The sequence below is a fragment of the Rhamphochromis sp. 'chilingali' genome, assembly GCF_963969265.1.
Source record: "Rhamphochromis sp. 'chilingali' genome assembly, chromosome: 14".
In the NCBI taxonomy this organism is placed as follows: Eukaryota; Metazoa; Chordata; class Actinopteri; order Cichliformes; family Cichlidae; genus Rhamphochromis; species Rhamphochromis sp. 'chilingali'.
The window spans coordinates 20,782,169-20,922,928 of record NC_137941.1 but is presented as its reverse complement, the minus strand read 5'-3'; the positions used below and the strand labels follow the sequence as shown (position 1 = coordinate 20,922,928).

Genomic DNA, 140,760 nt, shown 5'->3' with positions numbered 1-140,760 from the left:
GCTCTTCTTTAGATTTCTCTCTGTCCCTGCGTCACATTTCCACACACTTAATGTCTTCAGGTGATTTTGCATTTCAATAAAATCTTTCATATTTTTCTTGGCTTTTATCTCCTGTATTCTATTATGTTTTTTCCCTTCCAACTACATTAGAGAAACTTTATTTCAGACACTGTAGTCCATTTGAATATAAAAGAACGGAAAATTAATAAAAGACGACATGAGGACAAAACGCACTGAATTAACCGACATGTAAATTTCTGTGTAAGATTTGTAAGCAACCCATGAAAGGGAACATTCATATCACATTTAGGTTACACTTGTCAAATGTGACCTCTGAGCACAACAACCAAGATCCTGAATGCATCATTATATGCCACCCATCAACTTTCATATCATTTATTTGCACTGTATGAGTATGTGCTCTAAAAACATCATCCATCATATGGAATTTACAGACTAGTGCATTTGCTGCTGCATACAGTTTACCACAAGGGTGCATCATCATCATCATCATCATCATCATCATCATCATCATCATCACGGAGATCATCCCTGATGATGTGACCCAAATATCTAACTTTAGTCACCTCACTGAATATTTGCCTCCAGTCCACCTTAGCTGAAGCGATCATTACTACATTATTTTTAAGGGTTGAATTCAAAATCAAACTGCAGCTGCTGCAAGCCGTCAAGGAGATCAGCAAACATCAAATGATTAAAAAGGCTCTCTTCCATCACGATCCAGTATCCTGCTTGTTTGGTGTTTTAGAAAGATCATCTCTAAATAAGCTGAACTGAACAGCTGACAGACAATATCCCACCTCAATGAACCCCAGAGTTTTCTAACCCCATCAGATTTGCTTAGTTTGATGTAAGTAGCATCCTTGTAACTGGTACTAGTTTACCATGAATAATACAACAAAATGCTTTTAATTGAATCAATAGTGCTGTCTTAGCTGCTGTGTATTAGAAGAACTTCTTTCAGAGCCTGTATGCACACATCAGTGCTGTGTTTATTTTTGAAACCAAGCTGAATATTAGTGGTTTTATATTCTCGAAGCCTTGACAGCATGCTAGTCAGAGCAACTGGCCTGTAGTTTTCTGGGCTGGATTTTACTTAACCAGTTTTGTCTGTGAAAATGTTCTATTTGGTACCAACAGAACAGTTAACATGTAGTCTGGTAGGACGCCACGCATTAACAATACAATGTGAGTAATGCTGAGATTCTTCTGCACAGATCAGGGCTCCATGCTTTGTTCCCTGCCAAGTTCTCAACAGCACAGCACACTTCATCCCGCCTAACAACACACTCATTGTTAGAAACCTCACCAACATTAAACTTATCGCTTTTAACACAGTTAGGAAATTCCCTACAAAGCTTTTCTCCACATTTCAACAACATTTTCAGCCCCAGAAATCCCATCAGGACTGGCTGCCAGAGGCCTCTTACTATTGTTAACAGCCTCTTTCCAAAATTCATACAAATTATTCTGCAGCAGCTTTTTGTGCATGGAGTTTGCCCTCATGGCATGCTCATTTCTTTTAATAAAGCACCCTGCACATTTAAATCTTGCATTCGCACATTTCTTGTGTTCATACTCTGGTCCGTATCGAGCTTTACCTGATAAAAGCCACTTTTTAAAAGCTTCTTCAGACTATATAGAGTTCAGATCCAGGGATATGATTATATGGTTTTAGTCCTTTTTTGAAAGAATGGTTCAGCACCATCATTAAAGCCTAAATCAGTATTGTGACTTTGATTCTCCCATTTAATGTTTTTGGCATCAAATGGTACATCAATGGTGCCTTTATCGGTCTGTAAACTGTACTTTCATTTCCCTTTTTCCCCCTTTTTTGTAACTTGTCAGTATAGACAGACTCACAACACTAAATGTCGTAGCCAAAGGTATGTTGTCTGCTGTGGCCAGGTCATTTAAGAACCTATTAGATATGTCCTGCTAAATGTTTCTCCTTGTGGAAACCTAAAATGTTTTAACCGAACATGTATAGCACTGCTCCATCTCCATATTATTCCTGCACATGAAACCACATTTGGAGCCATGTAATCCACTGGCTTTTCTTTACCATACTTATTTCCCCTGCTCACAAATTCCTAGTCTGGTCTTCATCTCTACTACAGTGTTTTCAACACAAATCTAGACTCTCAACCAAGAGAAACAGTCACAACAGCAGTAAACCTTAGGGCGACCTAAGAAAATATATATTTTAAAAAATTACAGCAATTATTTTCAGATATCTCACCTCTGAGAACAACACAGTCCATTCCTGGAGATCCTTGTGGAGCTGGTCTGGGGTAAAAAAAAAAAAAGGTAAGATCTCTTCATCTCTTAACTTTCCAAGGCAGAGGCTCACAAAGCTTTTCCAGAATAACCAGTCACTGCCCATCTCAGACTCCAGATGGGATCCCAGTTCTGTCATCACATTTGTTGTGGAAATTTGAAATAAATCTCAGTGCACACAGCCAGGTTGCCTTTGTTACAGAATATAAGTAGTTTTACTGCTTTATTGCGTCTTTTATTGATTTAGCTTTATAGTATGCTTTCATGCGTGTTTGTATATATTTTGCATGCTTTTATTTTGAAGTACTTTTCCTATCTACACCTTAGTCAAAGATTCTCGACACCTGCTCACACTGCATAAAAGATTGTGTCACAGAGCATGTACAGCAGTGGCACATGCAGAGCTTCAGCAGAGAGAGCCCTGCTGAAGAAGACTGGTGGAGGATTTGCACGCAGAAAGACATTTCTAAGCGAGATACAACCAATGGAAAGAGTAATTTCTGTGGCAGTTGGTGCTAGAACATCTATTTTAAATGGTAAATGGTAAATGGCCTGTATTTGTATAGCGCTTTACTTAGTCCCTATGGACCCTAAAGCGCTTTACACTACATTCAGTCATCCACCCATTCACATACACATTCACACACTGGTGATGGCAAGCTACATTGTAACCACAGCTGCCCTGGGGTGCAATTTTAAGACTTTTGCACAGTCAGCTTTATGAGTTTTCTTTACATTTGTAAAAGGCTCAAACAACAGTACACACAGCCTGACAGCACTCTGTGCACACCTCTGTAAAGTCATAATATAGGGAAAACCTTTCAATCTGTCATGGTCAGATAGCACACTCAGAATATTGTGTGCAAACGCTACCTCGTACATCAGCGTGATATATCTGAAAGATTATTGAGTTTCACTCAGGGAGGTCAGTTTGACACAGAGAAAAAGCAGAATCATAAAAATCTCCATCACAATAGTGATGATGAAAAGTTACCTGGAAAATAAGGGGGAACAGAAAACTTTGAAAGATGTGACCTTCACTAGCTGGTCAAATTAACAGCTCTCCTACACTGAGGAGACCATAAAGCTGCTGAGTCATCAGTAACACGTGAATATGTAACTGATGATTTCAGCAGCATGAAATATAAGGTAAGCGGAAGCGAATGGATGGATGGATGGATGGAAATATAAGGCCTGGTTCAGAGCCAGATAGAGGCACTGCATAGGTCTTAAAAGCGGGACATATTGGATGATATATGGTGACATTTTGTCATAAGTATACGTGTTATCTCCCTATTTAAGAAACCGAAATGAAGCCAATATGACAATCCAGAAGCTGGACTTTGACCAACTTTGATGTATCTCCAGAAGAAAATAACTGTTTAAATATTTAACCGTGTTTTGTTTGCAGCTTGACAAGAAAACACCATCCAAAGAAAAAGAGAGGAATGTTGTACAGATTGTATCAGGAAGCAGTCTTTTGATAAATAATGTAAACAGTGACCAAGTGACAAGAAGCTGTTGAGACGTAGGTGTATGAGTTATTGGCATACATCGCCGCCTCCTGAAAAACATCACACATGAACATAAGCAATATACAGAGCATGTTATGTTCAATAAAGATCATTTATGCTGAGTACAAAATGGCGAAATATTGTGTAGCTGAGCTACATAATTCATTTTCCTTTTACAAGTGCTGTCCAACCTAACGTTTTTAATAGCTTCATATTGAATTCCACAGCACATCCAATAGAAGTCAATTGTTAACCAGTATGATTAGAAAAAATCCACTTGATGGCATATGTGAAATCTCTTTATGTTGATGTTAAGTCGTGAGTTATACTGATCTTTAAGGCATCTTGATATCATTCTGTTACCAAATGCGCAGCGTAACCTCAATTTTACGCACTCCTTTGGTGTCAGCCTTCACTGAAAGGCTGATTCCTTCATATCAATCATATTCTTGGATTCCTACTTAGAAAGCATGTGTATGTAAACATGTAAATAGCCCTCCCAGCCTCTGAGGGAGGAATATGTTGATTTTAAGTGCCTTTAACACAAGTGTTCTGTCAGATCACACTATACCCACCATTCTTTAAGCCTGTGACGCACGCGTGAGCAGGGAGGTATCGTTTATAAAAGCAGCCAACAAAGGCATGATTATTAGGACTGAAATAGTAGACTGAAGACCACCGATATGTCGCTGGAGGAGTCGTTCTTGTTAACCCCAGAGGACAGCACACTTCTGCTCCTGAATGTTTCCAGGGTATTTTGGGAGTCCGCAGGAGAGCAGCAGCACCACTTCAGCATCTGGCTCCCTGGTATCGGCATCGCTGCTATCTACGGGATCATCATCATCGTGGGGCTGATTGGAAATGTCACTTTAATGAAGACGTGTCTGTTGGTGAGGTCCATGCGGACGGTGCCCAACTTATTCCTATCCAGTCTTGCTCTGGGGGACCTGCTGCTACTGGTGACCTGCGCGCCGGTGGACGCCAGCCGGTACTTGGTGGACGAGTGGCTCTTCGGCCGCGTCGGATGCAAACTGATCCCTTTCATCCAGCTCACCTCTGTGGGAGTCTCCGTGTTCACTCTCACTGCTCTCTCCGCTGACCGGTACTTGTCACACAGCCAGTCTGAGCTACTATAACTCTTTGTGCTGTTGTGTTAACGGCAGGATAATATGCTTACAAATGATGGAGGGAAATGCGCTTTTACGCATGGCTCCAGCATCGTAGACACAAGATGTAGAAAGTCTAATTTTAAAACAGTCAAATTGCATCCAAAAAAATATTTTGATTATTTGACTGTTTGTGTAGTTCAGTTAATAACTCCTCTTTGTAAATAGCTCTTAGAATCAGTGCCAGGCAGATGTTTTTTTTTCTTTCGATTTATGTTTTAAAATGCTGCAGGAATTTTATAAATAACAATTTGTTTAATAAATGAAAACAGTATATGGTTTAACATATTTGAAAAAACAAATCTATATTTAGAAAGCAACCTGAGCTAATCTCTATTAATCTCATGCTCGGTGTTCATATTTGCCCACATGCAACAACAAGCATGCACCACTGCAGTGTCTCTGAATCCTCTGGGTTAAATGAAGAATCGGTTCTGTTGGTTTAAATGAGATTTTAGAGGAACCCGATAAACATCAGGCTCTTGTTGGAATACTAAGTGCGCTATTATTTGTATAGATTGATTAAATATAAATAAAGCTTCACACTTGGGGGCCCGTACCCCTGCACAGAGTCAGAGGCGAAAAAGAAAAAAGAATGATCTGAGCAGAAAAATGGAAAAATATCTGTCTGTCAGACTCTTCTCAGATCTTTGAGAATTAAACAATGACTTTGTTGCCCCAGAAAATCATGAATTCAGTACAAAGAAAACATTTTCTTGTTGGTTAAACCAATCATTAAAAAATATTATTTCATTCTCCTGTAGTTGCCAAAAGGGTTTACTTTGTTTGGTTTTTTTGTTTGGTTTTTTGTTTGTTTGTTTTGTTGTTGTTTTTTGAGATATTGACTTCACACGTGCATAGATGAGTCCACGTCCGAGGATTATTAGTCACTGTGCTGAACTAAGATCAAAAACGGGTTCCGGGTGAAAATTGAAGTGAAGCAAATGTCTGAAAATATGTCGAGGACGCTTTTAGTTTCCAGTGTGTTTAATTATCCTGCAAATTTAATAAAGACACAGGAAGATCGTGACAGTTAATCAAGCTGATTGCAGCGTAGCCATCAAAGTGTTTTTCTGTTTGTTCACTGCTTTGCTGCTATTAAGATATCTTGTAGGAAAACACTGAGCCACAGTTGGAGTATTTAACACCAGCTGTAATTAGCATTCTGACTTCCGCCACAGGAGCTTTTCTCATCTTCTGCTTCCTTTCATTCAAAGCCTGCTTTAATTTTCTCTGCCACAGAGAGATAATTTGGTTTGATTAGAAAAAAATCAACCGTGCCTGCTGTTAAAAATCAGCCATGAGATAATCGTTTCTCTTTTTTTTTTTTTGTGGTTGTTTTTGATTGCATGCGTAATGAAGAAACTGCACTGAGCTCGTCTTCATTCACAAATGCTGTTTCTTCCTCTAGGTACAAGGCTATCGTCAAACCGCTGGACATCAACAAGTCCAGTGCTGCTCTAAGCATCGGTTTACGCGCAGGGATGATCTGGCTGCTCTCGGTGACTCTGGCTGTGCCCGAAGCCGTCTTCTCCGACCTGCACACCTTCACCACCAGCCACACCAATGAGACGTTTGTGACCTGCGCCCCTTACCCTCACGCGGGGGAGCTCCACCCGAAGATCCACTCCACCGCCTCATTCCTCATCTTCTACATCATGCCCCTCTTCATCATATCTGTCTACTACTGCTTCATCGCTCGCAGTCTGGTCAGAAGCTCCGCGGACATCCCCGCCGAGGGACACCTGCACTTTCAGAAGCAGGTCAGACCCCGAGCTCTTCTTATTCTGCTCTGAAATGCAGAATAGATTCATCTTTTTGCTGTTTTTTATTTTCTTTTTGAGGATCATTCTGTTCTGATCTGAGAAGATTAGACATGGGACTCACAGGGCTTCACACAATTAATTAGCTTACCACTGGGTGCAGGGGTAACAGCTGTATCCAAAGTCTTAATTCACTTTAATTGGCACATTTTATCCAGATTAACATCTTCAGGAGCTGGAGCATTTGTTGCTGGGACCCTACTGATCCCCACTGTCCATTAAAGTTTCATTCCTACTCCAAAAACCCAGAAACTAACCTGCACTGGGAGCCCAAGGATCAGTCAGAGGTCAGTTAGTTGGCTGAAAGGCGATTAGAGGTGGACTAATTTGTCTTTATTTCAAAGCCAACAGAGACAAAGAGAAAGAAACTGTGGACATGATTCACACTAACCATCAGGTCATCTTACTCGTCTATCATAATACTCCGAATTCTCAAATTTGTCAGATACTGAACCACATCTCTGAGTTTGCTGAGCACTGTGAAGATGTTAAACTGGGTCTCAGTGAATGAAGGACATTTTTCACTCAATGCACTAAAATCAAACAGTTATTAAAGAAAAAATTAGGATGTGCTGATAATGAAAGTAATTGCTGGCCACTGTCTGAAAACACATTGTTGGGGTTTTGTGTGTGTGTGTGTGTGTGTGTGTGTGTGTGTGTGGGGGGGGGTTAAGGTTTTTTCTTCTTTTACTCATCTGGTTGCCTGGTAACGTCTCCCAGTAAAGGAGTCCCTGAACCCCTGATTAACTGCAAATTATAGTTGAAAATTAAGGTTTAGTGCAAATTTAGAAAAAGAAAAAGAAATTCACTTTTTTATCTGCCAAAGTGAAAACTTCCCTTCAGTTCACAAAAACACAAACACAACCTTGGACTGTAGACTTTTATGTCTAATGAGGCCTTTGTAATGGTGTTACACACTGGGTTAATTGCTTAGTAAAGTCCTGTTTTGAAGCTTCAATTTAAAAGTTCTGGCCTTTGCCATCCTAGTTTTGTGAAACCAAGTGTGACAACTTCACATTCATGATCCATTTATGCTACAGTGACTGTGTCCAATATTCATATGTATTTACGTACATAGAGCCTATTCAGAGGGTTTTCAACCAACGCAAATGTACTCAAAAATCCCAAATGTTTCTCAGCATGGATGATGCTGTGATTAGTCAACATATCGGGGTGACAGGGATGGGAGCAACAGCAGAGTTCACCAGAAATGTGAACAAATTTTTTTTTTTCTATTCAGGCTTGTGTTGATCCAGTTCTTACTCTACCAGGGTGCTGCAGTCTATCCCTGATACTATAGGGCGAGGGGCGGGGTACACCCTGGACAGATCACCGGCCTGAGAGACAGACAACCATTCACTCTCACATTCACTCTTATGAGCAATTTAGAATCACCAAGTAAACCAACCTCACTAACTGCATGTCTTTGGACTGTGAGAGGAAGCAGGAGTACCTGTGAGAACCCACGCAGACACAGGGATAAACTGTGTCTCATGTCTGCGTGGGTTCTCCCCACTCCACACAGAAAGGTCCCGACCAGATGGTGGATTCAAACCCAGGACCGTCTTGCTGTGATGCAGTCAAACAAAATACAGCATGAAAACAGAGACAGAGGCAGGAGTGAACACTTTGTCTTTCACTCTTCTCCTCAGCCGACTGATGGACCAGCAGCAGCACAACCTGGAGTATCTACAGACCAGCTGCACCACATATTTCTGACACTGTGCCCATATGACAACATACAGTTTCTGCATGTAGACAGGCCACGCACATACTGCGAATGTGATAGCTTCACTGAACAATAATTTCTCCACAAGTCAAACTGTTAATGCCAAATGATTCTCTACAGCACACCTTGCTTTATTGCTTCTTTTACTCTAAATTAGATCCTCATTTATAAAGTATATATCATGAAAGACTCAAAAACACCTTAAACAAGCGACTGAGGCCAAAACTTTATCAGGAAAGTGTTCACCGAGGTTATAATTTCAGGGCAAAGTTAGGTAATCTCCTCACAGACTTCTATACAGGCAAACTTCTCTTTTAAACCAGAGGAGTCGCCCCCTGCTGGCCATTGCATAGAATCATTTGGCTCTACTTTTCAGACCTAAAGCTCCACCCATCCATCCATTTGATGCAGAACTTACTGTCTCCTCTCTCTCCTCTCCTGTCAGATCAGGTCCAGGAAGCGTCTGGCTAAAACTGTGCTTGTGTTTGTCGGCTTGTTTGCGTTCTGCTGGCTCCCGAGTCATGTGATCTACCTGTACCGCTCCTACCACTACAACCAGGTGGACACGTCGCTGGGCCACTTCATCGCCAGCGTGTGCGCTCGCATCTTGGCCTTCACCAACTCCTGTGTGAACCCATTTGCTCTGTACCTGATGAGCAAACGCTTCAGGAAACACTTCAAAAAGCAGCTTCTGTGCTGCTCCGCTCCCACAGAGCTGCGCAGCCAGAGCAGCAGGAGCACAGATGTAACGACCGTCTGAACCAATCGGTGTTCATGAACTTCACGCCCATGCTTTGGCAGGATTTGAGCCACTTTTAAGTTCAGTAACATGATAGAAAATTATTATATCATAATAGTACCTGAATTTAATGAATTAAAGATCCTCTGAGGTCTAAGTTGTCGTGATGACCCCAAACCAAAGTTTGAACAGTCAGAATATGTAATTTTGGTTCTTCATACATTGTTCTCCCAATTCTAGACAATCAGAAAACAAAGAACACATTTAAAACTTTTCAAGTTTCAAAACTTTGAAAACTTTTGTTTTGGCCTTACATGTGGTCAGGGTTACCAAAATGTAACTGTATAAATCATATCTGTTAAAATACAAGCAGATGTTATGGATAAACTAAAACCACTGCTTAGTGTTGCAGGCTGTGCCTGCCATATGTTACTGTATGAGGAAATGTATGATGAGTTGATCTCAGCGCTGCACAAAAATAGAAAGGCAAAAAAAAAAACATACACTCACGAGCAACTTTGTTATGTACACCATACTAGTACTGAGTTAAACCAAGTTTGATGGAAAAAGATACTAGTAAGAATTTTCAGAGATTTCTCTTCACAATGATACAACAACATCACAGAGTTGCTGCAGATCAGGTGCACATCCATGATGTTCTAACACATCCCAAAGCTGCTGGATTAAGATCTGGTGACTGTGGAGGCCATGTGAGTACCGTGATCTCATTGTCATGTTCAAGAAAACACCTGAGATGATCTGAGCTTTGTGACATGGTGTGCTATCCTGCTGGAAGCAGCCATCAGTGTCATAATAGGATTGACATGTTAAGCAACAATACTCAGGTAGGCTTGAGTGTTTAAATGATGCCCTGGTGGTTTTAAGGGAAAAATCGCCCACGCCATTAAACCACCAGCAGCCTGAACAATTGATACAACACAGGATGCATTCTTATGCTCATGTTTATGCCAATTTCTGATCCTACTAGTCAAAGGGTCCAGCAGAAATTAGAACCCATTGAACCAGCCTCAGTTTCCTGTCCTTAGCTGACAGGAGTGGCACCTAGTGTGGTCTTCTGCTGCTGTAGCCTATCCAGAGATGCTCTTCTGCAGACCTGGGCTGTAATGAGTTATTTGAATTAATAATGCCTTCCTATTAACTTAAATGAGCCTGACTATTCTCCTTTGACCCCTGAAATCAATAAGACATTTTCACCCAGAGAACTGCAGCTCGTTGGATATTTTTTATTTTTCAGACCATTCTCTGTAAACCCTTAAGAGAGTTTAATGGGAATAAATCCAAGGAGATCAGCATTTTTTGAAACAAACAATATCACGTTCAAAGTCACTTAAATCACATCTCTTCCACATTGAGATGCTCGGTTTGAACTTAAGGAGGTCGTCTTGATCATATCTACATCCCTAAATGCATCGAGTCACTTCCATGTGATGGGCTAATTAGATATTTGTGAACCCTTAATAAGGTGGTCAATGAGTGCATTTGAATATGAACATCTGTCAACCTATAATATAAAAAAGTTATATGAAGTCTTCTTTAAAAACATGATGCAGATGTTTATCTCAAATCTTTGCAGATGTAAAACCACAAACCATGCGAAATAAAACTGGGCGTTGTTGTATATTGTATAGTTTTCTGTTGCATTAAATGACGTGTTCCACTCCCACTTGCGTTGTGAACCATGCATGAAATGGCTCAATATTTATTTTGTTGTTTGTTTATATCTACAGTATGCCATTTTTAAGGAAAAATGTCAGCGGAGGAGCGATCGCCTGTGACATTTGAAAGTTCATAAGCTGTAAAAATCTTCAAGCTGAACGCAGTAACTTGTGCGCTTCAGTGTACTGCAGAGAAACATTAAGCCACATTTATTGGCTGTTTTTTTTAATCCCATTATTAAAACTGTGAGATATCACACATTGTGTGTGCAGTAATGTGAGGTAGTGAAGTGTTGATTGCTTGTGTACAGCTGTGCAGTGTATCAGTTACATTCAGCAGATATTTGTTGCTTCAGAGTAACGTGTTTGAAGATGAACCCAACAGCCTTCTTTTTCTTTTAATGTAATGCTGCAGCCATTTAAAGCAACCAGAAGTTGTTGTTTCATTTCTTTTATTTGGACGAATATTCAATTAAATTTTTATTTTGTGACTAATTTTTAGTCACGAAATATAACCTCAACTGCTCTGTGTCGTCCTTTGTCGGGGTAAGAATGTCAATCCCAACAAAAATTAATGTACTGTGGTAAAAATGTGAAGAATAAACAAACATAAAATGGCCTTATTAGTCCAGCATCAACTTAGAAATAACGGATGCCTTGTTTCTCAACATTTTGCTGTATTAATATCTCCAGTTCTCCTTTTTAAGCAACCTTTTTTTTGCATTTCATTAAACCTAAATAAATATAAAACCTGGGGATGAGTTCGTCTGTATCGCAGTACAAAGTCTTTCCCTGAGCTGCTTGTGTGACCTTTTCCTAACGAGCGACTCGACCGAACGGAGCTCAGAACTGAGACATAAAATCATCTTGTTGGTAATAATTTTATTTAATTGCCCGATTGAGGTTTTTTGTAATCTCTGAATGAATCAGCAATGAATTAAGGCCTAATTTTATATCAGGAGTTTGATGGTAAGTGCTGAGTTTCAAACTGAGCAGCAGGAGACTCATTATAATACACACCTTTACAAATGAGCGGTACATGCTATATACAGCCCTTACAAAGCCTTTTCTGAAGGCTGAGGTTTTTCTTTGCCGTCTCGGTGAAGACACGTCAAGTTAAATCTGTTCCAACAAGTTCTTTCAGGTCTTTGCAGAGGTGACCTTTCAGAGTGACATTTGAAGTCAGAAAATTAATTCCCCCTGAGCAACATCCGCCACAAAACACACTCTAACCCTCAGTTATTTGGATCCTTTACTGCAGCTGCTGTTTTCCTTCAGTATATTTTGTTTTTATTTTTCTGCCCCTCATTATTAAACTCTTATTTTGAGCCACAGCACGTGCAAGTACACAAATGTATCATTCACACGCAGCTCAGTCGTAATCAAGCATAAAACAGTTTGTCTCCAGAAGCTTAGTTCTCTTCAGGATGGTGTCTGAGGTGCGTCTTGTGACATAAATACACTCACCGCCCACTTTATTTTCAACTGCTCTTTAACAGAAATATCTAATGAGCCAGTCACATTGCAGCAAATCAGTACATTTATCCATGTAGGAATGGTCAAGATGCTGTGTTGAATTTCCAGCTGAGAGAATTGAATGAAAAGGATAAAATATCCACGGAGCAGCAGTTCTCTTGGGGAAAATGTCTCGGTGATTTCAGAGGTGAATAATCAGACAGTTTCAAGCTGATAGGAAGGCAACAGTGACTCAGAGAAGACAAAGAAATGCAGAACATCCTTGAATCCACAGTGAAATGTAGCAGACGAGCAACAGCAGCAGGAGAACACATCAAGCTAGAATTGACTCAAGATCATCAAAACTGGACAACAGAAGATTTAAAAAATGTTTCCTGGACTGATGGGAATTCTGCTGCAACATTCAGATGATGTATCATTGATTAAGGCTGCTGGGGATTATTGGTGCGCGGATATTTTCTTGGGCTTGTTGGTACCAACATCCTGCAGTACGGTGGCCCCTAGAGACAAAGCACGTACAAAATACAAAACACATGCAAAATCCAAAGCACATGCAAAATACAAAACACATGCAAAACCCATAGCACATGCAAAATACAAAACACTTACAAAATACAAAACACATGCAAAATACAAAACACATGCAAAATACAAAACACTTACAAAATACAAAACACATGCAAAATACAAAACACATGCAAAAGACAAAACACATACAAAATACAAAACACATGCAAAATACAAAACACATGCAAAATACAAAGCACATGCAAAAGACAAAACACATGCAAAAGACAAAACACATGCAAAATACAAAGCACAACGGAAGTGCTCCAGGACGCTAGGGGCAGTGTTGAGTTTTTGTTACCTAGTGGCTACATAAGCCATGAAGTTTCTAATGACCGGATTTGGTGTGTGGCAGTAAAAGGTAAATGAACCTTTTTTTTAAATTATTTGAATATATATTAGTGTTTGTGTATAAATCAACAACTAATACACATATGCTCTCAATTGTGTAATTTAAGTTATCTAGGTAGTTGTGTTTTGGAAGTTCAGTTTTACGCTAGCAACGTAGCTGTTGTGTTGGAAATGCGTCTGTGTATATACACTTTAGCTTAGGTCTGCCCTTTTCCGTTTTAATACTCCATTTTAAAAGAAAAATGCTGTTTGTTTCAGGGTAAGAATGTTTTGTCCATATTGTGGCCATAACGTGAGAGAAGTTGTCAAGTTCTGCGGTTCATGTGGCAAACATATTGAGTTTTTGGCGTTTGTCAACAACAGTAAGTATTTCACAAATAACATATATAAAAAAGGTTGTCTGAACCAGTTCACAAAGCTGCCATTTGGCTGTTTACAGTTTATTTACATTTGAATGCAGTCCTTATTTACTATATTATTTTTATGTTATATAAATTGCATACACATTATTTTGCAATCATTTAAACCAGTAAGGTATATATCTGTGAAGATTCTTAGTCGTCCAGGTTAGGGTTATAGTTGTAGACTTTATTTGTCTTGAATTTACTGAGGCCCAAAGAAGCAACATATTAATTTCGTTTAATAATGAGACAATACATTGGTTTTTAAATGTCATTGTTATTTAAAACTGCACATTTCTTGTCTGATGATCTATTTTACCATTTCCCATCTTATTTTTTTTCTGTTTATAAGGATCAATTCAAGAAAACATTTCCATTGAAGACCTCATTCAGAAATATTTCAGAGACGGTTACTCCTATAATGAAACATTGGACATTTTGGCCTCAAAACATAAACAGAAGATCAGTCTGACCACACTTAAAAGTAGATTAAGAAGTTTATCACTGTCCCGCAAAAAACATTACTCAACTCAGGCCTTGATTTGTGCTGCAATAATAGAAGAGCTGAAGGGACCTGGTCAACATTATGGATACCGTTCAATGTGGCAGACACTGCGTCAGAAACACCATCTTTCTGTGAAAAGGCATGATGTAATGGTGATGATGGCAGAGCTCGACCCATCTGGAGTCCAAAAGCGCTCAAAGAAAAAGTTTTTACGAAGAGTTTACGATTCACCTGGACCAAACCACACTTGGCATGTTGATGGATATGACAAATTAAAGCCATATGGTTTGACTATCAGTGGTTGTATTGATGGCTATTCGCGGAAGATATTATGGTTGGTTTGCGGAGCAACTAACAGCAACCCAGAAGTCATAGCTCAACACTACGTTCAGTGTGCTTCAGAGTTTGGAGTCATACCAGTGCGACTTCGCACATACTGCGGCACTGAAAATGGGACGATGGCAGCAATGCATTGTGCCTTACGGTCATCTCATCAGGATTTTTTTGCAGGAGCTGCCAGTCATATGTATGGATCTTCAATAACAAATCAAAGAATTGAAAGCTGGTGGTCGTACTTCAGAAAACAGCGGTAGGTTTTAAAATTTTTCAAGAAACAACTATATTAAGCAAATAAAAGTGTGGCTGTAATATATAGTCTGTGATGCAGAAGCCTTGATTTGTATTACACCACCTTTCCTTTATAGCTTCAATGTGTAGCCAAGTATAAGATAGAAAATTTAAACTGTCAATAAAGAAAGTGAGATGAATAGAAATCCAAAATGCACGCACTTTACATCAACTCAAGAAACAGTTTCATAAACGTAAGAAATAGTGAGGCTTTGAAGGATAGTGATTTTGAACTGATGGTATGTTTTTGTCTCTTCTAGAACACAGTTCTGGATGGACCTTTTGAGTGACATGAAGGAAATGCACCTCTTTAATGGTAGTCATGAACACATGTGCTTGGTGCGCTTCATTTTCATGGCTGTGCTTCAGAGGGATCTGGATGAATGCAAAAGAAAGTGGAACACGCACCTGATCCGTCCAGTTAGCCAGTCACGCTGTCCATCTGGTAAACCGGATGTGATGTATTACCTGCCTCATAGGTTTGTATCACTCTTGTCAATTTAAAATGTGAAAAATCAAAAGTCTGTAATTTAAGTAGAAATCACAAAAATGACATTTTTTTTAGCACCTTTTAATCTCTAAATGGTAAATGTCCTGTATTTGTATAGCGCTTTACTAGTCCCTAAGGACCCCAAAGCGCTTTACACAAACAGTCATCCACCCATTCACACACACATTCACACACTGGTGATGGCAAGCTACATTGTAGCCACAGTCACCCTGGGGCGCACTGATCTATGCACTTGATCATATAGTCTTCTTTTACTGTATGGTCATAAAAAACAGACACCACAGTGTTTGTACCACCCAAAATTTGGACTAAATAGGTCTACTTTTTTCACATGTTGATTCCAGTGCTAAAATTTATGAAAAGCCGTTTTATATTATCTCCTTAAATACATGACAAAAATCTGCCAATGTTTTCAGCAAGTCAATTGTTCAAGACAGGTAGTTACAGGAACTCTGACCACCTTCTAGTCTATTCAATGCCATAATACAGCCAGTGGTCTTAAGTAAAAGCATATGTTCACTTTAAGCATAATTCCCCCCCCCCCCTACAGAGACAAGGATGTTGTAGCGTTTTCTTAGTATTTTAATAGTAAAAATTTTCCTTGTACAAACTTTTAGGTTTGGTGGACGCGACTGTGGCCTTGCAGTTGGACATCAAGAGCTGAGCCAGTTCAGGATGAGTTCAACTCCCGATTTCTGTGGAGACCCTCACCTACAGGAATATTTTGAAGGACTAAACAGTGGCTTCAGTTCATCACAGACATTGGAATCTTGTGTGGAGAACTACATCAGACTAAAAGGACTTGCTGGGTTGTAATGCCAAGGTTCCCACACATCCCAGAACTGTGGATTCCACTTTGTGGTTATAATAATGCACCACCTGCACTTTTGTTAAGGCAAAAAAAAATGTTTTTTGCTTCAAGTAGATCACAATTATAGTTCATCAGTTTATAGTCACTTAAAAAATAGCCTTTGTGTTTTTCCAAATAAGAATATCAGTTGTGACGATGAGATCAAATAAATTATTTATCCTAACAGATGATATTGTGAAGACTCTCTTAACCTCCACCTTAAATGCAAGACACGTGTTGGTATTATTAGCTTTATTAATACAGGTTGATATAAAATAAAGGAGTAAAAACACTCTAATTTAAGTAATAAGATTTATTGTTAACGTTAACAAGGCAAATTACACTTTGCACTGAAATAGAAATTGTGTAAAATGTACAATATCTATGAATATATCTTTTCTAAATGCTGGATAGTAGTAAAGGGAATTCTAAAGCTAAGGGTACTAAAAAGTAATCCTTTCAAATCACAGACATTTACTTTAGCATTGTAACTAAAACAAAGGCCTTGGCCCAACAGATATCTAGCCAATTTCTTTAAACAAACCTTTTTGTATAAGAACAAAAACACAGTTGAAATGAGGACTATATTACAGTGTGAGGATCAAACTGTAAGTCGATCAATACAGACCAAAACCAGGAGAGTTTAATATTCCAAAGTCCATATCATCCTGGAACTGCTTATATGACTGAGCCATTGGTATCACAATGGTGTTTGCACATGTTTTCCCAATTGGGAAACGTGATGCATCACCAAACAGCAATCTTGGTCTTGGTTCCATTCCAGCTGGTGGAATGCTGTTTAGGCCCGTGGCAAACATCAGGATGTCTTGTAGGGAGACTGCTGTTTTGGTATCTATAATTAAATAGAATGTAGCTAAAGATAATTCTTTATTTTATAATAATTCCAAATACAAAGCAGAATATCAGAAACTTGGATCCTCAAATGTTCCAAAGTGTTATGTTTTTACTGTTTTTCCAAGATTAATAGCACAAACACCCATACCAGTTCAATATAAAAAAATATATAAAACAGCAGCTCTGTGGTGACTTACTATTGCGGTACAATTTTTCCATTTTAAACAGAAACTGTAAAGGTGATAATTTGACTCTGTTATTATTGTTTTGTTCATGCTAGGTAGCTCCCCAATAGCCACTGCTGGCAGCACATTCATCCCCCAAGGGATGAGATTCAACTGCTAAAAGACAAAAAAAGTGCTTCTGTTCTATAGCAGAAATATCACCTGACAGTTTAAACTTAAAAAATATATATCATAAAAGTAATATTCATGAAAGAGCTGCTTTATTGGTTTTCACTGATCGTAGAAATTTGTTTGCAGTACAAGTTTTGTATTAAACAAACCTTCAGCGTCTATCAGATAGTCTCGCCAGAATCCAAGCACCCTGGTTTCTTCCTGCCGTCTTGAACTGCCAGGTTCGCTCAGGACCACAGCAAACATGTCCTCTAAAAAATCAGATGTCAGCGGCTCTGGGGCCCGTTCTTCGTACCTCGCTAAGTAGGTTAGCCGGATTAGATTGTTGACGATTTCGCGTGATCCTGGATCAGTCGGTTCCCCGAAGCTCATCCGGGACTTGCTGTCATAGCAACAGAGCCGTAAGCGTAAACCTGCTCGGGAGCAGGTTTACTTTATGTAAACAGGATTAGATCGCGGCCACGCAGGTATGTCCGCTTCATTTATACGAAAGCAACAGCGATAAATAAATAACATCAATGTAACTGAAGATAATGCAGCACTTGATCCTTTTATTGATTTCACACAGATACATACAGGTCATTTCCTAAAAAAGGGAAATGTACTATTAACATTCTATTACATGTATGTGATTATTACAGATGTAATTCATATTTCAGAGTAGTAATTGTAAATTACTTCGTGTAATCAAGATGAGAGACCACGGCTATAAAAGCCAAGGTGGATTTGGGAAGCCTGTCGCAGCCATGTCCTGTCCGTTTACGCGAGCAACCCATTGCGGAAGGTGCAAGATTGATAAGGAGAGTCCTCAGAATTCAGCGTATATTGCGGGACAGACAGGGGCCCTGTTTCAGGAAGCCGGTTTGGAAAACTCAGAGTGAAAAACGACACTCACGGTTGAGTAACCCCGAACTGTCCAACTCGGAATATTCCGTTTCAGAAAGGCTGATAACAATTAGTTCAGTCAACGCGGAGTTGCTTTAACCCCAAGTGAAGCGCGCGGACGAGGATACATAAAGCCCTGATAAGCGGAGCACAGATTAAGCGAGTCACCATGGAGACGGAGGGAAAGAAGGCGCGGTCAATGTATTTCACAGCGCTTGAGGCCGAAATTCTGATGGCAGCATATGCCGATAACATGCAAATTCCGCGAAAAAAAGGAACACAGCCACAGCTGCAAAAGCATGCATGGCAAAACATAGCCGACAGAGTCAATGCGTGAGTGTTAATTTAAACATTGATCGAGGGATTTCCACCCATTTAACACGTTATTTTATCATATGTTATTTTATTTGTTATTTTATACATTTTATTTTGTGATGTGATGTGAGCGCAGGTGCAACCCAACAGGCCCCAAACGTGCCTGGCAGCAAGTAAAAATGAAATATAAAAATATAGTCCAAACAGGTGAGGTGTAATTGTATTATGAGCCATAGTGCTTGGTCTGTTTGTCCCATGTAAATCAATTGCAGTTAGAGGCTACATTAATTTTCTTTCTGTAAGCACTTATTGAAATTATCTGAGCACATTACAAGTACATATTTGCTTACTCTGTATGCTCAAATGTGGCCCGTTATAGCCAACAGAAAAAAAGCAGAGGCCCGAAAAACAGGTGGGGGTCCTCCACCACCACCACTCACAGAGGCTGAGCAGTTGGCCCTCAGCCAAAACAGTGGGCACCCTGTGGCCGAAGGCATCTCTGCGGGGACATCCTCTGAGGCAATAACCCCGCAAGACACAAGTGCCTACATAAGGGGTAAATTCAAAATAATACATGATGTGCATACATCCTTTCTTCACAGTCACCTTTGCAGTGCGACACATTCATTTGATAAACTCTTTACCATAATGGATTATTTTGTAGTGAAGTTATTTTCCGACTGATTTTGCCTTCCCTCAGCCTTGGTTGTCTTTGAGAGCATAATGACAATGAAGTGTAAGGTGCTTGGTATGTTTGTTAATTGCCATTTGGTCCCTTGTAAGTTATAAGTGACCTGTATAAACCTCATATTCTATCAGTTGATGGTGATGGTGTACTGCATCTGGTGCAGCCTCCTGTTGAGCCAGACCAACATGCAGTTGTGAGTAATACTCCACAGATTATATGAGTTTACAGTAGAACAGCAATGTTGTTTATTTCTTTACTACAGGAAAATAATGAAGAAACATTGACAGCTGTTACAGAGGAGGAAGCAACAGAGACACTTTATGAGGTTTACATCTTTTAATACTTTGTGTACAGGAAATACAGGCGACCAATAAAGCCAGTTGAACAAAAAATCTGTTTATTCTTCTTTCAACATGTTGAGGTGATGGGTCAAAAGAAATGATTGTGACATATGGTGTCTCTGACTGCTCTTCCATCTTGTATGTCCGTGGGAGGGTCAGGATGTTCATGGTTTGGATCACTGCTGATGTTTGGTTCAGAAGGACAGTGTTCTCCTCTAATTGTGGCAATGTTGTGAAGAATCACACATGCCACAATAATGTCACATGCCCTTTCTGGGGTGACCCTGAGTCTTTGCAGGCACTGGAACCGGGCCTTAAGCATTCCGATAGTCATTTCAATTCTGGCTCTTGTCCTGCAATTAGCCAGATTATATCGCTGCTGTGGGCCCGGTTCAGGGTCGGGGTAAGCAAATAGGGTAAACATGGATACCCCCTATCACCAAGCAAGTAGCCAGTGAACTCTCCTAAGACAGAAGGGTACACTTCAGTTCAAATGTCCCTGAAGCAATTGGTCTTTATATATTTTAAAGTATTCTCAACTCACCATGTCCAAATTTTGTGCTCAGTGTACATTCACGGAATATTTGTGAGTCATGGACAGAGCCTGGCCACTTGGCTTCCACATTTGTGATAATGTTGGCAGCATCACATATGATCTTCACAGTGCAGAGAACACAAATTAGCATCCATTACTATAATGAAATAATTTGTTAGTTTGACATGCTACAGGGAACTATGTACCTGTACATTAATGCTGTGGAAAGACTTCCTGTTCACATAGTCTCCTTCATTTACTGAAGGAGCAATGATTGGAATGTGAGTGCCATCTGTATAGCCAATCACGCCTGGGAACCCTGAAAATAAATGTGCAATTTAAGTAGTAGTCCAAGTATCACCACATCATAAATTAAGTTTTGTTCATCCTGATACCTGCAATTTTGTGGCATCCCTCTTTGATAAATCTTGTGGGTCTGTGACCGGGGAACACCACAGACGAGTACAGGAGACGTTTCAGTGCAACTGTAACATTCCTGACTGCCCGACAGACGGTAGCCTTGGAAACGTGCTCAGCGTCACCAATATTATACAGAAAGCTCCCGTTTGCAAGAAACCGAAGTGCAATACAAATAATATGCAATGAACTGAGAGCATGTCCGCGATGTGTCACATGCGTAATATATGGCCTGAGGATGTTATCCAAATAAATTATAGATTGTGCTGAGAAACGGTAACGTTCGCACAGAAAATCATCAGGAAATGATAAAATGTCCAAACGCGCTCTGATCACTCTCTCCCGGCGGAGAGCTCTGCGGAGAATTTGGGCTTCACGATCTACTGGCTCTTCAAGGAAGTGGCACGCCATGTCCGACACTTCCTACTGTCAGGTTTCCGACAAAGGGGCGGAGACAGTCAGGGTTAGTTGTAGTAAACCTGCTAGGGGGCAGGTTAGCTTCACGGAGTGTGTCGTCATAGTGACTCACTCAGGCTGCAGCTGAACTCGCTTTGTGAAACCGAAAACCCAGAGTTTTCGTTAACTCAGGGTATACTTACTCAGTTTTTCCACTAAACCGGCTTCCTGAAACAGGGCCAGGATCCTTTAGCTCAGCGCGACAGTGTGCTCATTGAGAGATATCGATTTTCCCGTGAGGATATTATTTACTTAACCAACTTGTTGACGAGGGGGTGCAGGACCACCACCTGTCTTTTTTTGCTCTGCCCTTTTCTTGGTTGCTGTTATAAACAAACAAACAGATTATTTCAGGCTCTCTTTCCAAGAGACGAAAAGCAATATAAGTGATAAATATTACCATTCTGTAGAATATTCTTATATTTCACTTTTACTTGTTCCCATGTTCTAGTGGGTCCTGTTGTGGCTCTAATGTGAAAGAGGATATAATATAACAATATAATATAATGTAATATAATATTGGATAATATAGTGTAATATAATAAATCTACCCTACCGCCTACTGGTGTTGGCCAGAGGGGCCGATGGCGCAATATGGCAGCCTCGCTTCTGTCAGTCTGCCCCAGGGCAGCTGTGGCTACAACCGTAGCTGCCTCCACCAGTGTGTGAATGTGAGAGTGACTGTACGTCCCGTACGAAGAACGTCGCTTACTACATCCAAGATCAAATGACACATCCAAGATCAAATCATCGCGCTAACCGTGAGCTCGCTAATCCGGTTCCCCGAACACACCTGTTGTTGACGATTAGTACAGCTGGACGCAGTAATGTGACATCACTGGGTGTCATAAAAGGGGCTACGCATCGATAGTAGAAACATTGATCGGCAACCCTCTGATTGGTCGGCGAAAATGTCGAAGGAGTGCGCTCGGCTCGGTATTTTTCGGCAGCAGAGCAAGAACTCCTGAGTGAGGGATTTCAGGAGTTTCAGAGTTTAATCAGAACGCAAGGGAACACTGCAAAGGCTGCAAAAGCAAGGAGAGAGGGCTGGCAGAAAGTTGCTGACAAATTAAACTCGTAAGTAATTTAATAATAATAATAATAATATATTGGATTTATATAGCGCTTTTCAAGGCACCCAAAGCGCTTTACAATGCCACTATTCAGTCACTCTCACATTCACACACTGGTAGCTGTCACAGCTGCCCTGGGACAGAAGCCAGGCTGCCATATCGCGCCATCGGCCCCTCTGGCCAACACCAGTAGGTGGTAGGGTAGATTTATCATATCACACTATATTATCCAATATTATATTACATTATATTATATTACATTATGTTATATTATATCCCCTTTCACATTAGCGCCACAACAGGACCCACTAGAACATGGGAACAAGTAAAAGGGAAATATAAGAATATTCTACAGAATGGTAATATTTATCACTTATATTGCTTTTCGTCTCTTGGAAAGAGAGCCTGAAATAATCTGTTTGTTTGTTTATAACAGCAACCAAGAAAAGGGCAGAGCAAAAAAAGACAGGTGGTGGTCCTGCACCCCCTCGTCAACAAGTTGGTTAAGTGAATAATACCCTCACGGGAAAATCGATATCTCTCTATGAGCACACTGTCGCGCTGAGCTAAAGGATCCTGTCTGTCCCGCAATATACGCTGAATTCTGAAAACTCTCCTTATCAATCTTGCACCTTCCGCAATGGGCTGCTCGCGTATACGGACAGGACATGGCTGCGACAGGCTTCCCAAATCCACCTTCGCTTTTATAGCCGTGGTCTCTCATCTTGATTACACGAAGTAATTTACAATTACTACTCTGAAATATGAATTACATCTGTAATAATCACATACATGTAATAGAATGTTAATAGTACATTTCCCTTTTTTAGGAAATGACCTGTATGTATCTGTGTGAAATCAATAAAAGGATCAGGTGCTGCATTATCTTCAGTTACATTGATATTATTTATTTATGGTGAAACAGTGGTGGAATATCGCTGTTGCTTTCGTATAAATGAAGCGGACATACCTGCGTGCCCGCGATCTAATCCTGTTTACATAAAGTAAACCTGCTCCCGAGCAGGTTTACGCTTACGGCTCTGTTGCTATGACAGCAAGTCCCGGATGAGCTTCGGGGAACCGAACGATCCAGGATCACGCGAAATCGTCAACAATCTAATCCAGCTAACTTACTTAGCGAGGTACGAAGAACGGGCCCCAGGTCTTGAGCACATGAAGGGTTGGAACAACAAAGGATGCTGCTGCAGGGCATGGATTACACCAAGTGTTGCGAGGCCATCCTTAAATCTATAAGGGGAAAATTGTCATCAGCACTACAATAAAAAAATGAAAAACACTTTTTGAATGTTTTATTTTAATTATTCCGAAAGCACAATGAATTTTACAGACTTTGTTGCGACTTTCATCCGTAAATAAAGCCGCGGCCGGCTGAGTTGGTTGTGTCCCTGTGACGCGCCTCCAATAATCCATAATGAGTCGAACTTGTACTTTGCGCATTTATTTTAAGAACAAAACAAGAACAAACATTTGCGCTTTCAATCAATTTCCAACTAGCGCATGGATTAACTGGTGTGCCAAAAAATGACGGTCAACAGAAAAGTTTGCCCACAAACCACTCACCCAACACACCTGCTGCGAACACCGACATCAGGTAAATAGACTGTGACCACACCCACATACCATCACCTGAGACGCAGGTAAAGCTATACACCTGTGCCACCAAAACAAAAAAGGAAAAACATAAACATTGACTTTGGCTCTTACAGACTTTATTGATCCTAGGGGGAAATTAGATCTCAGCATTTAACCCATCACCCTTGGGGTGAGCAGTGAGTTAGTGCTGGCTGTCTTACTCAAGGACACACCTGGTGTGTGGGCTCTCATCGAACGTGCTACCTTCTGAATCCCAGTCTGATGTTTTATCCATTGCTCCACCATGCCACCTTCCGAATTTATATTTTACCATCTGCATTTCTATTCATCAGCAAGTGAATGTTGGAAACTGGAGCTTAAGTTACTTCAGCCACAATGTTGCAAATGCATTTTCAGTCAGTACAGTACTGTAACGATGGTTAAGTGTTACTGGACAGTGACATGTTGGTTTTCTCTGCACACTGTTGTTGTTCCTTTAAGATTCATGTTTGGTTGGGCTGCAGGAAGTAGTGAGGGTGGTGTACAGGAAGGGGTGGGGTGACCTGGTTGTTCTGTGTGTGTGCCAGGCTGAAGAGAGGTGTAGTTCGAGAGCGCTTCCCCCTGAGTTAACAACCCGCTGGCTTATGTGCCGAATAAACGGACAAACTGAGACCCCAACCGTCTGGTTCTTGTGAACGTTACAGTACGGTTTATTCTCAATAAAATCAATAATGTAAAAGATCAAACCACCTGCAAAAATCAAATTTGCACTGCATTTTTTTAAAGTACCTGCCTAAACATGGTCACTGGCTGAACTTGTGTTTGCAGCTTTATCCAGTTTTATGCGGGGACTGATAAGTAACAAGAATTCTAATAGAATAAGTGTTTAAAAGTTTGAAATTTGATCTCTGTCCTCGCAGCTTCACATGATTTTTTCCATACTGAGTAAAGCACATGCATGATAACTCAAAAACTTTTTGCAAACATTAGGCTCAAAGTATAATTAGCCATGGAAACTATAAGTAAAAAGGGAAGATGCAAAACTGTAAAATTAAGCAGAAACATACATATTATTCGAAAAAAAATTTGGTCAAAAGAATAGGCGGCTTCTGTAGCTGTGGTTTGTTATCAATTCATTATAGTGTTGCTTATGGTTTAAAAAACAATTTTGTTAAAAAACTATTATTAAAATACTGTAGCTACATTGCCCCATTATTTAGTATCAGTCCAAATACTTACAAATATGTTACCTTTGGATTGAGAAGTGGTTGCGGTATATGATGTACCACTTAAGGTAGTCCTTAATGATGTTGCCTTTACCATCTAAAGAGTCCGGAAATACATAGCAGCCAGCTGTCTGCAATAAGCTGCAATGCATTTCAATGCACCCATGGAGTTCCTTCAGCGTTGCAGCATTGGATATCTAGTGTTTACATAATAAAAAAAAGAAAATTGCAGTATCACAAGGTTGTTGTCCATGACGTTCACATCAAAATCATTTTAAATATAATTACTAGTGCACTTCAATGTTTGGTCTATATTTTAAAGCATGTTATTCTGGTATTGTTTTCTACTCCTCTACTTAAAGTCAAACATTTATCTTTGTTCATAATTAACAAACATTGGTACACTTAGCATGTTGATTAAAATTACAACTACTATGGAGCACAGCGTTACAGTCCAATGTGCAATTAACACATCAAGCTTTGTGATAACAAAGGAAATTGTAGTTTTACAATCGAATATTTAAATCAACATACTTCCAACAGAAAAGCTTTTGTAGCTTCATCAGTTACATCTTCAATCGTGACCTCCACCACATCAGACTTTGTTGTCCCAATCAGATGCTGGTAGAGTGTCTTGGAGAGGAAGGCAGGCCCTGGACCACCATGTACCAATGATGTGGCAATCATTCTGCCAGTAAGGAAATATTCATCCTCTCTTGCAGCTGGTAATGGATTTATTTAGTTAGTTATGCTAAAATAATGCTTTAAATTATATGCCTTTTTATTTTAATAAAAAATTAATCATCCAAGCTTAACTTCAGAATGTATTAATTTAATTTTATAGTCAGATGGTATAAATTTCTCACCAGCGCTGTCAAATGTAAGAAATTTGCTGTCCTCAGGTCCATCAAAGATTCGTCGCGATCTAAGGCATTTCATTAATAATGTCAAAAATTCACGTTTAGGACCACCATTATCCATTCCATCTTCACGCTGTCCTGCATCATCGCTGAACTTCACAAGTATATCATCAGTTGGGTTGTAAGACACACGTCTAAAGCCCCGAGATGCTCCATCCCAAACATTTGCCCTGTTTATATTAAATCTGCTGACAGATGTTTTTATTGTCTTAGACGCCAGCTCTTCGAGTACTTCTGCAGCAGACAGGCCATTTGTACTAGAACATAAAAAAATTATTAAATATCACATAAAATGAGGATGTTATTACTCACTTTTATCATATTTACATTCTCACATTTAAATGTATACTTACCTTTGTGTTTCACTCTCATCCTTTTCGATGAGAACTTCTTTGTCTGAGTCACTATCAATTACAATCGGTGCATAAACACTTGTGTATGTGCTGCAATGAAAAACATTTAGTGGGCAAAGTAGAACATTTCTTAAAATCTAAAGTTAACTAATATTTTATTGGTCTAGTGCAGTGGTTCTTAACCTGGGTTCGATCGAACCCTAGGGGTTCGGTGAGTCGGTCTCAGGGGTTCGGCAGAGCCTCCACCATGACATGCACGGCTCATTTTGTGCACCAATAAAAACATATCTATGTCTTGAATTTGAATTTTTTTTTTTTTTCACTAAAGAGGGGTTCAGTGAATGCGCATCTGAAACTGGTGGGGTTCGGTACCTCCAACAAGGTTAAGAACCACTGGTCTAGTGTGTCAATACACAAATTTCTGTGTCCAAAACATACCTGTAGCAGGGACCTTGAGTCTAAATATCAAAAATATATGAACAGTTAATATAATTTATGTTTGTAGCCTGTATGATAATTATTAATGACATTTTTCAGAGTCTTACTTCAGAAGAAGTTTGCAAGTTTGACCCCCTGTAAAGAATTTAAATTATTTCAGAATTTACAATATAATACACAAGAATGTATTTTGGCTCCACCCTATTCACGGTCGCCGCACTGTATTCTCCACAATACAAAACTTACCTATTTCTTGAAGGTGCTCTTTCCGGCGTGCTGTGATTATCTGGAAAATCCCATACCTGATAAGTAGTAAAATAAGATTAACAGCACTTTTTAAAACTTTAAACCTTTCTTGATTATATTGGTGTATACAAACACACACACACACACACACCCACCCACACACACACACACACACACACACACACACACACACACACACACACACACACACACAAAACACCGTTAAAAAAAAAAAAAGACTAACCACAGTGTCCGACAGTGGGCTTTCTACTACTTTTACTTGAACTTCATTGTCCTCTTCAGATTCACACTCTGTGTTGCAATCTGCAAATATTCAATGATTCAAAAAATACAGTCTAATTTAAATATATGTATGTATTGAAAGGTATATCTAACAATTAGCAAACATATACAACACTTTGGCTATGCAGCACAAATTAAATATATTTAAAATCTGTGGCAAAATCATGTCACTCTCTGATTAACATTTTTTGGAAAAATCTTGAATTATTTTTAATATCTAAACTTTATGATTGTCACTGCTTTATCAAAATCACTTACCAGTATTAAAGAAGTCATCATGGTTACAAATGTAGAGAGTTACTCTTTGATAGGCCTTCCCTATGGCATCCTTGTATTTTTGGATGGTGAAAGGGGTGTTGGTTCCAGGAATTGTGCTAACTTCCCTTGCATCAGGGTATAGCAGTACATAGGGTCCATCGGCCATGGCCTGGTTAAAGTCCTTATGTTTTTTCACGCTGGCAGACAAGATTTGCTCAGTTGACCAGTGAGAATGAACATCAACCGGAAGTGACTTTCCTCGAACAGGTCTTATACCATCACTGGTCCTTCTCATGATGCCAATCTGTATCTAGAAATGAGATTAACAATAACATGTTTTTACATCTTTGTTCCTACATGGTCTTCCATTTTATTTCTGATCTGTAGTTGTGCTCCAGCTGTGCTATGACTCAAAAGACAACATTAGCGACTAAATATAGTTTTAACAGGGGGCATATATTATTGAAGGACTGTTGACCAAAGGCTGACAATTAAGAAATTCAGATCAGGTTAAAAATTGTAAGCCCTGTATCAGTGGTGAACTACAACCCCCAAGAGCGGCAACTAGATCGTTTCTAGTTTCTTCGACGTTCCCCGAGCAACACTAATGTCCAAGGTTGTGATTAGCTGAACACACCATATACAGGCAATGAACAGCAATCAGCCTGAAAGTAAATTAAACAGAGATAGTACGGGGGGGTCCATAGCTGTAGAGGACATAGTTAGCCACCCTTGCAATATATACAGTTCCTTTCATATGCATATGGAAGTTTACAGTGATGCCTTGGCAGTGCTAAAGGTAATTTGGATTTTGTATTAGCAACAAAAGTGGTCAACTTCCACGTTCAAGTTTATGACATACCTTCACTGGTTTCTGTTCCTTCTGTTCCTGGTGTTTCTTTGAAAAAAATGCCTTTCTTTCCCTTTCTTTCACATCCCGAAATTTTATGAATGACTCCACTAATGATTTCCCAGCTATAAACAGAAAAAAAAAGTTATAATTTTAGGGAAGGGACAGTTAACAAGATTTATTTAATACAAATATGTTTTTTACCCTGTGTAGACTGTATAGTTGTGCCAGTCAGGATGCTGGAACTGGTAGATGGAAGAGCTGCTGCCTCTTCACTAAGGGCAGGATTTCTCGACACAGTGCTGGTGATGTCCTTTAAAAACTTGATGTTTTTACCACATAGATTACAAAAGGCAGGACTGTCTGCCAAGAGGTGTCCACAGAAGGGACAGTACATCTGTAAAAATGACCCCATCAAATGTTTTACAAAATTAAGATTCACTACAACCCACAGAAAATACAAGTATTTCACATCTTACATTAAGACTCCTGAATGCACAGGAGATTACATATTTTATCTTAACTTTCATTATATATATGTATATAAAGTGCACAGCATGCTACTTTGGATGTTTAGCAAAGGACAGAAATCGCTAAAACATTACGTTTTCATACTTTTATCCATTTTTTAAAACCAGTTGTCTATGAGCAAAGCATAAACCAAGCGTTCATATTAATAAAAACAAACAATCAAACTAACAACAGTTTGCACATTACCTTTATTATGAGGCGTGGTGACTATCCTTGATGGTGTTTTCCGCTGGTATCCATCTCCCTGTGTTTTCAACAAAATTGCCGTTTATTTTGCAAATCTAGCTCAACACTGCCCCTAGCGTCCTGGAGCACTTCCGTTGTGCTTTGGATTTTGCATGTGTTTTGTATTTTGCATGTGTTTTCTCTTTTGCATGTGTTTTGTATTTTGTAAGTGTTTTGTATTTTGCATGTGTTTTGTATTTTGCATGTGCTTTGGATTTTGTATGTGTTTTGTCTTTTGCATGTGTTTTGTCTTTTGCATGTGTTTTGTATTTTGCATGTGCTTTGGATTTTGCATGTGTTTTGTATTTTGTACGTGCTTTGTCTCTAGGGGCCACCGTACTGCAGCATATCTGAGTATTGTTGTCCAAGATAAGGACAATGCCAGACAGTACCTCCCAGCCACTCCATGAGGTCCAGTCACAGGAGCACAGTCAGTGAAAGACTTGGATTACCCTAAATGCACCACTGACCGACAAAGGAAATCATTTCTGCCTGTGGCTAACTTGCAGTACAATTCCTCCATCTAAAGCACACAAATACACACCGCAGCACATCCTCTACAGAAGAAATAAAGCCAACATGATATGAAGCACCTCAACTTCAACTATTTAATTATGTGTAATATACTGGAAAATGTATAACTACAGTGTTTTGTGTTTATTCGGGCTATTTTGTAACCTTGTAATATATTGTATTATTTGATTTAGTTCAGTTAGTTACTGTCCTAATGCTCCATATCACAAAGCTCAGATCATCTCAGACTAGTTTTTTGAACATGACAACAGGTTCACTGTGACCAAACAGTTTCTACAGTCACCAGATCGCAATCCAGCAGAGCACCTATGGGATGTGGTGTAACGCAAGACTTATGTCATGGATGCGCAGTCGAAGCATCAGCAGCAGCTGTGTGATGCTGTCATATCAACACTGACCAAACTGTATGAGGAATGTTTCAGGCGCCTTTTTGAATCAGCATCACGAAGAATTAAAGCAGTTATAAAGCATCCTGTGAGGTGCTCAGAAACCCCAGTCTTACTCTGTGTGATGTCAGAGAGACGATGTGTGATGACCACCTCGGCCCGTGTACTAACGGCAATACGAAAGATTCCACAAATAAAAACACAGAAATGTGAACAAAACAGGCCACATTCAAAGTTTACAAAACCATTAGAAACATTTATGAGAAAAAGAATTTTAACATAAGATTTTGTTTTTTGTTTTTTTTCAAAACTTGCCACCTGCATTACCCAGAATGCAACTCTCTAACATTAGTGGTGTGAATTCTCCTGTGTTGTACTCATAGGCACACAGTCTGTGGTTGCTACAAAGCTACAAAAAGGTCTGATCTGCAGTTTTCACCCCCAGCTGATGCTTATTCAAATGACATCCACAAAGCTTCCTGTGGAGCTAGTTTTTATACAACTTATTTTTAATATATGCACAAGTACTCCCAAACATAAAAGACTTTGATGTGTAAAATTGGCGATGTTCAACTTTAAAAACACTTTGGAATCATGTAAAATTCATGAGCGCTGAAAAGAAAGTACAAAAATACAAAAACCTGATACATTAAAGTCCCTGCAGGATGAACAGAGCTTATCCTGAAGCGTCCCTCCCTTGTATCCAAAAGATTTCATTGAGCAGTTCTCAGAAAGCTGTTATTATAATACTAAAAGCATCTGAATTATGAAGCTATGGATGAAAACTCTCTGAATGTGGACGCCTTTTATCCTTTCTTCTTGAATGGCAAAGCAAAAAAAAAAAAAAAAAAAAAAAAAAAAAGCAAAGGACGGCAGAGATGTGTCATTGGTAGAGGAGGAAGTCCTTGATACTGTGAGGGACAAAGAGGCTCGAGGCCCTGTGCAGACGACTCTTTCCGAGACTTCGACGAATACGTAAGCGACAGAGCTGAGACAGAGAGCAGGGACCTGGGAACAGGAGGCAGATCACAGCTGTTAATAAAAGGAAGTGAGGGTCCTCTATGTAAGTGCAAAAAGGTCAAAGGTCAAGGTCAAAGTTATTTATATAGGACATTTCCACACAGACGATGCTGCACAAAGTGCTTAACAATATAAAAATACCATTAAAAAGAAACAATGTAAAACAATAATAACAATATGAAATAATGACAGGACAATAACACACCTCTGCTCAGCAGTGCAGCTCTCACTGAGCTGTTTGGCTTCGACAGATCAAGAGGAGTCTTCGCCTCGGCGTTCCTGCGACACCCATCAGCTCCAAAGTCCAGGAGAAGATGCACAACGTCAGCTCCTCCCCCCAAAACTGCAGCATGCAGAGGACTGTCCGGCCCGCATCCGATCTGAACATCTGCTCCTGCTCAAACATGCAAACAGAGTTCAACACATAACAGCACGCAAATCACACAATTCTGATTAAAACCCATCCGTGTGTTGTAAGTGATTTATTGTTAAAGCAGCACGTCGTTATATATTAGCTACTAATAAAAAAGTTTTCAAAAATAAATCCAAAGCACAGCTCTGAATAGTTTTGAGACTGGCTGTTACGTCTGACAGGTTGGATTGATTAGAAAAGCTTTTAAACGTGTGCTGATGTGAACTGTGACACCGAGTTTCTGCTTCGATGGAAAGCGAAAGAGAGGAACTGCAGGGCGTGCCACTAAAAGTAACTCAGAGCCCAGCAGAAACAAAAAATGTCAGCTGTATTTAAATATTATATGGCTGGAACGAACGGTTCTGTCCTGTTGGTTCACCTTTGCTCGGCGATTATCGTTTCAAACGTGCAAAATCCAAGACAGACGTGTTAAATGTCAACTGACACCTTCAAGTGCCTCGGTTTGTCTGATAAGCAGAGCCAAACTCGAAGATATGCAGTCTAGTTTGAGCATTTAAGTCCCAAAGATGAAAGGCGGCACAGAAGAAAAGCTTCACAACTAAGTTATGTCAAAGGAAGAAATCCTCTCGTTTGAGAAAACACTAAATGAAATAATTAACTAATCATTGCACCTCTGACTCAGTTTAAGAATCAAGAAGTTGTTTTTTTTAAATCTGATTCTTTCTTTCTTTTACAACTGTATACAGCGAATAAAAGAGCTGTTACTGTGTTTGCTGAAACAACTGTTTGATAGACTGGTTTGTGTAATTAAAAGAGTGGAGTTTTTCATTAAAAAAAACTTCATCAGACTATTATACAGACTGGGCCTTGAAGTGCCTTAATTTTCATGACTGAAACAAACAAAAAGCAAAGGTGTGACTGGTGATTATTCCTGACTTATATTACCTGAATACAGCAGCACCTCTACGCAGGCTGCAGCCCGGGCCATGCAGGCAGAGTAGAGTGGCGTCCCAACGTCAGGCAGCTCCAGATCAATCTGAGCTCCACGGGCCAGCAGCAGCTCCAGGCACTCTCTGTGATCTGGAGGAGAAGATGACAAATGCTGACATGTAGTCCACATTCATAACCAGAAATTTCTTGTAAATGGATACCTTTGTGTACCTTTCTTGGCAGCCTCATGGATTGGAGATGCCAGCTGGTAGGTGGTGTGGATGGAGGCACTGTGCTGCAGGATGAGCTTGAGGCAGGCAGCGCTCCCGCTGCTGCAGGAATTGAAGAGAGGTGTGGCGCCATCTGTTGACACTGCCATTGCCTTGAGAATGATGTTTGTGAGGAAATGCATCCAAAAGAACGGAGTGTACCTCATTTATTTATTCATGCATGTGACTGTTACACCCCGGCCTAGGCAACCGGAGTGCAACACGAAAAAAAGTAAAAATAAAGAAAAAAAAAAAAAAAAAAAAACCACACAAAAAAACCCCACTAAAGCTCACCACCAAAATCCCAAAACGAAAGTATCGACAAATCTATTTACAGCTATTTACAACAAACTATTTATTTACAACAAAACACCAAACTATTTACAACACGGGGGAGATCGCGAACATGACACACTGAAACACAGGGCTTAAATACATAGAGGGAGCAATCAGGAAAATGGACAACAGGAGGGAAACACAGCTGGGGCAAATTAGAACTGACGAGACAGGGAAACGTAACCTGAAAACACTAAGATAACACAGACTTTCAAAGTAAACAGGAAACACATAACAGTCACGCCAAAAACAACACACTGACAACACCGAAACGTAACAGTGACACAAACATACACAAATGCTCAAACAGAGCAAACACACGAGACAACCAACAACTGAAGGCCTCTTTGCATGCAGATTTCAGCTCTGACCTTTCTCCAGTAAAATCTAAACTCTTCAGCAACAACACCAGATGTGGTTTAAAACGTGTGAAAACAAAAATCTGTGTTAAAGCGGGAGAATCTGTGAGTTCGCAAATGAGCTCAGCTCTTTTTGAACTGCACAATTTCAGGCATCCTGTAGTGAAATTTACAGGAAAGTGAGTACGATGCTCAAACCAATCAAATCAAGCAACTGAGGTGCAGATTTTTTCAGCTGTAAATTAATTGGTTTACCAAAAGAACTGCATTAACTATTTAAAAATTACAGCCATTTTTATAACATCCATCCATCCATGAGGTTATTGGGGCACTTACACATAAGCCCTCACTAATATTCTGATTATTTAGCTGGACAAGCTAATATAATTTTAAATATAGGGGTTGTTTTTAATACATGAAGGCCTAAAGTCCATTTGCTGGGTTTGCTCTCTTGTGACACAAGCCAAAGTCTTTTATATCAACTTAACAATGATAAAACGAATTGTTAGAGTCCCCCAACCCCCAGTGTTTTATTAGTGTATGTGAAGTTTAGGATTGAGTTTCAATCCATCAAATACTTTTCAAACCAAAAGTGAAGGGATCCACTTTCATGTATGATCAAAGCAATGAGACTGTACATAAATTCTTATCACTAAATACAAAATATCAGATAAAGTAATTCATCTTATGAGTGCAAAAATAATCTTTATTTGGAAAAAAAGACTTTAAATGCCTGCATTCCAACCCAAATGCTCTTAATTTAATATATTTTTTAAAAATGTAGCCTTTTCTGTAACCTCTTTAGGGTGCATCTGTACATAATTTCAAAGTTTTGAGGTTCTGAAACGTGTTTGAGACCATGCTAGCACAACAAAGGAGGGTTTACGATATGACGTTCTTATACTTCTGTGGGTTTTTCCTTTTGATGAAACCTTAATGCTAGACAAGTTAAACAGAATCATTTTCCAAGTCTTTGTTTGTCTAAGAAAGAAATACCAAGAGTGAGCGATGACCTAATTATCTCACGTCACATAAATCAAATGTATGCCTGGCCTCACATTTGTTTTGGGCAATAGCCAAATGATCTATAATCTCCATCAAGCATCAAGTTCAAAAAGGATAAGCAAAATAAAACTTGTGGGTTTCTTTGATGACAGAAAAATGTATCTGTTCCTTCTTACATTTGCTCCATTATCCAGAAGAAACTTGGCACAAGCGTAACGAGCCCCGAGGCAAGCCTCGTGGAGTGGCGTGACCCCGTCCATGGTGACTGTGTCAACATGGAAGCCCTGCAGGGAGAGATCAGAGGATTTTCATTTGACTTCTTTTCAAGAAGTCTTCGGGTTGTAGACTGTAAGTACTCGACGTACAAATCAAGATTTAAGATTACCTGAGCGATAAGGGCCCTGAGGTGGAGGAGTCTGCCCTGAAAGGCCGCTTCATGGAGCGGAGTTCTGTCAGACCAGAAGTCTGAGACACAGAGAATCAAATTAGTTATGTTTCCACATTCAGAAAGCACAAAGACCAAGACCACTGTAACCTCATCCACATACATACACACTTCTGGCAGGGCTGGACTGGGACAAAAAAAAAAAAATCAGCCCAGGCATTTTGACTAGAGACCGGCCCACCAGGTATTATAGGAAAAACCATAAAGCCTTTGAATGAAAACAAACGTTGTTGTGACAGTGATGTACACAGTCTTGTTGGTATATATGTATCAATCTAATAAACTTAAACCTACACCATCCTCCTTATTCTGGTATTCTAAACAGTACTTAGCCGAAACCCAAAGACTGCTTGGTTGAGTTAACTTCCTGAACTATCTACAACATATGGTGGAAACCTGAAATTAAGACAGAGAAGACTAGAGGTGAGACATGACCATTACTGAATATTAAAAATAATAAATGACAGATTTAGTGATATTTTCATAAACTATTTATTTACCACATCAATAAACAGCATGGCAGGGCAAAATATTCTTTCTAACATGGCAACCTTTTAAAAGTGAAAGGAGACAGAAAGACAAGTGAGAAAGAATAAAACTTAACTGACTTTTTGATGGCATTTTACACAAAGTACTAGTACAGTATCTAGAAAATGTGGGAAAATATTGGCATCATGTACAGTACTTTCTTCTGAGGAAATTGTGTTGGGACCCTGAAAAAAAACTTACTGCGTACAATAATGGATTTCTATAAATTTGACATCAGATGAAAACTTTGGTTGTAAGATTCGGATAATTATTTGTTAAAAGCTAGAAATTATAAATGAGAATAACAAAGAAAAGTATTTCTTTGTGCCCCCCTTTCCCTGTTAATGCCCTACCTGGCCCCATGGCAAAAGCCCCTGCACAGTTACCAGCTGTCAGCTACATAAAAAAAAAGGATCCTGGTGTTATTTGTCTCTCAGAAACAGTTCATAGCTTTCCTTCAACCCATTCATGTCACCTAAAAGGTAAACCTGTTGACAGCTCTGATGATTCAGTAAGGACATCTCCTGGTTTCATCTTCATGTTTCCCTCTCACCAGATAACCAAACCGACATCATGACCAGCAGCTTTTACTGCTGTGGCTCCAACAAACATCAGCTGATACTAGAAAGTGATATTAAATAAATTCTAACAACAGCTGATCAAGTTTAAAGGCGCTTCTGCTGTTTAACGCGACCCCCGCTAGTTTCCTCTTTCTGGCGCAAAGCGGGAGATAAACAAGCAAGAGAGAAAAGCCGATCAGCTGATCATTGATCAGTTTCATGATTGAAGTAGCAGCAGGAGAGAGAGGGAGGGGGAGAATGAGAGAAGAAGAGGCGGCTCTTTTTTTATTGTAGCTGAAGTACGGGACAAATCGCGTTTATTTTCAGCTCAATACAAACTCTGAATACCAGAGGATTCCGTTTTTTTACAGGACGGTAGGCAACTCTACTAACTAACCTTGAATAAAATAAAGTTCACTATCAGTAACATCATAGCACCCACCCAACTGTATAGAAACTCCGTCATGCTAGCTAGTACACAGTACGAGTTATCGTCACTGACTGTAAAAAGTTAGCACAACAAAAATAAACTGCACCTAAACTTGGTTTATATCTGACCCAGACAGACTGCAGGTCATAACTTCTTACCTGAAGCTCATTTCACCTGACAGCCGCCTTGGGTCACTCCACCTCCGCCTCCCCTTCCCCCCATCCACCTGCTGGCTTCCACCACTTGCCAATTTTACTGAATCTGTGAAAGCTCCACCATAGCCACTACCAAACAATTGAGCTATTTTTACACGTCTGCCAGCATCTATCCAATCCGCCACCTGTCACTGTTTACACGGTTAGGGGGGGGGGGGAGACAACAACAACAAAACATCGGCCCATTTAAACCAAAAATTACCATCGGTCCACCTGGACTGCCTGGACTGATCCAGCTAGCCAGTCCAGCTATGACTTCTGGTTTCTCAACATGACCCCCAACCCTAAAATGCTAAACCGGTTTCATCCCAGATTTTATTGTCTACAGCAGCATCAGACTTCACATGGACAGCTTTTAGGCCTGGAAACACTGATGCAAAAAAACCATACAGACATTAAACTCACCGGCCATCAGCGAGTTACACACCAACCCTCCGTAGATGGACAAAGGCCTCTCCCAAGGTTGCGACCACAGGGAAACGTCTGTTTGCACAGCAGCCATGGTGAAAACGAAACAGCAGCAGATTCCTTCACCTCCTTCACCCAGCCAGATACACAAACCTGAATCCGGCCTTCCTCACTCTCTTATCTGGGCCCTTGGTCACCTCCCCCACATTACCACCTTCCACCCACTCTCACCCCAGTGAATGGCCAGAGTTAACGGTATATGCATTACATTACAATAGCTGCTAGAATGATCATGAGGTGTCTTCAACAAAGCACTTAAAGACACACAGACCAGGACAAGCCCCATAAGACCCTTAAATATATTACTGCCACATGAACTAAATGAAATGCCTTAAACTAACAAAAAAAGTCCCTAGCTCCAACAGGAACATGTTGTCTTAACATTGAACACATGCTGAACTTCTTGATATGATGTTTGTTTCTGTCTTGCAAATCCCCGTCGCTGACCCTGAAGAGCGACACCTATTTATCAGCTCCTTTTTCACAAGTGTGATTTTTTTTGGCACTCTTCCTTACAATCAGATTCATCTACAAAACAAATATTTGTTTGATGCCTCTCCAGGATCTGCAAAAATTACATGTGAGAACATAGCACATGCCATATATATTAGAAAGTACACTTTGGTTCCCACGTTGGGTTTTCTGAAAGTTTACTTATCATTTGAAGAAAAGAAAAAAAAGAAGAAAAAAAAGCTCGCAGGTTTCAAAGGAGTGTCAATCATGAAAGCTACTTTTAGACGCTTCCTCATTCACAAATGTACCGCAGTAGGTAGGAGCGTGTACACCGCTGCACTACGGCATTCATGATAAACAAACATGCTCTGACACGCTTCACAAAACAGTGGATTTTATTTAAAAAACAAACTTTGAGGTCTCTCGATAAGTTACAGTAGCTTTGTTTCCCTGTGAGCTTACAAGCAGCCAGCCCTTTACCCTCTCTGTTCAATGTCATCTTTACATTTTCAAAAAGTGCTTATAAATTCGCAAGGTGTGCAACAAATTCCAGTTATTTAAAAAAGTCTCTTCCACCAACTCCCTTTTGGTGAGTAAATGTAAACAAAATGTTAGCCCGCACCATGAAGATCACATAGGAAACTTATATAAGCAGTTTGAAGAGAGGCAGAGGTGCTGAGAGGTCACTGTCATCAACTTTCTGTTTCTGTTGCTCTCTGTGGCACATCAGGAGTAAGCCTCATTTTTATGGCTCTTTTCCTGTCTCCACTGTCGCTGAGGGCCTGTGGCGTCGACGGCGAGATCCATGACCCCATCAGGCATCAGCCACTGCAGGAGCAGCAGGAAGAGGAAGTCCAGCACGGCCACAAACGCAAAGATGGAGCCAGCGACGGGGCCGCAGTGAGCCCTCAGCCTCCGTAACCGTCTGTCCAGGGGAAGAACTTCCTCTCCGACCACCCTGTCGTACACCTGACAGGGAAAAAACACATTGATCACCTGAGTGTCCTTCAGTAGTTAAACATGTAAAAACCACCACCTAGACATAAACTGGAATACATTTTTTAGGATTAGATTTGGATTTGTTTTAGAAATTCTAAATACTGATATAGACTTTTGTTGTTGTTGTTTTGCTGTGTTTATTTTTTAAAAATGCTGTGAAAGAAGAAGAAAAAATGGCTGATTGCAGAAACTTCTGTATGTTAAAAACATTTCTGGCTATTTGAATACAAGTTTTGAGAGTTCACAGGTTGTACCTGAATGTGCCGCGATGTTTCACAGGCCGGGCTCTGCTTACAAACTGACATTGACTTCAGAGTGCACTTTAACACACTGCTAGCTTTTTTTTTTTTTTAAAGGTAAGAAATAATGAATGAGCAAAGCTCGTCTCCAGGTTAGATGTGTTTGAGCATGTTGTACAATTAAAGAAAAAAAGGACACTCAAGATAAATTTGATGTGCCTCAGCTTTTTATCTCTTACCTCACAAGTTTCTAAGCATGATGCAAGAGAGAGAGTTTTTTGGAAATCAGATACTGTGGGAAATGTTTAGAGAAAACATGTTTACGCAAAGTCTGGTAATCTGGACGCCTTATCTGATGGTGCAGTCGTCCAATGAGTTATCTGATCAAGATTCAGAGTAGTTGCTGTTTTCAATTTATGAAAATGTCCTTGTGATGAAAGGGCACACCTGTGTCTTTTATTTTCCACAATAAAATGTTATGCTTTGATAGCATTTTCTTCAAAAATGTAAAACAAGCTGTTACATGCACACGGTCCAGTGTGGGTGTCTTTGGGGAACCTACTTTCTCGGTCCTCTCCGCAACATTCCTCCAGGTGTAGAGGTTTCGCACACGCATGTGATTGGAAGCAGGCGACGGGACGTTGCCCAATCGTTGCCGAGCGATGACCGCTTCCAGACCGGCGCACAATGAACGGACGGTGGGTTCACACAGGGTAATCAAACCCTCAGGTAACACCTCTGGAATGCCTCCCACACGAGTGCTAACCACCTAAGAAAACAGAGACAAAAAACAGATGCTGAAAAACACATACACACACGCAAAAAAGAGAGAACAGAAAAACAGAAGTTTTCCTGAAGTATAAAATATGTCATGGAATGATTATTAGCAAAATTCCACTGTGTGTGTTTGGCCTCAAGCTAAAACTAGCACCACAGCTCTGTGGACACCTGAAAAAGGAAGCTCTGCTGTACCTGGAACCTCAAACAGTGATGTCAGGGTGTACCCACTTTCATATCACTATGGTAACGTGACAATTTCAGTCAAAGATGTACAAAGTTATAAAGATTAGGAGTCATGGAAAATGAAATGCTAGCCACTTTATTAGGTACACCTGTTCAGCTGCTTGTTATAGCAAATATCTGATCAGCCAAAAAGAGGAAAATATTCCGTGCTCTGGAGTTCTCCGGGAGAAAATGCCTTGTTGATGTCAGAGGTCAGAGAACCTCTATCCTGCCTTGCATCAACAGTGCAGACTAATGTCGGGGTATTTTCTTGGCCCCTGAGGACCAGCTGAGCACTGATCTTAACTGAGTACTGTTGGTAATCATGTCAATTACTTCATGACCACAGCATGCCCACCTTATCATGGGTGCTTCCAGTAGGATAACACACAGTATCACAAAGCTCAAATCATCTCGAACTGGTTTCTTGAACATCACAATTAGCTCAAGTGGACTGAGCTTTGAGATTTGAAGAAAAGGGAGGTTCCCGTTGTGGATGTCCAGCTGTGTGATGCTATCATGACAGCTGCACGTCCACCATCCATTTCTGTGCCATGAAGAATTTAGGCAGTTCTGAAGGCAAAACAGTGTCTAACCCTGTACCTGCGAGGTGTACCTAATAAAGTGTCTGGTAAGTTTATATGACAGCAATCAACATCCAAAAGCTTCCCAAATAAACTCCACTTTACTGGAATATTACTAACAAAATAAAGTTAGAGTAAAGAATTCCATGTTTACAAACTGAATTGTCTTTAAAAACATTTTTATTGATAGATTAATTATTGATTGAGCTCAAGGTGTTAAAGATAAATGTGTATATAGGTATTTTTGTAAATATACACATCCAACAGCATTGTCTGTGAAGGTTCTCAGTCATCCAGGTCATCGTAGTCAAAGGAGCTTGCAAAGAAAAGCCTCTGGACTTCTTTAAGTTGCTTGAAGACGTTTCACCTCTCATCCGAGAGGCTTCTTCAGTTCTAAGGTCAAATGGTGGAGAGTCCCAGATATAAACCTAGTGGGAGTAACCCCCCACAGAGGGACAAAAGGACCCCCTGATGATCCTCTAATCGCCTGAGCCAAGGTGTGAAACTGGGTGTGGGTCCCAATCAGCCAGAGTTTCGGGTGTGTTCATTGTGAAACCTGGCCCCACCTTATCATGCGAATTCCTGAGATCAGATGGCCCAGGATGTGAGTGGGCGTTAAGGCGTCTGGGAAGGGATCTCCACTTTTAAATCACGTCTTAAAACCCACTTTTATTCCTTGGCTTTTAACCTCAGTGAGACTTAGTTTCTTTTTTAATGCAGTAGTTATTTAATTAATGATTTCACTCTTCTTTTATTTGTTTTTTATTTATATCTCATGTAATTTTATTTTACAGTTCCAATGTACAGCACTTTGTGTCAGCTGTGGTTGTTTTAAAGTGCTTTATAAATAAAGTTGATGATGATGATGATGATGGATTATAGATGGCAGAGAGTTGGTGTCGTAAACCCCCGCCTCTGTTCAAAGATGGTCGCTCACAGTGGACATAGATGGCTTCTTTCACTCCTCTTTCAAACCATCTGTCCTCTCTGTCCAAAATGTGAACATTGGCACCCTCTAAAGAGTGTCCTTTATCCTTAAGATGCAGATGGACTGCTGAGTCTTGTCCTGTGGAGGTGGCTCTTCTGTGTTGTGCCATGCGCTTGTGAAGTGGCTGTTTGGTCTCTCCAATGTAGAGGTCTGGGCATTCCTCGCTGCACTGTACAGCATACACCACATTGTTAAGTCTGTGTTTTGGCGTTTTGTCTTTCGGGTGAACCAGTTTCTGTCTGAGCGTGTTGCTGGGTCTGAAATGCACTGGGATGTCATGCTTGGAGAAAACTCTCCTGAGTTTTTCTGATACACCGGCTACATAGGGGATGACAATGTTGTTGCGTCTGTCCTTCTTATCCTCCCTCACTGGTGTCTGGTCTTCTTCTTCCAACAGCATTCACACTTTACACTATAAGTTGCTGCATTGTGCTTGTCTCCTTTCTTGCCCTGTGTTATGGCACAGTTCAACTTATGTTCAACTTTATGTCCAACCTACGTGTCCCAATAAATCACAGATAAAGAGTGGTTACTCATTGCGTCTTCCCATAAGCAATTATTTTTTGTGTAATCTCTGTACGCATATCTGTGTAAGAATCTGCAGAAAAGGGTATAACTCATCATACAGTCTGACTAAGAAAGTAAGAAGAAATTACGTTATTAAATGCCACCTGCGTGTGTTTCCCCGTTTTTTTCCCCATAGTTATGAAACCTGAGGATTCCCTCTAGTAGGAAAGAATAACAAACGGGCCTGTTTGTTAGCTCGAAGGCATTTTCATCCCAAAAGAAATTAAGCTCCCAATGTAATTTCTTTTGGAAATAACCTGGAGGTAAGAGGATTCTCTCATGGATTCTCAGGTTACTTTTTTCCATCTGTAGGTCTAACGTCACGAAATAACAAGAATGACATTTCCAGTTTCTGTTCCTCCAGCGATAAACCACATTAAGTTCCACTGTGATGCGGTTAGCTGCTGTCTGGCATTTGCCGCTCTTACATAAAGGTCTATCCTCCCTCTCCCATGTCTCCCTCATGTACTTCAGTTTTTTTTAAGCAGCGGTATGAGATGAGCTGCACACGCCCACGGCGAATCTGCCACAAGAACACTTCAGCATCTTCAACTGAGTTGTGCCGGCTCCGCTTGGCCGAATGGGCTTTCACAGAGCTGCTTCTGTGATCTGAAAGTGCCTCGTCTTGATAAAGTCTAATTTTCATTATTACATTATTATATATTCTATAAAAAACTAAAAGTTTATCTGCATTTTCTTTGCTTAGATTTGTGACATGAACTGAGCTTAAGGTCTAAAGATTCAGTGTTAGATCTGTCGCCCCTCGGATGACTACTGGGGGCAACTTAGGTCAAATATTGGCCTGTTTCCAATAAAATGACTGGTTGTGCATCAGAAGATGTCATTATCTTAAGAGATTGGCACGCTAAATGGTAAGTAAACAAGATGTTAAAATTGATACTATGATAAAGCTAGAGGGAAATATTGCACCATGTAATGACAAGCATGTACAAGTTTACCCCCACAATCTAATAACATCATGTAGCTAATCTGGTTAAACCATCCTTCAGGTTGTGGCATGTTTGTAGCAGCAAGATGTGCCCTCTCCCATTTGTATTAAAGAAATATTCTCAAATGTTTGGTGTGTTTATCTCAAAAAAGCTGTTTCACTTAAAGTGAAATAAGGAAATCCTGACACCGAGAGTCACTGCTACCGGACTTCATATCATTGACCTTGTGTATCAATGACAGATCTGTCAGACAGCAGCTAACCCCATCACAGTGGAACTTAACGTGGTTTATGGCTGGAGGAACAGAAACTGCAGCAAACCTGCAGTCCACAGCTGGCTCCTTCCACAATGGCCATGCAGAACGCTTCAGTGAGCGACGTGTTGAGGAAGATGTGGCCTTGAACCAAAACCCCACGCACATCTTTGTGCTCCAGAGCGCCCAGCAGACGTACCCTGTGCAGATCAAAACACAGTGGTAGCACCTTTACTCAGGAACCCAGTGATTGACCCTGGGTTTATCTACTAATCTACAATCATTTCCAGGTGTTGAATAAACGTAAAGGAAACACAAAACAATGGCAGTAAATTCCAGTTAATTAAATTCTATAACAGTGTTGGTTCTTCAATATACTACAGAAAGTTTCTTTATATGAGATTTGCTCCTGTGGTAAGAAAAGTAAACTAAAGCTGTAACACAGACACGATTTAATATACAAATACTTAGACATGCTTTAATAGATCCTGAAAGATGCCGACATCATTATCTCAGGAAATAAGCGCATCCAGCAGTACCTGTCATGTAGTTGGTATTTCTCCCTCACTTCCTCCAGAACAATTCTCTTTGGTCCCTCTCCGCCAATCAGGAAGTGGAGGTAAGGATGTTTGAGACAAAGCTCCGGGATTATTCCACCAAGAAGATCAATTCCTGCAAAGAAGGAAAGAAAGTGAAGACTTCCTTCCACTATTAGAGTGATGCAGTTCTCTACTGAACTTCATATGGAAAGCAAAGGCAATGGCTATTTTAGTTACATAGTACATTTCATTACATGTAACCTTGAGGTTCTTAACATAGAAGGTAAATACATCAAAATAAGAGTAAGTCTATAATGTCTTAAGACAGTGAAAACAACAAACTTTACAAAGAGATAAAGTCCAAGTTTCTCACTCTCACACACACACACACACACACACACACACACACACACACACACACACACACACACACACACACACACACACAATAAGCCCGTGCTTTTGTTTGTCGGCACAGATGCAAGCCATCTTGGGTCAGCAGGCACCTTGTTCCAAAGAACACATCTACAGTAATGGTAAGTTTTCTTGGCATGCTTTGATCTTCTTCTGAGAACAGTTAAAAGATCTACGCCTGATAACCTGAGAGGTCTAGGTGTAGTGTAACTTATTGCACTGGGAGGCCAAACCAGTGTGAGTTTTATGAACCAATAAAAGGATTTTTCAGGTAATTCTGCATTAAAATTGGATGCAGTTGTTCACATTAACCCAAACAACCATCTGGCTCACTCATGCCGCTCCGGAACAACAAATTCTTCCCTGATGACGGGACTGTGTTTAGACTGTTGACTTTTGCTTAAGCGGGTGAACACAGGATACGCACACACACACACACACACACGTACACTGACACAGATGTACACTCATTACCCTACACCATTCCAGACACCCCAGATGCTTGCTACCCACCTGATGTAGACAGCAGGTCTGTCCAGCGACTGCAGGACAAGACGACTGCTGTCTGCACCGGATCATTCCTTACCCCATACCCTCCCCCGTTGCATGTCACGTCCTTTTACATGGTGTAAGATGTGAATATTCATGTGCTTTTTTGTGCTGGTGTTTTTTTACTGTCCTCAAACTGGTCTCCCAGTAAGGAGCCCAGTTTGAGTAGAGTTCTTTTTTTTCCTCCCCTTGTCCCTGACGTGTATACTTTCACTGTTTTCTTTTTGGCGCGGCCACATCTGCAGCCTGATTCTGATTCGTCTCTGTTCAGTTCTAAAACATTTTGAGAAATCCAGAAGTTAATGTCATCAACGAAGCTCACTGGTTTATGAACAGAAGTAAATGATAGGAGCAACTGTATCATCTATGCAAGACTGACAGGATGTATTATGATTTTTTATGAAAGTGCCAAGTGGGAGCACTAAGAATTAAAGAGTAATGGACCGAGAACTGATCCTTGAGGAACCCCACTTGAATTTTTATTTCTGTAGCTCTAAAACTATTAAGTGAAACAGAGCTACATATACTGTGCCCTTTAAGCCCAGGTTTGATTGCACATTTTTCTTTCCAGGGATGCTTTTCCTGAACTAGCAGAGCTTCCAGCATGTTTTACAAATGACTGTTTCTCTCTCCTGCCCGTCTTGGTAAATGGTAAATGGCCTGTATTTATATAGCGCTTTACTAGTCCCTAAGGACCCCAAAGCGCTTTACATATCCAGTCATCCACCCATTCACACACACATTCACACACTGGTGATGGCAAGCTACATTGTAGCCACAGCCACCCTGGGGCGCACTGACAGAGGCGAGGCTGCCGGACACTGGCGCCACCGGGCCCTCTGACCACCACCAGTAGGCAATGGGTGAAGTGTCTTGCCCAAGGACACAACGACCGAGACTGTCCAAGCCGGGGCTCGAACCGGCAACCTTCCGATAACAAGGCGACCTCCCAACTCTTGAGCCACGATCGTCTTCACACATAATAACAATGATTTTAACTAAAAATGTCAAATTTGGATCCTTCACCCATAAGAGCTGCTGACACTCATTTGCAGTCCAGTTCTTGTGTAATTTGGTACTCTTCCACTGACATTATTTTTGATAAGTTTTCAGTGAATGGTAGGTACATGGATCAGCTGATGGTCCAGGTGCATCTCTCTCTTACTGTATCAGATCTGTTGGATTTTTTCCTGTTTCTTAAGCACATCACTTTCAGGTACTCTTCATCTGCTGTAGACAGATTTTTAAAGACTGTCACTTATTCTTTTGTCCTCCACTTCTCCAGTTTCCTCAAATGTAAGGACACACTACACACCATACCAAGATATCCTAAGTTTTAAGCTACTTGAAAAATAAAGTTGGGTGGCTCCAAGGTTATTATCGTTAACGAAAACTAACGAAATAACGAAAACTAGAAGTGAAAAAACATTTTCGTTAACGGAAATAAAAAGAAAAAGAAAAAAAGGAAAACTAACTAAAACTGTAATGAGTGTTCACAAAACGAACTAAAATTAACTGAATTTATAGCAAAAATGTGTTTTTTACTTGTTTTAGGGTGAGGGCCTGAACAAAGGACTGTGACCTATTCAGCATAGCACCTTGCTGCTTCAAGTAGATGCAACAGCGTCTAAAACAAATTTCTCAGTACCTTTCCGATAGACGAGACGGCTGATGACAACAATTGTGATCCTGTCATCTTGTCGCTGGGAGGGGTCTGGTGTGAAGTCTGTAGGATCGACAGCGTTGGGAATAACGGACACTATCTCTGGGTCGAGTGCTGCGCGTAGAACTGTGTTCTCCTTACTTGTGTAGGACACACACACAATGTGGTTGGTGTCACACAGCGACACAGTCAGGAGCTTGTTGGTCAGGACAGAGCTGAGGTCAGCAAAGCCAAAGAGCGAGTGGTCAGTGAAAACCTGCAAATGACAAACACTCTTTAGCAATTTAAACAGCATCATGTTAGAAACACGGGAAATTACCTGAATCACCTACTGTGTTAAGACCCATGGTCTTAGCGTGGAACAATGCATCATGGGCCATGGCAGAAAAGGAGCTGTGTGCATGCACGACGGTGATGCGCTCCCTGACAAACACACAGCGCATCAGCGGGAGACTGTGGAAGCAGGTGGTGGCTGTGGACTGGTTGTACATCACTTGCAGGGGCAGGTAGTATACCTTCAGGCCATTGGTCAGGTACCGGACACCCTTCCTCCTGCCGTAGGCGTGAGTGACAATTACCACCTTGTGCCCCTTTTCAATCAGGCACTGGGAGAGTTGGTAAATGTGACTTTCTACTCCTCCCATGTTTGGATAGAAAAAGTCAGACACCATGCAGATGTTGTGCTTCCTGCTGTGGACTCTGGCAGCCTGTGCAGAAACTCCAGAGTTTCTCTGAGATGAAGGGTTATTCCCTGCTGCCACTTTCCGGCGCTGACCCATGGTATGCTTCTTGAGTGTCTCTGTACTTGATCAGTGCTTAAAGAAATAGTTAATAGTTAACAATAAGTATAATTCTAATGGATTATGTGTTGTATGGGTTTTGACTTTTGCTGCCATGATGCCAAGTCTTGGAAAGGAGATTTGAATCTCAATGAGATTTTTACCTGGATAAATAAAGGATTAATAATTAAAAAAAATACTGGGAAAAAAAAAGAGGCTTCCCATCAGTGACTTTTTAAGCTAATCATTTTTCAAAGTAAATATATTTGACCTGAATCAGCTGAATTGTTGGTGAAAAAAAGTATTATAAAGTAATATATTAACAAAAAAAGGGCGATAGATATATTATTACATGAGCACCCAGATTCTCACTCAATGAAGGGCACCAGCGTCCTGTGACCTTGAATTGGATAAGTTGTTAAGAAAACGGATAGAGGGGTCAATTGATAATATATTTTTTATAAGCATTCTATTGTATAGTCTACTGATATTTATAATTTTTTTAAAAATCATGGTACGTTCAAAGCCTAAAGTAATATGGGCATTCTGACACTGGTCTTTGACCTGCAAGTGTTGCTGTGGCTTTAACTTCTTGAGTTTTTATCCTCTTCTACCTGCACCTTGGAAACACTTGTAAGGGCAGAAAACTTTGCTGGGTCCACCTGTCCTGAAATGTGATTCCATTGTTTTTATTAGAAACACACAAAAATCTCACCACTACACGTCGACACCTCTCTGACAGTGTCAACAAAGCCGCACATTAAAACTTTGCAGCCGATTTGTAGCCGAGATGTTCAATTTTATTTAACATTTAAAAAGTAGGAATAAAGAAGAAACCTTTTGACCCTTTGCCTTGGTCATTGTCATCCAAAGTAACCTTTGCAGCGCAGTCTGAATAGGCTTGTATCCATATCATCACATACATGTTTGCACAGTGTGTGGAGGTTCGATATCAGCTCACAGACAACCCCAAACCGAGAGTACTGCCATGTCTATAAGTTCCCTACTTCTACCCATTAACACAAACCGAAATAAAACACTTGAACGGATTTGCTGATGTGAGGTAGCAAACTCCTCTAAGCTCCAGTGCATTTAGGCTTTACACTTGTTCGCATTATGTATAAACGTCATGGAGACAAACACCTCTTCGCATTTAACCTTAACAAGCATCGCAGCGAACCGCTTTCACAGTCCAACCTGCCTTACCGTGGGTGGAAAGTCAGTCTTTTTCCAGATTTGATTTCATTTCTACATGCTAGCCCCGAGCTAGCCACTTAGCCGCCTGTTACTTCCTGGTGTTTTCTACGTCACTGGGAACGTGGTAGCTGACGTATGCTGCAAGGAAGTGAAACTATATGTGACATTTAAACTTTGAGGGTTTTGTTTTTTTTTACAAGTAAAATAAAACCAAAGGTTAAGATTCGTTTTTCTTTCATACTTACTTGTTATAAACGTCTTTAAGTGCGAATGCTAAATCCAGAAATTATCACCATGCATGTTTTTTGTGCTTTGTTGCTGTTGTTGTTTTAATATTGTTAAAGTCACACAATAAAGTGAAGTAATGGGGACGATTTACTTACACACTTTTATTCCACAGCATTATCAACTGGTAACTTAAATTACGGCTGTTTATAGACTAAGCCTTTACAATTAAGGTTTTGCAATATTTTCCTTAAATATATAAAATTCTGTGAAATACAAAACACTGATACAAATGACAGACTGAAGCAGTGATCCAAAACCAGGTTGGTATGTGAAGAATCAGGAAAAATCTAGTAACGAGTGGCTTAAAAAGAAAAGAATAAATATGTTGTAATGGCACAGTAGAAAGTTCAGCCCTCATCTCGACTCACTGGCTGTGGCAGAACTTCAAAAGAGTCACACATGAATGACTGCAAACCTCAGTGAATGGAAACAGACGGTCAAATATTTCTCCACAGTGATGTGAAAGACTGATAAAGCCACAATAGTAAAACTGGCTATACAATCTTTTGAATCATAGTGTGTACTTGATTTAATATACATGCTTTTGTATTTGGCTTATTTTTTAATCAATAAAAAATGACACTGAGGTAATATCTGAGGTTTTATTTACTTCATTTTTCATTCAAATTATGTCCTGTGTTGCATGACTGTACATTAGTTACAGCAGAGATCTACTGCATGTTGTTACTTTGTCACAACAAAAACATTTTTGTTGATACTGCAGTTTTGCATCACTCTTATGTGATGGAGTACTGAAAGTGTGCTACACTTGACAAAAAAACAACAACAACGCAAAAACAGGATCTGTGTTCTTCTTGAAGCATGTGGTGTGCAAGTGTTCATGGTTCTTTAAAGAGAAATGAAATATCTGACAAGGAAATAAAAGTTACCAATCATGCAGTTTAAAAACACTTTATTGCTGAACAAAATGTTTGTTTTACTCTCTCTCTCTTTTTTTTTTTAGATATAATTTTCTTTTTGGTGCAGAAAAGGGCCACACATTTACATTTCATTACACTTCTCCATTCGTCAAATTTTGGCATACTGTCCTGACTGCAGTCACAGATTCAAGGCTGCTGACCTAATTCCCAAAAAGGGACCAGAGCTGCATGGCTACGTAGTACAGTGATGTTTCACAGTTAAGCAACATCATTTGCAAATTTCTTACTTGGCTCCTGAATGTTTTTTCCTATACACACATTACCCTAAACCTACTTATTTAAGTTAGGTTAAAAAAAACAAGAACAAAAAACAAAACCTGGCATCTGATATATACAGTAGCTTGCAAAAGTATTCGGCTCCCTTGAACTTTTCCACATTTTGTCACATTACAGCCACAAACATGAATCAATTTTATTGGAATTCCACGTGAAAGACCAGTACAAAGTGGTGCACACGTGAGAAGTGGAATGAAAATCAGACATGATTCCAAACATTTTTTACAAATAAATAACTGAAAAGTGGGGTGTGCGTAATTATTCAGCCCCCTGAGTCAATACTTTGTAGAACCACCTTTTGCTGCAATTACAGCTGCCAGTCTTTTAGGGTATGTCTCTACCAGCTTTGCACATCTAGAGACTGAAATCCTTGCCCATTCTTCTTTGCAAAACAGCTCCAGCTCAGTCAGATTAGATGGACAGCGTTTGTGAACAGCAGTTTTCAGATCTTGCCACAGATTCTCGATTGGATTTAGATCTGGACTTTGACTGGGCCATTCTAACACATGGATATTTTTGTTTTAAACCGTTCCATTGTTGCTCTGGCTTTATGTTTAGGGTCGTTGTCCTGCTGGAAGGTGAACCTCCGCCCCAGTCTCAAGTCTTTTGCAGACTCCAAGAGGTTTTCTTCCAAGATTGCCCTGTATTTGGCTCCATCCATCTTCCCATCAACTCTGACCAGCTTCCCTGTCCCTGCTGAAGAGAAGCACCCCCAGAGCATGATGCTGCCACCACCATATTTGACAGTGGGGATGGTGTGTTCAGAGTGATGTGCAGTGATAGTTTTCCGCCACACATAGCGTTTTGCACTTTGGCCAAAAAGTTCCATTCTGGTCTCATCTGACCAGAGCACTGTCTTCCACAGGTTTGCTGTGTCCCCCACGTGGCTTGTGGCAAACTGCAAACGGGACTTCTTATGGTTTTCTGTTAACAATGGCTTTCTTCTTGCCACTCTTCCATAAAGGCCAACTTTGTGCAGTGCATGACTAATAGTTGTCCTATGGACAGATTCCCCCACCTGAGCTGTAGATCTCTGCAGCTCGTCCAGAGTCACCATGGACCTCTTGACTGCATTTTTGATCAGCGCTCTCCTTGTTCGGCCTGTGAGTTTAGGTGGGCGGCCTTGTCTTGGTAGGTTTACAGTTGTGCCATACTCCTTCCATTTCTGAATGATGGCTTGAACAGTGTTCCGTGGGATGTTCAAGGCTTTTGCAAAGAAGAATGGGCAAGGATTTCAGTCTCTAGATGTGCAAAGCTGGTAGAGACATACCCTAAAAGACTGGCAGCTGTAATTGCAGCAAAAGGTGGTTCTACAAAGTATTGACTCAGGGGGCTGAATAATTACGCACACCCCACTTTGCAGTTATTTATTTGTAAAAAATGTTTGGAATCATGTATGACTTTTGTTCCATTTCTCACGTGTACACCACTTTGTGTTGGTCTTTCACGTGGAATTCCAATAAAATTGATTCATGTTTGTGGCTGTAATGTGACACAATGTGGAAAAGTTCAAGGGGGCCAAATACTTTTGCAAGCTACTGTATAGCTCAGACTTTACTCTTTACAAGGAAATCTGATAAATGGCATACAGAGAATAGACTCCTCCCCCTTTAGCTTCCAAAATAGATGTAGTTTCCATGAGCAGGAACAAAAGATGAAAACTAGATTTCGCAAACAGCCACTATTGCATCAGCAGTGATTAATCACCTCCTTTGGTTCAGAATAAAGTACATTCACATCCTCACTTAAAGCTCGTCTGAGTTTGTTTTTGTCTGAGAGAAGTCACCATTTTGCACATTTCTGTCACTGGGAAATCCTTCACAAAGAGAAAATGAAAGATTAAATTATTGGAGAGACACAGTAACAAAGTCAAATGTCAACAAACACTAGCAAAACTGTTAGTGGCTGATAAAAAGCTGCAGCAAGAGCAACAGAGTCACTCTGGTTTAACCAGTAATGCAATAAATGTAGCATAAGGAAACTCACTGTGAGACGTTCCACGACAGTACCAAATCAGCAAAAATCCAAGCGCCAACACAACAGGGACCCCTTTAAATAATATCCTGAAAAGGGGGTCCAGGCTGGTTAATGAATATAGATAATTCCCTGGAAAAAGAAAAAAAAATACAATAACTGATATTATGAAATGTTCCACAGTTGTGTGTATCATGACTATTACCGTCTTTGCATTTAATGTCACAGCACATTTATTGTAGTAGAAGTACCAGGCAACACCTCAGATCAATCTTTGCTGAAATAACAATTTAAAATGAATGATTACCAGATGGGCATGTGACATTGACTTGACATCTAGGCTCTGAGAGGAAGTTGCTTTCAGTCTCGAGTCTACTGTGAAAATAGTGGACGTCAGTTTCTTCATCCAGGCTGTATGTGGTAGAGATGTTAGTCGTGGTTGAATTTGACAGACACGTTCCATTCAAAGTCCACTGAATGTTAGGCTCTTTGTAGCAGTCAAGCTTTACAACACATTGGTAAACGTTTCCACCATTTGGGCGAGTCTCACTGTGCTGACAAATATGTGTCCCTGGTGAGAGACGATTTTTGTTAAAATAATGAAATTACATGAGTATTCAAAAATTGCTGGTAATCACAAATTACAACTTACCACAAACCACAAGATTCACAACAAAACGTCTGTATAGTGGAGAATAAAAACGACAACTGTATTTTCCCTGGTCTTCTTTTGTGATGTTTTTTAATAGAACAGAACAATTACTGCTGTCCTTATGAAAAAATGTTTCATATCGGTGTGACAGGTTGTCTTTAAAATCTAAGGTCCCATCATTATATCTGAAGATCAATTTTGCCTCCACCCCTCTCTCCTCATCTTTTTCCACTTGCCACTTGAAGTCCTTATTCAAATCTCTATTAGGGCAGTCACATGGCAGGAGCACATCGTCTTTCTCAAAGCCTATAACAGTGACGCCTTCACCTGCAACAGAAAAGATGACCAATCATAAGTCCAGTTATGAGAATCACAATGTCAGTTTTCCTGCTGCATTAAATTATCAAAAGTAAACTTGACAAAATAGGAAAACACAGAACTTGCTGCTTCTCAAAAGTTCAATAATCACAGAGAAACTGAGGAACAACTTGTGGGCTTTACAGCTCTGCTGTTAGAGTCATTTTCAGATGAAAGTATTTCTCGTGGGAATCCAACCAGTGACTCTCCACTGTGCATTATATGTAGGATTTGCTGTATCTTCTAAAAGACTTGGCATAATCATAAAAACACAATTCAGTGATTTGAGTTCATCAATAGTACAAAAACTACACCTACACCTACACCCCCCCCCCAATTTTTTTCCACATGTCGAGGAGCGTGTCAGGCTACATTTCACTGTGTGTTATACTTGTATAACTATGCATGTGACAAATAAAGAACCTTGAAAACAGCACAAAGTCAAGTGTTCTGAAGTGGCTGACCTCTTATTTGCAACCATCGATTTTATTTATTGAAAAATCTGGGCAGAAACATTTGGGGAAAATAGTAAAGATACCAATAAAGAGAACAAGAAACATATCTTTATATTGTTTTCTTTCATTGAAGAGTGTGGAAAGAGTGAATAAATGAAAGAATGCAGGAAATAAGTTATTCAGTTATGTAAATGATAATAAATCAAGTAAAATAAAAGTTTGTTGTGATTTCATATCAACTGTGTTTGAGTTAATGCCATCAGTCTGCTGTAAGTTGCCAGTTACTGTTTCACTTCTGGAGTTTATTTCTTTGACACTACAGAGCTGGTTTGTTATATTTATGTAGGTTATAGTGAGTATAATAAACTAAGTAAGTAACTAATAGTTAAAGCTGTACTAGTTGTTTTCACCTAGTTCTTGTGTAATGTTTAGCTTAGTACATTCCTCCCTGTGAAATATTAACAATCAGCATATTTCACAACTGTACATTTCAAACAATCATCCGGCAACTCCACATTTTTCATTTACCATCCACACAATCACTCATGTTTGTGTTTGTTACTCTTGTTTCACTTTCTGATAAATCTCCAGTACATCTGCACAGTTCTTTGTGCTTCATGTTTTCCATCTGTTATTCTTTTACACTTCCTGTGATAACTGCCTAAATACTTCTATATTCAAATTATAATCCCTTCCATCGTGACAATTGCAGCATGGAATTTTGCAACGTGTTCTGGTTTAGGCATGAAACTAAGATATGTTTGCACAACCACTCCTTGTTAGAGATTTGAGCCTCACTTTGTTTGCATTTCTTCAGATTAAATAAAGAAAGTAGGGCTGCAGCATTCATCGAGTATTTCGAAGAATTCGATAATTTAAAAAAAAAAATTATCGCCACAAATTCTTTGCTTTGATGATGTAGCGCGCCACTGTCACCATGGAAACCCACATTTGCGACTTAAACCAGACCTGCAATAGAAACGTATTTAGTAGCAGCGTTTGAATAAAAAGTCTGACCACATTAAGCCCACACAGCCTCCAGCTTTAAATAGAAAGCCTGGTAACACTGATATAACACTGATAACAGCAGAAGTGATGATGACCGCAAAGAGCAAAGGGGCGAAGCTGTTACCGAGACGAGGGCTGTGGAGACCGCACGCTTGAAGTACGGTGCGTACTATAAGTACGAGAAGTGCGGAAGTGAGAGGCTTGTGAAATGGGACGGTCTAGCCTTCGTTGCGCTGCCCAGGTTGCCTAGCAACCATGATACTAACCGGGAGAAACGTTTCATACAGCATCGTTTGACAGAAATGATGATGAAATAACAATTTAAAATGAATAATTACCAGATGGGCATGTGACATTGACTTGACATCTAGGCTCTGAGAGGAAGTTGCTTTCAGTCTCGAGTCTACTGTGAAAATAGTGGACGTCAGTTTCTTCATCCAGGCTGTATGTGGTAGAGATGTTAGTCGTGGTTGAATTTGACAGACACGTTCCATTGTTCAAAGTCCACTGAATGTTAGGCTCTTTGTAGCAGTGAAGCTTTACAACACATTGGTAAATGTTTCCACCATTTGGGCGAGTCTCACTGTGCTGACAAATATGTGTCCCTGGTGAGGGACGATTTTTGTTAAAATTATGAAATTTCATGAGTATTCAAAAATTGCTGGTAATCACAATGTACAACTTACCACAAACCACAAGATTCACATAAAAACGTTTGTATTGTGGAGAATTAAAACGACAACTGTATTTTCCCTGGTCTTCTTTTGTGATGTTTTTTAATAGAACAGAACAATTACTGCTGTCCTTATGAAAAAATGTTTCATATCGGTGTGACAGGTTGTCTTTAAAATCTAAGGTCCCATCATTATATCTGAAGATCAATTTTCTCTCCACCCCTCTCTCCTCATCTTCTTCCACTTGCCACTTGAAGTCGTTATTCAAATCTCTATTAGGGCAGTCACATGGCAGGAGCACATCGTCTTTCTCAAAGCCTTTAACAGTGACGCCTTCACCTGCAACAGAAAAGATGACCAATCATAAGTCCAGTTATGAGAATCACAATGTCAGTTTTCCTGCTGCATTAAATTATCAAAAGTAAACTTGACAAAATAGGAAAACACAGAACTTGCTGCTTCTCAAAAGTTCAATAATCACAGAGAAACTGAGGAACAACTTGTGGGCTTTACAGCTCTGCTGTTAGAGTCATTTTCAGATGAAAGTATTTCTCGTGGGAATCCAACCAGTGACTCTCCACTGTGCATTATATGTAGGATTTGCTGTATCTTCTAAAAGACTTGGCATAATCATAAAAACACAATTCAGTGATTTGAGTTCATCAATAGTACAAAAACAGCACAAAGTCAAGTGTTCTGAAGTGGCCGACCTCTTATTTGCAACCATCGATTTTATTTATTGAAAAATCTGGGCAGAAACATTTGGGGAAAATAGTAAAGATACCAATAAAGAGAACAAGAAACATATCTTTATATTGTTTTCTTTCATTGAAGAGTGTGGAAAGAGTGAATAAATGAAAGAATGCAGGAAATAAGTTATTCAGTTATGTAAATGATAATAAATCAAGTAAAATAAAAGTTTGTTGTGATTTCATATCAACTGTGTTTGAGTTAATGCCATCAGTCTGCTGTAAGTTGCCAGTTACTGTTTCACTTCTGGAGTTTATTTCTTTGACACTACAGAGCTGGTTTGTTATATTTATGTAGGTTATAGTGAGTATAATAAACTAAGTAAGTAACTAATAGTTAAAGCTGTACTAGTTGTTTTCACCTAGTTCTTGTGTAATGTTTAGCTTAGTACATTCCTCCCTGTGAAATATTAACAATCAGCATATTTCACAACTGTACATTTCAAACAATCATCCGGCAACTCCACATTTTTCATTTACCATCCACACAATCACTCATGTTTGTGTTTGTTACTCTTGTTTCACTTTCTGATAAATCTCCAGTACATCTGCACAGTTCTTTGTGTGCAGATTAAATGTGAACACAAAGTGCAAATCCCCCGTTCACTTGAGGGCACGTACACAGACATGCCGTCGGGTGCTGAAAGATGACATCTGACAGATTCCTAAGCTGCAAGTTCCGTCACTCTCAGACCAAAATTCACTCACAGTTAAAAAAACAAAACAAAAACAAAAAACAACTTTACGTAATTTTACACATTTCTTATAATTTAACTCCAAAGAGTCATGCTGACAGATTTCTTTCTTTGTTACAGGAGCTTTTTCTTTATATTGAAAAACAGTTAAATATGCAACTTCTTTACACTGACAGAATAGGAAACTTCACCGATCCAGCCCGCTGACACCAAAGTGGGCTTTTTGTGGCCTGCAGTGTAAAATGAGTTTGACACCTCGAGTTTGGACATTAATGAATACTAAAAGCCTATGAGTTTGAATTGAATATAACTTTGCCACATTTAACACATAAGATTAAACAATCAATACTAATAAAAAAATTGAATAAAATAAAATGAAAGAACTAAACACAAATTTTTGCCTTCCTATATAGGTTAGACCTGAACTCAACCTTTTTTCTTTTTCTTTTTAAACACTCTAGGCTGTTTAAACAGTGGTTTAGTGGAATGATATGGTTGATGAAGAACACATTTCCAATCACGAGACATTAGCGGTAAATGTCTATAGAAAGTTTTGCCACTAAAAAGGAAAAGAATGTGCACTGCTGTGTTTTGCAAATTTTATGAGTCCATTTTTTTTTTATCACAGATAAGGCGTGGACTAGAAATGTTTTGCAATGAAGCTCTGTTAGTCTTTTAGTCCAGGGTTAGCTTTAATCTACATCTGAGAAACTGGGTGAACGAGTCAAGGTTGAACTAACCTTGATACGGCTTTTAGGATGTCATTTGTTACAAAATGTATTCCTTTGCATTTCTACCCATTCAAGTGTTTAATGTTTTGACTATTAGATAAGAGCTGTGCAAAGTTAATATAATTATGCAACTGTCTTAATAAGACTAATAGGAGATTATTTGACATTGGTTGGATGTGGTTTTCATAGGATAATAATGTGTGTACAAAAAAATATGTGTGAGATATTTTTAATCCAGCAGCTCTGCAAACCTCTCTTATTTACGTGTCACAGAAGACAAGTTTTTACTGTACACTGACTTAAAGATTGACTGACTTTATTGATTTATACTGAGCAGTGTCAACAATATTCTACAACTGTGTTAGGGTTAGAAATTTAACACTAAGTAGTCCTGATTTTCTAACATTGAAAAATCAACACTGGCATTTCTGTGCACATTTTCAGGAAAAGACATATATCTCTTTGCATTTAAATAATTTGACTGACATGGAGACGTGCATACCTGCAGACACCGCAAAAAACGCGGAGAGAAGGAAAAAACGCATGATTCCTCCACGGGTAGACTGATGCTCGAGGTAGTCTGTACTTCCCAGCATGTGATTTATAATATGTGTTAGTCTGCTCTTCTAACTTTTATCCTCTTCTCCGTGCACCTCGAAGCACTTGAAAGGTCACAAATCCCCGCTAGGGCCCACCTGTCCTGAACCATGGTTGCTGTTCATTGATGGGGCGGCCAAAACATTATCAACACCCAATAATCTCACCACACGTCAACACTTCTCAAACACTGTCAACAAAACCGCACATCGGAAACTTTGCAGAAGATTTGTAGCTGAGTTTTTGCATTTTATGTAACATTTAAAAAAGTTCGAATATGAAGAAACCTTTTGCTTTTATCATATTCATCCAAAGTAACCTTTACAGCGCAGTCTGAATATCATCACATACATGTTTGCACAGTGTGCCATATCAGCTCATAGACAACCCCAAACCGTGAGTACTGCCATGTGTATAAGTTTCCTACTCCTACCCATAACACCAGCCGAATCAAAACACTTGTACAGATTTGCTGATGTGAGGTAGCAAACTCCTCTAAAGCGTAAATGCACTGAAGCTTACACCTGTTATGTTTAAATCATGGCGACAAACGCCCTTTCGCATTTAACCTTAAAAAGCATCTGACCACTTTCCCAGTCCAAACTGCCTTACCCAGGGTGGAAAGTCAGTCTTTTTCCAGATGTGGTTTCATTTCTACATGCTAGCCACTTAGCCGCTTGTGCTACTTCCTGGTGTTCTCTACATCACTTGAAACGTAGTAACTGGCATGTGGTTTAACGGTGTGTACCGCCAGATCTTTAGGAGAGACCGGGGATAGTTGTAACATTTTTGACATTTCTGGTTGTAGCTTGGAGCTCTTTTAAGGTGTGGATTCAAAATGTAATGCAAAGTATTTACATGTCTCTGCTATTAAATAGTGCAGCTATTTTCTCTGCAGCACAATTACTTATTGCATGGTGTGGTCTCAAACACAAAGAGTGAAATATTACAACTAACCCCATTGTCTGGGTTAGTTGTAACATATGCTGGGATGAAATGTAACACAATGAAATAAGGGTTCTGACAAAATCTTAACATCTAACCTTTTTTATTCAACACCAGAATACACTTAGAACTATTTATGTAGCTCTGTGTGTGTGTGTGTGTGTGTGTGTGTGTGTGTGTGTGTGTGTGTGTGTGTGTGTGTGTGTGTGTGTGTGTGTCAGAATGCAGAAATCTAGCTTTTGAACATATTCCAACCAAAAAAAAAAACAAATTATGGAATTTTCAACAATTGAATATTTCATTCATTTTGGTTGGTCTTCCTTGAGTTTGGCCTCATTGGCTCAATGGGCATTGTAACCTACAACTCTTGCACCAACTTTTGAATATAACAATGAAGCTGAAAAAATGTAGTTGTGCATCAGTTGTGTAGTTGTGCAATTCCATTGCAATGTCCATGAGAAGAATTACTTTTTTTCATGGCTTACATTGGTGTGGTTTGCAAAGTGCTTCAGAAAGATGAGGAAATCTGTTTCTTGCATCCACCCTGATTTATTTCCACTACCAGTACTTCCTACTGGCCCATCTCTGACAAAGTGGTCTGCATAACGTATGCGTCGGAACACAAACATTGGAGGAATTGTGTTGCCAATGGCATTAACCGCATATACAAAGGTGACCAGTGAACCTCTCTCTGCTGATGTCATTGCCCTAACTTGTTTAAAATAAGTTAAAGTAATAGTGTGGTAAGTTGTAACATCTGCATTATTGTTACAGCTGACCCAGACTCCTATAGCCATGAACTAACTAATATTACAGACAACTGCTAAAACATTAGCACTAAAGACCTACACAGAATATATCACCATATAGAAGGTCCTGAGTTCGATTCCATCATCAGGCTGGGGTTTTCTGTGTAGAGTTTGCATGTTCTCCCCGTGTTTGCGTGGGTTCCCTCCGGGTACTCCGGCTTCCTCCCACCGTCCAAAGACATGCAGCTTGTGGGGATAGGTTAATTGATTAATCCAAATTGCCACTAGGTGTGAATGTGAGCGCGAATGGTTGTCTGTCTCTGTGTGTTAGCCCTGCGACAGACTGGCGACCTGTCCAGGGTGTACCCCGCCTCTCGCCCTATGACAGCTGGGATAGGCTCCAGCGCCCCCTGTGACCCTGAAAAGGACAAGCGGAAGGGAATGGATGGAGTTTAACTGCAAAGTAGATAATGCTATTAGAAATTGAAATACATTTTTTAAAAATTACTTTTTGGCATAAAAATTACTTTTCTTCTTCTTAAATTGTCTGTGTTTGCCAAAATTTGCTCATTTTTCACGTGATAGAAGAACTGAATTGGGCATGTATAGAATGAATCACATCATTTGAAACTTGATGTTTCCCTGATTGGAGAAATTGGAAGTGTTACAACTGACCCACATTACAACTATCCGGTCTCCCTATAGACGTGTGGTATCTACAGATTAACTGAGCCTCAGAGAGCGAGAGCAGAGACTAGAGCAATTTGCTGGTTTGGAGCATTCAGGTGTGCTCAGACACACACCTGAAGAAACCACAAGACTTCTGGAGGAATGTCCTTTGGATAGATAAGACCAAAGTGAAGACGTTTGACTGCCTCATACTCAGTGAAAAGTACAGTGATGGAGGGACAATCAATTCAGCTTGCTTTGCACCCACAGAACCTGGGCACCTTGAACTCCTCCATATACTAGAGTCAAATGTGAGGCCATCTGATTCCAAACACAAGAGGAAATCTAGAAAGGAGTGGTTTAAAAAGAAAAGAATAAATATGTTGTAATGGCTCAGTCGAAAGTTCCGCCCTCATCTCGACTCACTGGCTGTGGCAGGACCTCAAAAGAGCCATGGACGAATGACTCCCTGCAAACCTCAATGAATGGAAACAATTTTCAACAAACAGACGGTCAAATATTTCTTCATGATGTGAGAGACTGATAAAGTCACAATGATAAACTGGTTATACAATCTTTTGAATCTTAGTGTCTACTTAAAAACGAAACGGTTTAATATCTGAGGTTTTATTTACTTCATTTTAGAACCATCTTTTTTTTTTATTATGTCCTGATGTGATTGTGTCACATGACTGTACATTAGCTACAGCAGGCATCCACTGCATGATGTTTCTTTGTCACAACTAGAACAATTTTCAGTGGATCCTGCAGTTTTCCATGCAGGACTTTCATGTGATGGAGTACTCTGAAAGTGTGCTACACCGGACAAAAAAAAAACAGGATCTGTGTTCTTCTTGAAGCATGTGGTGTGCATGTGTTCATTAAAGAGAAAAAGGAGAAATGAAAGCTCTTAAAAGGACAAAAATTACCCATCATGCAGTTTAAAAAAAACAACTTTAAAAAACTTTATTGCTGAATTTAATTTTACAAATCAATCTTGAAAAAATATAGAAAGGTGTTGCAAAATATCTGACCAGATCTCAGGTAGATCGTGTGGATGTAAATCACACTCAGTTTCTATTGTCAGTATTGTGTGAACAACACTTCAACCTTATTGTATGTGGTTATTAAACATGTTAGAATTGACATTAAAAATCATACGTCAATATATCAGGATACAAAACTATACAGGGTGTTAAACAAAAACAAACATTATCAGCAACTTTGTAAAAAACAAGACAAAAATGTTTATTTTACTCTTGTTTATACACTTTTCTTTTTGGTGCTGAAAAAGGCCACACATTCACATTTCATTACACTCCATTCTTCAAATTTTGGCGTACTGTCCTGACTGCGGTCACAGTTTCAAGGCTGATGAACTAATTCCCAAAAAGCCAGAGCTGCACGGCGACTTAGTACAGTGATGTTTCACAGTTGAGTTAAGCAACATCATTTACAAATTTCTTGCATGGCACCTGAATGGGTTTTTTTCTATTAACTATACATTATACACATTACCCTAAACCTACTTGTTTATAAAAGTGAAAAAAAAAACAAGTATTAAAAAAAAAAAAAAACATTCACAGTGCTCCATGTACCAAAAAGACAGTTACAGAAGAACAAATTACACCTTTCCATGTCATCAAAGAAAAGAAGCCTTTACACAGCTTCCAAAAATAGATGTAGTTTCCATGAGCAGGAACAAAAGATGAAAACTAGATTTCGCAAACAGCCACTATTGCATCAGCAGTGAGTAATCACCTCCTTTGGCTCAGAAGAAAGTACTTTCCCATTTTCACTTTGGAGCTCGTCTGAGAGAAGTCACTATTTTACACCCATTTTACACATCTTCCCTCACCGGAAAATCTTTAACAAAGAGAAAATGAAAGATTAAATTATTGGAGAGACACAGTAACAAAGCCAAATGTCAACAAACACTAGCAAAACTGTTAGTGGCTGATAAAAAGCTGCAGCAAGAGCAACAGAGTCACTCTGGTTTAACCAGTAATGCAGTTCACGTGGCGTTACGAAACTCACTGTGAGACGTTCCACGACGGCACCAAATCAGCAAAAATCCAAGCACCAACACAACAGGGACCCCTTTACACAATATCCTGAAATAGGGGTCTGGGTTGGGGTCTTTGCTGGTACCTGACATTGAACTCATCGCTGGAAATAAAAAAAATTATAATAATTGATATTATGAAATGTTCCACAGTGACCTGTATAATAAGTGTTACTACCTTTGCATTTAATATCAGAGCACTTTTATTTTAAAAGTACCAGGCAACACCTCAGATCAATCTTTGCTGAAATAACAATTTAAAATGAATAATTACCAGATGGGCATGTGACATTGACTTGACATCTAGGCTCTGAGAGGAAGTTGCTTTCAGTCTCGAGTCTACTGTGAAAATAGTGGACGTCAGTTTCTTCATCCAGGCTGTATGTGGTAGAGATGTTAGTCGTGGTTGAATTTGACAGACACGTTCCATTCAAAGTCCACTGAATGTTAGGCTCTTTGTAGCTGTCAAGCTTTACAACACATTGGTAAACGTCTTCGCCATTTGGAAGAGTCTTCTTGTGCTGAAAAATATGTGTCCCTGGTGAGAGATGATTTTTGTTAAAATTATGAAATTACATGAGTATTAAAATACTGTTGGTATCCACAATGGATGACTTACCAAAAACCACAAGATTCACATAAAAACGTTTGTATTGTGGAGAATTAAAACGACAACTGTATTTTCCCTGGTCTTCTTTTGTGATGTTTTTTAATAGAACAGAACAATTACTGCTGTCCTTATGAAAAAATGTTTCATATCGGCGTGACAGGTTGTCTTTAAAATCTAAGGTCCCATCATTATATCTGAAGATCAATTTTCTCTCCACCCCTCTCTCCTCATCTTCTTCCACTTGCCACTTGAAGTCCTTATTCAAATCTCTATTAGGGCAGTCACATGGCAGGAGCACATCGTCTTTCTCAAAGCCTTTGACAGTGACAGTGATGTCATCACCTGCAACAGAAAAGATGACCAATCATAAGTCCAGTTATGAGAATCACAATGTCAGTTTTCCTGCTGCATTAAATTATCAAAAGTAAACTTGATAAACTAGGAAAACACAGAACTTGCTGCTTCACAAAAGTTCAATAATCACAGAGAAACTGAGGAACAACTTGTGGGCTTTACAGCTCTGCTGTTAGAGTCATTTTCAGATGAAAGTATTTCTCGTGAGGATATGTAGGATTTGCTTTATCTTCTAAAAGACCTGGCATAATCATAAAAACACAATTCAGTGATTTGGGTTCATCAATAGTACAAAAAGAGCAGAAAGTCAAGTGCCTATAGCTTAATAAAGTGTTATATTTATGTAGGCTATAGTGAGTATAACGAACTAAATAACTACTAGTTAAAACTAGTTGTTTTCATGTAGTTCTTGTGTAATGTTTAGCTGAGTACATTCCTCCCTGTGAAATATTAACAATCATCATATTTAACAACTGTACATTTAAAACAATCCACCTGGGAACGCCACATTTTTATTTACCATCCACACAATCACTCATGTTTGCTTTTGTTGCTCTTGTTTCACTTTCTGATAAATCTCCAGTACATCTGCACAGTTGTTTGTGTGTTTCATGTTTTCCATCTGTTGTTCTTTTGCACTTCAAGTGATAACTGCCTAAATATTTCTATATTCAAATTATAATCCCTTCTATTGTGCCAATTGCTACATGGAATTTAGCAACATGTTCTAGGCATGAAACTATACATGATTGCACAACCACTCCTTGTTAGAGATTTGAGCCTCAATTTGTTTGCATTTCTTCAGATTGAATAAAGAAAAGACATCGAAAGAAAAGAGCTGAAAGAGCTGATGATAACCAGACGATGTAAACAGACAGCTCTGACCTGACAGTTCAGGTCATCTCCAATAAACTAAAATAATTAAAACAGTCAAGGCAAAGGTCTTCTGTGACTTTTTACTGGATTTTACAAAGTAGGCGTGTTTGTTTCTGTATCTATAAATAATCAAATTCTTTTAATCAAAGTATTTCTCGATTCTGATGAGAAAGGTTTCAGATTTTTTGGGGAGAATGTATATATGTGCATTCAAATTGCATCTCTGAGGATTCGCATTAGGTTTAGTCATTACTAAATACTAAAAATGTATGAGTTTTATATATATAACTACATGTAATTGTACCACATTTAGCACATAATTTGATTTTTATTATTGATTGTTTAATCTTACGTACAAACTGAATTAAAACAAATACTAAAATGAAAGAACTAAAAACAAATGATTGCCTTCCTATACAGGTTAGACCTGAACTTGACCTTGTTGTTTTAACAGTGGTTTACGGTTGAAGAAGAACACATTTCCAATCATGTGACATTAGTGAAAAAACTTTCTATGAACATTCACTGCTAAAAAGGAAAACAAAGTGTAACTTTTATGAGTGTTAAAAGATGTGAACCTTAAGTAATCTAATAGACTTTACCACAGCAGCCCAGTAGTTACTCCCACTTTAGCTCATAGCTAAAAGTATGATTTAAAAAAACAAAAAATGATTGCAATGTCTTTGATAAAGGAAGAGCTAAAGCTTTCATAAGTCTTAAAACTTAAGTTTCACAGATTAAGGCATGAACTAGAAATGTTTTAGTCTTTTAGTTCAGAGTTAGTTTTAATCCACGTCTGGGAATCTGGGTGAATGAGTCAAGGTTGAACTGACTTGATACGTCTTTTAGGATGTCACGCACTACAGATTTTATTGCTTTGCATTTCTACCCACGCAAGTGATTCACCTTTCTGATTTTTAGGTAAGAGCTGTGCGAAAATTAACATGATTATGTAACTGTCTTAATAAGACTATTAGAAATTGTATGATGTAGTTTTCATAAGGTGATAATGTGTGTACAAAAAAAATGTGTGTGAGCTTTTTTAATCCAGTTTTGATTATAAAAGAACAGCTTTTCAAACAGCTCTTACACTGTGGTATTTTTAATTGCTGTAGCAGAACATGTAATTGAATTGTTTAAACTATTTATGATTTGGTTACTCATTGAATGTGGTCTTAACTTCATCTAGGTCACACATTAGTACTTTTGGCTACTCCCCAGGTGGACGGATCTGTGTTTGATTTGGCACAAATTCTTCACTGGATTTTCTGATCCAGGCTGCCAAGAGTGAGCTCCTGCAATCAAACTGGGGATCTTTGCACATAAAGCAAACATGTGGAGCACTAAAACCCCTGTCCCAGCTCCATCTGAGTTCCATCTATACACAAACACAATCTGTCTAGCATATTAATAGCTTTTCATGTACAGTAAACAAGTAAGATTTTTTTCTGCTAAGATAACCTCCATATGGTATCCAAGATTTAAGATTTAAAATTTTTCAGTATCATTGTAAGTGTGATAGAATTGCTCCACCCAAGAATAAGTCTCATAACATCTTGACCAAAGATGTCTTAATGGACCGTTGATGCGACTCAGAATAAACAAGCAAACTGGGAGTGTGTTGCTGAATACCTCCAAGAGGGGTCAAGGGAACCCAGCTATGAGCTGAAACAGGGAGGGAAGCATAAAACTCACGACTAGCATTAAGTCTTAACTTCTTAAGTTCAAGAGTTTACTTTTGTGTTAAAAGCTGACATGAAAGTGTGACCTGGGAACGGACAACCGATTAACAGATGAAGGTCTTTTAAGTATTTACAGCAAATATAATGCAGAATTAACACTCAAGAAACATCGTGAAGATTTTTTGTGTTAAATCAACACTTTTGAAGTTGAAGATTGACTGACCTACTTAATTGATTAACACTGAGCAGTGCCAATAATATTTCTACACCGGTCTTAGCGTTATAAATTTAACACTAAGTCGTGCTGATTTGCTAACATTGAAGAATCAACACTGGCATTTCTGATGTGTACCCTTTTTATGAGAAGAGAACGACATAAATCTCTTTGCATTTAAATGTTTTGATTGGCATGAAGACTTACCTGCGGACACCACAAAAAACGCGGAGAGCAGGAAAAAACGCATAATTCCTCCACGGGTGGACTGCTGCTAGAGGTAATCTGTACTTCCCAGATTGCGATTGATAATCTGTGTTAGTCTGCTGTCCTGATCTGCTCCTTCTGACAACACTTTCTGATGCTACATTTTCGAGAGCTCTGTAACTTCTGTGCGCCTCGAGCCAAACCACTCCACTTAGACGTCGTGTTATTGGGAAATGAAAGTCCTCTCCGGAATACCGTCACACTACGCCTATAAAAGGAAATCAATAACTAACGCGGCGAAAGTCTCGCCACCTACTGAGGACAAAGAATATTAAAACACTCGTGGGTTTGGACATTAGAGACTTGCAGCATAAATGTATGCAACACAATCTTATTTGAAATGGGTGATGTTGTAGTTGTTATTGTAAAGGTTCTCAATGACATGTAAGCGCGTGCGCACACACACACGCGCTCCCTCCGCCCGCTCCCACCAATCCAAACACATCCTCCAGCCTCGCGCCGTCACCGGGAGCTGGATCAGCAGGATCAGGACTGCGTCGACGCATATTCCGACATTTCTCTTTGTGCAAACGGACAAATCGTGAACATAACGGCGCTGCTGGACACCGGGAGGACGGTATGGGGGAGCACGCGGCGTTTCTGCTGTTACTCGCGGCGACCTTGACGCTTTCATCCGAGGTGAGTTTAGCGGAGAAACCGCAGCCTGTGGCGGCTAACCGTTACCTGGGCCAGACTCTTATGCCACCGTAGCTGTCAAACACTAACCCCGACACCCCCTCTCCATACACACACCGTGTTTAATCTTCATAACGACTATTAAAAAATAACATATGCAGATTAGATGGAGTCATAACAACACGGCGTGGCTGCTAATGGATGACATAAGAGCTATTAGAAGGTGCTGCTGCCAAAGATAACGCGATGTAAGGGCTTGTGAGCGGCCCACGCAGCCTTTAATCCTATAAATGGATGTCCTCTGTTTTTAACAGAGGTGAAAATATGCCCTGTGAATCCACCTTAATCGCAGACCTGCAGTGTACACACACAGAGTCGCTGCGCAAAATAAACCACCAAACCAGGAATGTCAGCAATGCTACCGCGGCCTACCGTTAGATGTCAGTGGTTGGTATCTTGGCCCTGTCATGTCGGATGTTATTAATCACGGAGTGTTTTTTTTTTTCATTCTTCTACTACTCATTAATGTTTGATTTTTACGTTAAGAGAAGTATTAACAGTTTAACCGCTACGCCTTTCGCCGGGTTATAGCACCGAGAAGGGTGTAGGGAGCTAACGGTGGCTAGCTTTTTTCTAGAAAATGACAACACAGCTGTAAATGTCAAGTCCACTGTTAAATACCTGGACGGATTTAAACCCAGTACCATTCTAGAAAAACAAGAAGGGTTGTGTGTAAATAACCCAGCTGTGTCCGGTGACACCAGCCTTTTATTTATTTATTTATTTTTATATAGCGTAGATAATATCGCGCTGGGCCGCCTGGTCCAGCGGAGCTGCGGGGCGGTGAAACTGCTGAGGAGAATGGAAAAAGGATGCAGCCTTATTAGTTTCACACAAGCAAGATGGCGCCTGCAGCTTGGTGTTCCTCTGATGGACCACAGAGGAATATGTTGCCCAGGACAGCTGGAAAAAAGGATGAATGGGCACCTGTAAATCAATTAGTGCATTTTTCCTCATTGTCACGTTACATTCACGGCGAAGGGGTTGTTTTTCACGCTGCAGGCTCACCAGCCCCTGTGTGTGGTGCAGTGAAAATGTCTCCACAGCAAAATTATGCGGTACACACTATCGACACCATACCCGTGTCTGTCGTGACATTTGAGCTGCATTTGTTTTGTAACGTTGAAATCAGCATTGTGCTGCCTTTTACGCACCAAGCCTCCGGCGATATAGAGATTATAATTTTCCACGAGGTTTGTCACGGTAAGCATACCGAGGATTGTTTTACTCTCTTGCCAGTTTAGTTTACCCCAGCACACACAAGCCTATTATGCTGTAGTGATTTCGCTTTCTCTATTTTTGTTTTATTGTTTGTTTTGTTTTGTTTTTTGTCGTAATGTGAAAATGATATACAAGCCCTGCAGCACCAAAATACATTAAGTTATTTTAGGGTAATCTTGGATTGGTTTACTAGTAACATGCGGCTTTATGAAAAACTGGTTGAGGCTTAAATATGAAAACAGGCAGCGTCACTTTGAAAGACATAAATAAGTAATGGAGTATATGGTAGTGCTGTGATAACGCAAATTTGATATTAATGTGATACCAAGTAAATCAAGGGCCAGTGTTGCCTATACTTTTAACCAGGGAAGGCAGTGTGTCATGATTTATCAGAGTCAGAGAGACTTTATTTATCCCCAAGGGGCAATTAAGATACAACAGAGCAGCATGACGTTTAAGAACGCAAAACTGTTCAGCTGACTGGCCGGTTGACCACATGAGCAGCGACCCAGAAGGAGGAGAACTCCCCCCAGACTGAGCTCCAACAGGAAATCAGTTTGAGAAGGGAGGGGGCGGGAAGCTGGGGGTGGGTCTGTGTCAGTGTACATGCGTACGTGTGCGTGTATGGGCTCAAATTGTGGTTAGAAATATTTTGTACTTGTAAATCAGGATTTGTATGTGTAAAAAGAATTTGTGTGTGCGTAAAAAAAGATTTGTGTGTGGGCTTAGCCAAAAAAATATGTGTGAAACTGCATTCAAGTTGCAAGTTACAAGTATGAATTTTGACCCTATTTTTCTTCTGTTTGTCCAATGTCATGTCAATCACAAATTTAACTATCCAATCAGAGAACAGATGGGTTTGGCTATCCGGTTGTTAAGTCTGACGTCACTAGCCGTGTCTGGGTCTAAACTCCGCTGCAGGTCCATATATCAAACGATCACTATGGCATTACTGAGAGTTGAAAAACTGTCTAAAGTCTTTCATCTTTAATAAAATGATCAGCGTTCTGCTCTACCAGGTGTAACAATTGAGGTTAACATCCAGGCATCCATGAAAACGGAATTTATGACATTTAATGGAGTTAGAAGTTAGCAGGGAGTTAGCTCGCTAGCTTCTATCTAAATACAATATAGCATGTCCTGACTGCGGGGTTTTGGAAACAAATTAAAACGTACAGCTTTCTTATCACTTCCAACATAAATGAAGACAGAAAACTAAACAGCAGTGACGTTTGTAGGATTACTGAAGTTGGGCTAGCTGGTATATAATGATGTGCTACGTGACCGCTAGCGACACAGCTATGTTAGCATAATATAAACAAGCTAACTTTTTTTTCCACTCGATAAAAGTTAACGTGAGTTTTCTCGGTGGTCAGAAACAAATGTAATTGCATGGCAGGATGCTGTAAAAGGACCAAACTTCAGCCAGGAGAACAACTGAGATAATCCATCCACAATACGAGGTTAGTCATTCATATACTGCTGCATGGTCTGGGCTGTAGTTACATCCTAAGGTTTTAAAAACTGAGCTTAAATAAATGATTAGCGGTAATAAAAGCCGAGGGAGGTCAACAGTGATCACTGACTGTTTTAGGAGCTTTTTGAGATCAAATAGAAGAAAATACATAACATTAAACATGTTAACAACACAAAAGCCATATTAAACGCAGACTACTTTAGACCCGGAAGTAGGATTCGTCGCGTCATCACTGAACAACCGGATAGTTGGGTTGCGGTCACGTGGTTCTGATGACGTGCGGAGGCAGCGCGATTTTTGAGTGGAGGGCGGAAGTAAACATGGAGGACACTGTGGAGAGTCAGGAGAGCAGCTATTGTGCAACTTTAGACCCCGTTTCTCGGGAGAGATATAAACAGATAGTTAAAAAATATATCGGACGTGATCCGTATTCTTTGAAAATGTCCGAATACACCACAGAAGTAAAGGATTTGCCTACTATCGAGGCTGTGGATATCACCAACTACTTGGTCCTCCAGACTTCTTACTACACTAGGCAGCAAATGAAAGCTTTCATGAGTCTGGAGGCGTACAATTTTTTTGTCAGCGGGTGGGTCCACAACCTTGGAACAAAACGTCTCCGTGATGGATACAGTTTGGTGTTTGCAAGGGTGAGTGTTTGTTCTTATATTGCTTTATCTTAAACACGCTAACAGTTAGCGGTAGCGGCTTTAACGTCAACAAACATGCCACATCCTTAGGACTTCGTTAGAGTGACAGTTGTTTGTTTCAAGGTAAACCATTCTCAGCGGTCTAACGAGACACCTCTGAAGACTTGGGTAATTGCAAAGGAGGATGGAGAAGTGATTGCAGCTCATTGCAATTGTATGGCAGGGTTAGTAGCCTGTTCTCCACTGTCACTAGGCTCAAATCCGGGCTCTCAGCCGTCTGTTGCATATCCAAAATCGCCTCTGCACATCGATGCTGTTCTGCCTTAAGCTTCATTCTTTTCTCTCGTTTGAGAACTGATTCCGATCTGGGTTTTCGTTCGTAGCCGAGATTGACCGTCGGAGCCCAGTCCTCCGACTCTTCGTCATCCAAAGCACTTGGGCAGCCTATAGTCCCAATCAAGTCAATATTAGACTACTAACTTAAAAGCACTAAGTAAACGAGAATTTAACGACAACCTAATGCTAATAAGTTCGTTTGCAAACATAACATTACCTCTGACGAAGTGGTCGCTGCAGACACGGGCATTGGCAGACTCTGCTCCTCCCGACTGTAAACGTAAATTTAAAATCCATTTTTTCCTACGTTTTTCGGTTAGAATTTTCCATTTTTCTCCTCTTCGTTGGGCTATTTTTGGTACCCTAAAATACCGTTTATCAGTTTCTCGGGTCGACCTACTGGAGCATCCGTAAACACAACAGGACATAGGCATTTTGCGTACTGTCTGTCTGTGATTTTGCGCTTATCTTTTTCACTTCCGACCGCCAGTCAAATTTCGCGCTTTACGTCGACGTCACGTCTACGTCAAATGAAACCTAGCTATTGGAGGGGTGCTTTATGGAGCTTCAGGTCCTTGAAGGGAATAAATGCCCTTTTACATGCCAGCAGTGCAGCACAGCGTTTTCCTTCATCACCACGAAGGAAAACAGTCTGTGGTGGTCCGAGTTTTGTGTCACAGGTTTATGTGCTTAATACAGGGACCTCCAGAGCCTTTTCAACAGCGTCAAGGTCAGAGATAGAAACGACAAGGAGCAGGTGCATCTAGTACAGGTAGAGCTGCTGCAAAAACCCACAGAGCTCAGCAGCCGGGTCAGCCCTGACTTTGTGTTAAACTCATCCTAAAGTAATAATGGTATTTCTAACCACTGATATACCACAACTTGATCCTTTCAACAGCTACTGAAAGTTAGGGGACCTAGCTTCTATCGGATATTTACATAGAGATCCTCTAGCTTCCAACTGTATTACCCTTCAAGGACCTGCAGTTCAAAAAAGTGCCCCTCTGACACACAAACCCATCTATTCTCTGATTGGATAGTTAAATTTGTGATTGACATGACATTGACCAACCAGATGAAAGGAAGAAAAATAGGGTCAAAATTCGTACTTGTAACTTGAAACAAATCTTTTTTACGCACGCACAAATTCTTTTTACATATACAAATCCTGATTTAAAAGTACAAAATATTTATGACCACAATTTGAGCCCATATGCGTGTGTGTGTGTTTTCTCCGTGTTCAGCCGAGAGAAAGTCTCCCTTTACTCGATTAGGCAAAAGTCCACAATCTTTGGTCAACACGGGTGGCCTTGAAGGAAGTGGGAGAAAGTCACAAAAACAGTTTTGTTATCTAAGGGAGAATTTTGTTATTCCTATCAGCTTTTGCCTTGAGCATCCAGCTGGTGCCAGGGGGCAGAATGAGGTGAGATGGTAGTTGTTTTGGTCAGTGCGAACAAACTGCATCCAATTTTGCAGTTGGTCTAATGTCCATCACTGGCCACCAGGTCTCTCAATTCCCGTTGCAGTGTCACCTCAAGATCTTATCCATATTGCAGAGCCATGAGCTTCTCCAAGATCTTATCCATGTTGCGTTCAGTAAACACAGTCTGAGTACTCACAGCCCTGCCCATTGTCTATCATGTTGGCCAGCCTTATGGGAAACGTCTCCGCAGGACAATCGGGCTCTCCCAAGCCCCGGCTTCTCACCGAGAAGAGGTTGCTTTATGATCTAAAGCATCATCAATCTGCAAATTGTACAATGCAATACAGTTTTATGTGTATAGCAAATTTAAAATCAGAGGTACACCAAAGTGCTTCACAAAATCCAGTAAAAGTACCGGTAGTAGCAAAATACAAATGCAAATAAGCTAGCAGGTAGAAAGCATTGATTAATTAAGCATACAAGGTAAGCAGATATCAAAATAAAACTTCAAAGGTAAAATCAATACAAAACATTGTTCAACAAAACAGAAGAAAAGGGGTTCCATGAGAGTATACTTACAAGAAGCGTACTCTAGATAGCCAGGAAGGCTAAACCAAATAGATACGTTTTCAATTGAGATTTAAAAGTCTGGATCGAATCAGACACGCAAATAGCTTGAGGTAGATTGTTCCAGATGTTAGGTGCAACTGGAGCGAAAGCACGGTCACCTCTGGTCTTTAGCTGTGACCTAGGTTGCACCAAGAGCAATAAGCCTGTTGATCTCAGTGCTCTCCTGGGAATATAGAGGCTGAGAAGATCAGTAAGGTAGCTAGGTGCAATATTTTTTATGATTTTAAAAGTAAGCAATAAGATTTTAAAATCAATGCGATATTTAATGGGAAGCCATTGTAGGTCAAAGAGAATTGGGGTAATAGACTCAAACCTACCAGTTCCATTTAAGAGGCGTGCCGCAGCATTTTGAGAAAGTTGCAGTCTATGTAGAAGGGCAGATTGGAGACCAGTGTATAGGGAGTTGCAGTAGTCTAATCTAGATGTGACAAAGGCATGAATATGTTTTTCAAGATCCTCATGTGGTAAGTATGGCTTGGCTTTAGAGATTAGACCTAGTTGGTAAAAACTAGGTTTAACTACAGAGGACACAAGAAGGTTTTTGAACACATTTTGATGACCACTAAATCATGATTTTCACAGCTTTCAGCTTTTCATGTAGTTTGAGACTGCTTTTTTGGGGTGAGACCTGGAATGCACATCTGCCCCTCTCTGAAGTGCTTTGAGTGAACTTCTGTTGTTTAAACGTGCTATAAGCTGGAATAAAGTAAATGTGACAGTCAACACAAAAAGTTTCAGACATTTTTTAAAATTAATATTTGAGCTTTATTCTTACATTTCCAAAAGAAAATATTTTTTTAACACAATTCAGTGGGCTGTATACTGAACTCGGAGGGTAGAAACAAAGTATCGATCCTATTGCGCTCGTATCGATCCAATACTAGTACCAGCGTTAGTATTGATGCTACAGATATTTGGAGCGAGACACCCACCTAGTATATGGGGTGAATAGCTATGAGTGGAATGATGTGCCCTTCAGCAGATATTAAACCACACACATCCTCAGTTGATATGCCCCAAGAAGATGTAATTAGAAATATAAATAAGTGAGTAATTGGGTAACATAATGCAGACCAGGCAGAACAGCTACTAGAAACAATGGGTTATGACATGCATATTCACAGGAGTCTAATTATGTGCTGTTATTCACAGGCAAACGCATCATAATGTCAGAATTAGTCATTTAATAATTGGCAACAGTTGGCTCAGAGGCTAGCGTTTTGTCAGTGTGCACCATCAGCTTTTTTGTGTTATCTGCCAGAAAATCAAGGCCTCACAAAGGCAAAAACACATAGAGACTTCCACCAATTGTGTCCCAAACAAAAAGGATGGAAAAATATGCTGATAGCAGTATCCTATGAAATCGACTGCCAAACCCGGTTCTATGGAAAGACATTATTTATACCTTATGGGGGTTTTTTCGTAGCTAGAATTTAATACCTTGTAGATTACTTTTATTTTCCCTTCTGAACACTCCCATTGTACTTTAACTAATGGAGTAAAGCCAGACTTGACAGACAGATTAAGAAAACAAAAAATGTGCTGTTCTATGGCAGTAGTATTGTTGAGGAATTTAAAAGCATTCATCTTTATGACTTACTAATCTCACTACTTTATATTTGAAGTATGCAGTAGAATGACTTCAGAGGAACTTGGTACATACAGTATAAGCTGCATGATGAGATATTTATGGATAAGCTATACTTTAGGGAGTTTGGTAGTTTTCGTTATTGTTCTGTTTTATACTTTTTCTCTGTCCAGGTGCCAGATGATGACTCGGTGGGTTTGCTAACCGAGCCCCAGGTGGCCATGTTCTGCGGGAAGCTCAACATGCACATCAATGTGCAGAGCGGCAAATGGGAGTCCGACCCTTCTGGTACCAAGAGCTGCATTGGCACCAAGGAGGGCATCCTGCAGTACTGCCAGGAGGTATTTCAACCGAGTAAAACAGCACTGCAGAGAGAGAGAGGTATGAAGTATTGCTGCAATAACATTCAAATCTCCCATGTTTGCACAGGTGTACCCAGAGCTGCAGATTACAAATGTTGTGGAGGCCAACCAGCCTGTCAGTATCTCCAACTGGTGCAAGAAGGACCGCAGGCAATGCCGCAGTCATGCACATATTGTGGTGCCACACCGCTGTCTGGGTGAGCTTTTTTTAGTCCCTTTGTTACTGAGTGTGTTTATGCATGGTTGCATCTTTAAAAGTGTACAATACATGCAAAAAGGTGTATTTCTGTTGCAGTAGGAGAGTTTGTGAGTGACGCCCTGCTCGTTCCCGACAAGTGTAAGTTTCTGCACCAGGAGCGTATGGATCAATGCGAGAGCCACCTGTACTGGCACACTGTAGCCAAAGAGGTGAGGAGGGTGGCTTTTTGTGTCTGTTTGCTTCCCTCATTGTCCTTCTGTTTCTGTGGTAGCGCCACTGTATGACTCAGTGCTGTCAGCCTTCCCTGGCACTTTCTTCTGAGTTATTCTTGTCCTTTTCTGTGCTGTTTATATTCAGTAAGCCATAGTTCAGGTTTCTGGGTTTGCCGCAATTAGCTCTCATAAGGATTAAACCGATTGAACATTATGGTGTTTGATTTTGGATGCTGTGTGCTGTTAAAATTAGTACTGCGGAGACCGCTCCATGAATCTCCACGACTACGGGATGCTGCTGCCATGTGGTATAGACCGTTTTCGAGGGGTGGAGTTTGTGTGCTGCCCGGCCTGGGCTGAACGGGAGTCAGACAGTGCACAGCTTCAGGGGGAGGAATCCGATGTGTGGTGGGGCGGAGCTGAGAGCGAATACTCTGATAACAGGTACGATCACAGGTGGACTTTGACTCGTTTCTGTGCACGCCTGTTGATACAAAGGCTGAACCACCCGTTCTGACCGCAGCATGACCCGCCCAACGGACATACAGCTGGCCGCCAGGGAGGATGACGAGGATGTGGACGAAGAGGTGGAAACGTTTGAAAGGGATGACAACGGGGATGGAGAAGAAGATGACGAGGAAGTCGATATGACGGATGACCGAGATGGCGATGAGCCCAACGCTAACATCGCCATGACAACAACGACAACCACCACCACTGAGTCAGTTGAAGAGGTTGTTAGAGGTGAGAAATGAAGCAGTTCTGCCCTCTTCTCACTCTCCTTAAGTTTTTTTGTTTGTTTGTTTTTTGTTCATGGTTTGATTTCCATCATGTGTCGCTATGTTGAGTTACTTCTGTCTCCCATAAAATTCCAAACCTCACCTTTTGCATTCATGTTTAATTTGCCTATGTGTACATGTCTCAGCGGTTTGTTGGGCTCGTGCTGAGTCAGGCCCATGTCACGCCATGCTGGAGCGTTGGTACTTCATGCCTGAGACGGGCCGCTGCGCCCCCTTCTTGTTTGGGGGCTGTGGGGGCAACAGGAATAACTTTGAGTCGGAGGAGTACTGCCTCGCTGTCTGCAGCAGCTCGTGTAAGTCCCGGGACTGAAGCTACAATCTGAAGTGTCCACATCAGGAGCCTGATTCCTGTCCTCAGGCTGCTACAGACTGTTTCTCTGGCTCGCTCGTTCTTTCTGTCTCTCACTGACCTTATCGTCTGAGGCCTGTTAACCTTTCAGAGCACTGACAACTGGCTGTAGTTTCATTCATTTCATCATTTTTTCCATCAAGATAGAAACTGTATTTTTGAATTGGAAAGCAAAAGTAGACACAAGAAGAAGAAAAAAGAGGGCCACAACATTACAAGGCTGTGAGCAAACCTAGTTCAAAAGGACCAAATCATTGTTAGTTCTACCGGAGAAAAAAAAGTCTTTCAAAAGTCAAAAGTGAAAATGTGGCACACATACAGTGTACCAAATAACTGCTGACACTCTGGGGAATATTGCTCATTTTGTTTTTTAGGTAAAAAGAGAAACCCCCCCCCTAACTCTAACATTAACCCTCTCAGGCTCAAATTAAACCTTTTGTTGCTAATGCACAACCAAGTCCTGCAGTGGTACTTCTGAGTAAAAAAAACTCATAAAATATGTATGTGGGGTAATCAGAATGTTAGTTGCAAATCGGCAACGCCTGCCTCGAGAGAGTTTAGCTGCTGCCTTTGTTATAGATTTCACTGTAGCACACACGGTTCAAACACAGCGTTAAACAAACACATGTGGGGTTTTTGGCTAAGAGTGCAGCTCAAATGTTTACATAATTTTCAATAACATTCTTTTGTGTTCTTAACAGGTGTAGCTTGCACAATAGTGTACTCACCTGTGGTAGCTCGATGTTGAAATACATCCTTGCTGGCGTTAACAACAGATAACGTGGCATGTAGATTTATTTTATTTATTTTTTTTGGAAATCCTATTTTCCTAGTTAGTTTTAATGTGTGAAATCCTACAAATCAAACTAATTTGCATTGAAAAGTGACTTTAACATTATATAAGTAATATTGTTAACGCGTCAGCAGGCTTCACAGATCTGTGATTTCACTGCTTCTTTGCAATTCAGATACCTCTTTATGAGAACTCCCTTATAAGTCAAACCCACATATGAAATATGAAAAAAATAAATTTCATTATTTAAAAAGGCTGATTACTCCCTGAAACCTCTGGACACTGTGGGTTTAAGCAAATCACTAAAACAGGGTTAATTCTGCTTAATTAGAATGATAAACGAGGGATTAAATGAAGATAAACTGCAGTTTTATTAGTGCGTGACTCAGTGCCAGCAGTGTTTTGTTTTTGTTTTTTTTGTTTGTTTTTTTTTGTTTAGTTTAGTTTAGTTTTTTAAATCCTACTGGCCAACGGGAGAGTTTCCATGGTGCAGAGTGGCCATGACACAGTCGTTCACCTCCAAACCATTTAATCACTCATTGAATCATTTCTAACCCGCACCGCCGTCATAACAGTGTGAAGACCCAACGGTGAATGCCACCTTGTGTCTGCATGCGTTTCTATACCCGTGTGTGTCTGCATGCTTCACACTGCAGTGTGTGTTTGTAAAAGAAAAAAAAAATTGTGCCTGCAGCTCTGTAGTAGTGAAGATTCCATCGGTGTGTCTTAACCAGATGTGTGTTGGTGGTGTGTGTGGAAAAAGGGAATGCACTCTTTTAAGTTTTAAGCTGGTTTCCGTTTCCTCACGGCGAAATCATCAGCGATACAGTCGGCCCTCATCCTGACTGAGCAGTCCTTATCTCCATGGTCCCACATTCAACAGACACACAAAACTGTGGGAAACACTTCACTTTCTGTCCCCTGAAATCCTGCTTATCTCTTATGTAAATATTTACATAGAATTTCCATTAATTTTCTGTGTGTACCTAATCTCTCAAGTCCCTAACCCACCCTTTCATCAAACAAGTGGAATTGTTTATAACTGAATGCATTGTGGGTTTCCAGCTGACCGATTTCAGTGTTTTTCCTGCATTTAAACATCTGTCTATCTCTGTTCTGCACCTCAGTTTGCTTTCAACTGCTCTGTGTTTAATTCCCATCTCCCCGTACTCTCATCCAGTACCAACAATGGCCCCCAGTCCTCCAGACGCTGTGGATCGCTACCTGGAATCACCCGGTGACGACAGCGAACACACAGACTTCCAGAAGGCCAAAGAAAGCCTGGAAGCCAAACACCGTGAAAAGATGTCCCAGGTGTGTGTTTGTGTGTTTTCTTATCGTAAGCATTCCTCTCAATGTGATGTAGACCAGCGGTCTCCAACCTTTTTCGCGCCACGGACCGGTTTATGCCCGACAATATTTTTACGGACCGGCCTTTAAGGTGTCGCGGATAAATACAACAAAATAAAACTAGTACCGGTACCGAAAAACAAAAAAAAGATGACACACGTAAAAAGACCCAGGAAAACCGAGTTAACGATAAAAACGATAACAAAATAACGCTGAAAACCGATTAAAACCCTGAAAACCATACATTTCACACCTGAGCCTCAACTCTCGCGGCCCGGTACCAAATGACTCACGGACCGGTCCGAGGCCCGGGGGTTGGGGACCGCTGATGTAGACCATGACAGAAGCTTAAACGTCTTGCTTTTTCTTTCAATCTGACACTTCAGGTTATGAAGGAGTGGGAGGAGGCTGAGAGGCAGGCCAAGAATCTGCCTCGTGCAGACAAGAAAGCAGTCATCCAGGTAGGAATCAGGCCACAGTGTCTGCTGTAAATGTCTAATTGCCAAAAAGAGTTACATTACATACATATACATTACATAACTGAGATTTATATTATCCAGGACAAATTTGGCAAAAGTTGAAGAGAAATAGAATTTAGAGTTTCTTGGTTACGGGTGCATTTATAAGGGAGATTACATTTAAAGCCAGTTAAGTGAGTTATTATATCTTAATTAACCCTAATGAATTGAATGGATTTAAATGTCCATGGAGTTTGCGATGGGGAGCTAAAAATAAGATTTAATAATTGTAATTGACGATGTGTCAGCTGATATTCTGAAAAGGGTCAGCGAGAGGTTAAACTTACACTTGAGCAGTAAAAGGACGATGGGGTGCTGTCGTCATCCCGATGGGTGGCTGGGCGAGCAGCATGGACATCCAAGTTTATGAACAAGACAATTCAAGAATGAGGCAACGTAAAATTTGAAAATTGATACCATATGTGCATCTACTAAAATACTTGACCTCAAGGTCCACATGTCAAGTCTTCTGAAAATCTTGTAAATGTGATAACTCAAGAAGGCTGAGGAGTAGCATTGGAGGTCGTCAGTATTTTTAACCCTGTAGAATACATTTCAGATAAATAAATGATGATGGCCAATATCAGCCTGTGATACTTGTTAGCCAATATATCTGTCAGGCCTGAGGTTGAAAGTGTATCATTGTATTTAATGGTGGAAATAAGACAGACCTCTTCTTTCCAAACACATGTTTCTACCGTAATGCAGTGTGGGTATTTGTTCATATACCGACTGTGTAAAAAGTACTGTATCTGCAGCACTTCCAGATAAAGGTGGAGGCTTTGGAGCAGGAGGCAGCGGGGGAGAGGCAGCAGCTGGTGGAAACCCACATGGCCCGGGTGGAAGCTCTGCTGAACAGCCGCCGACGCCGGGCTCTCGAAAATTACCTAAGCGCCCTGCAGGCCAATCCTCCACGGGTACGTGCACGTCCCCACACACCTAACAACATCCTAATAACAGGAACGCTACATTGATTTAATACTCTAAATTGGTGCCAAACAGTTTCGATCAATGAGTCTTTTGAGGTTGTTTATCAGCAAGGCGCACATGTTTAAGAAGCGTATCCAACGTGTTATAATTCCACTTATTACATAACCCTGTGCCACCACCAGCCCCGTCAAGTTTTGAGCCTGCTGAAAAAGTACATCCGCGCAGAGCAAAAGGACAGGCAGCACACGCTGAAGCATTATGAGCATGTCCGCACAGTCGATCCCAAGAAGGCTGCTCAGATCCGCCCTCAGGTATCTGGATCAAACAGTCAAAGTCTTTAAGCATCATAAAAATAAGTTACGGCTTTTAAAATAGACACAATCACAAAGTGGGTTTTTTTTCTCATCTCCAGGTGTTGACTCATCTTCGTGTCATTGATGAGAGGATGAATCAGTCATTGGGTCTGCTCTACAAGGTGCCAAGTGTGGCAAATGAGATCCAAAACCAAGTCGGTATGTGTTTATTCATGTCTTATTCTTAAAAGTCAAAGGTTGAGGACACTCATCACAGTAAATCCCCGAAACATCTATTACTGAGAATTCATCCAAATGTCATTTGTAGCTTCCAGTGCCTCACTGGTTTTAGGCAGTTGGTATTAAAATTAGGTCATAGGTTGCGAAATCTATGAAAGTATTCTTGTTGTTTTATTCACATGCTAAACGCGATTGCTCACTCAGCAAGAGGTACAAGTGCTCAGCAGACATAAAGGGATTATTTTGACAGTCCTATTAAATGGCTGTTTTGTTGCCTTCAGAATGGGAAAAACCTTCCACCTGTCAGCACTTGTCTTACTTGGCATATAATAATAATGGGTGGATGACTGGATATGTAAAGCGCTTTGGGGTCCTTAGGGACTAGTAAAAGCGCTATATAAATACAGGCCATTTGCCATTTACCATTACCATAATAGCATGTTTGTTTAATTGTTGTGAAAGCCGATGACTAAAGTTTTTCACTTATATTTTATGTTGTTTGTTTGTTTGGTTTGTTTGACGGGGCAGTTTACCTGCTGGGAGAAAGTCTTTCTCAATTCGTTCCTAAGGCATGCTGTTCAGGCATGGGTCAAAGGGACCATGCTGGAACAGAATGTAATATTAAAAAGAAATAAAGGCGAGCATGGTTCATCGAAAGACTGATAGCTTAGTTTTGATTTGCGTTTTAACCAAGAAAGGTGAAGCAGAGGAGATCTCATGTAGATATGCCAGTTACAGCATGAGGTGTGTACCAACTCCTACAGATTATATGTAACTGCAAAAGCCTGTATTTGACAATGGCAGAAATGTGAATATGCCTTTCAACATTAGTGTAGGGCAAAGCATAAGTCCAGCCACAGTGACAGTAATATTCAACGGACAGAGTCTCAGCTCATAAAAGAGAGTGAAAAAGTCAGATAATAAATGTTGCATCTTTCATCGGGTTTTTTGCAGTTCCCCTGTTTCACCGTTGTAGTCCACTACAGATGGCTACATATCGAATCAGACCAGTTTTGGCCGTTATTAAGAAAACAAGTGTAATTGCGTTCATCAAAAAAAGTGTGGGAAGCTTGTCTTTTAGGCCCCAAGGTCCCAAGATTCATTCCCTCTACCTGTCCCAAAGGGTCATGCGGAATTTGGAATTTCCTCCTGAAATAAGTGAGAATCAACTAAAACTTGAGGGACTGCTCTAACTTCATGAATTTAAGGCAATTTTTAAATTCCTCGGATGCAAATGTTTCGCCTGAGTATTATTACCTTTGTTTCCAGCATTATCCAGTTACTTTTACTGAGGTATTCATTTTTTATTGACAACAAAGTTTATAAATTTTGGTTGTTTCTCTGTTTTTATGTATGTTTATTTTCTAATTGCATGTACTTAACTGTTGTTATGTATGTGCTGCTACTTTGGGCAGCATATGTAAAAAGAGATTCTGAGATCTTATGTTGTCCTGATTAAATAGAAAACTTGAGATTATACAATCTGTGTTATGCAACAACCATCCAAACCACACTTATTCAGTACCCTTTAACTCCCTGTAGTGTGAATTAAAGCGATGCTTTTAACATGTGTTTGAAGTCCACTGATTACAGGACACTAAAACACTGATAATGCAGTTTCATTCCGCCATGATTACTTTCACCACTTTAGGCTATTCTGTAGCCTTGATTTGTTTTTCCCTCTAACCGCCACATTCCTTTCTCGGATTTGTTATCACTTAACCATCTGCTTCATTCTCATTTTGTTCCTTTTCTTTGTAGCAATTATAATGCAGCGAGTTCAGGCGGAGCTGTTTCAGCAAGTCTCTTCACTGCAGAGCGATGGTCGGGTGAGTCAAGTTGCACCAACTCACAAATGCAAAGTCTTCTTTGTGAACGTGGACATTCTGGCATAAATATTGGAATCACATAGACTGACATGACAAAACAAAGTCACTGTAACCACTGACGTGATGGGAGTAGTGTAATTAAAGCGATTAACAAAGAAAATGATGTTGTGATACTGCGCCTGTTTAAATGAGGTTTTATTAGTGATCTTTTCCACATAGACATCATAATTTGATCGGGTTATAAATAAAAAGCCACCCAAACGCCACGTATCCTGATTAACATTCCTCTGTGTTTGCAGATGGATGGCAGGGTGAGTTATGGCAACGACGCTCTGATGCCTGATCAGGCCTACAGCTCGGCTCCTATGGACCCTGGCCTGGATGGGCTGGGGTTCATTCACCCTGAGAGCTTCAATCAGCCCAACACAGAGAACCATGGTAACACACACTACATTTTGTGACATAAATTGAATTTTATTAACTTTTTAAAAATGTGGTTTGATATTGAATATTTTTGTTACACGCTGTATTTCTGTAGTTGAACCCGTCGATGCTCGTCCAATTCCAGACAGAGGACTCCCCACACGGCCTGGTATGTATGTGAAGTCCAAACGGAAACACAAGTACATACTTACATCCTCACTCGTATACATTTACTGCATATTAAGGACAGGTTTCAAAATTCAGGTCGTTTCTAACATTGCACTTGCCAGACCTCATGCTAAGAGTCAGTCGAAACAGCAGCACAGGTGCAACTTGTGCTCCTCTTAAGCAGATGAGAGAAGGAGACTGAAGAGAGAAACCTCAGGGAGTATGAACATAATATAACACTGGCTATATTCAGTTTCACTCAATTCCTGTTATTTAATAAGCACCAGTTCAACAACAGTTGTTATAAGGTGCTTTATACTATATGAAAAAGAGCCTAATATATTAGAGAGAATCCCCTGTGAGGACACACATGATGAAGAGACCTCTGGCAGAACCAGGCTAAAGGAGGGGGAAGCGTTCTGGCACGATTGGTTTGGGGATGAGGGAAATGAGAGGAGGAAGAAGAGTGGCGTCTAAAAGCATCAGGAGCGAAAAGCTAACCTTAAATGAGTGATTTTAAACTGTTAGTTGGAGAGCTGAAAGACAGCAATAAGTTATTATAGTTTCCTGAGTCTTTATAATTCCACTAAAGCTTTCAGGCTTTCTTTAATATTAGGTTGTAGCCTTTTTGATCCTTTTGGAAAAAAAAACATTTAGTGTTTGATAGAGAAGTGTCTCATAGATAAACTTAAGTGAGCTCCATAACGGCAGCGACATCATCACCAAGAATCGGAGCACCACAGTGTGACAGGAGACTCACACCTAATGATGGTGGGATCATGAGGTGAGAAGAATATCTGAGAAATTTTAAAAAAGGTGGTACCCTGTACTCCTGACATTATGGTAGTAACTCATATTTCCCATAAAGAGGGTGAGACAGAGTAGACCGTGACTCACATGCTGTGGTGCTGATTGTGGTTTTGCAGTCTTACTGCACACATGTTCTCATAACACTATAAACACACACAAACAAGATACTGGGCAGTAAAGTGATTGAAATACTCTACAATGTTACAATAATAAGTGGTGTGCATATGTCCATATCAAAGTGTTGCAACATCTGCACAAAGCTGTTGTAATCCTTTCCTGTAAATGATTTGTATTTGAATCACACGCAAGTTTTCTATCAGTTGCTGTTGGTGAAGGATTAATGATTATAATTGGATAACTTTCTCCCAGCAGTTGACACTTATGCCAAATAAAAACATCTCAAAATTACAAGGCAGGTCTATATCCAGTTTCGAGATTCATTTGAGATGTGGTTGGCTCCTGGGTTTCGATGAGACTCTTTTAAGTGTCCTTTGATCCACCAAAAATTGTTCAACTACTTGATAGATTAATACGGGGGCAAATAATCCCACGTACTCTGAGGACTTTACAGGAATCCACAGTGTCAAATGAAATCACCTCCTCCCGCTGTTTGTGTATTAAAAGACAGTTTGGGGTTTTATTTCACCTCTAAATGTCTTTCTACTGCTTCATTTCCTATAAGACTAAGGATAAGAATCTTTTTTTTTTTTTTTTTTTAAATCCCAGAGGGAAATTCATATGTCTTAAATAGCTCATCTGCTATTTGGATGAGAATTAAAAGGTCGATGGCTGTGGGTGCAAATGATTTTCTGTTTCTCTCTGTTTTAGGAGAGATGCAGAAATCCATGTGCTCGATTTCTGGGATTAATTTGGGTGATTGATTCTGTGGTTTCAGTGTCTGCCCTGAAGCCGGAGGAGATGCCAGAAGTGCGGATGGACACTGAAGAGAGGCAGAGTGCTGGATATGAAGTTTATCATGAAAAACTGGTAGGAAAACCCAGCAAACCCAGTCATCAAATATCATCTCCTTCAGGGATTTATGACTGACTTACTATTATTATTTTCTTTAATGTCAGGTGTTTTTCGCTAATGACGCTGGATCCAATAAAGGCGCCATTATCGGGCTGATGGTTGGTGGGGTGGTCATAGCAACAGTCATTGTCATTACCTTGGTGATGCTGAGGAAGAAACAGTACACTTCAATTCACCACGGCGTGATCGAGGTAAAAGGCTCACCAGTTTGTGCTCATAGATCAAACACGGTTTGCGTGTTAGTAACTCCTCATCCTCTTGTCCAAAGGTGGATGCAGCTGTGACGCCAGAGGAGCGTCACCTGGCCAAGATGCAGCAGAACGGCTACGAGAATCCCACCTACAAATTCTTCGAGCAGATGCAGAACTAAAAAGCTGCACAACAACATTTCCCCCACAGTGTCAGCCTGCGCTCTGTTCCATTCAGCTCCTTTGCCCTCAGCCCCAGCACCTTCAGCGCCCTGTTCAGGAGGTGAAGGGTGCGAGGATGACTGCATAGCCTGGTTTGTGTCTTTGAAAGTAAGGAAAGGAGACATTTTTGTCAGGGGTTTGGGCCAAAGAAAACTGATATGGAACAAAGCCTCCTTAAATCCCTTGATTGTACAGAGCTAAGCATTACCCAGCAGCCCGGTTAGACAAAGGTATCCTGTTACACCTACACATTTCAGTCAGCCCCTGGAGTTCTCATAGCATTTGTACTGGAAAACCCCTCGTCGACTGTTTATACAACATCACGGCAGTAAGACACCCACAGCCGAAACTTGTAATTTACCAATTACTCCCTCACTGCTCCTCAAACCGGTCCGACGAGAGCTCTCAGAGCGACCCGTCGCACGAATAGTGTTTCAGGTTTATTTTTCAAAAAATGAGAAAAAAATGAAGAAAAAAATACATAAATATATACAATCAAAAATATGTAAAAGCAGGAAAAACATTTTTTTTTTAAACGTGTAATATATTAAGACAGAGATTAGCTGTAAGTATATGTAGTGCATGGCAATATTGATGACTGATTAAAAGTATACTGTATGTGAAGGTCCTCAGGACGAGGAGGGGAAGGATATTTTAGAAGGATTGTACATTTCTGGCGTCTTCTTTGTGACATGAAGAAAAAAACGAGTATTCAGAATCCGGTCTGCTTTGTCGTCACAGACTTGCTTTAACTGAATCTTGGCTCTTTATTGCTCATCTCCATGCTTCACTGTTGTGTTAGCTGCATGGGCAGAAAAAAAAGCTCTATGTATGTAATATATGAAGTGTAATAGTATCCGAAAGGAAGATGATTGTGTTACTTGTTTGCATTCTATGCACTCTTGTCATTTTTGGGAGTTTTGATTATTGCCACCAAATATTGCTGTTACAGTCTCTGATGCCAACTGTCGCTGCACTTTGGATTTTTCTTAGAAAGTGGCTCGAGGTTCAAACCTTTTAAGATGGAAAGTTTTTATGAAAGCCTATCATTCCACTGTCTTTGCTGTAAATAATTCAGATGACGACACCTTCCTTCACTTCCATTCCCACTGCCAGTCATTTCTTTCCCAACCCCCCTTCCCTCATGTTTATCCTCTCCTTCTTGCTGTGTCAGCAATATTGTACATTGCGGCACTTTGGGACGTCGTATGTGAGCATTTCATAAATAGGACTGTTTGGGCGTGGGGAAATCAGACATTTTCTCCTCTCTGGACACATTCCTCCACCAAATGTCACGTTCTATTTTTCTACATCACCAATGTATACGTGTACAGCGCTTCTGTTTGTCCTGTGCTCAATATTTCAGCTCCTGTCGAATCTGTAACTTATTAGGAGGAAACATGGCCCTCTCTCTAAATTATTAACCATGAATGTGACATATTGTGCATTTCTATGAGAAATACAACACATATCGCCTGCACATTGCACCCACACGTGGATAGACACTGACTGAAGCTCTTAATCAGGCAAATGTTTCAATTTGTATTGATGCTCACTCTGGGTATCTTTGGAGCCTAGTGATGAAACAAACTCTTTGTCCCTCTGCTCATTGATTCAGTGACCTTTCTCTGTGTGTAGTTAAATGAACAATTTGCTTAGAAAAAGCTTTCTACACTCACTATACCATCAATAAAATTTTGAATGTACATAGAAGCATTTGGGTGTCTGTCAATGTGAGTCTTAAAAAGAGAAACTTCTCACACAGCTATTAAGAAAATGCTTGCCACTTTATTCCCCCAGTGGACAAAAAGGGTCCAATAATTCAGGGAACAAACACTAAATAAAATACAAAACGGGTCCTCTATAAATGGAAAATATGAAAATACACTTGCCCTTGTGGCTATCAAAAACATGAAATACCGGTATATACAGTGGAAATGGTCCTAACTACAGACATGGAACACACAACACAAAGCTCTTAACTGGATTTTTCAGTCACACTCAAGCATTCAATGACATGCACGCAACAATCAGTAATCAGAAAGACATTCTCCCTTCATCCTGAACACTCTTCTCTTGGTTAGAGTAACAGAAAAGCTAAAAAAAACTTCACCTGTCTCAGTCTAACTTGAATCAAACTGTAAAGACAATAATAAAGGTGGTAATCCACGCTGATCAGAGACCAGCTTTGCATTTCTGTGTCTGAGAGACGTTTTTTTATCAGCAGTGGAGCGCACGTTTTGTCCGCAACACCTGACAAGCGCTATAATGTGACGACCTTCAGCTGTCCTTGTCTAGCGTCGTGGTGGCCAGGGTCACTGTAGTGATCGGCTGCCCGATGCCGTGCATCTGCATGCGAGCCAGTTTCTTCTGCTCGCACTCGGTCACCAGGCTGTTGAGCTCAGCAGCGCTGTAGCCAATCAGAGTCCTCAGGTCACACACAAACTTGTAGACAAAGCGCTTTCCCTGCACCTTGCAGATCATGTCCCCGTCGTAGTAGTATCTGAATGAAAATACAAAACTCAGAATCACACCAAAGTATATCAACTGATGAGAGACAACAGATATGCAGATGGCTTTCAACAAATGAATAATGGACAATACATCAGTGTATCCGTTCTTTTATATTACAGCAGCTTTACATTTTAAAATATCAGAATAATCAGGTTTGTTCTAAGTTCTCTTAGTAGCAGAAAGAACCTCTCTTCTTCCTCTTCATATCCTCCTATCTTGGATCGTCACTCCTGCCTACAGGCCATCACTACTAGGGTGACAGTCAATCAGCTAAATATCAATGGCAATAAAACTTATCCTGACTTCACAAAATAAACCATTTTGTTGTCTCTAAAGATGGTTGTCAGGTCCACACTTCCCAAAGCGTCAAAAGTCTTAAAGTCATCTTGAACAATACTCTTTATCGTCCACATCACATTCGGCCTACTACCACCCACTTAAGATTTCTAGACTTCTTTCTCAACACAGCACTCAAGTCCTGGTTGCCTCCCATTTGGATTCCTGCAATACCACTCTCTCTGGTCTCCCAGAAAATCTCCTTAATCAGCTCCAGACGGTACAGAACTCTGACCATATTACAGCCATTCTCATCCAGCTTCATTGGCTCCCTATTCCTCAGCATATCCAATGCAAGATTTTCCTTCTCGGTGAGCTTGAGCTGCTCTCCTGCTGAGCGATGAGTGCCAGAGCCTTTAGGTGTGATGCACTTTGTCTTTGGAATTTACTTCCACTTCACTTTTATCGCCTAAATTCTTTGACACAGTTCAAATCGCACCTCAAAACCCTGCTATAACTAAGCTACGACCATTTCATTTATAAAGTGGGCATGTTGCACTACATGTATAAAGGCTCATTTACACCATGGTGCCCTGCTCTCAAAAACCTGACAGATGTCACGCTGTCTGTGAAGCTGGATTTAAGATAAGTGTTTAAAGTTTTGAGCGCCATCTTGTGTCAGTACAGAATGTGTCATCTCCAGGTTAATTGGTTAATTACTGCTAATAGACTTACAGTAGTTTATTTTAGCTAACTAATAAAAACCCCAATAACTCAGTCAGAAAAAAGGGCACTGAAACTGAAAATAAGGGGATCACTCTTCTGCTGTCCCTGGCTGCAACAATGACATTTTTGTTAAGAAATCAAGGCTCTACTGTCCACTTTCACTCTGTCTCTTAAGCAGTAAGTGGTTCTCCGTTGTTTGGCTAGCTACACTGACAGGAAAATCCCCCTTTTAGCTGTAATGTTCAGGCTTGCAAAGGGTGTGTTTGAAGGGCGCCAAAAAATAAAATGTACTATTGTTTTTATTATTGTTATTACCACATAAGGGAAACAGTCAGCATCATCGGCCTACTACTGGAAATATTCTGTTTTAAGAAGACTGCTGTCTGCGTCTGCAGGAGGAAGCCTTGCTAACTTGCAGCTACACTCTAAATCGACTTTGTACTGGAAAGTTGGCAGCATGTTTAAAGTCAATCTCACTGCACCAGACATTTGTCTGCGGTGCCTGTGAGGTAATGGCTTATGTCTGGCTCCAAACTTTAGATAGAGTGCCACAAAAAGTTGCCATTAAACAAAAACACACAAACCTGAGGGCTCGACTGAGCTTCTCATAGTTCATGGTAGGCTTGTTCTTGCGTTGCCCCCATTTCTGTGCCACGAGCTCAGGCTGGTTGAGTTTGAACTCTCCCTCCTCGCCTACCCAGGAGATGCAGTCTCTTGCGTCCTTGTCGGTCAGCAGCTCGAGCAGAAACTGCCACAGCTGGATCTGACCATTGTTACCTGACAACAGAAAAACAACACAAAGTATTTGAAAAAGATTATTCAAATAAAATGTGTGTATCTGTAATAAAAAGACAATTTAACAGCCACAACTGATTAGAACATAACATTAGAAATGGTAATAGGAGTATTTTGTACCATTACTAAATCTGCCAATTCTAAATGTATTCAACTATTTAGTCTAAAATAGCGCATTAAGGAAGGTTTTGTCAGACAAAATGGCTAAAAACGTTGCATTTTCAGTTTGAATGCAAAGCAACATTACTGTCAGATTGTAAATTTAAAAACTAAAACCTAAAATTGGTGACAAAACTATCCCTGAACACTTTTGAAAACTTTCTGACTTTACAAAAAGTGAGTTGCCTAGAGAGCGGCTGTGTGCGTGTGTCCTACCTGTACGGTTCCCAGGTGAGCTGCGCTCCTCCCCTCCTGAAATGCGAGGTGCTCTGGGACCACGGTTCTGTTTCAACACCTTTATAGCAGTGGGTGTGCTCACTTGAGCTGGGATTATCTGCACAGCTGGAGGAACAGATGGGAAAACTCTTCATTAACATGTGTTTTGGATCTGAATCTATTTAATAAATAACTTCCTGTTAAATATATGGATTTTGTCCAGAGTTTAACGAGCAGAACTATGTGGAGGGCATGGTCATGTATAATCAGACAAGATAACCCAAACAACCGAGGGAATTTACAAAGTTTAAACATAGCACAATAAAGTTGATTATCTTTATCTGGACGTTGGTGATGAAATGTCTCTCACTAAAAACACAATGTTCCCTCTAATTTTTCACGTGTCTGAGCGAACACACAAACTCCCTGAGCGGTCCCTTGGACCACTGTGAGCAACAGCAGACTTGTACACTGTGGTCACGCCAGCATCGAATCCATCCAAGTTACATGGTTTATTAAAATAATCAAATTACAGCATTTACATTTATGTTAGACTGGTTTTAATTAACTGCTTTAGCCCACTTACAATGAAAATTAATAAATAAATCTTGTCCATGACCTGTTTAGTATGTTAACACTATTGGAACTCCAATTTTGAAAACAAAATTTTCTTTCTTCTTTTTTTTTTTAATAAAGCTGACTTGTATTATGAGTCAGTGGTCTGGGACAGAGTCCTGTAACTCTGTCTGCAAAATACAGTATATAATGACCAATGTTGGGCAATTAATTATATAGTTCTTCAAAAAAGAGTTATGCAAACAAAGTTTTTTGCAGCTGTTTACCTAAAAATGCGGCCAAGGCGGGTTTTTTTTTTTTTTTTTTTTAAATAAACATTGCAAACTATTTACAGAACATCGTTCTAATTCCATACGGGAGCAGACAGTCACTTACTGACTAACACTGCAAAAGAGAATTGTCAGAGTATTAATTTTAATTTCAATTCAGGTTAGATTTTATTTTGTGCGCAACGCAGATTTTCTGTGCGCAGAGACCGTGCCAGCAGTGCGCAATTGCGCACACGCGCAGCTTAGAGGGAACATTTGTTCATCACTCATCCATTTGAGTTCTTCAGTGTAAGGTAAACAGTTATTTTAATTGTCTTTTGGATGATTTTTCACGCTAACACTTACGCTGATCAATCGTGACGGTGGCGTCTCCTCCAGACTGGTCCTGGCTGGCCAACACGTCTGAAATTAGCACAAAATATTAGTTTCATTTTGGCATGAAAACACATTTTATTCCATCAGCTGAAACAAACATTTGAGTCAGACCTACATTTGCGAAGGAGTTCCAGGTGACTCCAGAGTATCTCTCCATTGGGCACTTTCTGAAGGAACTCCTCCTGAGTGAAAGTGCAGAGGTCTCGCCCCTGGATGTGAATGCTTCCTATTTCCATCTCATCAATGTTAAACTCTTTCATTACCCACACAGCCCAGTGGATCACCTGATCAGCAGACCAGAGCATAGGGTCTGAGGAGAGAAACCTCACACATTACCAACCGTGTTTGTGTCTTTGTTTGTTAGCACAATAATGATTGTTTTCCACTACAATAAGGTAGTTCATTCAAGTATTCCTCACCGTACGGTATGCCCAGGCGGACTTGCTCTTTCCGGTAGCCTTCGAGAGCTGCGGCCCAACGTGTAACCTGCTCTGAGGTCTCATCAGACAGGGAAGACCGCTCTACAGCAATAAGCTGTCCCTCCTCCACCAGAGCACCCTCTTCCCCTGCTGCATCTGGATCAATCACTACTTCAACTGTTTCTACTGGCTTTACAATCTCCAAGATGTTCAACCTCTCCTCTCCTAGAAACAAAAGTAAAAACAATGCATTTTAAAATGTACTCTCTCTTTACTAACTTGAGTACTTGATATGAAATGTGTCACGCTTTTGGTACCTGGTTTGGTTATTATCTGCAGGCTGAGCTGCACTGTGCCATCGGTCTTTACTCCCTGATCGAAGAGACTGTGATCAGGGTGGAGCTAAGAGGAAAAGAACAGATAAAGCGAGACAGCAGTGAGAAACAGTTCAACCCAGGACCAAACAAAAATCATTTAATCATGAACAGATTATGAAAGGTGTCATTATCTAATTCTTACCTGAATGTCCTGCAAACAAATTTCATAAGCATCCAATGAGATTTGGATACGAGGCTCCAAAAGCTTCTTCAGATTACCAATTGGTTCGTTTATGTCGATATCTTGCTGAATCAAGTCTGACGCAGTGATGGTCTGCTCCTCAACACTACAAATCAAATAACATGAGACAAATGTAAAAACACAGCTGCTGCATGAACAAATTAATTGTTTTATTTATGCAATCATCTCTCTCACCCTTCTTCCAGGCATGCCTGTTTCTCCCGTTCATCTATCTCGATCTCTATCATCTCTTCTGGCTCACTTTTAGACATTCTGCTGGGAGATAACGTTTTACCAACACGAATATAAAGTGACACATTAAACAAAAATTACTGTCAACCAGATAATCAGCATAAAAGAAAAGAACCAATAAACTCTTAATTAGGTAGCTGGTCACACTACCTAATTAATCACTTAAAAAATGCTAAAATTAAACTAAAACTATAATTAGCTTCTATCCTCCTCTTCACTGTTAAATTAAACAGCTAATTTTAATTAGAAAACCCAAAAATCTATCCAGCACATCAAATTGATGTTTGTAGTGATTATTAATGGCATTCCATCCATCCATCTCCTCTTGCTTATCCAGTTTACGTTCACAGCTGGGCGGGAGTCCAACCCAGGTGATGGTGCTAACCAACACAACACCATGCTGCACTGACTTATCAATGCATGTGCTTTTGTTTTGGGTTTTTTGGAATAACTTTATAACATGAGATGCACCATTATTTTTTTTTCCAAAGTAGGCCTCTGGGGGTCACTACACATGTAAGAAGGACTGGTCCACATATATTTATATGGGGAAAGAGTCTTTGTTACCTTAGTTACTTTTAGACAATCCATAAACAAAAATATATTTTAATCAGAATTTAATTAACCCATTTGTAAAGACTAATATTAATTAAATTTATTTTTAAATCACAAAAATTATATTAAACAGCCAAAGTTGGTGCAAGCAAATTTTGGTTTTGTAAAACAAAATTATAACAAATACAGTATGAAATCATTAAACAAAATTTATCTTTTTAATCAACTAATAAATAAATCAAGTAATATTTTTTACCTAAAATTGTAAAAAAATAAAAAAGTTGATTTTTGATAGAACTAATAATCATTTAAAATACTAATTTAAAGTTAAAAAGAACTAAATAAAAGTGGATATTTAATTGATCTTTTATTCTTCTACTAAATTTCTAAACTTACTTTCTTAAAAATATTTAAGTAAAAATAAAGTGAAAATAAACATAAAAGTGGTTGTTTTGATATAGCTTGTAATCTTCTAATAAATTCCTAAAATAAAACATACTTGAAAAACGATATTTAATAGATCTTTTAAACTAATAAATTATTAAACGAATAATTACGTTCTTTAAAAAGGTTTAAAAATAAATATGAAACTAGGTATTAACAGGGCAATATCACTACAATAACACCTTTCTGTTGTAATTTCTTTAATCGAAGTAATACAAACAACTAATACATACTACAGTGTAAATAACAATAACGACTTCACTGTCGTGTAACTTAAAGAGCATACTGTGCCTGTTAAATAAAACAGGGCACTTTGATGGGGGTTTTCTACCATAAAGGCCTCTCAGCCTCGACTCCTCATTGGCCGTCTACAACAGTTCAGTGACTGCTAACGTTAGCCAACTCGAGGGCGAGGCTGTGGCTTCTAAAGGCCAACTAGTAGGCCAGTAGTTACAGAAAATAGTAACCACGTATAACTACACGTCCAAAAAACGTGTTGGAAAAATTCACCAAACTCAAATTTATGCGTTAGGCTACACGTGTACAGTGAAGCAGGCCTACAAAAAACAAGTTAGCTTCAATATAGCAACGCGGGGCGAGGCAGCTGCATTACACAACCATCGATCCCGGCGTGCTAAACAACCGTGAAAATATCCTATAAACTCCGAGTGCTTCGTAACTTCAGCAAATCTTTGTTAAAGCACACTTTAACTCTGCACGTAGAAAACTTTTAAAACGGAAATAGAATAAACGGAAACAAAACAGCATAGGGCAAATGGAAAGGAGCCGGAAATCCTGGCTAAGGTTTTACAGCGTTGCAAGACTTCCGAGAGCAGCGATGATCGATCCAACGACAAGTTTTAGAGGAAAGCGACCGAGATACACTGAAACAACGCTCGTTTAGACGTGTAAATGGATAATAAGGAGAAGAAAGAACTAAAAAAATCTGTTTCACCGCGTATGGAATTATACCCACCCTGAGTTTGTGGTTGGACGGTAATCAGCACCGCGACAGTACGCAGCTTCTCCACTGTGCTGTTAGCAAAACAGCTAACTAGCGACTGCTATAACAACCAACGTTATTTCTATTTTCAAGCCGAAGAGGAAGCAAAAGTCCGAGGGAGCCAGCGTTAGCCTAGCCTTTGTGGAAGTTGGCTAATACTGTGGGTTTCTGCCTCGTAGGTGGGCGGCCTCTTCCCAGCAGGCTGACTAGGAATCAACAACACGCTAGCTAGGTTAGCTTTGCTGCTTGAGCTACATAAAATAGCGGGAACACCCCAGATACAACAAACGTGACGACGGTGTGGTACATTTTCCTCACAACAAGCATATATGTCTCTGAAATAATCATACCTCTTAAAATTTAGACCTTCAGAGATGTTGATGTTCTATTGTGGAAGATAATCGGCAAAAAAATGCACACAGTCGAGAGATATCATGCAAGTTTTTAGCCAACTACACTCAATCTGAGGAGGGGCGGAGACTAACCGGAGAGACTGTAGTTACCTTAAAGTCTGTGTAGTGGAAAAACCGCCAGCTAAATGTTTCAATAGTAGCTGGACGTGCCTTTCTCAGCTCCAACTTTGTGGCAATTTAGGAACAAATGTCTAGTCCAGATGTATCCTGACTAGATAGCATTAATGGCTAAATAAAACTGCCTTTTAATAGGACCAACTGTAAATATAAAGGTAGTCTCTTGAAAATGTTACCATAAATTTAATCAGTTTTACTGCAACCATGCCCTCCCGTAACTGATTTTTAGTTTTTCTCCTTAATGTATGCTACAGACTGTTTTCAGTACTGAAAAGCATGTGAAAAGCAAAAGTTTTGTACTGGGCTATTTCAAATATTTGCAACAGTTCCTCTGGGCAAAGAAATGAGCTGTGTGCATCCCCACATGATCCTCTATCTCAACTTCTTTTTCCTTTTAGGAGTAGGCTGAATTTTCCGCCTTTGACACACACCACCTCTGTAAAAAGCAGATTTCTACTAAGATTATGTTATTCTCGCATTTTTTTTGGTGTTCTCTTTTCTAACATGTTGGGGTTTTTTGCTTTAAACTTCATTTTAAGTTGCTATTATATTTTTATTTCTGGTTATTCCTACTTTTTATTTTGTACAAAACACTGTGACTGTCTGTCTGTGAAAAGTGCTACATTATAAGTAAATATATAAACTTTTCAGGGTCTAGTTTCAGTTTTTTGTCCATGCCTATATTGATGTGCATTATTATCACTGATGGGATTATAACTAATAGGAAAGCTAAATCATTAAAGTTTTATAGAAAAGCGCTATACAAATACAGGCCATTTACCATTTACTTTGATGGGTATAGACCCTACATGTGTTTTTGCTTTTCTTTTTTTTTCATAAAGGAGCTGCAAACATAATGCAATGGACCAGCCAATCTATCCACTAAACATGTGGTTATGTTTCCTTTTGATTCCCTGTAATGTTTTGACATGTAAAATATAGAGATTACTAAATAAATATCTTCTGATGAAGTCCATAGCATTCATGTTTCCTTATTTTATTTGTAAAACATTGCAAGTCGGTTTTGTGTATCACTTTCATGTATTTCAAGGCGTTGGATGTTGCAGTAATTTATCATTTTGTTTTTTTAATGATGTAATATGAAAATGTAATCAAGAAAGCTAAATCGGTAAATTATTAAACCATTTCTAAGGAAAACAAATACACACACGTACATGTGAACTATTGTTAAATCCTTCATTTAAACAGGTTGATGCACTGAGAATGAGATCTCCTTTTCAAAAACATTTGTGTACAGAAAGAAAAAGAATACAGGGATTCAGATGCAGATCCAATGAAATCAGAGACTTGTTGCTTGTTCCATTTAAATCTAATTTTTGATTTAATAGTAATCAAAGAGTAGAGGTAATCAGGCAATCTTTGCAGTATAACTTTGGAAATAAACATCACACAATGCTACCATCACATCTTTTCATATTATAGCAAGGTTGAATAAGAAAAGATTCTGCTTTGATAAATTACAACTGTGAGACTGAATCAAGAAACTTGAAGATGGATGCAGAAGCATGTATATTAGCAATATTACCATAATAACACAGAGACAAAATTGTGACTTGTAAAGCTATGTGATGACTAATGATTGAAAAACAGAATTTGTTTCAAAATATGAATCCAATCTTTCCTTTTGATTTTCTTCACAGGTGTTCCACATAGGTCTTAAAAATGAGACTAGCATCCAGGCAGAGTCTTAAACATCCATAAGAATCAGTAGTTTCATTTTGTTTCAATATGGACTGGCTGGATACTTTTAAATAAGCATGTGTATAATATAGACCTTATTTTATCAGAATTTAAAACAAGTTTAAGTTGATTAGTGAATTCTGAAATATGTCAACTCTAGATTTGCTAGATTAAGGGTCGAATTAGCTGGATATAAAATAAATAATCAGATGTAAAATCTGTAAGAGTATGGGGCTTTTGTACAAATATAAATGATTTTTCTCTGTTGAGGAATATTTTGGGAGTTTCTAATCTTAAAAAAAGGGGCAAGAAACAAAAGAAACTTTAACTCTTGAGCCACACATAAATAAATAAATTTTAACCGTTCATTGTACAGGGGATAATTTAACTTAATGATGCCACCATTATGCAGTTGAGCACGTTTTACATTTTAAATTTAAAGGACAGTTCCCTATGCTGGTAAAAAAATAATTTTACAAAGATACTATGAATGGGTGCCTTATAAACTGTTAATTTTTTTTATTATTAGCGCAGACAGAGGTTAGGCTTTTACTTTGGAGGCCCTTTACCGGAAATACAATTGTTGACGCTACAAGCGAGCCAAGATGGCGGAGTACCTAGCATCCATTTTTGGGACAGAAAAAGATAAGTAAGTATTTAATGTTAACTTGGTAATTTCAGTATTAATTTTCATCTGTTTATCCTATGGCTACTTTTTGCTGACAGGATTTGGTCTTGTGGTATTTACAGCATGCAGCTGGCTAGGCTTCTGTGGCTTTATCTGCTAGCGCGATATGCTAGCTTTCGCAAGTGAAAAACCGCGCGTGCTAAAAGCTAGCTAGCAACATCTGGGTGATGAACAGTGCTGAGCTGGTCAGAAAGCAATCACAGCGGGTAACTTTAAATGAAAATATAGTAAATTCATATTCCAAGTTGAGCGTAAGTGGTGCACAAACTAGACCCTTTATTGGCGTTAACAAATATCATACTTTGTAAAACTCACACGTGTTTGAAACAATGGAAACCTCCAACGTACTAGAAGTGCTCATTAATCGCATTTAGGTAAATGAACTTCGTCTTTGTAATTTGTCTAGACCGCTATTTTATTCATTGCACTTTTTTTTTCTATTGTCCTCTTTCCGGGTTGTAACAGTTAATTTGCTGAACCGCCAACAAAAAAGCGTTTTATGCCCAATGAAGCAACGTAGCCTCGTAGAAATGTAAAGCAGACATTGAAATGAAAACGTGTAAAACTTCATGGGTTGTTATTAAAAAATTTTTTAATAATAATACTGAGTGAAAACGGTTCAATACTGAGTAAAATGATCATGTAAAGTGAAAGTGGAATGTGTAACCAGCAGTAGTTTGGGTGTATTAGAGCAGGGCGATTATGAAGAAATTGAGCTGATTTTTTGTACAGTAGAATTTTGAAATTTACCATTTAAGTAAATGGTACAACTCGAAGGTGACGGAAACGTACTTTTTTCAGTATTATAAACAATTCTGAAATATTGGGCCATACAGTCATCCGAAACAACAGTTGAAGAAGAGTGTGCAGGCAGGAGTGTCAGGGGTGAAACCTGCTATGATGCATGGTTTGGAGATAATGGCACTGACAAAAAAACAGTTGAATATGCTAGATTGACATTGAGAATGACCTTGATGGACAGGATTAGAAATGAGTATATATGTAAAATAGGATGACTCAAGTTAAGTGATTTGGAGACAACGATAGAGAAGCAAGGTTCAGATGGTTTGGACGTGGTGAAAATACTGGACAAAGGATGTTGAATATGGAGCTGCTAGGAAGGAGGGAAACAAGGAAAACAACAGATAATTGATGAATGTAGTGAAGGAGGAAAGGCAGATTGAGGTAGGAGCAGCTGGAAGAAGATACAATGAAATAAGAAATAATGTCAGTAGTCATGTAAACTACCAGGAGTTCACAGGGTTTTCCATACTTGTTCTTTTTAATGTTATTTGTTATGTGTTGCATGTTTTCTAGTCCCATCTGGATCTTTTAGGGTATCAGTTTGTTTGTTTTTTTTTTGTATTCAGAAATATTAATAAACATTGTTTTTATGTTTACCTCACCTGAGAGTACAGCCTCCCATTTTTCAGTGCTCTTAATATATTTTGTTTTACAGGGTGAACTGCTCTTTTTATTTTAAAATTGGTGCCTGCCGACATGGTGACCGCTGCTCCAGATTACACAATAAGCCGACATTTAGCCAGGTAAGTTGCCGATCCTCGAGTTTTATTTCTAGTATTCAAATTGATAAAAGAGCAGCACAGACCTCACAGAAATGGCAGATAAGAGTTAATAAACTGCGCACAAAATAAAAGTGTACTTTACAATCACAATTTTTGATTTTGGGATTGGCTTGATCTGCTAAATATTGTAATTTGATACCCAATGTGTATAAGTGCTCATCATCATCAACGTTTGTGCTTCAGACGATTGCCCTCCTGAACATTTACCGGAACCCCCAGAACAGCGCCCAGTCTGTGGACGGCCTGACCTGTAAGTAAAAAAAAAAAAAAAAATAGGCCATTATTATTATATATTAAAATATTACTATTATTAAAAATGTGGTCTGTGAGTGTCTGAAAAGTTATTTATTTTTTATTGACCTTTACCCATGTTGTGTCTGTTTGCCACCCGTGCTGCTGCGAGTAGACAGCAGTTGAGGTTTAAAGTGACACAATGAAGCGAAGCTTATCAAGCCCTTTCTAATGGTTTTATTTACATAGTTAATTAAAATCAATGTGTTAGCTGTACTTACAGAAACACGCCAACTGAAAAGTGTCTTCTATCTGGAATATAGCAACAATTACACTGTGTATAGATTATTCATGTCTACAGCTTAAGCACTTATTCACTGGATTTATTTATTCTGTTATTTATAACAAACTGTTGGTTAGCTGTTTTTTAATCTTATTCGACATTTGTTACATTTAAAGGTTAGCTTGGTTTAACCTGTGTTGTTTGGATCACAGACAAATTAGACATTAGAGTCTGAGGTTTATTCTGAAAGAGCGTTCTGCGTACAGGGATTTTAAGACCGATATACTGATAATGACATTTGCTGATATTATGATATTAAAATCTAAAATATTTAAATATATCTGTGGATATGTTTTATTTACTTTCAAGCATATAAAGTATAAACAGATTTCCCAAACAGATGCGAGCTTTCCCTGGCTCTGCTCAGATCAGTTCCTAATTTCTTGCTCCAAGCATAGGTTGCCAGTGCCACTCATGACGCTGTTTAAGGGTGTTTCTCAAGTCTCATTTATCAGATATTTTGAATGCTAACTCACACCTATTAATTTAAAGAAATGCATTTGCACGTTAATTACGTTTACCACCTGAAAACGAGCAGTTAATGTGAACTGACCATTGATGTCATTGCAAGCAATTATTTTATGCAACTTAGTGTTTGTTGCTGAAACTGTGAATTATCTTTAACCACTAGGTACCATCAGTGACACGGAGATGCAGGAGCACTATGATGAGTTTTTTGAGGTAATTAATTCCCTTGTGAAGTATTTCTCTTGTTGTGCCTCTCTGCCTCAAACCATGACCGCACCGCTTTTCCACTGGTGCATTTGTTTCTAACCGTGTTTGAGGTAATTAATGAAGATCCATTCTCAAGAACTAAAAATAAAAGATGCAAAGTTGTTGGATTGGTGTGACATCATGCAAAATATAGTTTTTGTTGGGCAATTGGATGACAACTGATGTCATTCTGATGTCTGTATGGTGAACGTCAACCAGCAGTTAGTTTGCTTAGTCTAAGATAAATACTGGATATGGGGAACAGCTTGGGTTAAAACAGCTAAATGTTGTGTTCATTGATTTGGAAAAAGATCTATTTTGGTGCTCTTTCAAAGATTTTACATGCGTATCTTAACTAACTGATAGCTGCTGTTGCACATTCACTGAACAAACAGAAGAGTGGGTTCAGATATCTTCTTCAGCTTCCCACTGAGAAAGGAGTCGTGCATATTTTCCTTTAACAGGCTCTTAACTGATTTGTTGTAGTCAATGCTCACAATGCGCACACAGTGTTGGGAAGGTTACTTTTAAAATGTATCCCACTACAGATTACAGAATACATGCCCGAAAATGTATAAATGTATTTTGTAACGTATTACGTTACGTTACTCAATGAGAGTAATGTATTCTGAATACTTTGGATTACTTAATATATTATCATGTTTTTTACAACTGCATGAATGTACTATTGCTGTGTGATTTATTACTATTACTGAAGGTCCGCGGTTCCGAACCGTAGTAAAGGGACCTCTGGCTAATACGGCGGGTTCTGTGTCGGGCTCATAGCCGAAAACTAGCTTTACTTTGTCGTGTGAGTCAACTTTGCTTGCGAGAGACAGAGAGAGGGTTGAAAGGCTGCTCCAACGGAACTTATTGTTTCGGAGGAAAACAGGAACACAGTGTACAATTGAGTCTTAATAGCTTACTTACAACTGGGCTCGTCAGGCACTCTTCTTGGCTGAAGTGGTTATTATTATATTTACATGCTTCCAGCTCCCGTTTCTACTCGATGACAGCTTGTACTTTTCTACTTCCTTTTTCTCCCTCCTCACGCTCACAGACACATAACGGGTATGGCAGTCCATTCTCCCTGCAGCACGGACTACACTGCCCATGAGGCTACATTCTTTAGGGCTATGCCTGTAGCATTCTGTAGCTTAGCACAACAACAACAACAAAAAGGCGCTCTCTCACCCAGGAAACACACAGTCGCAGAGAGTCTGTAACCATGGCAACCATAACGCTGCCACCTGGAACCTAGCTGTCAAACAAAACCCAAACAGTCCTGACCCACGACAATATGAAACAGGAAAATACCGCCGTGTAATCCATTTATTTCAACAAAGTAACTATATTCTAAATACCACCTTTTTAAATGGTAACTGTAACGGAATACAGTTACTCATATTTTGTATTTTAAATACGTAACGGCGGTACATGTATTCCGTTACTCCCAAACACTGCGCACATAACATCAGACTTGACTTCTCTATCATTTTCTCACAGGAGGTGTTCACAGAGATGGAAGAAAAGTACGGCGAAGTGGAGGAAATGAACGTATGTGACAACCTCGGTGACCACCTAGTTGGAAACGTGTATGTGAAGGTGAGTGTCAGGCTTCCACTTTCCCTGAAATGTAGTGAAATTTGGCTTTGATCCACTGACATAACTTTTCTCTTCGACTGCCATCTCTCTTTGTAGTTTCGTAAAGAGGAGGACGCTGAGAAGGCTGTGATAGACCTAAACAATCGGTGGTTTAATGGACAGCCCATCCATGCTGAGCTGTCTCCTGTCACAGACTTTAGAGAAGCCTGCTGTCGCCAGTATGAGATCGGGTGAGTTTTACATCAAAGGAAACAGCTTACAAGCTGTATTTAACCCCAAAAGGCCTTACAGAGGGTCCAGAACAGGAATATCCAACACAGTCAGGGTGGGCCAGCTTTCTGATACAGAGTCAGATTATAATAGTTTGGTAAATTCACAGCTAGTGAGCAGATGCCTGGTGTGTGTCGTTCCCCCCCCCCCCCCGTTGCATTATTATTCGCTCTGTTTAGCCAGCTGCTTCAGCCAAAACCAACACAGTATTTCCAGTTGTTTAATGTTGTGTACCACATGTAATAAAGGACAGCTTCAGACTGTGTCCTAAACTGTTTTTTGTTTTTTCCAACATCAAGTTCATTTGCAAAACCAGCTATGTGTTTCCAGTAGTTCAGTATTTGTTTTATTGAACTAAAGTGAGGATGGTAGAAATATGATATTGTTTAGCAGTGGTGAAATTCTTGTTCAGTATAGGTTTGGCCAGTTTTGATTATTTTACCTTGTTTTATGTATTTATTTATTTATTGTAAAAAAAAAAAAAAAAAAAAAAAGTGCTGGAGAGAAACAGAAACTCAGATCTGTTCGGCAATTTCTGATCATTTAATCAGCACAAGTAAGACCTATTTGCCAATTAGCTGATTCATTTTAGAGGTTTAAAGTTTAAAGCAGTGTTTGGTATCCTATTCATGGTGCGCCTAATGAAAGTCACTGTCACAGTCCACTCATGAGTACTTCTTTTTTAAGTTCAAGGTAAAGTTTCTAACTAGAAGCTTGTGTTTGTTCCTGGGAAAAGTAATTAAATTAATTTTTATTTATAAAACGCCAAATCACAACAATAGTTGCCTCAAGGCGCTTTATATTGTAAGGTAAAGTCCTTAAAATAATACAGAGAAAACTCAACAATCAGATGACTCCCTGTGAGCAAGTGGTTTGGCGAGAGTGGGAAGGAAAAACTCCTTTTTAATGAGAAGACACCTCCAGCAAAACCAGGTTCTAGAAGACTCTATGGAAGAGCTAGAGATTAATAATAACTAATGATTAAATGGAGAGTGGTGTATAAAGTCATAGTGATTGGAGAGAAAGAACGGGGAATGAAAAGGATACACTTAATGCATCATGGGAATCTCCCAGCAACCTACAGCTATTGCAGCATATCTAAGGGAGGATTCAGGGCCACCTGATCCAGCCCTAACTATATGCTTTAGCAAAAAAGAAAAGTGTTAACCCCAATCCTAAAAGTAGAGCAGGTGTCTTGTCTCCCGAATCCAAACTGGGAGCTGGTTCCAGAGAAGGGGACCTGAAAGCTGAAGGCTCTCCCTCCCATTTTACTTTTAACTACTCCAGGAACCACAAGTAAACCAGCAGTCTGAGAGTGAAGTGCTTTATTTGGGTGATATGGTACTATGAGGTCTTTAAGATGAGATGGGGCCTGATTATTCAAGACCTTGTATATGAATTATTTTAAATTAGATTCTTGATTCAAGAGGGAACCAATGAAGAGAAGCCAGTATAGTAGAGAGATGGGTGAAATATGTCCTCTGGGTTCTCTGATTCTTGCTGCCCTGGTTTTCATATGCTTTGTGTGCTCTCTCCACAGGGAATGCACTCGTGGTGGTTTCTGTAACTTCATGCATCTGAAACCCATCTCACGTGAGCTGAGGAGAGAGCTCTACGGCCGTCGAAGGAAGAGGTACAAACTTTGCATGTCAGGCACGTCGTTAAACCTTCGGATGTTTCACATTTTGTCACGGTTCCTAATCCTCTACTTCCTCACACCTACAGCCGCATCAGGTCTCGGTCTCGGTCAAGAGACAGGCGGTCTCGCTCGAGGGACAGGGACAGAGACAGGGACAGGGGTCGAGGAGGCGGCCGTGACCATGAGAGACGTCGCTCCAGAGACAGAGAACGTTCGGGGCGATTCTGAACTTCGAGCAGTGACTACTTGCCCTCCCTGTGTTCATCCCTGTCTTTTTTTAAGTTTGTACCCTTGCAGATCTGTTTTGGGACTAACTGAAAGGTAGCTGTTTCGAAGATGTGAATCCACTGAGGAGTTTGGTTTTTCTTGATTTCTGAAAATGACTTTCACTTCATTAAATTTAAATTTGTACCAAACGATAATGATTACTGAGTCTCATTTCATATTTCATAGTAAGCATTCATTTCAAAATCAGATATAGCCACTGATGAGTCATTATTCCTCACATGTAGTGTGTTGTTGAACTTAGTCGTGAAGAAGTTCATGATCTAGGATAATTTCTTAGTTTAAAAATTTTAAAAACAGGATTTTCTTGCCCACTCATTTCTGCTGCCATAGTTACTTCCATTTCTATTACATGTGATTCAAGATTTTATATCTCATATAGGCTGTAGACAGAAAATGGATCATTTGTTTCATAGGCGGATAAAACAATATCCGGCTGTGTAAAATGTAAATAAAAACAATGCAATGATTTGCGAATCTCATGAGAACATTTATTTGTTTGTTTTTTATTCACAGTAGAACAGAACTGAATGTTTAAACTACAACTGAGGATTAGGGCCACCGAGGGGAAAAACATGGGTATGTCCTTTTTCTTCTTTTCCAGAATTCTGAGAAAAAAGTCAGAATTCTGACTTTAATCTGGAAAAGGAGAAAAAAAAGAAAAGATGTGCCCACGTTTTTGTTTTTTGTTGGCCCTAATCCTCTTCCGTGGGGAACTGAGACCAGAGGCCCATACTATGAAGCACTTTTGTTTTATCCAGCTAATTTCAGGATTAACTCTGTGTTTCCTGCACATTTAAGGTGGTTCACTTCTTAAAGGAGGAGTGTCTCCATGGAAACCTATGCTGTGACCATAACCTGCTCTGAAGCCGGTTGTAGTTTTAAGATTAGAGATCCGCTGGTATGAAATCACCCTACTGACCAATCAGCTCTCTGGAAAATAATTTAAAGTATTATCGCTCTATAAATACACGATGTCAAAATAGAGCATTTATTTGTGTTTGCTGACATCAAATTTGCCCAGATTCTGGATTTTGTTCCGCTTTAAACAACAAATGCATAAAGATTTAAAATATATATATATTTATTATAATCCCTAAAAGCATAACGCGACTTTACGATGGAGTTGTAATTTCAACAATATTGAATTCTATTAACCTCTTTCCCCGTGCTTCTAACTTCTTATAATATAGTTTTATCTCTCTGAAGTCAGTCGCACCGCTTGTGATTGGTCAGATTCTGCTAACGCCACCCCTTTCATGTGAACGCGCAGGGAAACCCAGGGTTAATCTATCGAGTTGATCGTGTGGCCGCTCATTGATTTGATTTGTGCAGGTTACAGGTAAGTTGATTCAGATAATGTGAAGATATCACCGAATGTGGCGAGCTAGCTTCGTTGTCCAGGACCCAGATGCTGGACTTTTGGGAGAGGACTGTTGTTCCATTGTTGTTTCATAGAGGATAAGTTGCTCGACAGTCCCGGGTCTTCTTTGTTGTATTCGTCATCATTATTTTTCATAATGCTCCAGATGTTTTCATTTGGTGAAAGGTCTGAACTGCAGGCCAGTTCAGCACGTGGACTCTTCTACTGTGAAGCCATGCTTGTTGTATAGATGCTGTATGAAGTTTAGCATTGTCTTGCTGAAATATGCAAGGCCTTCCCTGAAGAGGAGGGGGACATGTGCTCATCTGATCACAGAACAGTTTTCCACTTTGGCTCGGTCCATTTTGAACGATCTTTGGCTCAGTGAAAACAGCAGCATTTCTAGATCACGTTCACGCACTTTCTTTACACGATGGAGCTTTTGTGGTTGGTACAGTGAACTGCATTCACAGAAAGTTATTTCCATGTCTGCTTTTAATGCATTTCAAAGACCCAAACATCACGGGCATCCACTACAGATTTTCATACAGAACTTTCTCCAGATTCTCTGATTTTTTTTTTTTTTTTTTTTTTGACGATGCCCGGTAGCAGCACTGTGAACAGCAATGATGCCAGAAACGTATATTCTTCATGCCACAATATATTTTAGGAGAGTGGCAGTTTTTGTGATTTTAAATCAAACAATCATTATGCGGTTGAAGCCCGGACCTTTAAATTCATTTAAATTAGGAATGCCCCATTTTCAGAGGCTTAAAATCTGTATCGATGTAAAATTACAGATTAAAAACACGTTAATTTGAAAATTAAGAAGTTATATACATGAAAGTTCTCAGAAATGGCTTCTTTGTAACAGTCAAAACCACATAAGCGTGAAACTGAAAGCCCACTGCTAAACCCTGCTGTGTGAGAGACTTCTTTGTATGTTTGGATAGTAACGGTAGAAAATATAGATACGTTTTGAAGTAAAAACAGTTCTATAAAAAGCATCCTGCGATCGCTGAACATTCATTGTAAGAAGCGTCCACGCTGCATGCTATTGGACATAAATGCTCAGGGGCAAGACCAATCACTGTGCGCTGATTGGCGGATAGGGACCTGAAAATAAAGCGCAGAGAACTCAGGTGTCCATCTGACAGCTGCAAGGGTTCATGTCCGGCACACAGGTGAGTGCACTGCCCTTTTCGTGTTGCTCAATATGAATGGCTTTAAACACAGCAGAGATTCAGTACTCTGGTGCACAGCTGTGGAAAGACTGGTTTTGTTCTTATTTCCAGGCTTTCCTGAACTCACTTGTGCGTTATCAGGAAAAACAGAGCCCAAGTTTACCTGCTGAGATGTTACGACGTTATTACAACGTTGTTTTTTTATGCTAGTCGTGAGCTATTGTTATGTCGGGAAAAAATATGAACACATTTAACTATATTTGACACTATTTTGACACTATTGACACTATTAAATTTAAAGGCCTTTTATCTATTAATTGTCTAGCTTGTAATTCCCAAAAACTGAAGTTGTATAATGTGAAACGAGGAATGGCTATCACTTTTTAAATTATTAAATAAATCGATTTGTTGTTTACTGAAGCAAATGCCAATCAGGGAGAATGTGTATCATAATTTTTCCAATTCGTATTCATGTTTTGATTTTGATTCTGGAGGAAAAATGTGCTTTTGCTTGTTAGCCAGATGTCTAAAGCACTGCACTGTGGACAGTGTTGGGAAGGTTACTTTTGAAATGTATTCCACTACAGATGACAGAATACATGCCCGAAAATGTATTTTGTATTCCGTTACGTTACTCAATGAGAGTAACGTATTCTGAATACTTTGGATTACTTAATATATTATCATGCTTTTTACAACTGCATGAATGTACTATTGCTGTGTGATTTATTACTATTACTAAAGGTCCGCGCCTCCGAACTGTAGTAAAGGGACCTCTGGCTAATAAGTCGGTTCTGTTGGTCTCATAGCCGAAAAATAGCTTTATTTTGTTGTGTGAGTCAACTTTGCTAGCGAGAGACAGAGAGAGGCAAGGCAAGGCAAGGCAAGTTTATTTGTATAGCACAATTCAACAACAAGGTGATTCAAAGTGCTTTACAGAGACATTAGAAACAAGAACAAATAAAAAGCATGATTTAAAATTGATTAAAACAAGCAAATAAACTAACTAACTAATTAACTAACAAACAAACAAACAAACAAACAAACAACAGTATATAAAATCAAAACAGATAAAATCAGAACAGTAGATAAAATCAGTAGTTAAATGTAAGTTTTGAAATTTAAGCTTAAAGTGTGGATTTGGTGCTTTATTCAAATGCAGCTGAGAACAGGTGAGTCTTCAACCTGGATTTAAATAAACTGAGTGTTTCAGCTGATCTGAGGCTTTCTGGGAGTTTGTTCCAGATATAAGGAGCATAAAAGCTGAATGCAGCTTCTCCGTGTCTGGTTCTGACTCTGGGAACTGATAAAAGACCGGATCCAGATGACCTGAGGGATCTGGAAGGTTCATACTGGGTCAGGAGGTCATTGATGTATTTTGGTCCTAAACCATTCAGAGCTTTATAGGCCAGCATCAGAACTTTAAAGTCTATCCTCTGACGGACAGGCAGCCAGTGTAAGGACCTCAGAGCTGGACTGATGTGGTCCACTTTTTTGGTCTTAGTGAGGACTCGAGCAGCAGAGTTCTGAATGAGCTGTAGTTGTCTGACTGATTTTTTAGGTAGACCTGTAAAGATGCTGTTACAGTAATCAAGCCTACTAAAGATGAATGCATGGACTAGTTTTTCCAGGTCCTGTTGAGACATCAGATCTTTTATCCTTGATTTATTCTTGAGGTGATAGTAAGCTGACTTTGTTATTGTCTTAATGTGTTTTTCTAAGTTTAGGTCTGCATCCATCACTACACCCAAATTTCTCGCCTGGTTTGTGGTTTTTAGATGTATAGATTGAAGTTCTCTGGTGACCTGTAATCGTTTTTCTTTGGCGCCAAAGACTATTACCTCAGTTTTGTTTTTGTTTAGCTGGAGAAAATTGTGGCACAACCAGTCATTGATTTCCTCAATGCAGAGGGTTGAAAGGCTGCTCCAACGGAACTTATTGTTTCGGAGGAAAACAGGAACACAGTGTACAATTGAGTCTTAATAGCTTACTTACAACTGGGCTCGTCAGGCACTCTTCTTGGATGCAGCGGTTATTATTATATTTACATGCTTCCAGCTCCCGTTTCTACTCGATGACAGCTCGTACTTTTCTACTTCTTTTTTCTCCGTCCTCACGCTCAAAGACACATAACGGGTATGGCAGTCCATTCTCCCTGGAGCACGGACTACATTGCCCATGAGGCTACATTCTTTAGGGCTATACATGTAGCATTCTGTAGCTTAGCACAACAACAACAACAAAAAGGCGCTCTCTCACCCAGGAAACACACAGTGGCAGAGAGCGTCACCCTGTCGCCTGGAGCAAAACCCAAACAGTCCTGACCCGTGACAATATGAATCAGGAAAATACCGCCGTGTAATCCATTTATTTCAACAAAGTAACTATATTCTAAATACCACCTTTTTAAATGGTAACTGTAATGGAATACAGTTACTCATATTTTGTATTTTAAATACATAACGGCGGTACATGTATTCTGTTACTCCCCAACACTGACTGTGGCGCTGTGATATAAATGAGCAAAAAGTATAAAAACCGATTAAACACTAGAAAATTATGTAGGATCCCCCCCCCCCATATAAATAAATTGTACCAGACACATATTTTGTGCGGGTCAGTGCTGCTGCCTCACAGCAACACAGCTTAGGTTCAAGCCTGCTTGCTTGCTTGGGCCTGTCTGTGTGACGTGTATGTGGCCAGACTGTACCAGTGTGGGTTTTCTCCCACTGTCCAAAGACAAAGTTGGATAAATGGAATGTGGAGACAGAGACAGAAGAAGCAACAAATTCTTAAAATTATAATTGGAGGATATCAACCCAACTGTTTAATGCTAGTTGTCTTTGAATTAATGCATGGTTAGATAAAATAAAAAATACAGCTTGATGATAATATATGTCTCATCCCACTGCAGCCATGCCCTCTGTTTCTGGTGCTGCATCCTTGGAAGAAGTTCCTTCTCCTTGCACATCTGCAGCTAACCCAACAAATGCAGAAGTCACTTGTGCTACAGCAGCTGTGAACAGTTGTGACAGGTTATCTGCTGATGGTGAAGATAAGGATGAATCATTCACTGAGAGTCAGCTGGAGAACACAGACGAGACTCCTGATGAGACGAAGTGGATCCGTCCTGATTTGCCCAGCAGATGTACTTGGAAGCTGGGCGCGCCCATGTCAGAGTCGCCTCATAGCCACTCAGCATGGTAAGAGTCTGGAGAAATAAAGAGGTCGCTGTGTCTTTAAATAAAACTAGTGACTCTGTCTACTTACTTTTTGCAGCAGAGTTGAGTCACCAGCAATATTTAATTCTGATTTGACAAACAGATGTCACACATACACTGATGTGTCACTTTATTAGGTACACTTGTTCAACTGCTGGTTAATGCAAATATGTAAACCGCCAATCACATGGCAGCAACTCAGTGCATGTAAACACGATCTAGATGACCTGCTTAAGATCAAACAAAGCATCAGAATGAGGGAAAATGGTAATGTTTTTCCACCACATTCAGACGGCAGGGTTAGAATTTGATGTAAACAACATGAAAACATGGCTCCATCTTGCCATGTATCACATGTATCAGTGGTTCTGGCACTTTGTGTTGGTGGATTAGTGTACAGGGTTTGTTTTTTTTTTACACTTTTCCCTCTTTAGTGTTTGTAAAGCTCAGATGATCTCAGCTCACAGGTCACCACATCTCAATCCAAAAGAAAATCTTTGTGAGGTGATCGAATTGTGTGATAGTATCATGTCGACATGGGTCAAAATCTCTGAGGAATGTTTCCCGGGTTGGTTTTCAAGCCAGTTTTGAAAACCAACCCAGTGCTTGCAAGGTGTACCTAACAAATTGCCCAGTGAGTGTATGATGTGATGATATTTCTGACAATTCCACTAATTTTGGTTAAACTCTCATCAGATACATGAAATCCTGTATGGTATCTCCTAGTGTTTGTTATCTCTTACATTACAGCACCAAGCCCTCTGACATCCTCCCCAGCATTCTTGAGAAAATTGGACACACACCTCTGGTTCGCTTGAACAAAATCCCCAAAGAGTTTGGGCTCAAGTGTGATATCTGTGAGTAAAAGATGTGACAAATTATGTAAAAGTAAGAAGATGATTTAAAAAAAAGACTTATTTTTGCTTACGGTTTTGCAAAATCTTTATTATTATTCTGCATTCAAGCAAATAAGTCTAATTGAAAGTTTGCTTGTAAAAGCAGAGGCTTGAATATTACACAACAGGGTAAGCTAATTAAATAAATAAGTAAAAAAGAAAGGAAAAGGAAACTTAGAGAAAGGTTCACATTTTTCATGCTTTAAGTTTTAGTACTATACAAAACAGATTTAAACAGAATTAACCTTTTAGAATATAAAACATGACATTAACCTTGATAAATAAATAACATGATCCTTAACCTGACTGCTATCCATGTACTTGTACTGCAAAGCTACAACTTTAATCCAAAAGATATGGGTTTATGGATATTTATGGATGTGAAATGTTAAGTTTTCTCTCTGAATAGTCCCCTTCGCTCACCCCAAAATGACGTTGATATGTCCTTGCAAGAAAATGAGCAGGAGTGCAGTCTTCTTATTTTCAGGATAGAAGATGCTTTAAATGTCCTAACAGCAGCTTTATTGTTCTCCCTCCTAAGCAGCGAGAAAGCTGATAAGTTTACTGTGTTTAGTGGGGTGAAAAAAACCTCTGCTTGGATGAGACTGTAGTTGAGCAGCAGCAGATTACAGAGTGACATCTCACCTGGCTTACCATATTTGTGTAAAAGAATGTCTTTTAGGGGATATGTTGTTAAGTTGATGCATCCGAGTGGAAGAGGTGCCGTTGTTTAAGCTAGGGCTGTTGAACCCACTGTGTCCCTCTTGGCTTCCTGCTCAGCTGTTAAAAAGGGAGCGTTGAAGTATCATGTAGCTGGTGGCCTTATGTTTTTTCACTGTGCAACTGTTGTTTTCTTGTATGAGGGGGCAGCTCGCTCCCCTGGATGGAGAGGTGAGACTGAAAGACTCTTTGTTCTGTCATCCAACAGAGTAAAAAGAAAACCTTTGCAAATAAAATGCAGCTCTAAACTTGAGAAATAATAGAGTTTATATTTGTTCCGGTACCTTAACAACATGTTGTTGCTGATGCAGTAGCTGGCAGGCATGTCATTATCCCTGTGTTGCTATGAGTTTGCAAAAGAGCAGATCCAGATCTCACACTCCACAAATTGAATTTCCTAATTCCTTCAAACACAGTCAGTCAGGATTACAGAGGGAGATCTGACATGAACTGTTCTCTGTGGAAATAAAAGACGTGGACTGGCATAGACACGCACTTTCAGCAGGACAAATAAAAGCAAAGTAAAAACTAGATTCTCATGGGAACCAGAATCTAGTTACAGATGACAGAAGCATGCTTTTCATACTTGTTAACCTTTTAGCGGGTGATTGGGGAGCCATCTAAGTTTAGAGTTTTATATAGAGGTTTTATTTCAAAAGCTTTAAGATGTTTCCTCTCAAATTACCAACCATAGATGGGTCGTCAGTGACCTGGTAAAGGTTAATAGATTAACTATTATTCTTCTCTCTGCACTGGTTCAGTCCTAGTTATTTACAATGCATATTAAATTTGTCACGCATTATCTAATGCAAACCTTTTGGATTAACTTTGAACACTCCCTGATGCAATATATCTTTTTTTGTTTTTAATGGGTGACTGTGTTTAGTGGCCAAGTGTGAGTTCTTCAATGCAGGAGGCAGTGTGAAAGACAGGATCGCCCTGCGCATGGTGGAGGACGCCGAGAGAGCCGGGGTCCTTAAACCAGGAGACACCATCATCGAGCCCACCTCTGGAAACACGGGTACATCAGTTTGAGCGAATGAGCTGACGGCTGTATTATAACTATATAATGAAGGAAAAAGGTCATTTAAATAAATCTTGCTCTTTGTGCAGGTATTGGCCTCGCCCTCATAGCTGCAGTAAAAGGCTACCATTGCATCATTGTGATGCCTGAGAAGATGAGCATGGAGAAGGTAAGTAGCTCTGTTTCTTCTTTTCAATGTGAGGAATCTATTGAAGTCTCATCCTCTCCTGTGTCCTAGGTGCATGTCCTGCAAGCTCTCGGGGCAGAAATTGTCCGCACACCCACAGCTGCAGCTTTTGATTCACCAGAGTCTCATATACGTACGGCCTGGCGTCTGAAGAACGAGATCCCCAACTCGCACATCCTTGACCAGTATCGCAATGCAAGCAACCCCCTGGCTCACTACGACACCACGGCTGAGGAGATACTGGAGCAGTGTGATGGTTCGAGCTGATAGAAACTCTGATTTTTGATGCATCTTCTAGCTTGAAGTTGAATTTTTTCAAGAAATGACCCCCCACACCATTAAACCACCACCACCTTAAACCATTAACACAAGATGATCTTATCTTTTATGCCAAATTTTGACCTTACCCTTCGAATGTGGCAGCAGAAGTTTCCCATTCACTCCTGTCAGTGACACCCAGTGTGGTCTTCTGCTGCTGTAGCACAAGATTTGTCTTGTGCAAACAGAGATGATCTTTTGCAGACCTTAGTTGTAACAAGTGATGATTTGCCTACAATTTCATGGTGTGTATTTTATATTTCCTGGAACTTAGATCTATACGTCAAACTGACATGAATGAAGGAAGGCGTAAATAGTTTTTCCTGTAACTGCGAATCCTCATGGAACAGGTGTTTATTTGAATCCCAAAAATATATGTTTTTTGTAGTTTGGAAAAGAAAATGTGTTTCTGTTTTTAGGTAAATTGGATATGTTGGTGGCCGGAGCCGGCACGGGCGGCACACTCACTGGTGTTGCTCGAAAGTTAAAGGAAAGATGTCCAAATGTCAAGGCGAGATTCCCAACCCACTTATCTAGAATCTGAAATAAAAGTTTTGTTTTACTGAAATTTATATTAATCAGTGAAGCAATCCGTATATTGGCAGCTCCAACCCTGCACCGTTTGCAGCCTCTTTCCTCAGTTCTCATCTCTGTTTTTTAGATAGTCGGTGTGGATCCTGAAGGCTCTGTTCTGGTTGGCTCAGAGGAGAAAAGTGAAAAGGTTCCATTTGAAGTGGAAGGTATTGGATATGACTTCATCCCCACAGTACTGGACAGATCTGTGAGTATTTTTGTTAACGTGCACATTTGTAAAGTGAGTATTTTTGCTAAACGCCCGTCTCTGTTGAATCTGCACAGATTGTGGATGTCTGGTACAAATCAACCGACACAGAAACGTTCCTTATGTCCCGCAAACTGATCAGAGAGGAGGGTCTTTTGTGCGGTAAGTTCATATCAGTGAGTTGTGGTATGTTATGAGCAACCTCAGTTTGCTCTAAATGATCGATTTGCCTGTTTTGCTGAAGGTGGCAGCTCTGGCTCAGCGATGGCAGCAGCTGTGAAGATGGCTCAGCAGCTGGAGGAGGGGCAGCGCTGCGTGGTCATCCTGCCTGACTCTGTCCGCAACTACATGTACGAGACACAATGGCAGATACACTTTGAATCCAGTGAGAGTCTGGAGTGCTCACAGGCCTTCATGCCTTCAAAAATACAGTTGTGGGCAGACGTTTACATGCACTCATCATGCCCATGAACATCAATACTTTTTAAATAGGGGTGACGTTAGGACTTTTCAATGGTCATTTCACAAGTTTGCTATTTCCATTCCAAAACCAGTTTGGATGTGTGTTTGTGTCCTGCTGGAACACCTTAATGTGTCCAGGTTTTATCAGGTCAAGTTTATCTAGCTGTTAATTTGATGTAAAGTTTCAGAATTTAGAGGTAGTTTTCCTTCTTCATTATTTGTGCATCCATACACACTACTGGGCACAAAACACCCTTGAGCATGAACAGATGCTATAATCTTCTTTGTTGTGAAAGCCTCCGCTTTATTCCTACAAATACACCTCTTGTTACTGGCCGAATAGCTCAGTTTTTGTCCCTTCTGATCATAAAACGTTGCTTCAGAAGGCATTTGGCTTGTCTATGTGGGGCAGCTGCTCTTTTCCGTTGAACTTGAAGCTGCTGATTTTGGGCCAGGGGCTGGTACGTATACTTTTGATCCTGTGTGGATTAGAGAGAAAATGTATTAAAATTTCTGCTTCCATTCTTGTTTTTTTTTTAGATGATTAAAGATGTATGCTTTATAATCTTTCCCCATTTAAAAAGAACATTTTAATGAAATCTTTAAAAGCCAGTGAATGAACATATGTACCAAATTTAACCACAGACCATCCAACAGTTTTTAGCTTTGTCCTCAAAAATGTGTAAATGTGTGTAGAAATGATTCAGTCCATTGAACAGTTTAGAGATCTTCATGGTTTCAAAGAGTTGGACTCTCTTCCTCTGAGCTATGTCTGGCTAAAAGCAGTAATCATGTGGCTCCCACCAGCCATTAGTTAGACAAGAATTTAACATAAAAGCACTTTCTTTTGAAACCCTTTGTGTGGATGTTTTTCCCATTATTAAGGACAGAACAGCAGTGACAGGAAATGAGAGAGGAAGAGACACATGTGTTTCAACTAGGATGCTTTCTTTCTTTCTTTTATTTTTACAGCCATTTCCTATCCCTAAAATAACCAATAAATCCCACAATAAAGCTGTCAGCATTAAAAAAAGAAAAACTGACGTAAAGCAGTGATGCAGCTGATAAACAGATTGTCTAGAGTCAGATGTGTTTTAGGTGGAACCCTGGCTGAACTTTAGCACACTTCTTCAAACTCACCCGTATCTTCCCGCAGGTCAAAGTTCCTGAGGGATCAGTGGATGTGTGAGAAAGGCTTCCTCTGCTTGGACACTCAAATGGACCCAAAACCCTGGTAAAAAACAACAAAAATCCGCAAATCAGCTATAGCTTATACCCCTCAGAGGAGGTATGACGGGGCAGGTTGGTGTTAAAACCTCTGTTTTTCCGTCTTGCAGGTGGTGGAACCGGACTGTTCAGAGTCTACACCTGTCTGCCCCCCTCACCATCACACATTCTGTGTCCTGCCAGAAAACCATTGAGATCCTAAAGGAGAACTCACTGGGTCAGGCACCAGTCGTCACTGAGTCAGGGTATGTCTCTTCTTCTCAATATCAGGTTAGTATTATAAATGCTCTGTTTGGATATGACCTTGTATAAACAGGAAGAGGACAGGAACTTCCAGCATAAACACAAACAGTGGTCTCCATGGAGATTTCAGGGAAACAGATCTCATCCTCTGTATCGTCATCTTTGCTCGTGCAGAGCAGCTAAATGCTCGGCAGATGTTCCACAGGTCGTAGTTTGATCTCAGGATTTCACACTGAAACGTGGCTCTGTTCTCGAGTTGATGGTGGAAATTGAATTTCGGGATGACATCACAGTGTCAGGAAGAGATTCTAACACTTTGTCTGTGACCTTTGTCTTGTCTGATCTTTTTGTCTTATTTTCATCTTTATATAACTACCCAACTGAAATATTTTTAAACATAAATAATATGAACATGTGAAGCTTGTATTTCCCACAGCTTTTAAAACCTCAGTGATTATTTATGTTTTTATTAACACTTCCAGCAGTGTTGCTCACTTGTAGTCAGAGATGTTAAACTTTGCAGGGATGTAGTTTAAAGATGTGTGTGGGCAGCTGGACGTCTGATGGGTATATACACATACATTACAACCCTGTCCCTCCAGTGTAAATCCCCATGTGAGGTAGCTTTATTTGAGTGTGTAACCATATAAGTTGGATCTCGTCTCAAGATAAACTCTAGTTAAAAACTACATTGATTAATCATCCAGTTTGGTTACCCATTTTTTAATCTTGACATTTGGTTGAAATAAGCAGACAGAGACATGATGGGTTAGTCTTCTCGTCACCTGAGTCTGATGGGAGTTTGTGGGTTTTGTGTATTTCCACAGGGCCATCCTGGGAATGGTGACTCTGGAAACCATTCTGTCCTCTCTGTTGGCGGGGAAGGTTGAACTTTCAGCGGCTGTCAGCGCGGTGCTCCTCAAAGCCTTCAAACAGGTCAGTCAGAGAGTGCAGAGCTCTTCATGGCGACCTTTGATGACATAATGAACGTTTTTACACGCTTGTTTAATCTTCCTCCACTTGTGCTTTCAGGTGCACCTGACAGACGACCTGGGGAAGCTTTCCCATATCCTCAAAACTGATAACTTTGCCCTGGTGGTTCACAATCAAACGCAATGTGAGAAAATCCATTTCCTAAATAGTGTTTATGCAGGACATTTATGTGCAGATCATTTTTATAATGAGCTGTTTATTGCATGGTTGATAAATGTCATTCACAAAGCTTCATTTCGGTTGTGACACCCAAAGACACTGATTTACAATCACACATTTGCATTCTCCTGGATCATGTTCACATATGGCTCTTTCTTTCCATCATTGAGCTAAAACCTGTATTTGTGGACGACATGGGAAACTTTGTTCATGAGCCTGTGCAGTAAACAAACCACAACAGTCTTCTGTGTTTAACAGGAGTTTTGTGTCTCTGTGCAGACGGGGTCGATGGGTCGGCCCTCCAGAGGGAGATTTTATTTGCTGTCGTGACAGCGATTGACCTTCTCTCCTACATCACCACACACGAGGGGCAGGACTGCAACCATCAAAGTCAGGCAGTGTAACCCAGTGACTGTGTCCTGTTTAACGTGGATTTTACTTCCTGTTCATTGAGGGACAGCAAACGATCACCTGTAGTGTCACTGAAATAATCATGATAATAATGATGATGATAATAATAATAGAGCTCCAGAGAGGACAGAGAAGTTGTAAAGCACTATTCAGAGCTATCTTTGTTCTTTTTTTAAACACTGTGCATCTTGTAATGAGTGAAAAATCTCCAGTTAAAGGGCAGCTTAGTTTTTTTTTGGAGGGACGTTACCATCATCTTTCTGGAACTGACTCTTTTCTCTTACAATACAGTAAAAATATTTCTATTCTTTCTTTTTTTCCTGCCACACATAATGTCTTTTTTAAGTGTGGTGCCTTTGTGTTTAGTGTTTTTTCTTTTTTTGTACATGTTTTTATCAATTTGCTTTATTTGCTCCGTGTAAGTCACTTAGCATTAGCCAAGAAGTTAGTTTATACATTTAAAAACTAGCAAACCAACATAACCTAAATTTGACTAAGAGAAGCCTACGTTGATAAAATAGTTTATTATGTTGTATAAATGAATATAGATACAATTATGTCCAGAAGTATGATATAAACAGAGGCATATTTTGTTTCTTCTGTGTACCTCACAATGCAAAGCATATAACATCATGACAATGTTATTGGTCAGTTGCAATGTTGATCATGGACCAATATTATGATGATGATGCAGAAACGGCACCAATAGGAGATATCAGATGTTGTTGGTGTTGTGCCAAAAAAGCCAAACAATGATTTCTGCTGTTCTCGTGTGCGTTTATGTCTAATATTTACTTACGTTGTAATTAGACTGTAGTGAACGGGGTTTATTATGTGGTTATATAGAAAATAAAGAAATAACCTGTTTTGCAAACATTTTATGACTCTGCCTTCTTGCAACTGCAGTATAATCAATCTAGTTCTGTTTGGTCTCTCAGCGTGTTCACAGAAATTGGATTTTTTTATTTTATTTCAGCTGCCCTCATGGCCGGATCACTCTTGAATAAAAACATTTTTAATGTTGGTGAGACATTAAAATTAAAAGGAAATATAACAGTGAATACACAAAAAATTGTTATCGCTGAGTCAAAATGACTTGATATTATATGTTTGGCATATCTTAGATGCCAGCAATCATTTATAACTGTTTAAATTCCAACAATCATCTTTATGGCAAATATTGGAAATCAGTTTTTGACACACTACCAGCACACAGGTTTGTGTCTTTCTGCAGACAGGGAGTGCAAATGGTATGTTTTAATCTGATTCAATTTATCTTGAATTTCTAAACAGCGGAGGAAGATATATTCGTTCATGTGTATGGAGGTGGGCGTCACTCCATGCCTTTCTGTGAATGTTATTGCACACCACTCCTTTAACTGCAGTTAGTAGGAATTCAGCATTTCAGTACACAGTTAGAGAAACATGTTGATTCCTGTTTTTATCTCCAGGCTGCGGTTATGCTGAAACTAGGACTCACCTGTGTGCTATCAGCAGAAAGCAGAGTTCACTTGTTACAATGTTATTACAATGTAGCCCACTAGCAGCAACTCTCTGTGTGTCTTATTTTACATTCTGATTTAGAACTCCAGCTCTTAGGTTAATTTGTGTATTACTGAAGTTTGGATTCCCCTAGGGCATATACTGAAATTCTATTGGAGGGAGGAAACAAGTCCCGCCCACTCCGGTTGAACCTGAATGCAACAACACAGGAGTGGGAAAAAAAGCCTGTTGTTTCTTCTTCTTGTTGTTTAGGAATGAAAGTAAAAGTGATTGTGGTACCAGCTTGATAATGTCCAACTACTTTCTCATGGTCTTGGTGAGTAAATGTTTTAGTAAGTTTTTAGCTAAGCTGATTTAGCTAACTGTATCAGCCAGCGAGAGTTGGGTGTGGTTTCCTCACCTGGGTCATCCTTAAAATGCAGAAGTACATCTGTGCTGTGTACTTTTAGTACTTTTATGTTGTTGTTTTTTTAAGTGTTCAGTGTTTTCAGTAGTGCAGTATATGATTTAATTCACAAAATAAAGTATGTAATCATATTCCATGGTTTACAAAGTGAATGAAATTGTCATTATATTTATTCTGAAGATTAAGCAGAAATGTTGGGTCCCTATAGCCACAGATGACTGTAACATTGTGACTGTATATATTAATGGTTTTATTATTATGCGGGCTGGGCGTTCTTGGAAGTCTTTTGAAACTGGAGTCGGAATATGTATTTCTTCTTTAGGCTGTGTGTCAGGCAGGACTAAGGTCCTAAACGTAGGACTCAGGAACAAGGCTACGATGCAAGAGAGACAAAGGGCAGGGATAATATATATATACACACAGAGGGTAATGAGGGAACAGACACACAAAGAGAGAAGGAACAGAGGAAAAATGAAATAAACAAACCTAGCAACTCAGGCAAGTAGGAGACAAAAGGCACAGAACACAGGATCATATCAAGCACAAGGAAAGTAAGCGTAACCCCACAACCAGAAAGCTGAAAAACAGCACAGAATAAAGGATCATACTACTACTGCGGTCTGGCCGGGGCCTGTCTGTGTGAAGTTTGTGAGGCCAGACTGTGTCTGTGTGGGTTTCCTTCCACTGATTAGACGTGCTTGCTAGGATAATTGATGCTTCTAAATTGTAGGTGGGGGTGTTATAGTGTGCGGTTGTCTTTTTCTCTGTGTTGGCCACGTAATGGACCAGCGACCTGTGTCGGCCAGTGGCAGCCAAAACAATGTGTGGGTGGACACAGAAGGAGCAACATATTCTTAAAATTATGTCTGGAGGACATCAATCAAACTGTGTCATGCAAATTGGCTTTAAATTAATTTAAGGTTAGATAAAATAATGTGTAGCTTATTTATTGAGTTCAATTCCACCATCAGGCCTGGGTCTTTCTGTGTGGAGTTTGCATGTTCTCACTGTGTTTGTGTAGGTTCTCTCCGGGTACTCCAGCTTCCTCCCAAATTCCAGAGACATGCAATTAGTAGGGATTAACTGGAAACTCTAAGTTGCCTGCATATGTGAATGTGAGTGTGAATGCTTGTCTGTGTCTATGTCTTAGCCCTGCGACAGGCTGGCGACCTGTGCGTGTACCCTGCCTCTCCCCTAAGACAGCTGGGATAGGTTAAAGTGCAGCTTTTTCTGATACAAGTCATTGATGAATGAGTCAAATTAAGTGGCCACTAAAACAAAAGGTCTTGCCAACTTGTCAGTAACTTTTGAAAGCTTGATGTAAATGTGGTGTAATATGTGTCCCATCTTGCTGCAGATGAACCATGCCCACTGATTTTGGTACAAAGTCCTTGGAAGAAGTTCCTTCTCCTTGCACATTTGCAGCTAACCCAACAAATGCAGAAGTCACTTGTGCTAAAGCATCTTCAAGTGTGTGTCAGGCTACAGCAGCTGTGAACAGTGGTGACAGGTTACCTGCTGATGATGAAGATAAGGATGAATCATTCACTGAGACTCAGCTGGAGAACACAGACGAGACTCCTGATGAGACGAAGTGGATCCGTCCTGATTTGCCCAGGAGATGTACTTGGAAGCTGGGCGCGCCCATGTCAGAGTCGCCTCATAGCCACTCAGCACGGTAAGAGTCTGGAAAAAATAAAGAGGTTGCTGTGTAGAGGAGAGAATGCTCTGAGCTTAAGCTCAGTCTTTAAATAATGAAACTCTATTACAGCTGTAAAAGAATGTTGATTCACAAACAGATGTCACACATACACTCATGGGCAAACATATAAATAGTCAACCAGACAGCAACAACTCAATGCATGTAGAGATGATCAAGATGATCAAGATGACCTGCTGAAGTTCAAACTGAGCACCAGAATGAAGAACGGTGACTTAATTGACTCAGAACTATCAGAAACTGCTGATCTACTCAGATTGTCTCACACAGTCATCTCTGTGCTTTACTGAAAACGGTCAAACAAAGACAATAATATCCAGTTCTCTGGGGGGGAAATGCCTTGTTGATGACAGAAGTTAGAGGGAAAAGACTTGTTACAACTAAGTTATCAACATATCAAACCTAAAACAGATGGGCTACAGCAGCAGGCCACACTGGATGCCTCTCCTGACAGCTAAAAACCAGAAACTGAGGCTACAGTTCACAGGGACAACTGGACAATAGAAGGTTGGAAAAACTTCACCTGATCTGAATTTGGCATAATCAACATAAAAGCATGGATCCATCCTGCCTTGTGTCAGTGGTTCAGACTACTGGTGGTATAATAATTTGGGGGGTATCTTCTTGGCTCACTTTGGGTTCCTTAGTATAAACTGAGCATCATTTAAACCCCACAGCCTCCCTGAGTACTGTTACTGACCATGTCCATCACTTTATGACCACAGTGTACCCATCTTCTGATGCCTGCTTCTAGCAGGATAGGACACCGTGCTGCAACGCGCAAATCAACTCAAACTGGTTTCTTGAACATGATGATGAGTCCACTCCACTCAAATGGCCTCCAGTCACCAGATCTCAATCCAGTAGAGCATCTTTGGGATTTGGTGGAACGTCAGGCACCTGGTCTGCAGCACCAAATGGGTCATGTCACCCATTTGATGCCATAAAGAATTAAGGCATTTCTGAAAGAAAAAAGGGCGTTAAACCCAATGATAAAAACGTGTACCTAACAAATTGGCCAGTTAGAGCATGTTGTAGTGATACTTCTGATACGGTATTTCTGGTATTTTGAAATTAAATTCTCACGAGATGTAATGAACATGACATGCTGTATGGTATCTCCAAGATGGTAATGACTGTTAATTGTGTGTTATCTCGTACATTACAGCACCAAGCCCTCTGGCATCCTCTCCAGCATCCTTGAGAAAATTGGACACACACCTCTGGTTCGCTTGAACAACATCCCAAAAGAGTTTGGGCTCAAGTGTGATATCTGTGAGTATGAATGTAAAATGTGACACACCCACACATGCCTGGATATCAGTACAAGCAGAATCCATAAGCTTCTCTGCACACAATCACTTTGACTATTTTTACTTTCAGTTTCTGCAAAATCTTCCAAATAAACATTAGAATGATTATTATGCATTTCGTGCAGATTCATTATGTGAATGAATCTGCACGAAACTTCGCTTGTTTAAATGGGAGAAGTAAACAGCAGGGCCTTGAATGACTGTGGCACAGCCGTAGAACAAGCAAAATAGCTGAGAAGGGAGCGTTGAAGTATCATGTTTCCTACTGTGAGACTGTTGTTGTTTTGTATGAGGAGGCAGCTCGTTCCCTGGATGGAGAGGTGAGACTGAAAGACTTTCTTTCTCTGTTGGATGAAAGAACAAAAACACCTGTAAATTAAATTGAGCTGGAAAGCTGAAAACTGTTTGCGCCACCTGTGTTTCACACTGGCGGCCCATCTCAAAATCCAGGTTCTTTGATCTTTTCAAACCTACGTTGATGATCCGAACGCAATGTGCCAAACACATTTAGCTTTTCCAAGATGAGAGTATAAATTCTCTATAGGCTCCTCTTGTTCATGCGTTTCTTTTATCTGTTTATTTATTCATTTCTGTTAGTTTAATTTCAGTTTTTACACATTATCTGTGTAGTATGACAGTATTCTTTTTAACGGGTGACTGTGTTTAGTAGCCAAGTGTGAGTTCTTCAATCCAGGAGGCAGTGTGAAAGACAGGATCGCCCTGCGCATGGTGGAGGACGCCGAGAGAGCCGGGGTCCTTAAACCAGGAGACACCATCATCGAGCCCACCTCTGGAAACACGGGTACATGAGTGTGAATGAACAAATGGGTTGAAGGCTCAGTGTTTGATACGGTTTAACATAAACCAAACTGAAGTGCAGTATTGTAGCTCCATGATGAAGGAAAAAGGTCATTTAAATAAATCTTGCTCTTTGTGCAGGTATTGGCCTCGCCCTCATAGCTGCAGTAAAAGGCTACCATTGCATCATTGTGATGCCTGAGAAGATGAGCATGGAGAAGGTAAGTAGCCCTGTTTCTTCTTCTTCTTCTTTTCAGTGGGAGGAATGCATTGAAGTTTCATCCTCTCCTGTGTCCTAGGTGCATGTCCTGAGAGCTCTCGGGGCAGAAATTGTCCGCACACCCACAGCTGCAGCTTTTGATTCACCAGAGTCTCATATACGTACGGCCTGGCGTCTGAAGAACGAGATCCCCAACTCGCACATCCTCAACCAGTATGGCAATTCAAGCAACCCCCTGGCTCACTACGACACCACGGCTGAGGAGATACTGGAGCAGTGTGATGGTTCGAGCTGATAGAAACTCTGATTTTTGATGCATCTTCTAGCTTGAGTCTAATTTTTGCTGTACATGTTTAATTCAACAACTGATTTTGAGGGTAATGAAAAGAAACACATGGCTCTGCCACTAAGTCTTTTCTTTCTCTCCCTTCACTCATTGAAGTAGAAAGTCTGAGCCTGGCTCTGAGGAGCAGCGTTAATTTTGTTCTCAACAACCATATTTTTTTTCCTGATGAAAACAAGAACGAGAAAAGACAATAACCAAATAAAAACGAACGCACAAAAAAAGTGTCAAAGTTATGTTTTGACACTTTCATCAACAAAAAACAAAGTATAATGAGAATTTCTGGAGACATGAGGTGGGACGAGTTTGGAAGTGATCCAATCAGAAGTAATCTTTTTGTGCACTGAGGTTAGACTTGCACATTTGATCTGCCCATGGAGGCGTGTGAAACAGCACATTTAACTCCCGTTCCCACTGTTTCTCATGAAAACATGACAAAATGTCGACGGTTGGGAGGAGACGAACAGTAAACCTATGGACAGATTCCACATTATTTGCACAAATGTATTAAATTACTTTTAATCATACAAGAAACATGCCTGAAACACTGAGCTGTATATCAAACTGCACGAATATATGAAGGCATATAGCTTGTCCTCTTTGTTAAACCTTGAAAATTCCTCTAATCGTTCATATTAGCTTATCAGGCATGAATGTGAAATTATATTATTATTAAAAAAAAACTTTTTTACAGCTTGAAAAAGAAAATGTGTTTTTGTTTTAGGTCAGTTGGACATGTTGGTGGCTGGAGTCAGCACAGGCGGCACGCTCACTGGTGTTGCTCGAAAGTTAAAGGAAAGATGTCCAAATGTCAAAGTGAGCACCACACAACCTATCAGTCCACAGTCTTTAATGAATGGTTTTTATTTACTGTATTCTTCTTATTATTATTTCTGACTCACACTGATGCATATCCATCAGTGAAGCAATGCATGTATTGGCAGCTCCATCAAACATTACTTGATAACTGTTTAACCCTGCAGTGTTTGCAGCCTCTTACCCAATTCCTCATGTCTGTTTTTAGGTAGTCGGTGTGGATCCTGAAGGCTCTGTTCTGGAAGGCTCAGAAGGGAAGAATAAAAAGTTTCCATTTGAAGTGGAGGGAATCGGCCTTGACTTCATCCCCACAGTACTGGACAGATCTGTGAGTATTTTTGTTAACGTGCACATTTGTAAAGTGAGTATTTTTGCTAAACGCCCGTCTCTGTTGAATCTGCACAGATTGTGGATGTCTGGTACAAATCAACCGACACAGAAACGTTCCTTATGTCCCGCAAACTGATCAGAGAGGAGGGTCTTTTGTGCGGTAAGTTCATATCAGTGAGTTGTGGTATGTTATGAGCAACCTCAGTTTGCTCTAAATGATCGATTTGCCTGTTTTGCTGAAGGTGGCAGCTCTGGCTCAGCGATGGCAGCAGCTGTGAAGATGGCTCAGCAGCTGGAGGAGGGGCAGCGCTGCGTGGTCATCCTGCCTGACTCTGTCCGCAACTACATGTACGAGACACAATGGCAGATACACTTTGAATCCAGTGAGAGTCTGGAGTGCTCACAGGCCTTCATGCCTTCAAAAATACAGTTGTGGGCAGACGTTTACATGCACTCATCATGCCCATGAACATCAATACTTTTTAAATAGGGGTGACGTTAGGACTTTTCAATGGTCATTTCACAAGTTTGCTATTTCCATTCCAAAACCAGTTTGGATGTGTGTTTGTGTCCTGCTGGAACACCTTAATGTGTCCAGGTTTTATCAGGTCAAGTTTATCTAGCTGTTAATTTGATGTAAAGTTTCAGAATTTAGAGGTAGTTTTCCTTCTTCATTATTTGTGCATCCATACACACTACTGGGCACAAAACACCCTTGAGCATGAACAGATGCTATAATCTTCTTTGTTGTGAAAGCCTCCGCTTTATTCCTACAAATACACCTCTTGTTACTGGCCGAATAGCTCAGTTTTTGTCCCTTCTGATCATAAAACGTTGCTTCAGAAGGCATTTGGCTTGTCTATGTGGGGCAGCTGCTCTTTTCCGTTGAACTTGAAGCTGCTGATTTTGGGCCAGGGGCTGGTACGTATACTTTTGATCCTGCGTGGATTAGAGAGAAAATGTATTAAAATTTCTGCTTCCATTCTTGTTTTTTTTTTTAGATGATTAAAGATGTATGCTTTATAATCTTTCCCCATTTAAAAAGAACATTTTAATGAAATCTTTAAAAGCCAGTGAATGAACATATGTACCAAATTTAACCACAGACCATCCAACAGTTTTTAGCTTTGTCCTCAAAAATGTGTAAATGTGTGTAGAAATGATTCAGTCCATTGAACAGTTTAGAGATCTTCATGGTTTCAAAGAGTTGGACTCTCTTCCTCTGAGCTATGTCTGGCTAAAAGCAGTAATCATGTGGCTCCCACCAGCCATTAGTTAGACAAGAATTTAACATAAAAGCACTTTCTTTTGAAACCCTTTGTGTGGATGTTTTTCCCATTATTAAGGACAGAACAGCAGTGACAGGAAATGAGAGAGGAAGAGACACATGTAACTGTAAATGTTACACGATGTGTCTTTATAAAGTCGGCGCCAATAAAATATTCAAGTTTCCAAAGTCCAAAGACTTTAATTCCAGTTTTTCTATTTGCTTTAAGGACTGACATAATGAAAAAAGCAAAATACAGCAGAGGCTGATGGGAATGCCAATTTGTTTTTATGGTATTTGAGGATTTAACAAAATGTTTTTGAAAAAACTTTGGCCTCAATCTCATGGTGCTGGATTTAAAATAAGGGCCTAAGGCATGAATGTGTGCACCAAATTTAACAGTACACGAGCCAATAATTGTTAAGCTAACTTATAAAACATTTCAACCGATGTTACTGCTTTTAAACATGCTAAAGAAAAATCAGTAACCTCTGCAGTTAGACATCAGTACACAAACACACTTTCTTTTTTATGTGGATTTTTTTCTACAAGACAAAGGTGAGAGAAAATGAGAGATGGCTTTCAGCTGTTATGTTTTTTCATTTTTATTTTTTACAGCCACGTGTCTTTCCTGTCCATAACTGAAATGCTGCAACCATTACAAAACAGATTTTCTAGAGTCAGACATGTTTTAGGTGGAAGTCTGACCAAACCTCAGCACACTTCTTCAAACTCACCGATTTTTACCTGCAGGTCAAAGTTCCTGACGAATCAGTGGATGTGTGAGAAAGGCTTCCTCTGCTTGGACGCTCAAATGGACCCAAAACCCTGGTAAAAAACACCATAATAACAAAACACCCCGAATCAGCTATAGCTTATACCCCTCAGAGGAGGTATGACGGGGCAGGTTGGTGTTAAAACCTCTGTTTTTCCGTCTTGCAGGTGGTGGAACCGGACTGTTCAGAGTCTACACCTGTCTGCCCCCCTCACTGTCACATATTCTGTGTCCTGCCAGAAAACCATTGAGATCCTAAAGGAGAACTCACTGGATCAGGCACCAGTCGTCACTGAGTCAGGGTATGTCTCTTCTTCTCTATATCAGGTTAGTATTATAAATGCCAGGCCTGAGGCTTCCTGAGCCTTGGTCCCTGTGGGACATGGGACAAGTTCCTGCCTTCCTGTGAATGTTGGTACTTGGCAGTTCTTGGTTGCCTGGGGTCCTGTCCTTGACTTGTGCCAGGATGACTGCCCTCTAGTGGACTTAACTACTCATTGCCTCTGGTCAATTGATTCAGCTTGCTAAGATGTGTATTGTAGTTTAAAGACGTGTGTGGGCAGTTGGACGTCTGATGGGTATATACACATACATTACAACCCTGTCCCTCCAGTGTAAATCCCCATGTGAGGTATCCTTATTTGAGTGTGTAACCATATAAGTTGGATCTCGTCTCAAGATAAACTCTAGTTAAAAACTATATTGATTAATCGTCCAGTTTGGTTACCCATTTTTTAATCTTGACATTTGGTTGAAATAAGCAGACAGAGACATGATGGGTTAGTCTTCTCGTCACCTGAGTCTGATGGGAGTTTGTGGGTTTTGTGTATTTCCACAGGGCCATCCTGGGAATGGTGACTCTGGAAACCATTCTGTCCTCTCTGTTGGCGGGGAAGGTTGAACTTTCAGCGGCTGTCAGCGCGGTGCTCCTCAAAGCCTTCAAACAGGTCAGTCAGAGAGTGCAGAGCTCTTCATGGCGACCTTTGATGACATAATGAACATTTTTACACGCTTGTTTAATCTTCCTCCACTTGTGCTTTCAGGTGCACCTGACAGACGACCTGGGGAAGCTTTCCCATATCCTCAAAACTGATAACTTTGCCCTGGTGGTTCACAATCAAACGCAATGTGAGAAAATTAATTTCCTAAATAGTGTTTATGCAGGACATTTATGTGCAGATCATTTTTATAATGAGCTGTTTATTGCATGGTTGATAAATGTCATTCACAAAGCTGCGAGGGCTCCACTTTTTTGACTGACTAATGGACCAAAACCAAAGATGTGTTAGGTATGGCTGTGTGCAGGCAGGAATAGGACCCAAGGTGCAGACTCTGGAGACAGACGTGAACTCAAAAAGGCTTTAATTTAAGACTCAAAATATAACATGACTGAAAAAACTCAAAACAAACTTAAACTAGAAAAATGACAAAACACACAGCAAAGTAAACGGTAGATCGCGACACGGACACAGAGAAACACAGGGCTTAAATACACAGAGGGAGCAATCAGGGAATGGGTAACAGGAGGGAAACACAGCTGGGGCAAATCAGAACTGACGAGACCAAAGAAGCGTAAACTGAACACACTGAGAAAAGACAGAGACCTTCAAAGTAAAACAGGAAACACATAACACAGACTGAACAAAGACACAGACTCACATGCAGGCACTACAAAGGGAACAGAGATGTGGGAACAGGGCAGACACAAACACTGACTGAACACGGGGATATAGGAACTTAAGATACACATAGACGCGAACTAGACAAGGGGATGCAGGTGATAGGGGAGACAGAGCAACTAAAGACGACAGAGACATAAGCCATAAGACGGAACTCAAAGAAACCAAAAACTAGAAATTATAAATAATAACATAAACTCAAAAACCCTGGGTCGACGACCCAGGCATCCTAACAAGATGTTGAATTACAGTCACACAAAAGAGACCCAGAGGCTGGATTAATCAACTGTTAAATGAGTGAATTATTACTCCCCCCCCCTAAAAAAAGCTGATATTTTATTCACAATAGAACTGATTTTAAATTTGATGTCTGAATGAAGTTGGGACACGGCCGTGTTCGACACTGTGTAACATCCCCTCTTCTTTTAACTGCAGTTCTGGCTTTCCTTTGTTTTCCTTCGTGATGCTGCCATCAAATTCTGAAGTCAACATTTAACGCTTTAAACATTGTATTATTATTGTAACGGTGTGTCTCAGTTTAAAGATCTGATATATTTTCTATATTGTAAATAAAATACGTGTTTATGAGATTAGCAGATCTGTGTCCATCAGCAGTTTTGTGTCTCTGTGCAGACGGGGTCGATGGGTCGGCCCTCCAGAGGGAGATTTTATTTGCCGTCGTGACAGCGATTGACCTTCTCTCCTACATCACCACACACGAGGGGCAGGACTGCAACCATCAAAGTCAGGCAGTGTAACCCAGTGACTGTGTCCTGTTTAAGGTGGATTTTACTCTCTTCTCACTGAGACACAGCAAACAATCACCTACAGTGTCACCGAAATTATAAGATATACAGTCGCAGAGAGGACAGAGAAGTTGTAATTATATTTATAGCTGTTGTTGTTATTGTTTTTTGGGATTTGTTGACAGTTGAAGCAAAATAGAAAATAACATTATCTTTTTTTAACTTTAATCCTGTCAGTGTTGTTACAAGTAATCTGAGTGTATTCACCTTGCAGCTTTAAATGCTGTATGAGGGACTTTACCATCATCTTTCTGGAGCTTTTTGACTCTTTTCTCCGACTTGTGCGAAATGAATGTGTTCCCTTCACCGTCAATAATGCAGCGACCGGCTTAGGTCTGATATCTACATTTAATCTTTGAATGGTGGAAAGCAGGCCTACAGTCTCATTTCTTACAGAATAGTTCAGTGTTTATATTCTTTGCATTTTACTCCTACTATTAAAGACTTGAGCCATACGGAAAGTGTGGGGCCTTACAGATTCTGGTTTGTTTTGCTTTTCTGTGACATGTTTTCATTAATTTGCTGTATTTCCTCTTAGCTAGCAGGTACCTAGAAACCTTCAAACCAGGTACCTGCAAAACAGAAAGTGATGATAAATTCAGCTCACTGTTTTACTTACTTACTTGTTAAGCTTAGTTATAAGCTTGTTGCACAAAAAATGCTTTTGCAGTGTAATTAAAGTGAATAGAGCTTCAAGGTTGTCCAACTTTTCTCTTTAACTAAGTTTACGGCACAGCTCATAAAACGGGGTTTGTGATCTGGTGTTGCTGCTTTCTACATTTTACTTCATTTAAAGGAGGAAACAACCTCAGTTTAACGTTTCAAACTTTTTTTTTCGTTTTGGCTAAATTGTCACTTGTGGCGTTGTTATTGAGGGTAAGGGCTTGCATTTCAAGCTTACATTAAATACTGTGAGGACACCTGATTATCTGTTTGTCAAGTTGCACCGTGGGAAATGTAGGCATCATGCAGTGAAAAGACAAAAGGTATCGGCTTCTTCTGCAGAGATACTTTGAGGCCTTTTCCGCTGTTTATACTGCGCTATTAGCGTGTAATGATAAAGTAGAGAAGTTACACTTATTTTATTAATTATTTTTTTCATTTGCTGCTCAAACATTAGTTCAAATGTCTTAGAACAAAGTAGAAAAGGGACAATGTCAGATTTTGTTTTATTCATTTTCTTATTTTTTAAAGTCCCTCTTGTGCTCCAAAACATGTTTGAGGATGTTTCTATTCTACTGCTTAATCTGACACTAGATTTCATTTTTGTCTATAGTCGATTTAAATAGAAGACATGCATAAATGCTGGCATGTGCTTTTTTTTTAATTGAGCATTTCTCTCACTTCTGTGCATAAACCTAATTTTACTCACTGCTCTGCGTTGAAGTGTAATGACTCACTAAACCACAGGGAGGGAGTATTGGCACAGGTAGACCAGCTGTGCAGCTCTCTGTATATTCAGTTCCTCCTGGACACACACAGATTGTAGGAGCGTCATCCTTCTGACCTTCAGCCAGTAATGTCAATAATTCAAGGTGTAACAAGGTGTAACTTAATGCCCTGCCTTGGATTTAATAAACTATCTTGACAACAATTAAAGCTGAGACCAAATGGCAGCTTTTTTATATTGTTTTTATTGTATTTAATTTTTATTTTTGTTTTGAAAGCTTTTATTGTACATAGATAAAAGTGCAAAAAGACCCAAATAAGAAGGAAATGACATGAAAGTCATGTCTGAATGCTGATTTAAAACAAAAAGATGCAAAAGTGGATAAAGGAACATGCCGTATTTAAACTTTCTACTTATTGTTGACTTTTTTTTTCTGCAAAGCTTTTATTTTTCTCAGCCGTGTTTTTTCCAGCAGCGAGTCTGGTCAAAGAGAAATGTGCTGAAAGTCTGCTGCTTCCTTCCTTCATTCTCACCTGTCGTTGTCAAGGAGCACATCACATTTAAAAAGCAACACACTGTGATGTATCTGTCATGTCACTGCACCATTATTTCCTGTCTTGTAAAAGACTTCGTTTTTAAACTAACAAGGTGACCCTCACATCAAAATGACCATTAACACCATCACTCTAAAGAGCCAAACTAGTCATTGCACAACCAATATCAGAGCAGATGGAAAACCACTGTCACACTCTCCCTGACTGTCCTCTGCACATCACAGCCTCGCCTGATCTGTCATCACCAGCAGGCAGAGGCAGTATCCCATGATGACGCTGGTCTCTTTCTGTCATTAACACCAGGCTGTATCCATGTGCTTACACGTTGATTTCCAGAAACTCCAACTGGATTAAGTGACCCCCTGAGTGTAGAAAAGCCTTCTAAAGCAGCTATAACAATATTTTGTAGGTTAAAATGACATGGAAAGTGGTTTTTCATGGTAAAAGACACATAATTTAAACTTCTTATCATCAAGCATAAGGAATAAAACCACATACTTTGACTTTAGTAAGTTATAGTGCCAGAGGCACACAGACAGACGGGCTTTCACACTTTCATTTCCTTGTTTGCTGCCAGTGTGTGACTGGCGACTAAAAACAGTCGGCGCATTCGAAAATTAAGCATGACGCACTTCCAGCTCAGGTCCTCTCTGTCTTTCAATGCTTCTTTTGCCTGCTGGGATAATTGCAGAATTGGAGGTTAATTATTTGCCCTGGGCCTGCAGGCTTGAAGCTACTAATCAGGAAGGGCGTGTTTGAAGTCACAAAACAGACTTTTAAAAGCAATCAAAGTTTTAATGTTACACCACAGACAGAGGGGAGCTCTGGAACACTTAAATGACCTTAAACGCAGAACCTGACTTAGTACAATACATCTGTAGAGAGAGTTTGCAGTTTACTTTTCAAGGCTATTACAATATGCCTTAATTTTAGGGGAGCGAGACCAGTAAGCTAAAAGACAAAAAATGAATATTGAGCAAAAAAGGAGTTCAGCTTATTGTTGAGGCCCTCCAGTTCTCATGTGGCCCCTTGGGAAAATTAGTAATCCACTATATCTTGCTAGTACGTTTACCTTCTTTGACTTTTTTCTGACATGGCTCTTTATTGAATAATAATAATAATGACAGGAATTACAAAGCCTCCTTTATAATTCCTAATAGTTTAAAAAGGTCTTAGTAAATTAAAATGAATAGACGTGTTCACTGGCAGACTTACATCCATGCATAAAATACAAATTAGCCTGTTAGCTTAGCATAGCACTTAGACCAAGCAGCACCCGAAGCCAAAGTCGGACGCCAAAAACAATGAATCCTTGAGGAGGCTGGCTTAAAAAGCCAGTCAATAAAAGATGGATGCAACCAACCTGGCTTGAGATTGATAAGTTGTTATCCAAATACCATAACTTACAAAACTGACCACATTTTCCATTTAATATCAACAAAATGCTTCTATAAACTAGAGTTCATGCTTACACAGGTCACACAGCGAGGGGGCAGTAGGTTGTTCCCCTACAGACATCTGTACAACATGTTCTATACAAAAGATGGACATACTGTAGCTTCTGGTTCTTAAAGGTGCCTTCTGCATTCTTTTCAACGGCCACCTGGGAGCAATAGCTGTGGTTGAAGAACACTTCTGGTCCTATGGAAGTCTGTGGGGGAAAACAGTCCTGCCCTGACCTTTGTAAGCATTTTCCTCATGAGTTTGTGGGTTCAGTTGCACATTTTGGGTCGCGCTGGACCGAAATTTTGGTCCATTTGGTAAATCGTGGTCATACTATGTTCCAGATTATCTAGATATGCTCCTTGGCTCATGAACTGTGAAGTCATTAGCTAATTGGTAAGCACGTTTCCCAGTCCGACCGCCCCTCTCTCATCACATCTGGTTTCAAAGCATTTTTATAATGTCTCTGTATAAGAGCCAGTAAAAACAATGCAGCTTAAAGGCAGTAACTCATTTTCAGGGGGAGCCACTTCAGTTTTTGCACTAAATATTATTAATCCCCACTGGTCAACAAGTCTGCAGTAGTCTTTTATTGCTGTGTACCCCTTTATGTTAGCATGATGATCGGTTTTAAATAAACCATGACGACTAAAAGAACCAGGCTTAAAGCTTTAAAATGCCCATGATGGTAGCTACGAGCATCATATATATGCGGTCTGTATGGTTTGCTTATGACAGGTAGATAAGAAGTGTGATACCACTCAAGCATTTGTATGTCAGATATGATGCAACAACCAGCATGCAAAGCCTACAAATGAGTGGAAAACTGTTTGCTGAACAATAACAAATTGCTCCCACAAGCATCTATAAAGCTCACTAATGAACACATTTTTATCTTGTTTGTACAAAAAATAAAGTGTAGAAACTCCACGCTGTGGCCTTGTGGGCGTGGTTATTTGTTACGTGCTGCGACGCTTGTTGGCTGGGAGCAGCTGTCGGGCAACTGAGACTCCAGGAAGGGAGATAAGATCTCGTAAAATAGCAAACTGACGTTTATGTCTCTGACTGAAAAGCTTTGCTTCGGGTAATTAGCTGCACAGTTCATGGTTTGGTTTGCGAACAATTGGCTACAATAGGCATGTGCACAATCACTAAACCTCAGTGGGTCTTGCAGACCAACAAATATTCAAATAAAATGGTATTACTCTGTAGGTAATACCTACATGAAGAGACTGAAAGTGTACTGTAATCATTCAGACATGTTTATGTTTGCCATTTAAAAATAAAGACGTGAATAGAGTAAATGTGACTAATATGAGGTCGCAGAGAAAAATTAAATACTAACGCTGTCTATAACATTATACGTCATTATCTGTAATTACAAACGTCATTGCACACAAATGATGTCACACAGCACTCCACAAGCGCTCGGGTGCACTGCCCCCTTTATTCTGTGCATACAGGATGTTGTCTGTGCGGTGCTGTTTGTGAGGCACGAGCAGGAAGACGTGCAATCGTGAACGTGTCCTTTCCTGTCATTTCTTTTTTCTCTCTCCATATGTCACTTCCTTATCACGGCTTATCAGGGCCACTAAAGGGGGGGGGGAGGGGGGAACACAAGATTTTTACCTTTAAAGTGCCAAATGCCCATTGTGCTGTAGTTCTTGGTACACAAACACTATGACCTCATCCAAATCAGTGTGGTGCTTTCTTCTGAATAGACCCAGTTCATGATAAAGTGGGTGATTCACACTAAAATCACAAGTATTTCTTTGTTACTAAATCCAGTTGAAAAGCCTCATGTAATTAGGTCATCTAATGTTGGCATAGTGCACACCAAAGAGATGTGTAAAGCATTGAGTTGCCTTGATGAAATAATTATATTTTCTGAGTTATTCCTGGCAAATTTGCCACTTTTCTCTTCAGTGGCCCTAATATGCCATTGTACTTAAACAGCTTAAAGACAACAATCTTTTCAGAGTGAGCAAAAACACATTTTCTTCATAATGATTAGAAATGTTAAATCAGCCTGTGACCTTCACTCAAATGCCTCCATGTTTGGAAAATACAACATTACAATCTTGGTACTCGCCATCTCTGCCTTTCTCACGTCTGCATCTTCCCCATTTGGTCGTTAGCCCTCAGCCACAAAACCACTGAGGCTGACCCTCATGCAGGCTGACCGCTTTACAAGCTCACTTGAGATACATTTGCAAATGCAGAGTATTACTGTTATAATCACATTATCACATGCAGTTCTGGGAAAACTAAGTATATCCTTATTGCATCCATAAGAATTAAGAGCGTAAGCAACAGCCATGTGTTTCTTATCTAATGCACTTGAATAACTGACCATCATCAACTGTGAGCACCTCAATAAAAGCATTAGTTTTGACAGTTTTCTGTTCTGGAGCAATGCTATAATCTTCCTAAGAAAATTCACTCAAGCCTCAGACCCAGACAGAGAAACTGCAAAAAACCCAGGAGCTACATCTCAGACTCTACAGGCCTCAGTTAGCATGTTAAATGTTAAAGGTCACAACACTACACTTAAAAAGTCTGAATACTTATGCTGTGTTTGGAAAAGCTGCCAGGAGGAAGCCTCTTTCGCATTAAAAGAACACGGCAGCATGGATTAGGTTTTCCAAAACTGCATCTGAACAAGACGTCTGGAAAACCTCATACCAACTTTGACCCAGCCAAAGTCCAGATGAGCTGTAAAGAAGACTGCAACCAAAAGTCTGATTGCATTTTCCTTCATTTAGGTGTGCTTAATATAACAATATAAACTGACAGTGTACCTCATGTACCATGCCTCCATACATACATACAAACACATTTCACTGATTATTTTGGGCCCATTGTTCCTGCACATCTCTTATCGCTCACTGACTCTCAGCTGGTACTTTTAACCCTCACCCTGTGACCCTTGGTTCCCAGATGGTTAAAGACTGTGACTGATGCCTTATTCACTTGGCCCTGCATTGTCATTAAGTCTCAAGTTAACGTCATGTGGTTGGTGGTCATGCCACTGCAAAACCTCAGCTGGAAAGAAGGCAGGTTTAAGTCACTTCTGCAATGGCTTGTTTTTTGTTTTGGAGATATACCAAGAACCAGAACACAGACGTCAACTTACTAGCTAGCTACGTAGTGTATTATTAATTTCTAAAACTTCTGGAATATGATGTTTTGTTTTTTTTTTGCTTGTTTTTTTGTTTTGTTTGTTAATGTGGTTCTGTTTTTACTAAAAGAAACAGCGCCTTTACTCTTGCCACTGTTCATAAGCTGAGCCACACAGCTTCTTCCTGTCAGAAACTGAAAGGTCTTCCGTGAGAAACCATGAAGCTAACACATCATCATAAGTGTCTGTAAATAGTGTGAATATATTTTGAAATCACTTTTACACTTTACACCTAACTTGGCAACATCTTCTCCAAGAGCTTGTTTGCTTTCAAGCATTTGGACCTAGTTAATCACGTTAGTCTTATAGACAGAAGAATGTAGAATTTAATATTAGATGTGCAGTCAAAAGCTCACAAAATGAAGAAACTAGCATGACAGTAGAGTTTGTCATTACTGTTAAGTGCAACACATCCCATTAAACGATGCATGTGGTTTAGGCCGACTGACATATTTTTTAAAGACTAATATTGAGAAAAATAAGGGGTCATTTAAAAATCCAATATATCAGCTGGTACTTTTTGGTACATTAAAAATGTTTTAATGTAAAGGAGACGTCTGCTACAGATAGGGTAAGATGGATGCAGATGATCTGCTGTGGAGACCCCTGCAAGGAGCCGGAGAAAGGAGAAAGGAGGAGACACACAAACATTGAGTTTTCCCCAGCATGAGTCCTTACTGAGCTAATAAGACAATGCCTTTTCATAATAAGGTCGTTTCACCTTCACAACAAGTGACTCCTTGACGATCTGGCTCTATTCAGATCAGCTGGTTGGTGTGTTTGCAAAAACTGCAGGGTGCCCCCTGGTGGACAAAATATCCAACAACAACACTGGTAACATGGCTGAAGGGTGTTTCTCCCACAGCTTTTTCACTTTTTATTAAATTATTTTCCTTAAAAATACCAACACTGACATATTGGCAAATATACTGTTGGGCTCTAGCATGTAATATGAAACATACATACAATACATACATGTATTATGAGAGGAATCCACACAGAGATGTAATTTAGGCAATGTTAGCCTGTAGCTTAAACACAGATGTGCCATGTATGGTGTATGGTATGGAGCCACAGAATATATTAGTCTTATAATAAAGGTGATCCAGCCTGTTAAGTCTAAATCAGACTATCAATATTATAAGTGGTGTAAACATTCAAATCTATAATCACTTATGCCTACGCTGTGCTACTTATGACTGTTTGGATATTCCTTTAAATAATACCATGTTTTTCTTGAAAATGAAATTAAACACTAAAAATAAGAAAAATGCTATTTCCTTTTTTATGGAACAATTCTCAAATTGGGGAAAAAAAAAACAATTATCTTGCATAGGCCTAATTTAAAACGGAGTAGATATTAATCTGTGTTGGTCAATTTGAATGCTACCTGTGTTTGTGCAAATGAGTCCTATTAAAATTACTGATAAGAAATAAAACACACAAAAACCCAATAGTTTTAAAAATAATGAAAATTTAAAAAACATAGGCCACTTTCAGTTTAATTTGACCAAAGTCCAGCTGCAGGTCATGCACATGGGACAGCAGCAGGGTTGGTTGATGCACAGTTAAATTCATGCACAATTAAATTCTTTATATTCAAATTTTCATAACAGATAAAATTAAATAGCAGGAGTCATGACTAGCCATTTATGTGTGTGCATGGGTTCGGATAAACTAATGAAATAAAGTGATAGGCATAAGCAATGGCACATTTAAGCTGACAAAAAAACTAACTTTATTTTTAAAACTTGCAGAGGTTACACCCTTTAACACTTGGAAAATTTAGACTTCCTTACAATGATAAATAAAATTATAATTTATATATTATTCCTGTTCATCTAGATTTTAATCAGAGCCACAGCAGAAGCTTCATGCAGCCCTGCAGTTGCAGGTTAGAGAGCCCTACCCTAGACTGCATAAGCGCTGATCTCACCCGTGCAAGGTTACATATTATGCTGTATAACCTGCATACAAGACATGGCTCCATAGTTTTGTTTCCCCATATATGACAAAGCATATCATCTCTCGCAGTTGAGTTCAGAGATTGTACTGCTATGAAAAAAATGCCTGTCTGCTCTCTGTTTAGTGTGCAGGGAATCAGATGGAGGATGCTGAGATATGCAGGAAAGACGTAATCGATGTGCTTGTCAACACATGCTCGACAGTGACACACACACGGAAAACACACACTGAGGTGTGAATGACATGTCTCTGTCTAAGTGGCCCAAATTGAATCTCATCATTTCCGAGCCGGTGCACAGCTACCGGCAGTGATGGAGGACTCTCGTCACTGGCCTGTTGCCTTCAGTTATGTCACTTAGTGAGATTCGGGACTCAAATCCCTCAGTGCCAGTGCCACTAACAGTCCTGCTGGTACAGCACATCACACCTCCCGGCCACCATTATCTAACCCAGTAGAGTGAAGTCACCGGGTCACACACCTGCAGTCACGACCCCTCGCCAAGAAAGTTACACTTGCGTCAGTGCAGCAAATGGTGCAACCTCTAAGCTATTATCATTGCAAATCCTTTCTGGGAAATCAATAAAGTTGAAAATAGCACAGTTAAATGTTTAATGATGAAGAATACACCGTGTCCAGAGAGCTACTGCAGCACTCTGGCTCAGTCCCCACAGGTTTGCAAGTGCACATTACAAATAAATCTTGAAGGACTTTAAGGAAAATTCAGTGAAAAGGGTTTCATGCGAGATTTACAAAGAACTATAAAATTCAGCATTTTAATCCAGACCAATGATGATTCATTGATTTAATCCACTGAAAACGTATGTTTGGAAAACTTTCCCAGAGTCTTGAAAAGTAAATTTTGTCTGTGTCACAAATGTATGAGTCAAGAGATCCAAGCAGGAGAAGCAGACAGCGGTAGCTAGAAACAATTTTTGGCTTTAGGACGATTTAGTCCAATTACTGTTAAAGTTCAGTGAATGCCATCCACGGGGACTGAAATCCACACGTAACACAAACACTGTGTGGTCTCTTTGTATGTGTAAATGCAAAGAAAGGGCAAAGTTCATTTTTATTATATAGGTGACTGAATATTTCCACTGAATCCCCACGACCTGAACTCAGGTAAGAGGCAAAAGTTGGATGGAACGTTTGAATTCTGTATTTTCAAACTATTCATTTTTTTTGTTGGAATTTCTTGCCACAAAGGCTTCGAGTTACACATGAATTATACTAGGGGTGGGCAGTATAAACGATATAAATTTGGTCAACGGTAGAGATTTTGACTATACCGCTCTACCGCATGTTGATGGTGTCATCAAGCGGCACCTGTTTTGGTCAAAAGCATTGCAGCGGCTGCAAACAATATCATCTGCAAATTATGCCGGGCAACAGTAATAGCAAAGAGAGGGCTGGGGCCCTGGCTGGGTCTTGGGGGCTTGGGTCCTGGTTGGCTCAACCCTGGTGCAGGGTGCCGCCGGTGCATCGAGCCACCTGGGGGGCTCTTCAGCTGGTGGGGGAGGCTGTTATATCTTGCAGGAGGTCTCTTCTCTCCAGGAACTGACTCTGCAGGTGGGGAGAGATATACTCAGCCTGGGTGTCTATTGTCTTGTGTAGTCTGGAAGATAAGTGGATGGGTGCAGTTTTCTCTGTGGTGGGGTCGGGTGGGCTGCCCCGGGTTCTGTGTGGCTGGGCGGCGCTGCTGAACTGCGCCCAGTCTGGATGGGCCTGGACCCCTTTCCCTGGTGGGTTGCAGCGTGTGGGGGTGCCTACTGGAGTCAGCTGGGAGGGGGCCAGCTCCCCCGCTGCTCTTTCCGGGATAGTGGCACGGTTTCCCGGGCCCGGGCCTCTGGATGTCTGGAGTTTTGATCTCCTCCATACCTGCTTCATGCCCTGGAGGACGGGGCTGTGGCTCCCCACACCCTCTAGCAGATCATTACATGAAGGAACCTTTTAACTACAAGCGCGCTCATGCTCACAGGTGTACACACAAACTACACCCTTTTTGGCTGCTACCTAAAAGCACACTGTGCGCTGTCGATCTTGCGTGCTGCACAATAATGTTTAATATTTAGTATTTACTGTTATATTCACATAGATCATCGTGATGATGTTGTTTATTATATTGCTCTCTTTTTCTTTGCTTGTTTTCTCTTTTTTGTTTCTCAACATGTGATCCAGGTGATTGATATATGTACTTTTTGTCTGTTTGTTTTGTTGGTTTTTGGTTTTTGCCCCTTATCACCGCCCCTCTTCCCCGATCTTTTTCTTTCCCTTTCTTTCTCCCTTTTCTTTTCCCCAGTCAAGTCTGTCCTGTGTTCAGCAAATGAAAATAAAATAAACAATAAAAGGAAAGGTGACTCAAATAGACCAATACGGCAAGGCTGGGATGGTCCATTTGGTAAAGTAAATCATTTGGGCATCTTTCTTTGCCTTTAGACAACAATTCTGATGGCAAAAGAACCAAACGGGACAGGCAAAAAAAAAAAAAAGTAATAGCAAAGAGATGAAGCACTTTCGGAATATGGGGAAAGCCAAAAACGGCGCTTTCTCCACTTCCGTACCATTGATTCATTAATGCCGAATTCTCTCTCTATTCCCATGTTGTTGCAGTATATTAATGACTAACCTCGTATTGTGGATGAATAATCTCAGTTGTTCTCCTGACTGAAGTTTGGCCCGTGTATAGCATCCTGCCATGCAATTGCATTTGTCCCTAACAACTAGAAACCCTCACGTCAACTTTTATTGAGTGGAAAAAAAGTTGGCGTTCATCCTTCAGCTTCACTGTGCTAATGTTATGCTAACATAGCTGTTTTGCTAGCAATCACGTAGGACATCATTATATACCAGCTAGTCCAACTTCAGTAACCCTCCAAAAGTCACTGCTGTTTAGTTTTCTGTCTTCATTCATGTTGGAAGTGATAGCAGAGCTGTACGTTTTCATTTTTTCAGAAATCTCTCAGTCAGAACATGGCATATCATGTTTAGGTGGAAACCAGCGAGCTAACTTCCTGCAAACTTCTAACTCCGTTGAATTTAATAAATTCTGTTTTCATGGATGCCTGGATGTTAAACTTAATTGTTACACCTGGTAAAACAGCAACGCTGATCATTTTATTAAAGATGAAAGAATTTAGACAGTTTTTAACTCTCAGTGTGCCGCAGTGTTCGTTTGACTTTGGGACCTAAAGAGGACGGAGTTTTGGAACCAGATTACTCCACACGGCTCCGTAATGCTCCGGCAATCCATCAAGTGGTGCGCCTTCATAGCTTTCCAAAGTTGTACTAAAACATTTTTGATAGATTTCTGCGCGCTGTGTACTACATAAAATCGGTCCAAAGTCAGTAAGCACAACCAGAATTCATATATAAGGCACACTGTCGATGTTTGAGAAAATTAAAGGATTTTAATTCAATTCAATTCAATTTTATTTATATAGCGCCAAATCACAACAAAAGTTGCCTCAAGGCGCTTCATAGATACAGAGAAAAACCCAACAATCATATGACCCCCTATGAGCAAGCACTTTGGCAACAGTGGGAAGGAAAAACTCCCTTTTAACAGGAAGAAACCTCCGGCAGAACCAGGCTCAGGGAGGGGCGGCCATCTGCTGCGACCGGTTGGGGTGAG

At 40.0% G+C, this 140,760-nt stretch overlaps 11 protein-coding genes across 22 annotated transcripts; 6 read left to right on the top strand and 5 right to left on the bottom strand.

The window, feature by feature from the left end:
* Positions 1 to 4,498: 4,498 nt before the first annotated feature.
* On the top strand, positions 4,499 to 9,407 carry LOC308409829 (gastrin-releasing peptide receptor-like; the record flags this gene model as incomplete). The annotated part of the gene is made up of 3 exons (XM_080902828.1): positions 4,499 to 4,917; positions 6,393 to 6,744; positions 8,979 to 9,407. The coding sequence occupies 3 exons, from the start codon at positions 4,499 to 4,501 to the stop codon at positions 9,291 to 9,293; spliced, it is 1,086 nt and encodes a 361-aa protein (XP_080758954.1). The 3' UTR covers positions 9,294 to 9,407.
* A 3,663-nt stretch (positions 9,408 to 13,070) lies between these two features.
* On the top strand, positions 13,071 to 17,560 carry LOC308409480 (uncharacterized protein). Of its 2 annotated transcripts, none has more exons than XM_080902267.1 (5): positions 13,071 to 13,352; positions 13,601 to 13,704; positions 14,759 to 14,837; positions 15,136 to 15,354; positions 16,004 to 17,560. In XM_080902267.1, the coding sequence occupies exons 2-5, from the start codon at positions 13,608 to 13,610 to the stop codon at positions 16,200 to 16,202; spliced, it is 594 nt and encodes a 197-aa protein (XP_080758393.1). In that variant the 5' UTR covers positions 13,071 to 13,352; positions 13,601 to 13,607; the 3' UTR covers positions 16,203 to 17,560. The 2 variants fall into 2 exon arrangements, with proteins under 2 accessions (XP_080758393.1, XP_080758392.1); XM_080902266.1 differs by having other exon boundaries at positions 13,075 to 13,352; positions 14,096 to 14,837.
* LOC308409478 (uncharacterized protein) lies at positions 16,007 to 29,141 on the bottom strand. Its single transcript, XM_080902264.1, has 13 exons — positions 29,062 to 29,141; positions 28,549 to 28,741; positions 28,357 to 28,469; positions 27,495 to 27,804; positions 27,178 to 27,257; positions 26,934 to 26,989; positions 26,795 to 26,822; positions 26,688 to 26,707; positions 26,250 to 26,339; positions 25,843 to 26,153; positions 25,511 to 25,698; positions 25,001 to 25,173; positions 16,007 to 16,097 (listed from the first exon to the last, which is right to left on the bottom strand). The coding sequence occupies exons 2-13, from the start codon at positions 28,739 to 28,741 to the stop codon at positions 16,094 to 16,096; spliced, it is 1,566 nt and encodes a 521-aa protein (XP_080758390.1). The 5' UTR covers positions 29,062 to 29,141; the 3' UTR covers positions 16,007 to 16,093.
* A 1,197-nt stretch (positions 29,142 to 30,338) lies between these two features.
* On the bottom strand, positions 30,339 to 37,115 carry asb11 (ankyrin repeat and SOCS box containing 11). The gene is made up of 7 exons (XM_080902831.1): positions 36,896 to 37,115; positions 34,698 to 34,777; positions 34,489 to 34,596; positions 32,575 to 32,725; positions 32,359 to 32,493; positions 31,246 to 31,434; positions 30,339 to 31,028 (listed from the first exon to the last, which is right to left on the bottom strand). The coding sequence occupies exons 1-7, from the start codon at positions 36,990 to 36,992 to the stop codon at positions 30,904 to 30,906; spliced, it is 885 nt and encodes a 294-aa protein (XP_080758957.1). The 5' UTR covers positions 36,993 to 37,115; the 3' UTR covers positions 30,339 to 30,903.
* A 663-nt stretch (positions 37,116 to 37,778) lies between these two features.
* piga (phosphatidylinositol glycan anchor biosynthesis, class A) lies at positions 37,779 to 48,266 on the bottom strand. 4 transcript variants are annotated; one of them, XM_080903634.1, is made up of 8 exons: positions 48,144 to 48,266; positions 46,491 to 46,973; positions 46,300 to 46,414; positions 46,144 to 46,221; positions 43,533 to 43,665; positions 43,061 to 43,193; positions 39,212 to 39,418; positions 37,779 to 38,380 (listed from the first exon to the last, which is right to left on the bottom strand). In XM_080903634.1, the coding sequence occupies exons 2-8, from the start codon at positions 46,935 to 46,937 to the stop codon at positions 38,138 to 38,140; spliced, it is 1,356 nt and encodes a 451-aa protein (XP_080759760.1). In that variant the 5' UTR covers positions 46,938 to 46,973; positions 48,144 to 48,266; the 3' UTR covers positions 37,779 to 38,137. The 4 variants fall into 4 exon arrangements, with proteins under 4 accessions (XP_080759760.1, XP_080759758.1, XP_080759759.1 ...); XM_080903632.1 differs by having other exon boundaries at positions 46,144 to 46,414; XM_080903635.1 differs by having other exon boundaries at positions 37,780 to 38,380; positions 46,144 to 46,414; positions 46,491 to 46,710; positions 48,144 to 48,224.
* Positions 48,267 to 51,091: 2,825 nt separating this feature from the next.
* Positions 51,092 to 66,258, bottom strand: LOC308410128 (uncharacterized protein). Of its 5 annotated transcripts, none has more exons than XM_080903269.1 (8): positions 58,144 to 58,219; positions 57,437 to 57,648; positions 54,772 to 55,098; positions 54,424 to 54,690; positions 52,266 to 52,592; positions 51,921 to 52,184; positions 51,626 to 51,745; positions 51,092 to 51,455 (listed from the first exon to the last, which is right to left on the bottom strand). In XM_080903269.1, the coding sequence occupies exons 2-8, from the start codon at positions 57,528 to 57,530 to the stop codon at positions 51,385 to 51,387; spliced, it is 1,470 nt and encodes a 489-aa protein (XP_080759395.1). In that variant the 5' UTR covers positions 57,531 to 57,648; positions 58,144 to 58,219; the 3' UTR covers positions 51,092 to 51,384. The 5 variants fall into 5 exon arrangements, 4 of the variants coding, with proteins under 4 accessions (XP_080759395.1, XP_080759396.1, XP_080759397.1 ...); XM_080903270.1 differs by having other exon boundaries at positions 57,437 to 57,629; positions 58,144 to 58,214; XR_013974128.1 differs by lacking the exon at positions 57,437 to 57,648 and having other exon boundaries at positions 54,424 to 54,491; positions 58,144 to 58,230.
* A 211-nt stretch (positions 66,259 to 66,469) lies between these two features.
* appb (amyloid beta (A4) precursor protein b) lies at positions 66,470 to 86,414 on the top strand. Of its 2 annotated transcripts, XM_080903267.1 has the most exons (18): positions 66,470 to 66,601; positions 74,157 to 74,324; positions 74,413 to 74,542; positions 74,641 to 74,753; positions 75,010 to 75,200; positions 75,280 to 75,500; positions 75,682 to 75,849; positions 77,879 to 78,012; positions 78,435 to 78,509; positions 79,325 to 79,483; positions 79,679 to 79,807; positions 79,909 to 80,008; positions 81,791 to 81,858; positions 82,158 to 82,296; positions 82,397 to 82,450; positions 84,155 to 84,246; positions 84,336 to 84,482; positions 84,560 to 86,414. In XM_080903267.1, the coding sequence occupies exons 1-18, from the start codon at positions 66,542 to 66,544 to the stop codon at positions 84,659 to 84,661; spliced, it is 2,250 nt and encodes a 749-aa protein (XP_080759393.1). In that variant the 5' UTR covers positions 66,470 to 66,541; the 3' UTR covers positions 84,662 to 86,414. The 2 variants fall into 2 exon arrangements, with proteins under 2 accessions (XP_080759393.1, XP_080759394.1); XM_080903268.1 differs by lacking the exon at positions 75,682 to 75,849.
* Positions 86,415 to 86,467: 53 nt separating this feature from the next.
* gabpa (GA binding protein transcription factor subunit alpha) lies at positions 86,468 to 95,310 on the bottom strand. Of its 3 annotated transcripts, none has more exons than XM_080903274.1 (10): positions 93,812 to 95,310; positions 91,780 to 91,857; positions 91,546 to 91,690; positions 91,344 to 91,428; positions 91,027 to 91,251; positions 90,723 to 90,917; positions 90,578 to 90,634; positions 89,388 to 89,513; positions 88,802 to 88,994; positions 86,468 to 87,204 (listed from the first exon to the last, which is right to left on the bottom strand). In XM_080903274.1, the coding sequence occupies exons 2-10, from the start codon at positions 91,854 to 91,856 to the stop codon at positions 86,982 to 86,984; spliced, it is 1,326 nt and encodes a 441-aa protein (XP_080759400.1). In that variant the 5' UTR covers position 91,857; positions 93,812 to 95,310; the 3' UTR covers positions 86,468 to 86,981. The 3 variants fall into 3 exon arrangements, with proteins under 3 accessions (XP_080759400.1, XP_080759401.1, XP_080759399.1); XM_080903275.1 differs by having other exon boundaries at positions 91,780 to 91,860; positions 94,189 to 95,310; XM_080903273.1 differs by having other exon boundaries at positions 94,189 to 95,309.
* A 1,306-nt stretch (positions 95,311 to 96,616) lies between these two features.
* On the top strand, positions 96,617 to 103,561 carry u2af1 (U2 small nuclear RNA auxiliary factor 1). Its single transcript, XM_080901998.1, has 8 exons — positions 96,617 to 96,718; positions 98,217 to 98,304; positions 98,527 to 98,593; positions 99,549 to 99,598; positions 101,138 to 101,236; positions 101,333 to 101,466; positions 103,047 to 103,139; positions 103,232 to 103,561. The coding sequence occupies exons 1-8, from the start codon at positions 96,675 to 96,677 to the stop codon at positions 103,371 to 103,373; spliced, it is 717 nt and encodes a 238-aa protein (XP_080758124.1). The 5' UTR covers positions 96,617 to 96,674; the 3' UTR covers positions 103,374 to 103,561.
* Positions 103,562 to 104,638: 1,077 nt separating this feature from the next.
* LOC308410616 (cystathionine beta-synthase-like) lies at positions 104,639 to 117,456 on the top strand. Its single transcript, XM_080904084.1, has 15 exons — positions 104,639 to 104,772; positions 108,892 to 109,180; positions 109,949 to 110,055; positions 111,701 to 111,835; positions 111,928 to 112,007; positions 112,077 to 112,281; positions 112,763 to 112,854; positions 113,005 to 113,124; positions 113,202 to 113,286; positions 113,369 to 113,474; positions 114,743 to 114,820; positions 114,924 to 115,058; positions 115,884 to 115,992; positions 116,089 to 116,173; positions 116,488 to 117,456. The coding sequence occupies exons 2-15, from the start codon at positions 108,894 to 108,896 to the stop codon at positions 116,610 to 116,612; spliced, it is 1,749 nt and encodes a 582-aa protein (XP_080760210.1). The 5' UTR covers positions 104,639 to 104,772; positions 108,892 to 108,893; the 3' UTR covers positions 116,613 to 117,456.
* A 187-nt stretch (positions 117,457 to 117,643) lies between these two features.
* On the top strand, positions 117,644 to 130,414 carry LOC308410615 (cystathionine beta-synthase-like). The gene is made up of 15 exons (XM_080904083.1): positions 117,644 to 118,438; positions 119,886 to 120,206; positions 121,417 to 121,523; positions 122,229 to 122,363; positions 122,501 to 122,580; positions 122,659 to 122,863; positions 123,647 to 123,738; positions 123,947 to 124,066; positions 124,144 to 124,228; positions 124,311 to 124,416; positions 126,089 to 126,166; positions 126,278 to 126,412; positions 126,949 to 127,057; positions 127,154 to 127,238; positions 128,423 to 130,414. Exons 2-15 carry the CDS (start codon positions 119,893 to 119,895, stop codon positions 128,545 to 128,547), a joined length of 1,776 nt encoding a protein of 591 aa, XP_080760209.1. The 5' UTR covers positions 117,644 to 118,438; positions 119,886 to 119,892; the 3' UTR covers positions 128,548 to 130,414.
* Positions 130,415 to 140,760: the final 10,346 nt, after the last annotated feature.

Excerpts from the sequence above, each read along its gene's own strand:
- LOC308409480 (XM_080902266.1), top strand. The coding sequence starts at position 13,608 with ATGTTTTGTCCATATTGTGGCCATAACGTGAGAGAAGTTGTCAAGTTC. Across the intron at positions 13,705-14,095 it reads TTTGGCGTTTGTCAACAACA|GATCAATTCAAGAAAACATT; the intron begins GTAAGTATTTCA and ends TCTGTTTATAAG. Across the intron at positions 14,838-15,135 it reads TCGTACTTCAGAAAACAGCG|AACACAGTTCTGGATGGACC; the intron begins GTAGGTTTTAAA and ends TGTCTCTTCTAG.
- LOC308409478 (XM_080902264.1), bottom strand. The coding sequence starts at position 28,741 with ATGTACTGTCCCTTCTGTGGACACCTCTTGGCAGACAGTCCTGCCTTT. Across the intron at positions 26,990-27,177 it reads GCCCACTGTCGGACACTGTG|GTATGGGATTTTCCAGATAA; the intron begins GTTAGTCTTTTT and ends ACTACTTATCAG. Across the intron at positions 26,340-26,687 it reads ACTCAAGGTCCCTGCTACAG|CACATACACAAGTGTTTATG; the intron begins GTATGTTTTGGA and ends TTTTCATTGCAG.
- asb11 (XM_080902831.1), bottom strand. The coding sequence starts at position 36,992 with ATGGCTGCTGTGCAAACAGACGTTTCCCTGTGGTCGCAACCTTGGGAG. Across the intron at positions 32,726-34,488 it reads TTCTGGATAATGGAGCAAAT|GCAATGGCAGTGTCAACAGA; the intron begins GTAAGAAGGAAC and ends ATCATTCTCAAG. Across the intron at positions 32,494-32,574 it reads CCATGAGGCTGCCAAGAAAG|ATCACAGAGAGTGCCTGGAG; the intron begins GTACACAAAGGT and ends CTTCTCCTCCAG.
- piga (XM_080903632.1), bottom strand. The coding sequence starts at position 46,937 with ATGGGTCAGCGCCGGAAAGTGGCAGCAGGGAATAACCCTTCATCTCAG. Across the intron at positions 46,415-46,490 it reads AGACCATGGGTCTTAACACA|GTTTTCACTGACCACTCGCT; the intron begins GTAGGTGATTCA and ends TGTCATTTGCAG. Across the intron at positions 38,381-39,211 it reads TTGCGGAGAGGACCGAGAAA|GTGTACGACAGGGTGGTCGG; the intron begins GTAGGTTCCCCA and ends TTTCCCTGTCAG.
- LOC308410128 (XM_080903269.1), bottom strand. The coding sequence starts at position 57,530 with ATGCTGGGAAGTACAGACTACCTCGAGCATCAGTCTACCCGTGGAGGA. Across the intron at positions 52,593-54,423 it reads CAATGTCACATGCCCATCTG|GTGAAGGCGTCACTGTTATA; the intron begins GTAATTATTCAT and ends TTTCTGTTGCAG. Across the intron at positions 51,456-51,625 it reads CTGTCGTGGAACGTCTCACA|GATTTCCCAGTGACAGAAAT; the intron begins GTGAGTTTCCTT and ends CTCTTTGTGAAG.
- appb (XM_080903267.1), top strand. The coding sequence starts at position 66,542 with ATGGGGGAGCACGCGGCGTTTCTGCTGTTACTCGCGGCGACCTTGACG. Across the intron at positions 79,484-79,678 it reads TGCAGGCCAATCCTCCACGG|CCCCGTCAAGTTTTGAGCCT; the intron begins GTACGTGCACGT and ends TGCCACCACCAG. Across the intron at positions 81,859-82,157 it reads CACTGCAGAGCGATGGTCGG|ATGGATGGCAGGGTGAGTTA; the intron begins GTGAGTCAAGTT and ends CTGTGTTTGCAG.
- gabpa (XM_080903274.1), bottom strand. The coding sequence starts at position 91,856 with ATGTCTAAAAGTGAGCCAGAAGAGATGATAGAGATCGAGATAGATGAA. Across the intron at positions 91,691-91,779 it reads CAGGCATGCCTGGAAGAAGG|TGTTGAGGAGCAGACCATCA; the intron begins GTGAGAGAGATG and ends TTTGATTTGTAG. Across the intron at positions 88,995-89,387 it reads CTCACCTGGGAACCGTACAG|GTAACAATGGTCAGATCCAG; the intron begins GTAGGACACACG and ends TTCTGTTGTCAG.
- u2af1 (XM_080901998.1), top strand. The coding sequence starts at position 96,675 with ATGGCGGAGTACCTAGCATCCATTTTTGGGACAGAAAAAGATAA. Across the intron at positions 98,594-99,548 it reads GTCTGTGGACGGCCTGACCT|GTACCATCAGTGACACGGAG; the intron begins GTAAGTAAAAAA and ends TTTAACCACTAG. Across the intron at positions 103,140-103,231 it reads TACGGCCGTCGAAGGAAGAG|CCGCATCAGGTCTCGGTCTC; the intron begins GTACAAACTTTG and ends TCACACCTACAG.
- LOC308410616 (XM_080904084.1), top strand. The coding sequence starts at position 108,894 with ATGCCCTCTGTTTCTGGTGCTGCATCCTTGGAAGAAGTTCCTTCTCCT. Across the intron at positions 112,282-112,762 it reads GATACTGGAGCAGTGTGATG|GTAAATTGGATATGTTGGTG; the intron begins GTTCGAGCTGAT and ends TTCTGTTTTTAG. Across the intron at positions 112,855-113,004 it reads AAAGATGTCCAAATGTCAAG|ATAGTCGGTGTGGATCCTGA; the intron begins GCGAGATTCCCA and ends TCTGTTTTTTAG.
- LOC308410615 (XM_080904083.1), top strand. The coding sequence starts at position 119,893 with ATGCCCACTGATTTTGGTACAAAGTCCTTGGAAGAAGTTCCTTCTCCT. Across the intron at positions 121,524-122,228 it reads TGGGCTCAAGTGTGATATCT|TAGCCAAGTGTGAGTTCTTC; the intron begins GTGAGTATGAAT and ends GACTGTGTTTAG. Across the intron at positions 122,364-122,500 it reads GCCCACCTCTGGAAACACGG|GTATTGGCCTCGCCCTCATA; the intron begins GTACATGAGTGT and ends CTCTTTGTGCAG.